Source organism: Cyanistes caeruleus, chromosome 33 (assembly GCF_971803275.1).
Source record: "Cyanistes caeruleus chromosome 33, bCyaCae1.hap1.1, whole genome shotgun sequence".
Taxonomy (NCBI): domain Eukaryota; kingdom Metazoa; phylum Chordata; class Aves; order Passeriformes; family Paridae; genus Cyanistes; species Cyanistes caeruleus.
This window is the reverse complement of record NC_141734.1, coordinates 125,473-263,902: the sequence shown is the minus strand read 5'-3', so window position 1 is coordinate 263,902 and position 138,430 is coordinate 125,473. Positions and strand designations below refer to the sequence as shown.

The 138,430-nt window shown below is 53.6% G+C and overlaps 4 protein-coding genes, 1 pseudogene and 1 gene segment (V, D, J or C); 4 read left to right on the top strand and 2 right to left on the bottom strand.

The window, feature by feature from the left end:
• Positions 1–15,693: 15,693 nt before the first annotated feature.
• Positions 15,694–17,791, top strand: LOC147647806 (immunoglobulin heavy variable 3-23 pseudogene; annotated as a pseudogene).
• Positions 17,792–17,814: 23 nt separating this feature from the next.
• Positions 17,815–18,905, bottom strand: LOC147647805 (Ig heavy chain V region 914-like). The segment is given in 3 exon segments: positions 17,815–17,868; positions 18,026–18,435; positions 18,875–18,905. Coding segments are annotated over 3 exon segments (495 nt in total).
• Positions 18,906–35,300: 16,395 nt separating this feature from the next.
• Positions 35,301–52,326, top strand: METTL3 (methyltransferase 3, N6-adenosine-methyltransferase complex catalytic subunit). Its single transcript, XM_086870657.1, has 11 exons — positions 35,301–35,446; positions 37,135–37,403; positions 39,678–40,031; positions 40,992–41,167; positions 43,067–43,295; positions 45,021–45,208; positions 46,305–46,343; positions 47,661–47,769; positions 49,500–49,565; positions 50,542–50,654; positions 51,400–52,326. Exons 1-11 carry the CDS (start codon positions 35,344–35,346, stop codon positions 51,509–51,511), a joined length of 1,758 nt encoding a protein of 585 aa, XP_086726783.1. The 5' UTR covers positions 35,301–35,343; the 3' UTR covers positions 51,512–52,326.
• A 1,454-nt stretch (positions 52,327–53,780) lies between these two features.
• TOX4 (TOX high mobility group box family member 4) lies at positions 53,781–67,070 on the bottom strand. The gene is made up of 10 exons (XM_086870669.1): positions 66,973–67,070; positions 65,461–65,529; positions 63,646–63,870; positions 62,642–62,947; positions 61,196–61,591; positions 59,342–59,413; positions 57,516–57,890; positions 57,198–57,263; positions 55,254–55,414; positions 53,781–53,948 (listed from the first exon to the last, which is right to left on the bottom strand). The coding sequence occupies exons 1-10, from the start codon at positions 66,976–66,978 to the stop codon at positions 53,891–53,893; spliced, it is 1,734 nt and encodes a 577-aa protein (XP_086726795.1). The 5' UTR covers positions 66,979–67,070; the 3' UTR covers positions 53,781–53,890.
• A 150-nt stretch (positions 67,071–67,220) lies between these two features.
• LOC111945661 (ATP-dependent chromatin remodeler CHD8-like) lies at positions 67,221–128,308 on the top strand. 4 transcript variants are annotated; one of them, XM_086870654.1, is made up of 39 exons: positions 67,221–67,356; positions 69,418–69,478; positions 73,283–74,877; positions 76,239–76,613; positions 77,337–77,704; positions 78,659–78,773; positions 78,865–79,047; positions 80,972–81,040; positions 81,170–81,225; positions 82,512–82,629; positions 84,383–84,466; positions 86,052–86,189; positions 86,767–86,888; positions 88,338–88,581; positions 91,163–91,339; positions 93,116–93,259; positions 94,662–94,917; positions 98,493–98,706; positions 99,528–99,723; positions 100,574–100,741; positions 103,437–103,616; positions 104,881–104,991; positions 106,519–106,919; positions 108,679–108,845; positions 109,780–109,921; positions 111,081–111,170; positions 112,098–112,201; positions 115,750–115,864; positions 117,307–117,367; positions 118,040–118,094; positions 118,927–119,104; positions 120,378–120,586; positions 121,872–122,270; positions 123,620–123,828; positions 125,013–125,213; positions 126,044–126,142; positions 127,370–127,489; positions 127,586–127,624; positions 127,892–128,308. In XM_086870654.1, exons 3-39 carry the CDS (start codon positions 74,320–74,322, stop codon positions 128,099–128,101), a joined length of 6,675 nt encoding a protein of 2,224 aa, XP_086726780.1. In that variant the 5' UTR covers positions 67,221–67,356; positions 69,418–69,478; positions 73,283–74,319; the 3' UTR covers positions 128,102–128,308. The 4 variants fall into 4 exon arrangements, with proteins under 4 accessions (XP_086726780.1, XP_086726779.1, XP_086726778.1 ...); XM_086870653.1 differs by lacking the exon at positions 67,221–67,356 and adding an exon at positions 67,656–68,877; XM_086870652.1 differs by lacking the exon at positions 67,221–67,356 and having other exon boundaries at positions 67,656–69,478.
• A 2,528-nt stretch (positions 128,309–130,836) lies between these two features.
• LOC147647804 (FACT complex subunit SPT16-like) overlaps positions 130,837–138,430 on the top strand; it is an 11,285-nt gene continuing 3,691 nt past the window's right edge. Inside the window, exons 1-10 of the mRNA XM_086870668.1 lie at positions 130,837–130,938; positions 131,975–132,067; positions 133,645–133,812; positions 134,488–134,640; positions 135,231–135,377; positions 135,885–136,036; positions 136,801–136,973; positions 137,178–137,268; positions 137,356–137,429; positions 138,039–138,151. Of these exons, the coding sequence (XP_086726794.1) occupies positions 130,873–130,938; positions 131,975–132,067; positions 133,645–133,812; positions 134,488–134,640; positions 135,231–135,377; positions 135,885–136,036; positions 136,801–136,973; positions 137,178–137,268; positions 137,356–137,429; positions 138,039–138,151 (1,230 nt within the window). The 5' untranslated portion in view covers positions 130,837–130,872. The remainder of the gene's footprint in view (positions 130,939–131,974; positions 132,068–133,644; positions 133,813–134,487; positions 134,641–135,230; positions 135,378–135,884; positions 136,037–136,800; positions 136,974–137,177; positions 137,269–137,355; positions 137,430–138,038; positions 138,152–138,430) is intronic.

Genomic DNA, 138,430 nt, shown 5'->3' with positions numbered 1-138,430 from the left:
TTTCTGTGCCAAATCTTTTGATAATGCTGCTGCCTATCATGTTTATCGTGTTGACGCACTCCAGTCACATCACTGTGTGCTCACGTATCCCAAACACCAGGGTTTTGCCCCAAACCCCAGGATTTTGCCCCAAACCCCAGGATTTTGCCCCAAAGCTCAGCCCTGACCCCGCTCCTGACCCTTTGTCCCCGAGTGTCCCAGCGCCGAGCGCTGAGCCCAAATCCACGCCCGGGTCCCCTGAGCTGGGGAGATTTGGGGTCAAAAGGGGAAAAGTGGGGGGAAATGGGGAGTGGGGGCAGCAGGGGCGGAGTTTGGGGTGAAAGGGCCCAGATTTGAGGCCCAGGGCTGGGACTGGGGGAGAAACAGCCGGAAATTGGCGACGTCTGGGGATCCCTCATGGGTGGTGGGGCCACGGATGTGATCGTCCTCAACACCATAAGCATCAGCAGCAGCATTACCATCATTGTAACGTTTGGCACAGAAATAAACGCCGGAATCCTCGTCCTGGAGGTTGTTCATGCTCAGCGTCACCGAGCTCTGCCCGTTGTCCCTGGCGATGCTGAACCGGCCCTGCACCGACGGCGCGTACCAGGTGCTGCCACCGCTGTTGATGCTCGCGACGTATTCCAGCGCCTTCCCGGGTTTCTGGCGGATCCAGAACATCCCAAAATTCCCGAAGGTGAATCCTTCCCCGCGGCAGAGGAGGCGCAGGGACCCCCCGGGGGGCTGGAGGTCCCCCCCGGACTCCAGCAGGGTCACGGCCGCCCGGAGCCCTGCGGGAAAAAGGGGAGATGGGGATGAGGCAAAGCCGGATCCGGGCGTGTCCCGGGGGGTCCTGAGGTTCTTCCAGAAGGTTCTGGAAACATCCCGAGGGTGTTGAGTGGCTTCCAGAAGGTTCTGGAGCTCCCCCAGGGGTTCTAGACGACCCTGCCTGCTGCTGAGGTTCTAGATCATTCCGCGGGGTTCCAGACTCTCCTGCGGGGTCCTGGCTGGGGCTGAGGTTCTGGACTCTCCTGGGTGATCTGGAACCTCAGCACCATCCAGGAGCCGGCAGGAGAGTCCAGAACCCCGGGCTGGCTCCAGAACCTGGGGACCCTCGGGATGGATCCAGAACCTTCCGGAAGAACCTCAGGGATGGATCCAGAACCTTCCGGAAGAACCTCAGGACCCCCCCCCCGGGACACGCCCGGATCCGGCTTTGCCTCATCCCCATCTCCCCTTTTTCCCGCAGGGCTCCGGGCGGCCGTGACCCTGCTGGAGTCCGGGGGGGACCTCCAGCCCCCCGGGGGGTCCCTGCGCCTCCTCTGCCGAGGGCAAGGATTCACATTCGGGGATTTTGGGATGTTCTGGATCCGCCAAAAACCCGGGAAGGCGCTGGAATTTGTGGCGAGCATCAACAGCAACGGTGGCACCACGTACTACGCGCCGTCGGTGCAGGGCCGGTTCAGCATCGCCAGGGACAACGGGCAGAGCTCGGTGACGCTGAGCATGAACAACCTCCAGGACGAGGATTCCGGCGTTTATTTCTGTGCCAAACGATTTGATGCTGGTGCTGGTAATCTTCCTTTTGCTGGTGACCAACTCTGCCCCCATCGCTGTGTCCCCAAACCCCAGGATTTTACCCCAATCCCCAGGGTTTTGCCCCAAACCCCCAGGATTTTGCCCCAAACCCCAGGGTTTTTCCCTAAACCCCAGGGTTTTGCCCCAAAGCTCAGCCCTGACCCCGCTCCTGACCCTTTGTCCCCGAGTGTCCCAGCGCCGAGCGCTGAGCCCGAATCCCCGCCCGGGGCCCCCTGAGCCGGGGAGATTTGGGGCCAAAAGGGGAAAAGTGGGGGGAAATGGGGAGTGGGGGCAGCAGGGGCAGAGTTTGGGGTGAAAGGGCCCAGATTTGGGGCCCAGGGCTGGGATTGGGGGAGAAACAGCCAGGAATTGGGGACATCTCTGGTATCCATCATGGGTGGAGGGGTCATGGCTGTGATTGTCCTCAACACCATAAGCAGCAGCATAAGCCCAACCACTGCTGTAACATTTGGCACAGAAATAAACCCTGGAATCCTCGTCCTGGAGGTTGTTCATGCTCAGCGTCACCGAGCTCTGCCCGTTGTCCCTGGCGATGGTGAACCGGCCCTTCACCGATGGCGCGTATCTGGTGGTGCCACCATCGGTGTTGATGCCCGCGAGCCATTCCAGCGCCTTCCCGGGTTTCTGGCGCACCCAGTACATGGTGAATTTCCCGAAATCGAATCCTTCCCCGCGGCAGAGGAGGCGCAGGGACCCCCCGGGGGGCTGGAGGTCCCCCCCGGACTCCAGCAGGGTCACGGCCGCCCGGAGCCCTGCGGGAAAAAGGGGAGATGGGGATGAGGCAAAGCCGGATCCGAGCGTGTCCCGGGGGGGCCTGAGGTTCTTACAGAAGGTTCTGGATCCATCCCTGAGGGTGCTGAGGTTCTTCCGGAAGGTTCTGGATCCATCCCTGAGGTTCTTCCAGAAGGTTCTGGATCCATCCCTGAGGTTCTTCCGGAAGGTTCTGGATCCATCCCGAGGGTCCCCAGGTTCTGGAGCCAGCCCGGGGTTCTGGACTCTCCTGCCGGCTCCTGGATGGTGCTGAGGTTCCAGATCACCCAGGAGAGTCCAGAACCTCAGCCCCAGCCAGGACCCCGCAGGAGAGTCTGGAACCCCGCGGAATGATCTAGAACCTCAGCAGCAGGCAGGAGAGTCTAGAACCCCTGGGGGGGCTCCAGAACCTTCTGGAAGAACCTCAACAACCTCAGGATGGATCCAGAACCTTCTGGAAGTGACTCAACACCCTCGGGATGGATCCAGAACCTTCTGGAAGAACCTCAGGGATGGATCCAGAACCTTCTGGAAGAACCTCAGGGATGGATCCAGAACCTTCCGGAAGTCCCTCAGCACCCTTGGGATGGATCCAGAACCTTCTGGAAGAACCTCAGGACCCCCCCGGGACACGCCCGGATCCGGCTTTGCCTCATCCCCATCTCCCCTTTTTCCCGCAGGGCTCCGGGCGGCCGTGACCCTGCTGGAGTCCGGGGGGGACCTCCAGCCCCCCGGGGGGTCCCTGCGCCTCCTCTGCCGCGGGGAAGGATTCACATTCGGGAATTTCGGGATGTTGTGGATACGCCAGAAACCCGGGAAGGCGCTGGAATACGTTGCAGGGATCTACAACGGTGGCAGCACCGCGTACGCGCCGTCGGTGCAGGGCCGGTTCAGCATCGCCAGGGACAACGGGCAGAGCTCGGTGACGCTGAGCATGAACAACCTCCAGGACGAGGATTCCGGCGTTTATTTCTGTGCCAAATCTGCTGGTGGTGGTTCGGATGTTGGTGCTGATAATGGTGACGGTGCCGGTGCTGTCCCCGCCCCCATGTGCCGTCCCCAGCTGTCGCCAAACCCAGACCCCTCCCCAAATCCCAGCCCTGACCCCGGTGCTGACCCTTTATCCCCAGCCGGGCTCGCTCTGGCCCCGGCTGAAAGGGGAGAGTTGGGGCAGCAGGGGCGGAGTTTGGGGTGAAAGGGCCCAGATTTGGGGTGAAAGGGCCCAGATTTGGGGCCCAGGGCTGGGACTGGGGCAGGATTTGGGAATTTTGGGACATTGAGGGATCCAGCATGGGGGACTGGGATGGCCACCGGAATCGTCACCAACATCAGCACCATTAGCAGCAGCACCAGCATCAAATCTTTTGGCACAGAAATAAACCCCGGAATCCTCGTCCTGGAGGTTGTTCATGCTCAGCGTCACCGAGCTCTGCCCGTTGTCCCTGGCGATGGTGAACCGGCCCTGCACCGACGGCGCGTAGTACGTGGTGCCACCATTGCTGTTGATGCTCGCCACAAATTCCAGCGCCTTCCCGGGTTTCTGGCGGATCCAGCCCATCCCAAAATCCCCGAATGTGAATCCTTCCCCTCGACAGAGGAGGCGCAGGGACCCCCCGGGGGGCTGGAGGTCCCCCCCAGACTCCAGCAGGGTCACGGCCGCCCGGAGCCCTGCGGGAAAAAGGGGAGATGGGGATGAGGCAAAGCCGGATCCGGGCGTGTCCCGGGGGGTCCTGAGGTTCTTCCGGAAGGTTCTGGATCCATCCCTGAGGTTCTTCCAGAAGGTTCTGGATCCATCCCGAGGGTCCCCAGGTTCCGGATCAGGCCGGGGTTCCGGACTCTCCTGATGGGGCTGAGAGGGATTTGGAACCCCAGCACCCTCAGGATGGATCCGGAACCCTCTGGAAGAACCTCAGGCTTCCAGTTTGGGATTTTTGGGATGTTCTGGGTCCGGCAGAAACCCGGGAAGGCGCTGGAATTCTTGGGATTTTTTTGGATTTTTTTTGGATTTATTTTGGATTTTTTTGGGATTTTTGGCGATTTTTTGGGAAAAAACGGGAATTTTTTGTGGAGTTTTAGGGGTTTAGGGGGTGTGAGCAACGGGACGTGCATCCAGGCCATGTTTCCTGAAAAATTTTGGGGAAAAACCAGGAAATTTCGGGAAAAAATTGGGAAAAGATTGGGAAAAAAATTGGGATCTTCTTTGATTTTTTGCGATTTTTTTTGGGCATTTTGACAATGTTTGGGAAAAAATGAGAATTTTTAGGAAAAAATCGGGATTTTTGTGTTTTTTAAAGGGAATTTTTAGGGATTTCAGGGGCACCCACCCCCTCCAGGTGCCCCCCAGGTGTGTCCCAGGTGTCCCCAGGTGTCCCCAGGTGTGTTCCAGGTGTCCCCATTTGTGTCCCGGGTGTCCCCAGGTGTGTTCCAGATGTCCCCAGGTGTCCCCAGGTGTCCCCAGGTGTGTTCCAGGTGTGTTCCAGGTGTCCCCAGGTGTGTTCCAGGCACGCTCTAGGTGTGTACTAGACCGGGTTCTAGACCAGGTTCCAGAACGTTCTAGACTGGGTTCTAGACCGTTCTAGAGCGGGTTCTAGGTGCGTTCTAGATCGGGTTCTAGGTACGTTCTAGAGTGTTCTAGATCGGGTTCTAGACTGTTCTAGATCAGGTTCTAGACTGGGTTCTAGATCGGGTTCTAGACTGGGTTCTAGATCGGGTTCTAGATCGGGTTCTAGGTCAGGTTCCAGACTGGGTTCCAGGTGCCCCCAGCTGTCCCCAGGTGCCCCCCAGGAGCCCCCAGGTCTATCCAGGTGTCCCCAAATGTCCCCAGGTGTGTCCCAGGTGTATCCAGGTGTGTTCCAGGTGTGTCCCCAAATGTCCCCAGGTGTATCTCAGGTGTCCCCAGGTGTATCCAGGTGTGTTCCCATTCCCCCCCAGGTGTATCCAGAAGGTTCTGGATCCATCCTGAGGTTCCTGACGAGCTTCCAGAAGGTTCTGGATCCATCCTGAGGGTGCTGAGGGACTTCCAGAAGGTTCTGGATCCATCCTGAGGGTCCTGAGGGACTTCCAGAAGGTTCTGGATCCATCCTGAGGGTGTTGAGTCACTTCCAGAAGGTTCTGGATCCATCCTGAGGGTGTTGAGGGGCTTCCAGAAGGTTCTGGATCCATCCCGAGGGTGTTGAGTCACTTCCAGAAGGTTCTGGATCCATCCTGAGGGTCCTGAGGGACTTCCAGAAGGTTCTGGATCCATCCTGAGGGTCCCGAGGGACTTCCAGAAGGTTCTGGATCCATCCTGAGGGTGTTGAGTGACTTCCGGAAGGTTCTGGAGCCCCCCCAGGGGTTCTAGACTACCCTGCCTGCTGCTGAGGTTCTAGATCATTCCGCGGGGTTCCAGACTCTCCTGCGGGGTCCTGGCTGGGGCTGAGGTTCTGGACTCTCCTGGGTGATCTGGAACCTCAGCACCATCCAGGAGCCGGCAGGAGAGTCCAGAACCCCGGGCTGGCTCCAGAACCTGGGGACCCTCGGGATGGATCCAGAACCTTCTGGAAGAACCTCAGGGATGGATCCAGAACCTTCCGGAAGAACCTCAGGTGCTGTTGACCATGTTGGTGACCATGCTGATGCCAGCCCCAAGCTGCCTGGAAGAGTCCTCAAACCGCCCAGAATTCCCAAATCCTGCCCCAATCGCAGCCCTGGGCCCCAAATCTGGGCCCTTTCACCCCAAATCTGGGCCCTTTCACCCCAAACTCCGCCCCTGCTGCCCCCACTCCCCATTTCCCCCCAATTTTCCCCTTTTGGCCCCAAATCTCCCCTTCCCCTCCAGCCGGGGCCGTTTCCCCCCAGCCCCTCCCAGTCCCGGCAGTCGCCCCCCGAGCGCTTTTGGGGCCCGGGTTGGGATTTGGGGCCCAGAGTTGAGTTTGGGGCGCAGCCAGGGCAGGGTTTGGGGTCCCTGGGGGGCTCCTGCCCTCCCCGGCACACGGCTGTCCTCAAACCGGGACACGGGGCCAGGGCTGAGATTTGGGGGGAAAACCTGGGGTTTAGGGCAAAATCCAGGGGATTTGGGAAAAATCCTGGGGTTTGGAGTAAAACCCTGGGGATTGGGGCAAAATCCTGGGGTTTGGGGACACATGGGGATGCCGTGACGGGAACTGGGTTTGTCACCACGATAAAAACGATAACCAGCATTTTCCTCATAAGATTTGGCACAGAAATAAACGCCGGAATCCTCGTCCTGGAGGTTGTTCATGCTCAGCGTCACCGAGCTCTGCCCGTTGTCCCTGGCGATGGTGAACCGGCCCTGCGACGACGGCGCGTACCAGGTGTAGTGATCGCTGTCAATGCTCGCGAGCCATTCCAGCGCCTTCCCGGGTCTCTGGCGGATCCAGTACATCCCGAATTTCCCGAACTCAAATCCATCCCCTCGGCAGAGGAGGCGCAGGGACCCCCCGGGGGGCTGGAGGTCCCCCCCGGACTCCAGCAGGGTCACGGCCGCCCGGAGCCCTGCAGGAAAAAGGGGAGATGGGGATGAGGCAAAGCCGGATCCGGGCATGTCCCGGGGGGTCCTGAGGTTCTTCCGGAAGGTTCTGGATCCATCCCTGAGGTTCTTCCAGAAGGTTCTGGATCCATCCCTGAGGTTCTTCCAGAAGGTTCTGGATCCATCCCGAGGGTCCCCAGGTTCTGGAGCCAGCCCGGGGTTCTGGACTCTCCTGCCGGCTCCTGGATGGTGCTGAGGTTCCAGATCACCCAGGAGAGTCCAGAACCTCAGCCCCAGCCAGGACCCCGCAGGAGAGTCTGGAACCCCGCGGAATGATCTAGAACCTCAGCAGCAGGCAGGGTAGTCTAGAACCCCTGGGGTGGCTCCAGAACCTTCCGGAAGCCCCTCAGCAACCTCAGGATGGATCCAGAACCTTCTGGAAGAACCTCAGGGATGGATCCAGAACCTTCCGGAAGAACCTCAGCACCCCCCCGGGACACGCCCGGATCCGGCTTTGCCTCATCCCCATCTCCCCTTTTTCCCGCAGGGCTCCGGGCGGCCGTGACCCTGCTGGAGTCCGGGGGGGACCTCCAGCCCCCCGGGGGGTCCCTGCGCCTCCTCTGCCGAGGGCAAGGATTCAATTTTGGGGATTTTGGCATGGGCTGGATCCGCCAGAAACCCGGGAAGGCGCTGGAATTTGTGGCGAGCTTTAACAGCGGCAGTGGCAACACGTACTACGCGCCGTCGGTGCAGGGCCGGTTCACCATCGCCAGGGACAACGGGCAGAGCTCGGTGATGCTGAGCATGAACAACCTCCAGGACGAGGATTCCGGCGTTTATTTCTGTGCCAAACGATTTGATGCTGGTGCTGGTAATCTTCCTTTTGCTGGTGACCAACTCTGCTCCCATCTCTGTGTCCCCAAACCCCAGGGTTTTGCCCCAAACCCCAGGGTTTTGCCCCAAAGCTCAGCCCTGGCCCCGCTCCTGACCCTTTGTCCCCGAGTGTCCCCGCGCCGAGCGCTGAGCCCAAATCCCCGCCCGGGGCCCCCTGAGCCGGGGAGATTTGGGGCCAAAAGGGGAAAAGTGGGGGGAAATGGGGAGTGGGGGCAGCAGGGGCGGAGTTTGGGGTGAAAGGGCCCAGATTTGGGGCCCAGGGCTGGGATTGGGGCAGGATTTGGGAATTTTGGGACATTTGGTTTCCAGCAATGACCGCTGTTCGGGCCTGGCATCGGCATTGTCACCGTGACCAAGAGCAGCAGTGTTCCAGCTATTTCCAAACGTTTTGGCGCAGAAATAAACGCCGGAATCCTCGTCCTGGAGGTTGTTCATGCTCAGCGTCACCGAGCTCTGCCCGTTGTCGCTGCCCATCGTCAGCCGGCCCTGCACCCACGGCGCGTAGAACGTCTTGCCGCTCTTCCTGCTGACGGCTGAAATGAATTCCAGCGCCTTCCCGGGCCTCTGGCGCACCCAGGACACCCCAAATTTCCCGATGTCGAATCCGTCCCCGCGGCAGAGGAGGCGCAGGGACCCCCCGGGGGGCTGGAGGTCCCCCCCGGACTCCAGCAGGGTCACGGCCGCCCGGAGCCCTGCGGGAAAAAGGGGAGATGGGGATGAGGCAAAGCCGGATCCGGGCGTGTCCCGGGAGATCCCGAGGTTCTTCCGGAAGGTTCTGGATCCATCCCTGAGGCTCTTCCGGAAGGTTCTGGATCCATCCCTGAGGTTCTTCCGGAAGGTTCTGGATCCATCCCGAGGGTCCCCAGGTTCTGGAGCCAGCCCGGGGTTCTGGACTCTCCTGCCGGCTCCTGGATGGTGCTGAGGTTCCAGATCACCCAGGAGAGTCCAGAACCTCAGCCCCAGCCAGGACCCCGCAGGAGAGTCTGGAACCCCGCGGAATGATCTAGAACCTCAGCAGCAGCCAGGAGAGTCTAGAACCCCTGGGGGGGCTGCAGAACCTTCTGGAAGTCCCTCAGCACCCTCGGGATGGATCCAGAACCTTCTGGAAGAACCTCAGGACCCCCCGGGACACGCCCGGATCCGGCTTTGCCTCATCCCCATCTCCCCTTTTTCCCGCAGGGCTCCGGGCGGCCGTGACCCTGCTGGAGTCCGGGGGGGACCTCCAGCCCCCCGGGGGGTCCCTGCGCCTCCTCTGCCGAGGACAAGGATTCACATTCGGGAATTTCGACATGTTCTGGATCCGCCAGAAACCCGGGAAGGCGCTGGAATACGTCGCAGGGATCAGCAGCAGTGGTGGCACCACCAGATACGCGCCATCGGTGCAGGGCCGGTTCAGCATCGCCAGGGACAACGGGCAGAGCTCGGTGACGCTGAGCATGAACAACCTCCAGGACGAGGATTCCGGCGTTTATTTCTGTGGCAAAAGATTTGATGCTGGTGCTGCTGCTGATGGTGCTGGTGTTGGTGACGATTCCGGTGGCCATCCCAGTCCCCCATGCTTAATCCCCAAATGTCCCAAAATTCCCAAATCCTGCCCCAGTCCCGGCCCTGGGCCCCAAATCTGGGCCCTTTCACCCCAAACTCCGCCCCTGCTGCCCCCACTCCCCATTTCCCCCCACTTTTCCCCTTTTGGCCCCAAATCTCCCCGGCTCAGGGGGCCCCGGGCGGGGATTTGGGCTCAGCGCTCGGCGCGGGGACTCTCGGGGACAAAGGGTCAGGAGCGGGGCCAGGGCTGAGCTTTGGGGCAAAATCCTGGGGTTTGGGGCAAAACCCTGGGGATTGGGGTAAAATCCTGGGGGTTTGGGGACACAGCGAGGGGGGCAGAGTTCGTCACCACGACCAGCAGCAGCAGCACCAGTACTATCAGATTTGGCACAGAAATAAACCCCAGAATCCTCGTCCTGGAGGTTGTTCATGCTCAGCGTCACCGAGCTCTGCCCGTTGTCCCTGGCGATGCTGAACCGGCCCTGCGCCGACGGCGCGTAGTACGTGCTGCCACCGCTGCTGATGCTCGCCACAAATTCCAGAGCCTTCCCGGGTTTCTGGCGGATCCACAACATCGCAAAATCCCCGAATGTGAATCCTTGTCCTCGGCAGAGGAGGCGCAGGGACCCCCCGGGGGGCTGGAGGTCCCCCCCGGACTCCAGCAGGGTCACGGCCGCCCGGAGCCCTGCGGGAAAAAGGGGAGATGGGGATGAGGCAAAGCCGGATCCGGGCGTGTCCCGGGGGGTGCTGAGTTTCTTCCAGAAGGTTCTGGATCCATCCTGAGGGTGCTGAGGGACTTCCAGAAGGTTCTGGAGCCCCCCCAGGGGTTCTAGACTACCCTGCCTGCTGCTGAGGTTCTAGATCATTCCGCGGGGTTCCAGACTCTCCTGCGGGGTCCTGGCTGGGGCTGAGGTTCTGGACTCTCCTGGGTGATCTGGAACCTCAGCACCATCCAGGAGCCGGCAGGAGAGTCCAGAACCCCGGGCTGGCTCCAGAACCTGGGGACCCTCGGGATGGATCCAGAAGCTTCTGGAAGAACCTCAGGTGCTGTTGACCATGTCGGTGACCATGCTGATGCCAGCCCCAAGCTGCCTGGAAGAGTCCTCAAACCCCTCAGAATTCCCAAATCCTGCCCCAATCCCAGCCCTTTCACCCCAAATCTGGGCCCTTTCACCCCAAACTCCGCCCCTGCTGTCCCAACTCTCCCCTTTCAGCCGGGGCCAGAGCGAGCCCGGCTGGGGATAAAGGGTCAGCACCGGGGTCAGGGCTGGGATTTGGGGAGGGGTCTGGGTTTGGGGACAGCTGGGGACGGCACATGGGGGCGGGGACAGCACCGGCACCGTCACCATTATCAGCACCAACATCCCAACCAGGATCAGCGGCTTTGCCACAGAAATAAACGCCGGAATCCTCGTCCTGGAGGTTGTTCATGCTCAGCGTCACCGAGCTCTGCCCGTTGTCCCTGGCGATGCTGAATCGGCCACGCACGGATGGAGCGTACCAGGTGGTGCCACCGCTACTGTTGATCTCTGCGACCAATTCCAGCGCCTTCCCGGGTTTCTGGCGATACCAGCCCATGCCAAAATCACCAAAATCAAACCCATCCCCGCGGCAGAGGAGGCGCAGGGACCCCCCGGGGGGCTGGAGGTCCCCCCCGGACTCCAGCAGGGTCACGGCCGCCCGGAGCCCTGCGGGAAAAAGGGGAGATGGGGATGAGGCAAAGCCGGATCCGGGCGTGTCCCAGGGGGTCCTGAGGCTCTTCCGGAAGGTTCTGGATCCATCCCTGAGTTTCTTCCGGAAGGTTCTGGATCCATCCCGAGGGTCCCCAGGTTCTGGAGCCAGCCCGGGGTTCTGGACTCTCCTGCCGGCTCCTGGATGGTGCTGAGGTTCCAGATCACCCAGGAGAGTCCAGAACCTCAGCCCCAGCCAGGACCCCGCAGGAGAGTCTGGAACCCCGCGGAATGATCTAGAACCTCAGCAGCAGGCAGGGTAGTCTAGAACCCCTGGGGGGGCTCCAGAACCTCCTGGAAGAACCTCAACACCCTCGGGATGGATCCAGAACCTTCTGGAAGAACCTCAGGGATGGATCCAGAACCTTCTGGAAGAGCCTCAGGGATGGATCCAGAACCTTCTGTAAGAACCTCAGGACCCCCCGGGACACGCCCGGATCCGGCTTTGCCTCATCCCCATCTCCCCTTTTTCCCACAGGGCTCCGGGCGGCCGTGACCCTGCTGGAGTCCGGGGGGGACCTCCAGCCCCCCGGGGGGTCCCTGCGCCTCCTCTGCCGCGGGGATGGATTCGATTTCGGGAAATTTGGGGTGTCCTGGGTGCGTCAGAGGCCCGGGAAGGCGCTGGAATTCATTTCAGCCGTCAGCAGGAAGAGCGGCAAGACGTTCTACGCGCCGTGGGTGCAGGGCCGGCTGACGATGGGCAGCGACAACGGGCAGAGCTCGGTGACGCTGAGCATGAACAACCTCCAGGACGAGGATTCCGGGGTTTATTTCTGCGCCAAAACGTTTGGAAATAGCTGGAACACTGCTGCTCTTGGTCAGGGTGACATTGTCGGTGCCAGGCCCAAACTGCGGCCATTGGTGGAAACCAAATGTCCCAGAATTCCCAAATCCTGCCCCAGTCCCAGCCCTGTGCCCCAAATCTGGGCCCTTTCACCCCAAACTCCGCCCCTGCTGCCCCCACTCCCCATTTCCCCCCAATTTTCCCCTTTTGGCCCCAAATCTCCCCTTCCCCTCCAGCCGGGGCCGTTTCCCCCCAGCCCCTCCCAGTCCCGGCCGTCGCCCCCCGAGCGCTTTTGGGGCCCGGGTTGGGATTTGGGGCCCAGAGTTGAGTTTGGGGCGCAGCCAGGGCAGGGTTTGGGGTCCCTGGGGGGCTCCTGCCCTCCCCGGCACACGGCTGTCCTCAAACGGGGACACGGGGCCAGGGCTGAGCTTTGGGGGGAAAACCTGGGGATTGGGGTAAAATCCTGGGGATTGGGGCAAAACCCTGGGGATTGGGGCAAAATCCTGGGGATTGGAGCAAAATCCTGGGGTTTGGGGACACAGCGATGGGGGCAGGGTTCGTTACCATAAGCAGCAGCACCCCAAAAAGCCTGAGCAGATTTGGCACAGAAATAAACCCCGGAATCCTCGTCCTGGAGGTTGTTCATGCTCAGCGTCACCGAGCTCTGCCCGTTGTCCCTGGTGATGGTGAACCGGCCCTGCACCGACGGCGCGTAGAGTGCGCTGCCACCATCACTGCTGATCTGTGCGAGCCATTCCAGCGCCTTCCCGGGCCTTTGGCGCATCCAGGCCATCCAAACATTCCCAAACTCGAATCCTTCCCCGCGGCAGAGGAGGCGCAGGGACCCCCCGGGGGGCTGGAGGTCCCCCCCGGACTCCAGCAGGGTCACGGCCGCCCGGAGCCCTGCGGGAAAAAGGGGAGATGGGGATGAGGCAAAGCCGGATCCGGGCGTGTCCCGGGGGGTCCTGAGGTTCTTCCGGAAGGTTCTGGAAACATCCCTGAGGTTCTTCCAGAAGGCTCTGGATCCATCCCTGAGGCTCTTCCAGAAGGTTCTGGATTCATCCTGAGGGTGCTGAGGGACTTCCAGAAGGTTCTGGAGCCCCCCCAGGGGTTCTAGACTACCCTGCCTGCTGCTGAGGTTCTAGATCATTCCGCGGGGTTCCAGACTCTCCTGCGGGGTCCTGGCTGGGGCTGAGGTTCTGGACTCTCCTGGGTGATCTGGAACCTCAGCACCATCCAGGAGCCGGCAGGAGAGTCCAGAACCCCGGGCTGGCTCCAGAACCTGGGGACCCTCGGGATGGATCCAGAACCTTCCGGAAGAACCTCAGGGATGGATCCAGAACCTTCTGGAAGAACCTCAGGACCCCCGGGACACGCCCGGATCCGGCTTTGCCTCATCCCCATCTCCCCTTTTTCCCGCAGGGCTCCGGGCGGCCGTGACCCTGCTGGAGTCCGGGGGGGACCTCCAGCCCCCCGGGGGGTCCCTGCGCCTCCTCTGCCGAGGACAAGGATTCAATTTTGGGGATTTTGGGATGTACTGGATCCGCCAGAAACCCGGGAAGGCGCTGGAATTCCTTGTATTGGTCAGAAATGATGGTGGTTACACGTACTACGCGCCGTCGGTGCAGGGCCGGTTCACCATCGCCAGGGACAACGGGCAGAGCTCGGTGACGCTGAGCATGAACAACCTCCAGGACGAGGATTCCGGGGTTTATTTCTGTGCCAAATCTGCTGGTGGTGGTTCGGATGTTGGTGCTGATAATGGTGACGGTGCCGGTGCTGTCCCCGCCCCCATGTGCCGTCCCCAGCTGTCCCCAAACCCAGACCCCTCCCCAAATCCCAGCCCTGACCCCGGTGCTGACCCTTTATCCCCAGCCGGGCTCGCTCTGGCCCCGGCTGAAAGGGGAGAGTTGGGGCAGCAGGGGCGGAGTTTGGGGTGAAAGGGCCCAGATTTGGGGCCCAGGGCTGGGATTGGGGCAGGATTTGGGAATTTTGGGACATTTGGGGATCCAGCATGGGGAATGTGGCGGTCAGCGGCATCGTCACTATAAACAATAGCACCAGCAGCCGAACCATAACTGCTGTAACAACCACTGCTGTAACATTTGGCGCAGAAATAAACCCCGGAATCCTCGTCCTGGAGGTTGTTCATGCTCAGCGTCACCGAGCTCTGCCCGTTGTCCCTGGCGATGGTGAACCGGCCCTGCACCGACGGCGCGTACCTGGTGGTGCCGCCACTGCTGCTGATGCTCGCCACAAATTCCAGCGCCTTCCCGGGTTTCTGGCGGATCCAGAACATGTCGAAATCCCCGAATGTGAATCCTTGCCCTCGGCAGAGGAGGCGCAGGGACCCCCCGGGGGGCTGGAGGTCCCCCCCGGACTCCAGCAGGGTCACGGCCGCCCGGAGCCCTGCGGGAAAAAGGGGAGATGGGGATGAGGCAAAGCCGGATCCGGGCGTGTCCCGGGGGGTCCTGAGGTTCTTCCGGAAGGTTCTGGATCCATCCCGAGGGTGCTGAGGTTCTTCCAGAAGGTTCTGGATCCATCCCTGAGGTTCTTCCAGAAGGTTCTGGAGCCCCGCCAGGGGTTCTAGACTATCCTGCCTGCTGCTGAGGTTCTAGATCATTCCGCGGGGTTCCAGACTCTCCTGCGGGGTCCTGGCTGGGGCTGAGGTTCTGGACTCTCCTGGGTGATCTGGAACCTCAGCACCATCCAGGAGCCGGCAGGAGAGTCCAGAACCCGGGGCTGGCTCCAGAACCTGGGGACCCTCGGGATGGATCCAGAACCTTCCGGAACAACCTCAGGGATGGATCCAGAACCTTCCGGAACAACCTCAGGTGTTGTTGACCATGTTGGTGACCATGCTGATGCCAGCCCCAAGCTGCCTGGAAGAGTCCTCAAACCGCCCAGAATTCCCAAATCCTGCCCCAATCCCAGCCCTGGGCCCCAAATCTGGGCCCTTTCACCCCAAACTCCGCCCCTGCTGCCCCAACTCTCCCCTTTCAGCCGGGGCCAGAGCGAGCCCGGCTGGGGATAAAGGGTCAGCACCGGGGTCAGGGCTGGGATTTGGGGAGGGGTCTGGGTTTGGGGACAGCTGGGGACGGCACATGGGGGCGGGGACTGCACCGGCACCGTCAATATAAGCAGTAACGTCAACACCCCAACCAGCCACAGCGGCTTTGGCGCAGAAATAAACGCCGGAATCCTCGTCCTGGAGGTTGTTCATGCTCAGCGTCACCGAGCTCTGCCCGTTGTCCCTGGCGATGCTGAACCGGCCCTTCACGGATGGCGCGTAATTGGTGCTGCCACCATCGCCCTTGATGCTCGCGACGTATTCCAGCGCCTTCCCGGGTTTCTGGCGCATCCAGCCCATCCAAAAATCCCCAAACTGGAATCCTTGCCCTCGGCAGAGGAGGCGCAGGGACCCCCCGGGGGGCTGGAGGTCCCCCCCGGACTCCAGCAGGGTCACGGCCGCTCCCCGGGCCCCAAATCTTCTCCACTTTGACCCAAATCTCCAGCAGAACTTTCCGGGGTCTCCGAGCGCCTCCAACCCCTCAATTAACCCCGACCCATCCGTTCATTAATTGGGCACCCCCACATGGACCTTCTCCATTAATTACACAATTAAGGGCTAATTAACGATCTCCCAGGACCCCCGGGAGCCCAAAGGGGGCAGATCCCGGCCGTGGCCTGGAGCTCGCTGCCGCTGCTCGCCCTCCTGTGCTGGGGGCACTGCCAGGGGGGTTCCAGAACCTTCCGGAGCGCTGCCATGCCCAGCCCGGGACACGCCCGGATCCGGCTTTGCCTCATCCCCATCTCCCCTTTTTCCCGCAGGGCTCCGGGCGGCCGTGACCCTGCTGGAGTCCGGGGGGGACCTCCAGCCCCCCGGGGGGTCCCTGCGCCTCCTCTGCCGCGGGGATGGATTCGATTTTGGGAATTTTGGGATGATCTGGATCCGGCAGAAACCTGGGAAGGCGCTGGAATGGGTCGCGGGCATCACCAGCGGTGGCAGCACCTGGTACGCGCCGTCGGTGCAGGGCCGGTTCACCATCGCCAGGGACAACGGGCAGAGCTCGGTGACGCTGAGCATGAACAACCTCCAGGACGAGGATTCCAGGGTTTATTTCTGTGCCAGATGTTACGGTTCTGGCTGTAATTATGAAGTTTTTGGTGGTGACGAACTTTGCCCTTATCCCTCTGACTCCACATGTCCCCAAACACCAGGCTTTTGCCCCAATCCCCAGGATTTTGCCCCAATCCCCAGGATTTTGCCCCAATCCCCAGGATTTTGCCCCAATCCCCAGGTTTTCCCCCCAAATCTCAGCCCTGGCCCCGTGTCCTCGTTTGAGGACAGCCGTGTGCCGGGGAGGGCAGGAGCCCCCCAGGGATCCCAAACCCTGCCCTGGCTGTGCCCCAAACTCAACTCTGGGCCCCAAATCCCAACCCGGGCCCCAAAAGCGCTCGGGGGGCGACGGCCGGGACTGGGAGGGGCTGGGGGGAAACGGCCCCGGCTGGAGGGGAAGGGGAGATTTGGGGTCAAAAGGGGAAAATTGGGGGGAAATGGGGAGTGGGGGCAGCAGGGGCAGAGTTTGGGGTGAAAGGGCCCAGATTTGGGGCCCAGGGCTGGGACTGGGGTAGGATTTCGGAATTTTGGGACATTTGGGGATCCAGCATGGGGAATGTGGTCGTCAGCGTTATCGTCACCAAAACCAACAGCACCAGAAGCCGAACCGTAACTGCTGTAACAACCACTGCTGTAACATTTGGCACAGAAATAAACGCCGGAATCCTCGTCCTGGAGGTTGTTCATGCTCAGCGTCACCGAGCTCTGCCCGTTGTCCCTGGCGATCCTGAACCGGCCCTGCACCGACGGCGCGTATCTGGTGGTGCCACCACTGCTGCTGATGCTCGCCACAAATTCCAGCGCCTTCCCAGGTTTCTGGCGGATCCAGAACATGTCGAAATCCCCGAATGTGAATCCTTGTCATTGGCAGAGGAGGCGCAGGGACCCCCCGGGGGGCTGGAGGTCCCCCCCGGACTCCAGCAGGGTCACGGCCGCCCGGAGCCCTGCGGGAAAAAGGGGAGATGGGGATGAGGCAAAGCCGGATCCGGGCGTGTCCCGGGGGGTCCTGAGGTTCTTCCGGAAGGTTCTGGATCCATCCCTGAGGTTGTTCCGGAAGGTTCTGGATCCATCCCGAGGGTCCCCAGCTTCTGGAGCCAGCCCGGGGTTCTGGACTCTCCTGCCGGCTCCTGGATGGTGCTGAGGTTCCAGATCACCCAGGAGAGTCCAGAACCTCAGCCCCAGCCAGGACCCCGCAGGAGAGTCTGGAACCCCGCGGAATGATCTAGAACCTCAGCAGCAGGCAGGATAGTCTAGAACCCCTGGGGGGGTTCCAGAACCTTCTGGAAGTCACTCAACACCCTCGGGATGGATCCAGAACCTTCCGGAAGAACCTCAGGACCCTCGGGATGGATCAGAACCTTCTGGAAGAACCTCAGGGATGGATCCAGAACCTTCTGGAAGAGCCTCAGGGATGGATCCAGAACCTTCCGGAAGAACCTCAGGACCCCCCCCGGGACACGCCCGGATCCGGCTTTGCCTCATCCCCATCTCCCCTTTTTCCCGCAGGGCTCCGGGCGGCCGTGACCCTGCTGGAGTCCGGGGGGGACCTCCAGCCCCCCGGGGGGTCCCTGCGCCTCCTCTGCCGCGGGCAAGGATTCACATTCGGGGATTTCGACATGTTCTGGATCCGCCAGAAACCCGGGAAGGCGCTGGAATTTGTGGCGAGCATCTACAGCGATGGACGGTACACCGACTACGCGCCATCCGTGAAGGGCCGGTTCACCATCGCCAGGGACAACGGGCAGAGCTCGGTGACGCTGAGCATGAACAACCTCCAGGACGAGGATTCCGGCGTTTATTTCTGCGCCAAATCTGCTGGTACTGGTGCTTCTGCTGCTGATGATGGTGACAAACCCTGCTCCCATCGCTGTGTCCCCAAACCCCAGGATTTTGCCCCAAACCCCAGGGTTTTTCCCTAAACCCCAGGATTTTGCCCCAAAGCTCAGCCCTGACCCCGCTCCTGACCCTTTGTCCCCGAGTGTCCCAGCGCCGAGCGCTGAGCCCAAATCCCCGCCCGGGGCCCCCTGAGCCGGGGAGATTTGGGGCCAAAAGGGGAAAAGTGGGGGGAAATGGGGAGTGGGGGCAGCAGGGGCGGAGTTTGGGGTGAAAGGGCCCAGATTTGGGGCACAGGGCTGGGACTGGGGGAGAAATACCCGGAAATTGGCGACGTCTGGGGATCCCTCATGGGTGGTGGGGCCACGGATGTGATCGTCCTCAACACCATAAGCAGCAGCAGCAGCATTACCATCATTGTAACGTTTGGCACAGAAATAAACGCCGGAATCCTCGTCCTGGAGGTTGTTCATGCTCAGCGTCACCGAGCTCTGCCCGTTGTCCCTGGCGATGGTGAACCGGCCGTGCACCGACGGCGCGTAGTACGTGGTGCCACCATTGCTGGTGATGCTCGCGACGTATTCCAGCGCCTTCCCGGGTTTCTGGCGCACCCAGTACATGGTGAATTTCCCGAAATCGAATCCTTCCCCGCGGCAGAGGAGGCGCAGGGACCCCCCGGGGGGCTGGAGGTCCCCCCCGGACTCCAGCAGGGTCACGGCCGCCCGGAGCCCTGCGGGAAAAAGGGGAGATGGGGATGAGGCAAAGCCGGATCCGGGCGTGTCCCGGGGGGTCCTGAGGTTCTTCCGGAAGGTTCTGGATCCATCCCTGAGGTTCTTCCAGAAGGTTCTGGATCCATCCCGAGGGTCCCCAGGTTCTGGAGCCAGCCCGGGGTTCTGGACTCTCCTGCCGGCTCCTGGATGGTGCTGAGGTTCCAGATCACCCAGGAGAGTCCAGAACCTCAGCCCCAGCCAGGACCCCGCAGGAGAGTCTGGAACCCCGCGGAATGATCTAGAACCTCAGCAGCAGGCAGGAGAGTCTAGAACCCCTGGGGGGGCTCCAGAACCTTCTGGAAGTCTCTCAGCACTTTCTGGATGGATCCAGAACCTTCTGGAAGAACCCCAGGGATGGATCCAGAACCTTCCAGAAGAACCTCAGGACCCCCCCGGGACACGCCCGGATCCGGCTTTGCCTCATCCCCATCTCCCCTTTTTCCCGCAGGGCTCCGGGCGGCCGTGACCCTGCTGGAGTCCGGGGGGGACCTCCAGCCCCCCGGGGGGTCCCTGCGCCTCCTCTGCCGCGGGGAAGGATTCGATTTCGGGAAGTTCGGGATGTACTGGTTCCGCCAGAAACCCGGGAAGGCGCTGGAATACGTCGCCAGTATCGACAGCAATGACACCGCGTTCCACGAATCATCCGTGCGTGGCCGGTTCAGGATCTCCAGGGACAACGGGCAGAGCTCGGTGACGCTGAGCATGAACAACCTCCAGGACGAGGATTCCGGCGTTTATTTCTGTGCCAAACGTTACAATGATGGTAATGCTGCTGCTGCTGCTTATGGTGTTGAGGACGATCACATCCGTGGCCCCAACACCCATGAGGGATCCCCAGACGTCGCCAATTTCCGGCTGTTTCTCCCCCAGTCCCAGCCCTGGGCCCCAAATCTGGGCCCTTTCACCCCAAATCTGGGCCCTTTCTCCCCAAACTCCTCCCCTGCTGCCCCCACTCCCCATTTCCCCCCACTTTTCCCCTTTTGGCCCCAAATCTCCCCTTCCCCTCCAGCCGGGGCCGTTTCCCCCCAGCCCCTCCCAGTTCCGGCCGTCGCCCCCCGAGCGCTTTTGGGGCCCGGGTTGGGATTTGGGGCCCAGAGTTGAGTTTGGGGCGCAGCCAGGGCAGGGTTTGGGGTCCCTGGGGGGCTCCTGCCCTCCCCGGCACACGGCTGTCCTCAAACCGGGACACGGGGCCAGGGCTGAGCTTTGGGGGGAAAACCTGGGGTTTGGGGGTAAAATCCTGGGGTTTGGGGCAAAATCCTGGGGATTGGGGACACGGTGATGGGGGCAGGGTTTGTCACCATCAGCAGCAAAGCCATAATAATTGCCAGAAGATTTGGCACAGAAATAAACGCCGGAATCCTCGTCCTGGAGGTTGTTCATGCTCAGCGTCACCGAGCTCTGCCCGTTGTCCCTGGCGATGCTGAACCGGCCCTGCACCGACGGCGCGTAGTACGTGCTGCCACCGCTGCTGAGGCTCGCCCCAAATTCCAGCGCCTTCCCGGGTCTCTGGCGCATCCAGCCCATGTCAAAATCCCCGAATGTGAATCCTTCCCCACGGCAGAGGAGGCGCAGGGACCCCCCGGGGGGCTGGAGGTCCCCCCCGGACTCCAGCAGGGTCACGGCCGCCCGGAGCCCTGCGGGAAAAAGGGGAGATGGGGATGAGGCAAAGCCGGATCCGGGCGTGTCCCGGGGGGCCCTGAGGTTCTTCCAGAAGGTTCTGGATGCATCCCTGAGGTTCTTCCAGAAGGTTCTGGATCCATCCCTGAGGTTCTTCCAGAAGGTTCTGGATCCATCCCGAGGGTCCCCAGGTTCTGGAGCCAGCCCGGGGTTCTGGACTCTCCTGCCGGCTCCTGGATGGTGCTGAGGTTCCAGATCACCCAGGAGAGTCCAGAACCTCAGCCCCAGCCAGGACCCCGCAGGAGAGTCTGGAACCCCGCGGAATGATCTAGAACCTCAGCAGCAGGCAGGGTAGTCTAGAACCCCTGGGGGGGCTCCAGAACCTTCTGGAAGTCCCTTGGGACCCTCTGGATGAATCCAGAACCTTCTGGAAGAACCTCAGGGATGGATCCAGAACCTTCCGGAAGAACCTCAGGGATGGATCCAGAACCTTCTGGAAGAACCTCAGGGATGGATCCAGAACCTTCCGGAAGAACCTCAGGGATGGATCCAGAACCTTCTGGAAGAACCTCAGGACCCCCAGGGACACGCCCGGATCCGGCTTTGCCTCATCCCCATCTCCCCTTTTTCCCGCAGGGCTCCGGGCGGCCGTGACCCTGCTGGAGTCCGGGGGGGACCTCCAGCCCCCCGGGGGGTCCCTGCGCCTCCTCTGCCGCGGGGATGGATTCGATTTCGGGAAATTCGTGATGTTCTGGATCCGCCAGAAACCCGGGAAGGCGCTGGAATTTGTGGCGAGCATCAACAGCAACGGTGGCAGCACGTACTACGCGCCGTCGGTGCAGGGCCGGTTCAGCATCGCCAGGGACAACGGGCAGAGCTCGGTGACGCTGAGCATGAACAACCTCCAGGACGAGGATTCCGGCGTTTATTTCTGTGCCAAAGCCTCTGGCAATTATTATGGTGCTGCTGCTTATGGTGATGAACTCTGCCCCCATCGCTGTGTCCCCAATCCCTAGGATTTTGCCCCAATCCCCAGGGTTTTGCCCCAAACCCCAGGATTTTGCCCCAAACCCCAGGGTTTTGCCCCAAAGCTCAGCCCTGAGCCCGCTCCTGACCCTTTGTCCCCGAGTGTCCCAACGCCGAGCGCTGAGCCCAAATCCCCGCCCGGGGCCCCCTGAGCCGGGGAGATTTGGGGCCAAAAGGGGAAAAGTGGGGGGAAATGGGGAGTGGGGGCAGCAGGGGCGGAGTTTGGGGTGAAAGGGCCCAGATTTGGGGCCCAGGGCTGGGACTGGGGGTGGGATTTGGGAAATCTGGGGGATTTGGTTTCCACCAACGATGGCGGTTTGGGCACCGGCACTAACACCAACATCACCAGCAGCACCCCAACCATCATCAAACGTTTTGGCACAGAAATAAACGCCGGAATCCTCGTCCTGGAGGTTGTTCATGCTCAGCGTCACCGAGCTCTGCCCGTTGTCCCTGGCGATGGTGAACCGGCCCTGCACCGACGGCGCGTACCAGGTGCTGCCACTCTTGCTGATGTGTCCAACCCATTCCAGCGCCTTCCCGGGTTTCTGGCGGATCCAGTACATCCCAAAATTCCCGAAGGTGAATCCATCCCCTCGGCAGAGGAGGCGCAGGGACCCCCCGGGGGGCTGGAGGTCCCCCCCGGACTCCAGCAGGGTCACGGCCGCCCGGAGCCCTGCGGGAAAAAGGGGAGATGGGGATGAGGCAAAGCCGGATCCGGGCGTGTCCCGGGGGGTCCTGAGGTTCTTCCAGAAGGTTCTGGATCCATCCCTGAGGTTCTTCCGGAAGGTTCTGGATCCATCCCGAGGGTCCCCAGGTTCCGGATCAGGCCGGGGTTCCGGACTCTCCTGATGGGGCTGAGAGGGATTTGGAACCCCAGCACCCTCAGGATGGATCCAGAACCCTCTGGAAGAACCTCAGGCTTCCAGTTTGGGATTTTTGGGATGTTCTGGATCCGGCAGAAACCCGGGAAGGCGCTGGAATTCTTGGGATTTTTTTGGATTTTTTTTGGATTTTTTTTGGATTTTTTTGGGATTTGTGGCGATTTTTTGGGAAAAAACGGGATTTTTTTGTGGAGTTTTAGGGGTTTAGGGGGTGTGAGCAACGGGACGTGCATCCAGGCCATGTTTCCTGAAGAATTTTGGGGAAAAACCAGGAAATTTCGGGAAAAAATTGGGAAAAGATTGGGAAAAAAATTGGGATCTTCTTTGATTTTTTGCGATTTTTTTTGGGCATTTTGACAATGTTTGGGAAAAAATGAGAATTTTTAGGAAAAAATCGGGATTTTTGTGTTTTTTAAAGGGAATTTTTAGGGATTTCAGGGGCACCCACCTCCTCCAGGTGCCCCCCAGGTGTCCCCAGGTGTGTCCCAGGTGTCCCCAGGTGTCCCCAGGTGTCCCCAGGTGTCCCCAGGTGTGTTCCATGTGTCCCCAGGTGTGTCCCAGGTGTCCCCAGGTGTGTTCCAGGTGTCCCCAGGTGTCCCCAGGTGTGTTCCAGGTGTCCCCAGGTGTGTTCTGGGTGTCCCCAGGTGTCCCCAGGTGTGTTCCAGGTGTCCCCAGGTGTGTTCCAGGTGTCCCCAGGTGTCCCCAGGTGTGTCCCAGGTGTGTTCTGGGTGTCCCCAGGTGTCCCCAGGTGTGTTCCAGGTGTCCCCAGGTGTGTTCTGGGTGTCCCCAGGTGTCCCCAGGTGTGTCCCAGGTGTCCCCAGGTGTGTTCCAGGCACGCTCTAGGTGTGTACTAGACCGGGTTCTAGACCAGGTTCCAGAACGTTCTAGACTGGGTTCTAGACCGTTCTAGAGCGGGTTCTAGATCGGGTTCTAGATCGGGTTCTAGGTACGTTCTAGACTGTTCTAGATCGGGTTCTAGACGGTTCTAGATCGGGTTCTAGACTGGGTTCTAGATCGGGTTCTAGGTCAGGTTCCAGACTGGGTTCCAGGTGCCCCCAGCTGTCCCCAGGTGCCCCCCAGGAGCCCCCAGGTCTATCCAGGTGTCCCCAAATGTCCCCAGGTGTGTCCCAGGTGTGTTCCAGGTGTGTCCCAGGTGTGTCCCCAAATGTCCCCAGGTGTGTCCCCAGGTGTGTCCCAGGTGTGTCCCCATCCCCCCCAGGTGTATCCAGGTGTCCCCAGGTATCTCAGGCGTCCCCAGCCGTCCCCAGGTGTATCTCAGGTGTCCCCAGGTGTATCCAGGTGTGTCTCCATTCCCCCCCAGGTGTCCTCGTGCCCCTCACCTGCGTACGTGAGGGTGTTGAGTCACTTCCAGAAGTTTCTGGATCCATCCCGAGGGTGCTGAGGCTCTTCCAGAAGGTTCTGGATCCATCCTGAGGGTGCTGAGGTTCTTCCAGAAGGTTCTGGATCCATCCCTGGGGTTCTTCCAGAAGGTTCTGGATCCATCCCTGAGGGTGCTGAGAGACTTCCAGAAGGTTCTGGAGCCCCCCCAGGGGTTCTAGACTATCCTGCCTGCTGCTGAGGTTCTAGATCATTCCGCGGGGTTCCAGACTCTCCTGCGGGGTCCTGGCTGGGGCTGAGGTTCTGGACTCTCCTGGGTGATCTGGAACCTCAGCACCATCCAGGAGCCGGCAGGAGAGTCCAGAACCCCGGGCTGGCTCCAGAACCTGGGGACCCTCGGGATGGATCCAGAACCTTCCGGAAGAACCTCAGGGATGGATCCAGAACCTTCTGGAAAAACCTCAGGGATGGATCCAGAACCTTCCGGAATTCGAATTAAGGGAATGAAATTAATTAATTGCCTGGTGTCATGTAATGAATAATTTTAATTAGATTTCATTTATTTATTGTTTATTGTCTATTTAATTTATTATATTAATTGATGTGTTTTTATTAAATTAATATAATATATAATGCATAATAATTTTATAAAATTAATATAATAAATACATTATTTATATATATGTATATATATTATAGATATAAAAATATATGTTTATATATTTATTTGTTATTTATATATTTACAATTTTCTTGTTTATATATTTATATTTTTATAACTATTTATATATAATATAATTAAAATGTTATAAATATTTGCTATTAATTAAATATTCTAGATATCTTTTATCAATAAAATATATTTATATATTTATACGTATTTGTATTTATTTATATTTATATGTATTTATATTTATTTATATATTTATATATTTATAAATGTATTTTTATTTTATTATATTAATTCATTAATGGTTAGCCCAAATAAAGTTAATTATTCACATTAATTTAGGGGTTTTTTTTTGTGGGGCTTTAATTGATTTTAAACCTTATTTACCAGCCCTAATTACTGTAATTAAGCCTCCTAATTAGCGCCCAGCCCGGGCTGCAGGTGCCGAGAGCTGCAGCTGCAGCGAAAGTGAAATTTGGGGCCCAAATTTGGGGTTTTTTGGGCTTTTTTGGGGTTTCCGGGCGCTTTGGGGAAGTCCCGAGGGGAGAAAAAGCCGAGATTTCGGGGGTTGGGTTCATTTTGCTGCTCGGTGAATTCTCACTCGGTTCTTTCTTTTCTGCACTTTTCTACAGAAATTTTAATTATTTTGGGCTTTTTAAAATTGGTTTTGTTTTATTTTATCGTTATTTTATTTTATTTTATTTTATTTTATTTTATTTTATTTTATCTTTATTTTATTTTATTTTATCGTTATTTTATTTTATTTTATTTTATTTTATTTTATTTTATTTCTTTTTATTTTATTACTTTTTATTTTATTTCTTTTTATTTCTTTTTATTTCTTTTTATTTCTTTTTATTTTATTTTATCCCTTTTTATTTTATTCCTTTTTATTTTATCCCTTTATATTTTATTTTAATTTTATTTTAATTTATCTTAATTTTATCTTTATTTTATTTAATCTTAATTTTTCTTATTTTTCTTATATGTAATCTTATTTTATTTTATTTTATTTTATTTTATCTCATTTTATCTCATTTTATCTCAATTTTTTTATTATTATTTTTATTATATTTAATCTTATTTTATTTTATTTTACTTCACTTATATTATCCTATTTCAGTTTAGTTTAATTTAATTTTAGGTTATTTTGTTTTATTTTACCTTAGTTTTGTAATATTTAATCTTATTTTATCTTATTTTTATTTTGTGTTACTTCATCTTTTTTTAATTATATTTTAAGTTACGTTGTTTTATTTTATCTCACTTTTATTCTATTTTATTTTATTTTATTTTAGTCTAATTGTAGGTTATTTAATTTAATTTAATTTAATTTAATTTTATAGTTCCTTTAATTTAATTTATTTTAGTTTAGTTTCATTTCATCTTTGTTTCATTTTATCTTAATTTTATTTTAATTTATCTTATTTTATTTTATCTTTTTTTAATTATATTTAATCTTATTTTATTTTATTTAATCCTATTTTTATTATATATAATCTTATTTTATTGTATTTAATTTAATTTTATTTTTATTTCTTGTTATTTTATCTTTTATTTTATTTTAACTTACGTTATTTTATAATATCTCACTTTTATTTTATTTTACTTTAGTTGAGTCTAATTTTAGGTTATTTTATTTTATTTTATTTCATTTCATTTTATTTCATTTTATTTTATTTCATTTTATTTTATGTTATCTTTTATTTTACTTGATCTTATTTCATTTGATTTTATATTTATTATATTTAATCTCATTTTTTCTAATTTTTATTTTATGTTATTTCAGGGTATTTTTATTTTATTTCATGTTCTTTTATTTTATTTTATTTTATTTTAATTTAGTTTACTTAAATTTCAGATTATTTTAGTTTACCTTTATTTTATTTATCTTATTTTATCCGATTTTTATTATATCTTATCTTTATTTTATTTTATGTGTTTTTATGTCAGGTTATGTTATATTTAATTTAATTTATTTGAATTTAATGTATTTGAATTTAATGTATTTGAATCTAATTTAATTTAATTTTTATGTTGTTTTTATATTTTATTTTATTTTATTTTTTATTATTTTATATTATATTAAATTTAATTTAATGCATTTTTTATTTTATCTTAATTTAAAATTATTTTAATTTTATTTAAATTTTATTTTTATTTCTTTATTTTAATATATATATTTTATTATACATTTTATATTATATATTTTATTTTATTTTATTTATTTTATTGATTTATTAACATCTATTAAAGTTAATTAAATCTTATTACGCTTCATTATTAATTATTAATAAAACCCTGATTTCAGGAAAGGAATAAATAATTTCGTTTTCTTCTCGGTTTTATTCGTTATTTTCATTTTTTGGAATCGTTGGGAATTTTTTGATGATAAAAAGGAATTAAATGGAAATAAACGGAATTAAAAATTGAAATAAAACTGACGGGAAAAAGGGGAGAAAAATAAAATTATCGAAAATAAAATTAAAGATGAAGTAAAATAATAATTCTGGATATTTGTGTTTTATTTCTATTTAATATTATTTTTATTTTATTTTATTTTTATTTTTATTTTTTTATATTTTATTATTTTGTTATTTTATAATTTCATACTTTATTTTATTTTTACTTTATTTCATTATTATTATTTTTATAATATTTTATTTTTATTTATTTTATTTAATTTCATTTTATTTGATTTTATTTTTTTATCTTAATTTAATTTTATTTTTATTCAATTTTATTTTTATTTTGTTTTATAACTTATTATTACTTTTTTCTTTAATATTTTAAGTTATTATTTTGTTATTTAATAAGTTCATATTTTATTTTTATTTTTATTTTATTATTTTTTTAAATTTAATTTAATTTAATTTAATTTAATTTAATTTCATTTCATTTCATTTCATTTCATTTTATTTCATTTCATTTCATTTTTTATTTTATTTATTTTTCGTTATTTCACCGTATTAAAAAAAAAGAAAATAAATAAAATAAAAAAAAAATCAAAGGTAATTAAAGCGATAAAAAATTAAAATTATTTAATCAAAGGACCCGTAATTAATTAATATAAAACATTTAAATTTATTTCCATTATTTAATTCACAAATTAAAATAATTACAAGAAACGGGATAAAGGGAAAAAGGCGGAATTGAGACTAAAAGTTGAATAAATTACTTCATTAATTTATTAATTTATTAATTTGTTAATATCATTATTAATTACATTATTAATGTCGTTATTAATTAATGATAAATAATTAAAATAAAAATGAAAATGAAAGAAGAAAGAAATGAAATAAAAACAAAACCAAAAAAAACAAAGGGAAGAATAAAAATAATTAATAATTGGAATTAATGGATCGATAAAGGGAATAAAAAAATTAAAATTAAAATAAATTAATAATAAATTAAAATAAAATAATTAAAATTTAACGAAGGGAATCAAATCAAAAATAAACAGAAAGTGGCGAAAACAGGAAATGTGCAAATGGAAGAGGAAATGGGTGAAATTAATGAAATAAAAATAAATTAATGCGGATAAATTAATTAAATTAAGGAAATAAATTCAAAAATAAACGGAATAAAATAAAAGGAATTAAAGGAATTATTTTATAATCCATTATTATAAATAAAATCCTATAAAACAAAAGTAACACTAGAGAATTGCAAGGAAAAGTAAATTAAACAATTCAAAATTAATTCATTTTAATTAAAAATAAGTTTATGCAACTTGAAATTAAATTAATTACACGAAACAAACCCAAATTAATCACAATAAAATCAACTCAACAAATTAAACAAATTAAATTTTAATTAAACAAATCAAACCAGATGAAATAAAAGCCCAAAAATGCAAGAAATAAACGATGAAAATCGAAATAAATTTATTTTAATTAAAAAATTAACGAAAATAAATTCCCACAATTCCCCGGGGCCGGAGTTTCCCGCCTCTCCCTCAGCGGCGGGCTCTGATTGGCTGCGAGGAAAGGGCGGGAACCAATCAGCGGCGAGCGCGGGAAAAGCCGTTGCGGGGGTTTAAATCTGCACAACGACGGCTTCTGATTGGTCGGGACGCGCCCCGGGAACCAATCAGAGGCGGGGACCCCGCGAGACCCGGCCCGGATTCCCTGAGGGAGGCACCAAAACCCCCCCAAAATCGCCCGATTTTTCCCCAAAATCGCCCAAATCCACCCCAAAATCCCCCGAATCTTCCCCAGAAGCCCTCGAATTCCCTCAGAGCCACCAAATTCCCCCCAAAATCCCTTCCCGGACTCCCAAAATCCCCCCAAAATTCACCAAAATCCCCTCAGAGACCCCAAATCCCCCCGAACCCCAAAATTCCCCACAAAATCCCTTCCAACACCCCAAATCCTTCCCAAATTTCCCCCAAATTCCTTCCAAGACCCCCAAAACCCTTCCAGGAATCCCAAAATCTCCTGAAATCCCCCCAAAATCCCCTCAGAGACCCCAAATTCTCCCCCAATTTCCCACAAAATCCTTTCCAAGACCCCAAAAATTCTCCCCAAAACCCCCAAATCCCCTCAGAGACCCCCCCCAAATCCCCTCATAGGCCCCAAATCCCCCGAATTCCCCCCAAAATCCCTTCCAGGACCCTCAAAATCCCCTCAGAGACCCCAAATCCCACCCAAAAAATCCCAAAAATTCCCTCAGAGACCCCAAATTTTCCCCAAACCCCAAAATTCCCCACAAAATCCCTTCCAGGAATCCCAAAATCCCCCCCAAAAACACCAAAATCCCCTCCGAGACCCCAAATCCTCCCCCAATTTCCCCCAAAATCCCTTCCAAGACCCCCAAAATTCTCCCAAAACCCCACAATCCCCTCAGAGGCCCCAAATCCCCCCCCAAATGCCTCAGAATTGCCCCAAAACCCCCAAATTCCCCTCAAAAATTCACCAAAAACCCCAAAAATCCCCACAAAATGCCGCAGAAATGCCCCAAAACCCCTCAAATCCCCCCCAAATCCCTCAGAAATGCCCCAAAACCCTCAAAATTCTCCCCAAAATCCCTCAGAATTTCCCCGAAAATCCCTCAGAAATCCCCAAATTCCCCCCAAATCCCTCAAAAACCCCAAAACTTCCCCCAAAATCCCTCAAAACCCCCCAAATTCCCCCCAAATCCCTTAGAAATGCCCCCAAACCCCAAATTCTCCCCAAAATCCCTCGGAATTGCCCCAAAACCCCAAAATTCCCCCCAAAATCCCTCAGAATTGTCCCAAACCCCCCCCAAAATGCCCCAAAACCCCCAAATTTTCCCCCAAATCCCTCAGAATTTCCCCAAAAACCTCCCAAAATCCCTCAAAAACCCCCAAAATTCCCCCAAAATCCCCCCAAAATGCCCCAAAAAACCCCAAATTCCCCCCAAAATCCCCCCCACGAGTCGCCCCCCCGGCGGTGACGTCACCGCCGTCGCCCCCTCCCCGGTGACGTCATTTCCGGCGGGGGAGGGACGGGACCCCCGGCCATGGCGGAGCCCGGAGGTGCGGGAAGGACCCGAAAAGGGCGGAATTCACCCCAAAAATCCTGGCGGGAAAAGGGGGGGGGAGGGGCGGGAGGGGGGAGGGGAGGGGAGGAGGGGTTTGGGGGGAAAAAGCGGGAAATCGGGGAAAAAAAAAAAAACCGGGAATTTGGGGGGAAAAATGGGGATTTTGGGGAAAAAAATGGGAATTTGGGGAAAAAAATGGGAATTTGGGGAGAAAAAATGAGAATTTGGGAGGGAAGAAATCGGGATTTGGGAAAAAAATGGGAATTTGGGGAAAAAACCCCTGAGGTTTGGGGGAGAAATGGGGATTTTGGGGGAATAAATGGGAATTTTGGGAAAAAAATGGGATTGGGGGGGGAAAATCTCGGGGTTTTGGGGGAAAAATCGGGCATTTCGGAAAAAAAATGGGAATTTGGGAAAAAATCTGTGGGATTTGGGGGGAAAAATGGGGAATTTGGGGGAAAAAATGGGATTTTTGGGGGAAAAAATGGGAATTTGGAGGGAAAAAATCAGGATTTGGGGGGAAAAACCGGGAGTTTGGGAAAGAAAATGGGATTTGGGGGGAAAAATCGGGATTTTGGGGGGGAGAAATGTGGATTTTTGGGGTATTTGGGTGGGAAAATGGGAATTTTGTGGGAGAAATGTGAAATTTTGGGATTGTTTGGGTGAAAAAATGGGATTTTTGGGGAGGAAATGTGGGATTTTGGGATTGTTTAGGTGGGAAAATGGGAATTTGGGTGGGAAAATTGGATTTTTGGGGAGGAAAACCTGGAATTTTGGGGTAAACAACGATAATTTTGGGGCAAATAATGATAATTTTGGGGTGAATAATGATAATTTTGGGGTAAATAATGATAATTTGGGGTAAATAATGACAATTTTGGGGTTAATGATGATAATTTTGGGGCAAATAACGATAATTTTGGGGCAAATAACGATAATTTTGGGGCAAACAATGATAATTTGGGGTAAGTAACAATAATTTTGGGCTGAACAACAATTTTGGGTCAAATAATGAGAGTTTTGGGGCAAACAACAATAATTTTGGGTAAATAACGATGGTTTTGGGGCAAACTGATAATTTTGGGGTAAATAATGATAATTTTGGGCTGAACAATGACAATTTTGGGTAAATAACGACGATTTTGGGGCAAACTGATAATTTTGGGGTAAATAATGATAATTTTGGGGTCTATAATGATAATTTTGGGGCAAATAATGGTAATTTTGGGGTCTATAACGATAATTTTGGGGTAAATAATGATAATTTTGGGCTGAACAATGACTATTTTGGGGAAATAACGATAATTTTGGGGCAAATTACCATAATTTGGGGTAAATAACGACAATTTTGGTGTAAACGACGATAATTTTGTGGCTAAACCGCCCCAACTGCCCTCAAACATCCCCAATTTTGGGCTGAAACCCCCCAAATTTGAGGCCACGCCCCCTGACTTCGCTCTCTCTCTCTCTCTCTCTCCCAGCCCCCGCCGCCCCCTCCCCGCCCTCCCCTCCCCCGGCCGTGGCGCCGCCGGCGCCGCCGGAGCTGCGGCTGATCCTGGAGGAGCTGCGGCAGCTGCAGCAGCGGCAGCTCCTGCAGATGCAGCTGACGCAGGACATCTGCCGCCAGCTGCTGCTGCTGGGGGCGCTGGAGACCCCCAGGACCCCCCAGAAACCCCCCGGGGGTCCCCACTTCCTGCTGCTCCCCCATTTCCCCAAACCGCAGCGCTCCGGCATCGCCGTGGCCTTGGCCTCCACCCTGGGCTCCGTCTCCAGCTTGGCGTCCACCTTGGGGTCATCGTTGGGGTCAACGGCGGCTTTGGGGTCATCGTTGGGGTCAACGGCAGCCTTGGGGTCATCGTCGGGGTCAACGGCAGCCTTGGGGTCATCGTTGGGGTCAACGGCGGCGTTGAGGGCGACGTTGGGTTCTTCGTCATCGTTGGGTCCAACTTTGGGTTCTTCATCGTCATCGAGGTCAACGTTGGGTTCGAAGTTGGGTTCTTCATCGTCTTTGGGGTCAACGTTGGGTTCTTCGTCATCGTTGGGGTCAACGGGGTCAACGTTGGGTTCTTCGTCGTCGTCGAGGTCAACGTTGGGTCCAAAGTTGGGTTCTTCGCCATCGTTGGGTCCAAAGTTGGGTTCAAAGTTGGGTTCTTCACCATTGTTGGGTCCAACGTTGGGTTCCTCATCATCTTTGGATCCAATGTTGGGTTCTTCAGCATCTTTGGGTCCAAAGCTGGGTTCAAAGTTGGGTTCCTCACCATCGTTGGGTTCTTCACCATCGTTGGGTTCATCGTTGGGTTCCTCACCTTCATTGGGGTCAAAGTTGGGTTCTTCACCATCTTTGGGTCCATCATTGGGTTCTTCACCATTGCTGGGTCCAAAGTTGGGTTCAAAGTTGGGTTCAAAGTTGGGTTCCTCACCGTCTTTGGGTTCTTCACCGTCGTTGGGTCCAACCTTGGGTTCTTCATCATCATTGGGTCCATCATTGGTTCCTTCACCTTCATTGGGTCCAACGTTGGGTTCCTCACCATCCTTGGGTTCTTCATCATCGTCGAGGTCAGCGTTGGGTCCAAAGTTGGGTTCTTCACCATCGTTGGGTCCAAAGTTGGGTTCAAAGTTGGGTTCTTCATCTTCATTGGATCCAAAGTTGGGTTCCTCATCATCGTTGGGTCCAAAGTTGGGTTCCTCACCATCTTTGGGTTCAACCTTGGGTTCCTCACCATCCTTGGGTTCCTCACCCTCGTTGACCTCATCGCTGACCCCATCACTGACCACACCCTTGACCTCATCACTGACCCCATCACTGACCACACCCTTGACCTCATCACTGACCCCATCCCTGACCACTGACCCATTGCTGACCCCATCCCTGACCACTGACCCATCCTTGACCCCATCCCTGACCACTGACCCATCGCTGACCCCCACGCCGTCGGTCAGCGCCGGCTCTCGGCGCGTCCGGCCGCGCTCTCCGGGTGGCCGGCGGCCGTTGCGCTGTGACCTCTGCGGCGGCCGCTTTGCCGCCCGCGGCAACCTGAGGGCGCACCTGCGGCGGCACCGGCGGCGCGGCGACGACGGCGCGGCAACGAGGCGGGGGGACACCGGGACGGCGGGGGATGGGACAGAGGTCAGTCAGGGGTCAGTGGTCACTCGGGGGGTCAGTGGTCACTGCGGGGGGGTCAGTGGTCACTCTGGGGGTCAGTGGTCACTCAGGGGTCAATGAGGGGTCAATGGTCACTCAGGGGGGGTCAGTGGTCACTGTGGGGGGTCAGTGGTCACTCTGGGGTCAATGAGGGGTCAGTGGTCACTGTGGGGGGTCAGTGGTCACTCTGGGGTCAATGAGGGGTCAGTGGTCACTGTGGGGGGTCAGTGGTCACTCTGGGGTCAGTGGGGGGTCAGTGGTCACTCTGGGGGGTTCAGTGGTCACTTGGGTGGGAGAGGGGTCAGTGGTCACTCTGGGGTCAGTGGGGGGCCAGTGGTCTCTCTGGGGGGGTCAGTGGTCACTCTGGGGGGGTCAGTGGGGGGTCAGTGGTCACTGTGGGGGGTCAGTGGTCACTCTGGGGTCAGTGGGGGGTCAGTGGTCACTCGGGGGGGTTGGGGGGGTCAGTGGTCACTGTGGGGTCAATGAGGGGTCAGTGGTCACTCTGGGGGTCAGTGGGGGGTCAGTGGTCACTCAGGGGGGGTCTGGGGGGTCAGTGGTCACTCTGGGGGTCGGTGGTCACTCTGGGGGGGTCAGTGCTCATCTGGTCACTCCTCTCACCCCACAGGTGCCCCCGGAAGTGACCACGCCCCCCCAGCGTCTGGCCACGCCCCCCAGCACCCAGGAGCTCTGCCCAGGCCCCTCCCACCCCGCCATAAGCCACGCCCCCTTCCCCAAGCGCCTCCTCCTGCACCCGCCAGGCCCCGCCCACCGGGAGAACGCCCCGCCCCCGCCCGGCCCCGCCGCCTCCGACACCTCCAAACTCCGGGAATTGGTGGAAAAATTGGAATTTCCGTGCGGGAATTCCTCAATTTTGGGTGAAAATTCTTCGATTTTGGGTGGGAATTCTTCGATTTCCGGTGGGAATTCGGCAATTTTGGGTGAAAATTCAGTAATTTCGGGTGGGAATTCTTCGATTTTGGGTGGGAATTCCTCGATTTTGGGTGGAAATTCTGCGATTTTGGGTGGGAATTCCTCGATTTTGGGTGGGAATTGCTCAATTTTGAGTGGGAATTCGATTTCCGGCGGGAATTCCTCAATTTCCGGTGGGAATTCCTCGATTTTGGGTGAAAATTCGGCAATTTTGGGTGGAAATTCCTCAATTTCGAGTGGGAATTCCCCTATTTCATGTGGGAATTCCTCGATTTTGGGTGAAAATTCAGCAATTTTGTGTGGGAATTCCTCGATTTTGGGTGGGAATTCCTCGATTTCGTGTGGAAATTCTGCGATTTCCGGTGGGAATTCCTCGATTTCGGGTGAAAATTCAGCAATTTCGGGTGGAAATTTGGCAGTTTTGTGCAGGAATTCCCTGATTTTGGGCGGGAATTCCTCGATTTCGGGTGGGAATTCCTCAATTTTGGGTGAAAATTCAGCAATTTTAGGTGGGAATTCCTCGATTTCGGGCGGGAATTCCGCGATTTTGGGTGAAAATTCAGCAATTTCGGGTGGAAATTCGGCAGTTTTGTGCAGGAATTCCTCGATTTCGGGCGGGAATTCCTCGATTTTGTGTGAAAATTCCTCGATTTTGGGTGAAAACTCGGCAATTTTGGGCGGGAACCCCTCGGTCTCGGCCTGCCGTCACCTGTGCCAGGTGTGTGGGCGGGGCCGGGACCCCCAAACCCCGAACCCGGAGGAGGACGAGGCGCGCTCAGAACCCCCCGAAATTCCGGCAGATCCCGAAAATCCCGACGGACCAGGGGAGGTGAGCGTGAGGGGGGAGACCCCAAAATCCCACAAAATCCCCCCAAAATTCCCCCCCAAAAACTGAATCCCGCCTTTTTTTCTTCCCCTCAGGTGCCCCCTCAGCCGAGCCCGACCCCCGCTGGAGACCCCGGAGCTCCGGGGGAATAATTTGGGAATGAGGGGAAAAGGACGGAATTCCCAAAATTCCCCAAAATTCCCAGAAAACGCCCCAAAACCGCCCCCGTCTTCCCACATAAAATTAAATCCCTTTGCTGACCCTCCCCCCCCGTCCTCCCGCTGCCTCCCGCGTGTGATTCGGTGCTGAGGGGGGGAGGGGAGGGGAAGGGATGAGGGGGGAGCCCCAAAACCGAGAGGATTCACCCCAAAATTTCCGCCGGGCAAAATGGCGGCGCCCTCAACAAAGATGGCGGCGGCGGCGCCTCAGCCGCGAGGGGGCGTGGCCAGCGGGCAAAATGGCGGCGGTCGCCGGGGTAACGAGAGGCGGGAAAACGCCAAGATGGCGGCGAGCGCCGCTCCGCCCTCAGCGGAGGCTCCGAAACGGCGCCGTTTGCAGCGGGAATGAAACGCCAGGAAAAGCGCGGTTTCCATGGGAATTCCAGGGTTTTAAAAAGCCGCCGGTTGCCATGGAAATCGTGTGGGAATGGGGGGGGGGTGCTGCCAGCTCTCAAAATGGCGGCGTCGCCATGGAAACAAAGCGGGGTTTCCCACAGTCAAAATGGCGGCGTCGCCATGGCAACGCTGTGCCCGTACTCAAAATGGCGCCGTCTCCATAGAAACAAAGAGTGTTTGCCCGCAGTCAAGATGGCGGCGGCTGCCTCAGGGCGGGCTCCTCCCCTTCCGGTGTTTCCGCTTCCGGCGGCGTGAGGGGGAGCGGGAGGCGGGCGGGTTCTGTCGCGACAGAATCGCGATCGGAGGCGGCGCGGCCATGTCGGACACCTGGAGCTCCATCCAGGCCCACAAGAAGCAGCTGGACTCGCTCCGGGAGCGGCTGAGGCGCCGCAGGAAGCAGGACCCGCTCGGGGGCGGCGGTGAGGGCCGGGCCTGAGGGGCGGCGGGTGATTAACGGCCTTAATTAGGGGCTGAGGGGTAATTAATGGGGTTAATGAGGGGTTTAGGGGTGATTAATAGTGTTAATGAGGGGCTCCGGGTCATTAACGGCCTTAATTGGGGGCAGAGGGGTAATTAATAGTGCTAATGAAGGGTTAAGAAGTGATTAATGGTATAAATGAAGGGTTAAGGGGTGATTAATGGTGTTAATTAGTGGCTGGGGGTGATCAGTGGGATTAATGAAGGGTTAAGAGTTGATTAACGGCGTTAATTAGGGGCTGAGGGGTAATTAATAGTGGTAATGAGGGGCTAAGGGGTGATTAATGGTGTTAATGAAGGGTTAAGGGGTGAGTAATAGTGTTAATGAGGGGTTTAGGGGTAATTAATGGTGTTAATGAGGGGCTCCGGGTCATTAACGGTGTTAATTAGGGGCTATGGAGTAATTAATAGTGCTAATAAGGGGCTATGGGGTGATTAATGGTGTTAATGAAGGGTTAAGGGGTGATTAACGGCGTTAATTAGGGGCTGAGGGGCAATTAATAATGTTAATGAGGGCCCGGGGGTGATTAATGGAATTAATTAAGGGTTTAGGTGCGATTAATGGTGTTAATGAATGGTTAAGGGGTGATTAATAGTGCTAATGAAGGGCTAAGGAATAATTAATGGTATTAATGAGGGGTTAAGGTATGATTAATGGAGTTAATGAGGGGGTTGGGGGTGATTAATAGTGTTAATGAGAGGTTGAGGGGTAATTAATGGTGTTAATGAGGGGGCTGGAGGAGATTAATGGGATTAATGAAGCAGTGGACAGTAATTAATGGGGCTAATGAGGGAGCAAGACACAATTAATGGCGTTAATGAGGGGCTGTGAGGTAATTAGCAGGGTAAATGATGGGGTTGGGGGTGATTAATGTGTTTAATGAACATTTGCGGGGTAATTAATGGGCTTAATGAGCGTGCTGGGAGTAATTAACGGGGTTAACGAGTGCGCTGGGGTAATTAGTGAGCTTAATGAGGGACTGGGAGTAATTATTTGTATTAATGAGAGAGCTGGGAGTAATTAATGGGGTTAATGAGGAGGCAGTCATTAATTAATGGGGTTTATGGGGGCTAAGATTTTAATTAGGGTATTAATTAAAAAACACACAATTAAGAACAGCAATTAACGCAGTTAATGACGAGGTAGGCATTAATTAATGGGGTTAATGGGCATTAAGGCGTTAATTAGGGTGTTAATTAAGAAACGGATGCAATTAAGAACAGTAATTAATGCAGTTAACGATGCAGCAGGCATTAATTAATGGGGTTAATGGGCATTAAGGGGTTAATTAGGGCGTTCATTAAGAAGCGGAGGCAATTAAGAGCAGTAATTAACGCAGTAAATGACGCAGCAGGCATTAATTAATGGGGTTAAGTGGTTAATTAGGGCACTAATTAAGAAGGCAATTAAGAGCAGTAATTAACGCAGTTAATGATGTGGGAGGCATTAATTAATGGGGTTAATGGGGGTTAAAGGGTTAATTAGGGCGTTAATTAAGCAGGCAATTAAGAACTGAAGTTAATTAAGAACGAGGATAAGCGAGAATGGCGGTTATTAACGAACGGGGGTAATTAATAAGGCTAATTAATTAGGAATACAGCGCTAATTACGCTGCCCCTCCCCCCGCAGACCCTCGCCATGAGCTGTCCCTGGCCACGCCCCCCCGCACCGGCAGCCCCGCCCCCTCCGGCCCCGCCCCTCCAGGCCCCGCCCCGGGGGGCGTGGCCTCGCTGGGCCCCGCCCCCTGCGGAGACCCCGCCCCCAGCGGGGCCGGCCCGGGGGAACAACCGGAACCGGAACCGGACCCGGCGCTGGAGCGGCGCCTCCTGCTGCACCTGTCGGACCTGGCGCTGCCGCTGCCCACCCACGCAGGAGCCATCCGGGCCGCCATTTCCGGGGTAAGGGACACACCTGGGCACACCTGGGCACACCTGGGCACACCTGGATACACCTGGGCACACCTGGGCACACCTGGGCACACCTGTGGGACCTGGCGCTGCCGCTGCCCACCCACGCAGGAGCCATCCGGGCCGCCATTTCCGGGGTAAGGGACACACCTGGGCACACCTGGGCACACCTGGAAACACCTGGACACACCTGGGCACACCTGTGGGACCTGGCGCTGCCGCTGCCCACCCACGCAGGAGCCATCCGGGCCGCCATTTCCGGGGTAAGGGACACACCTGGGCACACCTGGGCACACCTGGAAACACCTGGACACACCTGGGCACACCTGTGGGACCTGGCGCTGCCGCTGCCCACCCACGCAGGAGCCATCCGGGCCGCCATTTCCGGGGTAAGGGACACACCTGGGCACACCTGGGCACACCTGGGCACACCTGGGCACACCTGGGCACACCTGGAAACACCTGGAAACACCTGGGCACACCTGGGCACACCTGGACACACCTGTACACACCTGGATACACCTGGATACACCTGGACATACCTGTACACACCTGTACACACCTGGACACACCTGGGCACACCTGTCGGACCTGGCGCTGCCGCTGCCCACCCACGCAGGAGCCATCTGGGCCGCCATTTCCGGGGTAAGGGACACACCTGGGCACACCTGGGCACACCTGGGCACACCTGGGCACACCTGGAACACACCTGGGCACACCTGGGCACACCTGGGAACACCTGGGCACACCTGGATACACCTGGGCGTGGGGGTCACAAACCTGGTGTATCCAGGCACCTCCCAGGTGTCCCCAGGTGTCCCCAGGTGACACACAGCTGTACCCAGGTGTGCCCAGGTGTGTCCCCAGGTGTATCTCAGGTGTCCCCAGGTGTCCCCAGGTGTCCCCAGGTGTATCCAGGTGTCCCAAGGTATCCCAGGTGTCCCCAGGTGTGTCCCTAGGTGTCCCCAGGTGTGCTCAGGTGTCCCCAGGTGTATCCAGGTGTGCCCAGGTGTGTCCCCAGGTGTCCCCAGGTGTATCCAGGTGTGCTCAGGTGTGCTCAGGTGTATCTCAGGTGTCCCCAGGTGTGTCCCCAGGTGTGCTCAGGTGTCCCCAGGTGTATCTCAGGTGTCCCCAGGTGTGCTCAGGTGTCCCCAGGTGTGCTCAGGTGTATCTGAGGGTGTCCCCAGGTATCCCAGGTGTCCCCAGGTGTATCCAGGTGTGCCCAGGTGTATCTCAGGTGTCCCCAGCTGTCCCCAGGTGTATCCAGGTGTGCTCAGGTGTATCCAGGTGTCCCCAGGTGTGCTCAGGTGTCTCTCCCTGCAGGGTGACACCGCGGTGTCGCTGCGCGCCGTCGAGAGCCTGCTGCACAAGTTTGACAGGTGTGCTCAGGTGTATCCAGGTGTGCTCAGGTGTGCTCAGGTGTATCTCAGGGTGTCCCCAGGTGTGCTCAGGTGTCCCCAGGTGTGCTCAGGTGTATCCCCAGGTGTGCTCAGGTGTGTCCCCAGGTATCCCAGGTGTGCTCAGGTGTCCCCAGGTGTATCTCAGGTGTCTCTCAGGTGTCTCTCAGGTGTCCCCAGGTGTCCCAGGTGTATCTCAGGTGTATCTCAGGTGTGCCCAGGTGTGCTCAGGTGTATCTCAGGGTATCCTCAGGTGTCTCTCAGGTGTCCCCAGGTGTCCCCAGGTGTATCCAGGTGTATCTCAGGGTGTCCCCAGGTGTCCCCAGGTGTGCTCAGGTGTGCCCCAGGTGTCCCCAGGTGTCCCCAGGTGTATCCAGGTGTGCTAAGGTGTCCCCAGGTGTGTCCCCAGGAGTGCTCAGGTGTGTCCCAGGTGTGCTCAGGTGTATCTCAGGTGTCCCCAGCTGTCCCCAGGTATCCCAGGTGTGCTCAGGTGTATCCAGGTGTCCCCAGGTGTGCTCAGGTGTATCCCCAGGTGTGCTCAGGTGTGTCCCCAGGTATCCCAGGTGTGCTCAGGTGTCCCCAGCTGTCCCCAGGTGTATCCAGGTGTATCTCAGGTGTCCCCAGGTATCCCAGGTGTATCTGAGGGTGTCCCCAGCTGTCCCCAGGTGTATCCAGGTGTATCTCAGGTTTGCTCAGGTGTATCCAGGTGTCCCCAGGTGTATCCAGGTGTGCCCAGGTGTATCCCCAGGTGTGCTCAGGTGTATCCAGGTGTCCCCAGGTGTCCCCAGGTGTATCCAGGTGTGCCCAGGTGTATCTCAGGGTGTCCCCAGCTGTCCCCAGGTGTGCTCAGGTGTGTCTCCCCCCGCAGGGTGACACCGCGGTGTCGCTGCGCGCCGTCGAGAGCCTGCTGCACAAGTTTGCGGCGCAGGAGCTGATCGAGGTGCGCCGGGGGCTGCTGCAGGACGGCCCCACCCTGGTCACCTGCGCCGACCACGCCAAGCTCTCCGCCATGACCGGCCTGGTGGCCGCCGAGAAGCGCCGGGCGGAGCCGGGCGGGCCGGGGGGAGGGGCGGGGGGCGGGGCGGGCGGGGGAGGGGCGGGGGGCGGGGCCGGGGAGGGGAAGGAGGCCAAGAGGTGGCGGCGGGCGGCGGCGTCGGACGTGGACCTGGAGATCGAGAGCCTGCTGAGCCAGCAGTCCACCAAGGAGCAGCAGAGCAAGAAGGTACGGCGGGGGCGGGGCTTGGGGGGTGGGCGGGGCTTGGGGGGGAGTGGGCAAAGGGTGGGCGGGGGGGTCAAGATGGCGGGGTTCAAGGTGGAGGTTCAATATGGCGGGGTTCAATATGGCGGGGGTTCAAGATGGTGGAGATTCAAGATGGAGGTTCACGATGGCAGAGGTTCAAGACAGTGGGTGGGCGGGGCAGTGGGCGTGTCCCTTGGCAGTGGGCGTGTCTTGAACGAGTGGGCGTGTCCCGAACGAGCAGGCATGTCCTGAACGAGTGGGCGGGGATCCAAGATGGTGCAGGTTCAAGATGGCGGATGTTCAAGACGGCGGAGGTTCAAGACAGAGGGTGGGCGGGGCAGTGGGCGTGTCCCTTAGCTGTGGGCGTGTCCTGAACGAGTGGGCGGGGATCCAAGATGGTACAGGTTCAAGATGGCGGATGTTCAAGACGGCGAAGGTTCAAGACAGTGGGTGGGCGGGGCAGTGGGCGTGCCCCTCGGCGGTGGGCGTGTCCCGAACGAGCGGGCGTGTCCTGACGCAGTGGGCGGGGATCCAAGATGGCGGAGGTTCGATATGGCGGGGATCCAAGGTGGTGGAGGTTGAAGACGGCAGGTGGGCGGGGCAGTGGGCGTGCCCCTTGGCGGTGGGCGTGTCCCGAACGAGGGGGCGTGTCCTGATGCAGTGGGCGGGGATCCAAGATGGTGGAGGTTAGATAAGGCGGGGATCCAAGATGGCGGAGGTTCAAGACAGCGGGTGGGCGGGGCAGTGGGCGTGCCCCTCGGCGGTGGGCGTGTCCCGGACGAGCGGGCATGTCCTGACACAGTGGGTGGGGATCCAAGATGGCGGAGGTTCAATATGGCGGATGTTCAAGACGACGGAGGTTCAAGACGGCGGGTGGGCGGGGCAGTGGGCGTGCCCCTCGGCGGTGGGCGTGTCCCGGACGAGGGGGCGTGTCCCGCGCAGGTGAGCCAGGAGATCCTGGAGCTGCTCAACACCACCACGGCCAAGGAGCAGTCGATCGTGGAGAAGTTCCGGTCGCGCGGGCGCGCGCAGGTGCAGGAGTTCTGCGACCACGGCACCAAGGAGGAGTGCGTCAAGGCCTCGGGCGCCGAGCGGCCCTGCCGCCGCCTGCACTTCCGGTGCGTCACCGGGAATCCCGGATTGATTCGGGAATTTGGGGATTTTATTGGGATTTTTGGGGGGTTTTTGGGGGTTTTTTGGGGGTTTATTCAGGATTTCTTGGGATTTTTTTTCAATTTATTTTGGGATTTTGTTTGGATTTTTTTCCTGATTTTTGGGGATTTATTCAGAATTTTTTGGGGATTTATTTGGGATTTTTTCCCGGATTTTTGGGGGTTTATTTAGGATTTCTTGGGATTTTTTTCGATTTATTTTGGGATTTTGTTTGGATTTTTTTCCTGATTTTTGGGGATTTATTCAGAATTTTTTGGGATTTTTTGGGATTTATTTGGGGGTTTTTGGGGGTTTTTTTGGATTTATTTTGGAATTTTTTGGGGATTTTTTTCCTGATTTTTGGGGATTTATTCAGAATTTTTGGGGATTTTTTTTGGATTTTTTCCCAGATTTTTAGGGGTTTATTTAGGATTTCTTGGGATTTTTTTTGGATTTATTTGGGATTTTTTTGGGGATTTTTTTTGGATTTTATCCCGGATTATTGGGGATTTATTCAGAATTTTTTGGGATTTATTTGGGATTTTTTGGGATTTTTTTTGGAATTTTTTTTGGATTTTTTCCCGGATTTTTGGGGATTTATTCAGAATTTCTTGGGATTTTTTTTGGATTTTTGGGGGTTTTTTGGGGGGTTTATTCAGGATTTCTTGGGATTTTTTTTGGATTTATTTGGGATTTATTTGGGATTTATTTGGGATTTTTTTGGGATTTTGGGGGGTTTTTTTGGATTTATTTTGGAATTTTTTTTGGATTTTTTTCCTGATTTTTGGGGATTTATTCAGAATTTTTTGGGATTTATTTGGAATTTTTTGGGAATTTTTTTTGGATCTTTTCCCGGATTTTTGGAAATTTATTCAGAATTTTTTGGGATTTTTTTTCCGGATTTTTAGGGGTTTATTTAGGATTTCTTGGGATTTTTTCGGGATTTTTTTTTCCCAATTTCTGGGGGTTATTTGGGAATTCCAGGGATTTAGTTGGGAATTTTTTGGGATTTCCCCCCATTTCCGCCTGTTTCCCCCCATTTTTTGGCTGTTTTTTCCCCCAAAACCCCATTTTTTGGGTGTTTCCCCCACCCAAATCCCATTTTCTGGCTGTTTTTCCCCATTTCTGCCTTTTCCCCCCATTTTTGGGTGTTTTCCCCCCCAAACTCCCATTTTCTGGCTGTTTTTCCCCATTTTCTGTCTGTTTTTCCCCATTTCCGGCTGTTTTTCCCCATTTTCTGGCTGTTTTCCTCCCCAAATCCCATTTTCTGTCTATTTTTCCCCATTTCCGCCTGTTTTTCCCCATTTCCACCTGTTTTTCCCCCAAATCCCATTTCCTGTCTGTTTTTCCCCATTTCCTGTCTGTTTTTCCCCCAAATCCCATTTCCTGTCTGTTTTTCCCCATTTCCTGTCTGTTTTTCCCCCAAATCCCATTTTCTGGCTGTTTTTCCCCATTTCCGGCTGTTTTTCCCCCCAAACTCCCATTTTCCGCCTGTTCTCCCCCAATTCCCGCCTGTTTTTCCCCATTTCCGGCTGTTTTTCCCCATTTCTGCCTGTTTTTCCCCATTTCCGCCTGTTCTCCCCCAATTCCCGCCTGTTTTTCCCCATTTCTGGCTGTTTTTCCCCCAAACTCCCGTTTTCTGTCTGTTTTTCCTCAATTCCCGCCTGTTTTTCCCCATTTTCTGTCTGTTTTTCCCCATTTCCGCCTGTTTCCCTCCAAACTCCCATTTTCTGGCTGTTTTTCCCCCCAAAATCCCATTTTTTGGATATTTTTCACCCCCAAAAAAACCCAAAATCCCATTTTCTGTCTGTTTTTCCCCATTTCCGCCTGTTTTCCCCCCAATTCCCGCCTGTTCCCCCCGCCAGCCGCATCATCAACAAGCACACGGACGAGTCCCTGGGCGACTGTTCCTTCCTCAACACCTGTTTCCACATGGACACCTGCAAATACGTGCACTACGAGATCGACGCCTGCGCGGCCACGCCCCCGCGCAGCCCCGCCCGCGCCCGGCCCCGCGACCGCTCCCCTCCCCCGCCCGAGCTGCCCCGGGCCCCGCCCCCCGACGCCGGCGCCGACCGCCTCTTCCCGCCGCAGGTGAATTTGCGTTTCTAATTAAACACTTGGGGGGTTTTTAGGCGATAATTTGAATTTTTATGAGGTTAATTTGCATGTTTTATGAAAAAATTTGATTTTTTTGGAGGATAATTTGCATATTTTAGGCAATAATTTCAAATTTTTGGAGGCTAATTTGAATGCTTTGGGCGATAATTTGAATTTTTTTGAGGGTAATTTGCATGTCTCAGGCAAAAATTTGAACTTTTATGAGGTTAATTTGCATGTTTTAGGCAATAATCTGAATTTTTTGGAGGCTAATTTGCATATTTTAGGCAAAAATTTGAATTTTTTGGAGGCTAATTTGAATGTTTTGGGCAACTATTTGAATTTTTTGGAGGATAATTTCCATGTTTTATGCAAAAGTTTTTTTGAGGATAATTTGCATGTTTCGTGCAAAAATTTGAATTTTTTGGAGGCTAATTTGCATGATTTAGGCAATAATTTGAAATTTTTGGAGGCTTATTTGCATGTTTCATGCAAAAATTTGAATTTTTTTTGGAGGCTAATTTGCATATTTCATGCAAAAATCTGAATTTTTTGGAGGCTAATTTGCATGTTTTATGCAAGTATTTGAAATTTTTTTTAAAATAATTTGGATTTTTTGGGCAAGAATTTGCATTTTTTAGAGAATAATTTGCATTTTTTTGAGGATTTTTATTTCCCGCCGTTTCCGTTTCCCGCCATTTCCTGAGGCGTGGCAGCCATTTTGAATGGCAGCCATTTTGCGTGGTAGCCATTTTGAACTGTGGCCATTTTGAATGGCAGCCATTTTGCTCCTCCACCATTTTGCATGGCAGCCATTTTGTGTGGCAGCCATTTTGCGTGGCAGCCATTTTGAGTGGCAGCCATTTTGCGTGGCAGCCATTTTTCATGGCAGCCATTTTGATTGGCAGCCATTTTACGCTGCCATTTTGCACAGCAGCCATTTTGTGTGGCAGCCATTTTGTGTGGCAGCCATTTTGAGTGGCAGCCATTTTGCGTGGCAGCCATTTTGAGCTTTGGCCATTTTGCGTGGCAGCCATTTTTCACGGCAGCCATTTTTCACAGCAGCCATTTTGAATGGCAGTCATTTTACGCTGCCATTTTGCATGGCAGCCATTTTGCGTGGCAGCCATTTTTCACGGCAGCCATTTTGAATGGCAGCCATTTTTCACCACCATTTTACACCACTGCCATTTGGTGTGGCAGCCATTTTGCGTGGCAGCCATTTTGAGCTGTGGCCATTTTGCGTGGCAGCCATTTTTCACGGCAGCCATTTTTCATGGCAGCCATTTTGAATGGCAGTCATTTTACGCTGCCATTTTGCATGGCAGCCATTTTGCGTGGCAGCCATTTTGAATTGCGGTCATTTTGCGTGGGAGCCATTTTTCACCGCCATTTTCCACCACCGCCATTTTGTGTGGCAGCCATTTTGTGTGGCAGCCATTTTTCACCGCCATTTTCCACCACCGCCATTTTGTGTGGCAGCCATTTTGTGTGGCAGCCATTTTTCACCGCCATTTTGCACCACTGCCATTTTGAATGGCAGCCATTTTGCGCCGCCATTTTGCACTGCTGCCATTTGGTGTGGCAACCATTTTGTGTGGCAGCCATTTTGAATGGCAGCCATTTTGCGCCGCCATTTTGCGCCGCCATTTTGCGCCGCCATTTTTCCCTTTTTGACCGATTCCCGCCGTTTTCTCCCCGTTTCTCCTCCCCTGGCAGTGGATCTGCTGCGACATTCGCTACCTGGACGTCTCCATCCTGGGCAAGTTCGCCGTGGTGATGGCGGATCCGCCCTGGGACATCCACATGGAGCTGCCCTACGGAACGCTGACCGACGACGAGATGCGGCGCCTCAACATCCCCGTGCTGCAGGACGAGGGCTTCCTCTTCCTCTGGGTCACCGGCAGGTCGGGCCACCCCGAATCCGCCGGGATTTAACCCAAATTCATCCCAAATCCGTGGGATCCGCCCCAAATTCACTGGGATTTAACCCAAATTCATCCCAAATCTGTGGCATTCGCCCCAAGTTCACCCCGAATTCACCGGATTTACCCCAAATCCACCGGATTCACCCCAAATTCACCTCAAATTCATGGGATTTACCCCAAATTCACCGGGATTTGCCCCAAATTCACTGGATTTACCCCAAATTCATGGGATTTACCCCAAATTCACCCCAAATTCACAGGATTTTCCCCAAATTCACCGGGATTTACCTCAAATCCATCCCAAATCCATGGGATTCTCCCCAAATCCACAGGATTTGCCCCAAATTCACTGGGATTTACCCCAAATTCACCGGGATTTGCCCCAAATTCATGGGATTTACCCCAAATTCACTGGGATTTAACCCAAATTCATCCCAAATCTGTGGGATTCATCCCAAATTCAACGGGATTTGCCCCAAATTCACCGGATTCACCCCAAATTCATGGGATTTACCCCAAATTCATGGGATTTAACCCAAATTCATGGGATTTAACCCAAATTCATGGGATTTAACCCAAATTCATGGGATTTACCCCAAATTCATGGGATTTACCCCAAATTCATGGGATTTAACCCAAATTCATGGGATTTACCCCAAATTCATGGGATTTACCCCAAATTCACCCCAAATTCAGGGGATTCACCCCAAATCCACCCCAAATCCACCGGATTTACCCCAAATCCACCCCAAATTCACCAGATCTACCCAAAATCCACCGGATTCACCCCAAATCCACCGGATTCACCCCAAATTCATGGGATTTGCCCCAAATTCACCCCAAATCCAAAGGATTTACCCCAAATTCACCGGGATTTACCCCAAATCCGGTCATGAAGTTCCTTAAATTTATCCAGAAACCCCAAATCCATCAGATTTCACCCCAAACCCATCAAGAACTCTCTGAATTTCCCATTTTTTCTCCCCCAAACCCCCAAAATCCCCCTTTTCCCACCCAAAATCCCGTTTTGTCCCAAATTCCGCTGTTTTCACCCCAAAATTTCTCGTTTTTCCAGGGCCATGGAGCTGGGCCGTGAGTGCCTCAATCTCTGGGGGTGAGTTTTGGGCTTTTCACCCCAAAAAATCCTTAAAAATCCCAAAATCCTTTAAAAAAAATTTCAAAATCTTTTTTAAAAAAAAACCCAAAATCTTTAAAAAAAAAATCCCTTAAAAAAAATCCCAAAGATTCCTAAAATTACCCAAAAAATCCCCCCAAAAATCTGCTCAAAATCCCCAAAAATAAATTTAAAAAAATCTTTAAAAATTACTAAAAACCTCAAAAAAAACCCCAAAAATTCTTTTAAAATCCCTTTAAATCCAAAGAAGAATCCCCCCCCAAAAATCCTTTAAAAATCTCCTAAAATCCTCCTAAAAATCCTTAAAAATCCCCAAAAAAATCATCAAAAATCTGCAAAAAAATCTTAAAAAAAAAAACCAAAACATTGCTTTAAAAATCCCCAAAAAATCTCAAAATAATCCCCCCAAAAATCCTTTAAAAATCCCTGAAAAATTCTTAAAAAACACCAAAAAATCTCCAAAAAATCCTTAAAAAATCCCGAAAAATTCCCCAAAAAAATCCCAAAAAATCCCCCCAAAATCCTTAAAAAATCCCTAAATAAACCTTAAAAAATCCCCAAAAAATACTTAAAAACATAAAAAAAAGTCCTTAAAAAATACCAAAAAATCTCAAAAAAACCCTTAAAAATTCCCTAAAAATTCCCCCAAAAAAATCCCAAAAATCTCCCCCCAATCCTTAAAAAAATACCAAAAAAATCTCAAAAAAATCCTTAAAAAATCCCAAAAAATCCCCCAAAAAATCCCTAAAAAATCCAAAAAATTCCAAAAAAATCCTTAAAAAAAACCCCAAAAATCTCCAAAAATCCTTAAAAAAATCCCCAAAAAATCCCCCAAAAATCCCTAAAAAATCCTTAAAAAATCCAAAAAAAATCCCTAAAAAACCCCCCAAAAATCTCAAAAAACTCCTTAAAAAATCATTTAAAAATCCCCAAAAAATCCCTAAAAAATCCAAAAAAATCCAAAAAAATCTCTAAAAAGCCCCCCAAAAAATCTCCAAAAAATCCTTAAAAAATCCCAAAAAATCCCAAAAAAATCCAAAAAAATGCAAAAAAATCCCTAAAAAACCCCCCAAAAAATCCCCAAAAAATCATTTAAAAATCCCAAAAAAATCCCAAAAAAATCCCTAAAAAACCCCCCAAAAAATCTCAAAAAATCCCCAAAAAATCCCTAAAAATTCCCTAAAAAAATCCTAAAAAATCCCCTAAAAACCCCTTAAAAAAACCCCCAAAAAATCCCTTTCAAGCTCCCCCCAATGCCCCCAAATCCCCTCTGTGCGGGGCCGTTGCTGGGCGCAGGTACGAGCGCGTGGACGAGATCATCTGGGTGAAGACGAATCAGCTGCAGCGAATCATCCGCACGGGACGCACCGGCCACTGGCTCAACCACGGCAAGGAGCACTGCCTGGTGAGGCTTTGGGGAAATCTGGGGGAAATTTGGGGAATTTGGGCATTTTGGGGGAATTTTGGGGATTTTTTGGGATTTTTTTTTGGATTTTTTTGGAGGTTTTTAGGGATTTTTTAAGGATTTTTTAAGGATTTTTTAGGGATTTTTAAGGAATTTTTTGGGGTTTTTAAAGGATTTCTAAAGATTTTTTTAAGAATATTTTGGGGATTTTTTTTGATTTTTTAGGGATTTTTAAATGATTTTTTTCTTTATTTTTTAAGGGTTTTTTAAGGATTTTTTAGGGATTTTTAAGGATTTTTTGGGGATTTTTTAAGGTTTTTTTGGGATTTTTTTGGGAGTTTTTTAAGGATTTTTTGGGATTTTTTAAGGATTTTTTAAGGATTTTTTTGGGATTTTTAAAGGATTTTTTGGGATATTTTTTGGAGTTTTTAGGGATTTTTTAAGGATTTTTTGGGGATTTTTAAGGATTTTTGGGAGGGTTTTTAAAGGTTTTTTTTGGATTTTTTAAGGATTTTTTAGGAGGTTTTTAAGGATTTTTTTAAGGATATTTTGGGGATTTTTTAGGGAATTTTTAGGGACTTTTTAAGGATTTTTTTTGATTTTTAAAGGATTTTTTAGGGATTTTTTTGGGATTTTTTAAGGATATTTTGGGGATTTTTTAAGGATTTTTTAGGGATTTTTTAGGGATTTTTTTAAGGATTTTATTGAGATTTTTTAAGGATTTTTAGGGATTTTTAAGGATTTTTTAAAAGTTTTTTTTGGGTTTTTTGAGGGTTTTTTAGGGATTTTTTAAGGATGTTTAGAAGATTTTTTTACGGAATTTTTTGGGATTTTTAAGGATATTTGGGGGATTTTTTAAGGATTTTTTAAGGCTATTTTGGGGGTATTTTTTTGATTTTTAGGGAGTTTTTTAATGGATTTTTAATGGATTTTTTTGGAGATTTTTTAAGGATATTTTGGGGATTTTAAACTGATTTTTTCGGAATTTTTGGGTATTTTTGGGGGATATTTAAAGGATTTTTTAGGGCTTTTTTGGGATTTTTTAAGGGTTTTTTAAGGATATTTTGGGGATTTTTGAAAGATTTTTTGGGGATTTTTGAGGGATTTTGGGAAAGATTTTTTGGGGATTTTTTGGGTGTTCTTGGGATGGTTTTTGGGGTGTTTTTTTGGTTTTTTGGGTGTTTTGGGGTGTTTTTAGGGTGTTTTGGGGTGGTTTTGGGTGTTTTTCGGTTTTTTTGGGGTGTTTTTGGGGTGTTTTTGGGTGTTTTTAGGGTGTTTTGGGGTGGTTTTGGGTGTTTTTGGGATGGTTTTGGGTGTTTTTGGGATGGTTTTTGGGGTGTTTTTTGCATTTTTGGGTGTTTTTGGGGTGTTTTTTTGCATTTTTGGGGGTTTTTGGGATGGTTTTTGGGGTGTTTTTTGGGTGGTTTTGGTTGTTTTTCGGGTGTTTTTTGCATTTTTGGGTGTTTTTGGGGTGTTTTTTGCGTTTTTGGGTGGTTTTGGGGTGTTTTTTTGCGTTTTTGGGTGTTTTTGGGGTGTTTTTGGGGTGTTTTTAGCATTTTTGGGTGTTTTTGGGGTGTTTTTTGCGTTTTTGGGTGTTTTTGGGGTGTTTTTTGCATTTTTGGGGTGTTTTTGGGGTGTTTTTTTGCGTTTTTGGGTGTTTTGGGGGTGTTTTTGGGGTGTCTCTGTGCCGATTTTGGGGTCCCCAACCCCCTGAATTTCCCCTCCCCCAGGTGGGGGTGAAGGGGAACCCCCAGGGCTTCAACCGGGGCCTGGATTGTGACGTCATCGTGGCCGAGGTGAGCCCCAAATTCCCGGGATTTCACCCCAAAACGGGGGGGGTTTCAACCCAAAAAAAAACCCCGGGAAATTTCAACCCAAAATCCGGGAATAAGCCAGGAAAAAGCGGGAAAAGGTGAAAAAAAGGCGGGAAAAAGCCGAGAAAAGGCGGGAAAAGCCAGAAAAAGGCGGGAAAAAGGGAAAAGGCGGGAAAAAGCTGAGAAAAAGCGGGAAAAGGTGGGAAAAAGGCGGGAAAAGGCGGGAAAAAGCTGAGAAAAGGCGGGAAAAGGTGGGAAAAAGGCGGGAAAAGGGGGGAAAAAGACAAAAGGCGGGAAAAAGATGGAAAAAGGCGGGAAAAGGCCAGAAAAAGGCGGGAAAAAAGGAAAAGGTGGGAAAAAGCTGAGAAAAGGCGGGAAAAGGCGGGAAAAAGGCGGGAAAAAGACAAAAGGCGGGAAAAAGATGGAAAAAGGCGGGAAAAGGTGGGAAAAAGGTGAAAAAAGGCGGGAAAAGGACAAAAGGCGGGAAAAAGATGGAAAAAGGCGGGAAAAGGCAAGAAAAAGCGGGGAAAAAAGGGAAAGGCGGGAAAAAGCTGAGAAAAGGCGGGAAAAAGCTGAGAAAAGGCGGGAAAAGGCAGGAAAAGGCGGGAAAAAGGTGAAAAAAGGCGGGAAAAGGCAGGAAAAGGCGGGGAAAAAGGTGAAAAAAGGCGGGAAAAAGACAAAAGGCAGGAAAAAGCTGAGAAAAGGCGGGAAAAGGCGGGAAAAAGGCGGGAAAAAGACAAAAGGCGGGAAAAAGATGGAAAAAGGCAGGAAAAGGCGGGGAAAAAGGTGAAAAAAGGCGGGAAAAAGACGAAAGGCGGGAAAAAACAAAGAAAGGGGGGGAAAAAGCGGGAAAAAGCCGAGAAAAGGCGGGAAAAAAAGGCGGGAAAAGGCGGGAAAGAGACAGAAAAAGGCGGGAAAAGCCCAAAAGCTCCGGAATTTTCCCCCACTTCCCCTCCAGGTGCGCTCGACCAGCCACAAACCCGACGAGATTTACGGGATGATCGAGCGGCTCTCGCCGGGAACGCGGAAAATCGAACTCTTCGGCCGCCCCCACAACGTGCAGCCCAACTGGTACCAAAATGCCCCAAAGTCAGCCCAAACTTCAGGGGATTTGGGGGAATTTGGGGGAATTTTTTGGGGATTTTTGGGGATTTTTTGGGGAATTTTTTTGGGATTTTTGGGGATTTTTGGGGACTTTTGTGGGATTTTTTGGGGGTTTTTTGGGAATTTTTTGGGGATTTTTTTTGGAATTTTGGGGAATTTTTTGGGGAATTTTTTGGGGAATTTTTTGGGGGATTTTTTGGGGATTTTTTTTGGGAATTTTTTGGGTGTAATTTGGGAAAATTTTGGGAATGTTTTGAGAAGGTTTTGGTGATTTTTTTTGGGATTTTTTGGGAGTTATTTGGGAACATTTTGGGGATTTTTTGGGCAGGTTTTGGTGATTTTTGGGCAGGTTTTGGTGATTTTTGGGGGTTTTTTTGGGTGCTATTTTTTTGATTTTTTGGGGGTTTTTTTGGGATTTTTTTTGGGATTTTTGTGGAACATTTTGGGCAGGTTTTGGGAAGATTTTGGGCAGGTTTTGGGAAGGTTTTGGTGACTTTTGGGGGGTTTTTTGGGGGATTTTTTGGGATTTTTTGGGATTTTTTTGGGCAGGTTTTGGGAACATTTTGGGCAGGTTTTGGTGATTTTTGGGCAGGTTTTGGTGATTTTTTTGGGGTTTTTTTTGGGAGTTATTTGGGAACATTTTGGGGATTTTTTGGTCAGGTTTTGGGCAGGTTTTGGGCAGGTTTTGGTGACTTTTGGGGCGCCCTTGCAGGATCACCCTGGGCAATCAGCTGGACGGGATTCACCTGCTGGACCCCGACGTGGTGGCGCAGTTCAAGCAGCATTACCCCGACGGCATCATCTCCAAACCCAAAAACCTCTGAGTTCCGGAACATTCCGGCCCATTCCGGCGCCTTTCTCTGGGGTTTCGTTCTGGGGATTTTTTGGGATTTTTTGGGATTTTTTTTGGATTTTTTTTTGGATTTTTTTGGAATTTTTTTTGCATTTTTTGGGGATTTTTTTTTTATTTTTTGGGGTTTTTTTAGGGATTTTTTGGGGATTTTTTTGGAATTTTTTTTTTATTTTTTGGGGATTTTTTGGGGGATTTTTTTGGGATTTTTTGAGGGGTTTTTTGGGTTTTTTTGGGGATTTTTTGGGGTTTTTTGGGGGGTTTTTTTGATTTTTTGAAATTTTTTTAGGGAATTTTTTGGTGATTTTTTGGGGAGTTTTTTTTTAATTTTTTGGGGATTTTTTTTTTTGGTTTTTTGGAGATTTTTTTGGGATTTTTTTGGATGTTTTTGAGGATTTTTTCCGATTTTTTTTTAGAATCTTTTGGGATTTTTTTGGATTTTTTGGGGAATTTTTTTGGGGATTTTTTTTTTATTTTTTTTTTATTTTTTGGGATTTTTTGGAATTTTTTTGGAGATTTTTTGGAGTTTTTTTTTTATTTTATTTAAGTTTTTTGAGGGTTTTTTTGCGGTTTTTTTTGATTTTTTGGGGGTTTTTTTTGGGAAATTTTTTGGGGTTTTTTTTGGGATTTTTCATGATTTTTTTGCATTTTTTTGGGTTTTTTTTCAGGTTTTTTGGGAGGTTTTTTTTGGGTTTTTTGGGGGTTTTTTTGGGTTATTTTATGGGATTTTTTAGAGTTTATTTTGTCTATTGAATGTTCTTTTTTCTCAGTTTTTTGGGGACTTTTTGGCGTTTTTTAAAGTTTTTTTCTGATTTTTTTGGGGTTTATTTTGAGGTTTTTTGGTAATTTTTTAGGGTTTTTTTTCTTTCTGTTTTTGGGGTTTTTTTTCAGTTTTTTGGGAGTTTTTTTGGGGGTTTTTAAAGGGATTTTTTGGGGCATTTTTAAGTTTTTTTGGGAGTTTCTTTGGGTTTTCTTTAAAGTTTTTTTTGGGTATTTTTGGGATTTTTTTTAGGGTTTTTTTGAGATTTTTTTGGGAGTTTTTGGGGGTTTTTTTGGAGTTTTTTTTTGGTTTATTTTCAGGATTTTTCGGGGTTTTTTGGTGCAGTTTTGGTATTTTTTGTTTTATTTTTTTTTTAATTTTTTGGGGGCATTTTAAGGTTTTTTTTCTGAATTTTCTTTAATTTTTTTTGGTGTTTTTTGGGCTTTTTTTGGGGGTTTTTTTTTCACATTTTTTGGGGTTTTTTGGGCTTTTTTTTGGGTTTTTTTCCCATTTTTTGGGTTTTTTATATAAAATTTTTTTGGGTTTTTTTGGGGTCGTTTTGGGAAAGGAGAAAAAAACCACAAAGAAATAAAAATTAAAAAAATGGAATTAAAAAACACCCAAAATGTTTCTTTTTTTATTTGGGGTGAAAAGGAGGGAAATCGGTAAAAAAACGTTCAAAAATGAGGAAAAAATGGGAATTAAATGATTTAAAGTGAAATTTTGGGGGAAAAACTGAAAATTTTGGGGTTAAAAGTGAAATTAAAGTGAATTTTGGGGTTTTAAGTGAATTTAAAGTGAATTTAAAGTGAATTTTTTTGGGTTTTAAAGTCAAATTTTGGGGATTTTGAGATTTAAAGTGAATTAAAAATGAATTTTTTGGGGTTTAAAATGGAATTTTTGGGGATTTAAATTGAATTTTTGGGGTTTAAATTGATTTAAATTGAATTTAAAATGATTTTTTTGGGTTTAAAATGAATTTAAAATGAATTAAAAACGAATTTTTTGGGGTTTAAAATGAATTTTTGGGGTTAAAAGTGAAAGTTTTGGGGTTTTTGGGGATTTAAAGTGAATTTTTTGGGTTTAAATAAATTTAAATTAATTTAAAAATGAATTTTTTGGGTTTAAAATGAATTTAAATTGAATTTTTTTCGGTTTAAAATGAAATTAAATTGAATTTTTTAGGATTTTTTACCTTTTCAAGGAGAATTTTGGGGTTAAAAACGAAGTTTTTGGTGCTGAAATCGAATTTTTTTGGTGCCAAAATCAAATTCCCAGCGAAATTTCGGGGCTAAAAACCCCAAATTTTATCAATTTTTTTTTTTTTTAATTATTTAAATTTAAATAATTTATTTAAAATTATTCTTTTTAAAATTTTTAAAATTATTTTTAATTCTTTTCCCACCCAAATTTTTGGGGTAAAAACTCCCAAAATCAAAACCCAACGAAAAAGATTAAAAAAAAAAAACAAAAAAACCCCAAATTTTTGATTTTTTGATCCAAATTTTTTTAATTGGGAATTTCCCCAATTTTGGGGATTTTTGGGAAATGTCGAAATCGGCTGAAAATGCCCCAAAAGGAGGGGGCGGAGCCTCACTTGACGAAAACGACGCCGGCGTTGCGGGAGGCGAGCCAGGCCAGGAAAACGTCCCTGAAACGGGGGAAAAAACAGAGATTTTGGTTAAAAACGGCGATTTTGGGGGAAAATTGAATTTTTGGGGGAAAAAATGGGGATTTTGGGAAAAAAAATGGAATTTTTAGGTCAAAAAATGGTGATTTTTGGGGAAAAAATGGAATTTTTTGGGGGAAAAAATGGAATTTTGGGGGTTCTGAAATGGGGATTTTGGGTAAAAAAATGGAATTTTTGGGTAAATGAGATTTTGGTTAAAAAATGGAATTTTTGGGGAATAAAAATGGAATTTTTGGGTAAAAAAATGGAATTTTTGGGGTTCTGAAATGGGGATTTTGGGAAAGAAATGGAATTTTTGGGTCAAAAAATGGGAATTTTGGGTAAAAAATTGGAATTTTTGGGTAAGACAATGGTGATTTTGGGTCAAAAATTGAATTTTTTGGGTCAGAAAATGAGATTTTAGGGGTCAGAAATGGGGATTTTGGTAAAAAAATGGAATTTTTAGGTAAGAAAATGGAATTTTGAGGGTCAAAAAATGGGATTTTGGTTAAAAAATGGCAATTTTGGGTCAGAAAATGCAGATTTTGGGTCAGAAAAGGTGAATTTTGGGTCAGAAAATGCAGATTTTGGGTGAAAAACGGTGAATTTTGGTTCAGAACCCACCGGCAGTGGCGCACCAGGCACAGCACAGGATGATTTTGGGTCAGAAGAGGTGAATTTTGGGTGAAAAAGGGATGATTTTGGGTCAGAACCCACCGGCAGTGGCGCACCAGGCACACAACAGGATGATTTTGGGTGAGAAAATGCCGATTTTGGGTGAAAAAGGGATGATTTTGGGTGGCAGAATTTGGATTTCGGGTCAGAAAACGCAGATTTTGGGTGAAAAAAGGTGAATTTTGGTTCAGAACCCACCGGCAGTGGCGCACCAGGCACAGCACAGGATGATTTTGGGTCAGAACAGGATGATTTTGGGTGAAAAAATGCAGATTTTGGTTCAGAACCCACCGGCAGTGGCGCACCAGGCACAGCCCCGGGGGATTTTGGGTTGCAGAATTTGGATTTCGGGTCAGAAAACGCAGATTTTGGGTGAAAAAAGGTGAATTTTGGTTCAGAACCCACCGGCAGTGGCGCACCAGGCACAGCACAGGATGATTTTGGGTCAGAACAGGATGATTTTGGGTGAAAAAATGCAGATTTTGGTTCAGAACCCACCGGCAGTGGCGCACCAGGCACAGCCCCGGGGGATTTTGGGTTGCAGAATTTGGATTTCGGGTCAGAAGAGGTGGATTTTGGGTGAAAAAAGGATGATTTTGGTTCAGAACCCACCGGCAGTGGCGCACCAGGCACTCGCTGCTGCAGAACTCCTCGTCCCAGTCCCCGCTGGCCACGGGCGCGTTCTCGCAGCCGGCCCGGACGCAGCGGCCGCGCGGAGACTCGGCCGCGCCCGGCGACTCCGGCACCAGCTCCACCCGCGGGGGGGACTCCACCTGATCCCAAATCCCAAATCCTGACCCTGATCCCAAATCCTGATCCTGACCCAAATCCCAAATCCTGATCCCAAATCCAACCCAAATCCCAAATCCTGACCCCAAATCCGGCCGCGCCCGGCGACTCCGGCACCAGCTCCACCCGCGGGGGGGACTCCACCTGGAACCCCAAATCCTGATCCTGATCCCAAATCCAACCCAAATCCCAAATCCTGACCCCAAATCCTGATCCTGATCCCAATTCCTGACCCAAATCCCAAATCCTGACCCCAAACCCTGACCCCAAATCCGGCCGCGCCCGGCGACTCCGGCACCAGCTCCACCCGCGGGGGGGACTCCACCTGATCCCAAATCCCAAATCCTGATCCTGATCCCAAATCCCAAATCCTGACCCCAAATCCCAAATCCTGACCCAAATCCTGACCCCAAATCCGGCCGCGCCCGGCGACTCCGGCACCAGCTCCACCCGCGGGGGGGACTCCACCTGGAACCCCAAATCCTGATCCTGACCCCAAATCCTGATCCTGATCCCAATCCTGATCCAGATCCCAAATCCTGATCCTGACCCAAATCCTGACCCAAATCCTGATCCTGATCCCAATCCTGACCCAAATCCTGACCCCAAATCCTGACCCCAAATCCTGACCCCAAATCCCAAATCCTGATCCCAAATCCTGATCCCAATCCTGATCCAAATCCTGACCCCAAATCCCAAATCCTGACCCCAAATCCTGACCCCAAATCCTGATCCCAAATCCTGACCCAAATCCCAAATCCTGATCCCAAATCCTGACCCCAAATCCTGATCCTGGATCCTGATTCCAAATCCTGATCCTGATCCTGATCCCAAATCCCAAATCCTGATCCTGATCCCAATCCTGACCCAAATCCTGATCCTGGATCCTGATTCCAAATCCTGATCCTGACCCAAATCCTGATCCCAAATCCCAAATCCTGACCCAAATCCTGACCCAAATCCTGACCCAGATCCCAAATCCTGATCCCAAATCCTGATCCTGATCCCAAATCCAACCCCAATCCCAAATCCTGACCCCAGATCCAAACCCTGGCCCCAATTCCCGTCCCCATTTCCCAGCCCCCGTTCCCCTTTTCCCCCCCAATCCCATTTTCCCCATTTTTCCCCCAAAATCCCCATTTTCCCCTGAAATCCCCAATTTTTTCCCAAATCCCCCCTTTTTCCCCCAATTCCCAAAATCCCCCATTTTTCCCAAATTCCCCCGTTTTTCCCCCAAATCCCCGTTTTTCCCCCCAAATCCCATTTTTTCCCAAAATCCCCGTTTTTCCCCCCAAATCCCATTTTTCCCCAATTCCCCCATTTTTCCCCCAATCCCCCAAACCCCCCATTTTTCCCAAATTCCCCGTTTTTCCCCAAAATCCCCGTTTTTTCCCCAAATCCCCGTTTTTCCCCCAAATCCCCGTTTTCCCCCAAATTCCAGTTTTTTCCCCCAATCCCATTTTTTCCCAAATCCCCCGTTTTTCCCCCAATCCCCAAAATCCCCGTTTTTCCCCCCAAATCCCCATTTTTCCCCAAATTCCCCGTTTTTTCCCCAAATCCCAATTTTTCCCCCCAATCCCAATTTTTCCCAAATTCCAGTTTTTTCCCCCCAATCCCATTTTTTCCCAAAATCCCCATTTTTTCCCCCATTTCCCCCCAATCCCATTTTTCCCCAATTCCCCCATTTTTCCCCAAATTCCCCCATTTTTCCCCAATTCCCCCAATTCCCCCCCGCGCCCCCCTCCCCCCCCGCCCCTCCCCCCTCACCTCGGTCTCGGGGTCCCCCCCGTCCATCTCCGCGTCCTCCTGCCCGGGGGTGGGGGTGGGGGTGGGGGTGGGGGAGGGGGTGGGGGTCCCGGCCGCCCCTCCCCCCCCCGCGGGGGCCTGGGGGGGCTGCGGGGGGAGGGGCAGGATGTGCAGGGGGGGGAGGATCTTGATGTGCAGGGGGGGGGGCCCCCGCATCTTGGGGGGCCCCTGGAGGGGGGGAGGGGGCGGGGGGGGGTGCAGGACGGCGATGGGGGCGGGGAGGGGGTGGTGGCTGGGGGAGGGGGAGGGGGAGGAAGGGGTGGGGGAGGGGTCGGGGGCCTGGGGGGGAGGGGGAGGGGGCATCTGCTGCAGGGGGGGGGGCTGCAGGCGGGGGGGGGGCAGCAGCGGGCGGGGCCCCCCCGGGCGGGGGGAGGGGGAGGGGAGGACGGGGATCACCGTCAGCACCCCTCCCCCACCCGCCCCTCCCCCACCGCCCCCCCCAGCCCCTCCCCCACCGCCCCCCCCAGCCCCTCCCCCGGCCCCCAGCGGGGGGGGGAGGGGCAGCACCTGCTTGGGGATGAGGATTTTGGCCATGGGGGGGGGAGGGGCGGGGGGGGAGGGGGAGGGGGGCGGGGGAGGGGAGGAGGAGGAGGAAGGGGCGGGGGGAGGGGTGGGGGTGGGGGAGGGGTCGGGCTCGGGGGGGTCCGGGGAGGTCTTGGGTGGGGGAGGGGGGAGGGGAAAAAAAAAAAAAAAAAGAGAAAAAAAAAAAAAAAATGAGTCAGAAAAATCGGGGATTTTGGGGGTCACCGAATTTTGGGGTGAATTTGGGGGGTTTTGGGGGTCACCGAATTTTGGGGTGAATTTGGGGAATTTTGGGGGTCACCGAATTTTGGGGTGAATTTGGGGGATTTTGGGGGTCACCGAATTTTGGGGTGAATTTGGGGGATTTTGGGGGTCACCGGATTTTGGGGTGAATTTGGGGGATTTTGGGGTCACCCAGTTCTGGGGTCAAAGGGTTTTTGGGGTCAATTTTTGGGGTCACCAAATTTTGGTGGTTTCGGGGTTTTTTTTTTTTTGTGTTTTCTGGGGGTTTTTGGGTTTTTTTTATTTTTTTGGGTGTTTTTGGGGTGTTTTTGGATTTTTTAAGGGCGTTTTGGGGTTTTTTTTTTGGTTTTCGGGGTGTTTTGGGGGGTTTGGGGTTTTTTCGGCTGTTTTGGGGGTGTTGTTTGGGTGTTTCTGGGTTTTTTTTGGCTGTTTTTGGGGTGTTTTTGGGTGTTTTCGGAATTTTTGGGGTTTTTTTGGTGTTTTTGGGATTTTTTGAGGGGTTTCTTGGGTCTTTTTGGGGTGTTTTAGGTTTTTTTGGCTGTTTTTGGTTTGTTTTTGGGGTGTTATTTTTTGGGGTATTTTTTGGGGTTTTTTTTGGCTGCTTTTGGGCTGTTTTTTGGCTGTTTTTGGGGTATTTTTTTGGTTTTTGGGCTGGTTTTGGGGTGTTTTTGGGGTGTTTTGGGTTGTTTTTGGGGTGTTTTGGGCTGTTTTCGGGCTGTTTTTGGGTGGTTTTGGGGTGTTTTTGGGGTGTTTTTGCGGTGTTTTGGGCTGTTTTTGGGGTGTTTTGGGCTGTTTTTTGTCTGTTTTTGGGGCGTTTTTGGGCTGTTTTTGGGCTGTTTTGGGGTGTTTTTTGTCTGTTTTTGGGGTGTTTTTGGGCTGTTTTTGGGGTATTTTTGGGGTGTTTTGGGGTGTTTTGGGGTTTTCTGGGGGATTTTTGGGCTGTTTTTGGGTTGTTTTTGGGGTGTTTTGGGGTGTTTTGGGGTGTTTTGGGGTGTTTTGGGGTGTTTTTGGGCTGTTTTTGGGCTGTTTTGGGGTGTTTTTGGGGTGTTTTGAGCTGTTTTTGGGCTGTTTTGGGCTGTTTTTGGGCTGTTTTGGGGTGTTTTTGGGCTGTTTTTGGGGTGTTTTGAGCTGTTTTTGGGCTGTTTTTGGGGTGTTTTGGGGTGTTTTTTTGGTTTTTGGGCTGTTTTTGGGGTATTTTTTTGGGTTTTGGGGTGTTTTGGGGTGGTTTTGGGCTGTTTTGGGGTGTTTTTGGGCTGTTTTTGGGGTATTTTTTTGGGTTTTGGGGTGTTTTTGGGGCATTTTTGGGCTGTTTTTTGGGTTTTTGGGGTGTTTTGGGGTACCAGCGTGGCTTTGTAGGCCGTCAGCGCTTTCAGGTATTCCTTCTTGGCCGCCTCCGTCTTGCGCTTGTACACCTGGAATTGGGGCAAAAAACGGCGATTTTGGGGCTCTTCTCTCACGTTTCGGCCTTTTCTCACCCATTTGGGGTTTTTTTTTCCCCATTTTAGGTTTTTTAACCCCATTTTGGGGCTGTTCTCTCCCGTTTTGGGCCCTCCCATCATTTCCTCCCCACGCTTTTTGTTAATTTTTCTATTTTTCCTTTTTTTATCTCTTTTTTTACCGTTTTCCCCGTTTTTCACCCCAATTTCTGTGTCCTCACCTGTTTCTGTTCCTCCTCCAGCGAGTCCCACATGGACACCACGATCTGACCCCAAATCCCCCATTTTTCACCCCATTTTCACCCCATTTTGACCATTTTTAGCCGTTTTTTAACCATTTTTTCCATTTTTACCCCGTTTTTTCCCATTTTTGCCTTTTTTCACCCCATTTTTTCAGCCTCACCTGTTTCTGTTCCTCCCCCAGCGAGTCCCACATGGAGGCCACGATCTGACCCCAAATCCCCCAGTTTTTACCCCATTTTCACCCCATTTTACCCATTTTTTGGCTGTTTTTTGCTGTTTTTCACCGTTTTTTCCCGTTTTTTCCCTTTTTCCCCCCATTTCCGTGTCCCCACCTGTTTCTGCTCCTCGCCCAGCGAGTCCCACACGGAGGCCACGATCTGACCCCAAATCCCCCATTTTTTGCTGTATTTTCACCTCATTTTCACCATTTTTAACCCGTTTTTCACATTTTTACCCCGTTTTTTCCCATTTTTTCCCTTTCTCACCCCATTTTTTTGCCCCACCTGTTTCTGCTCCTCCCCCAGCGAGTCCCACATGGAGGCCACGATCTGACCCCAAATCCCCCAGTTTTCATCCCATTTTATCCGTTTTTTCACCATTTTTAAGCCATTTTTCACATTTTTACCCCGTTTTTTCCCGTTTTTTCCCTTTCTCACCCCATTTCTGTGTCCCCACCTGTTTCTGCTCCTCGCCCAGTGAGTCCCACATGGAGGCCACGATCTGATCCCAAATCCCCCATTTTTTGCTATATTTTCACCCTAGTTTCACTATTTTTTGGCCATTTTTAGCCGTTTTTTCACCGTTTTTTCCCGTTTTTTCCCTTTCTCACCCCATTTTTTTGCCCCACCTGTTTCTGCTCCTCCCCCAGTGAGTCCCACATGGAGGCCACGATCTGACCCCAAATCCCTCAGTTTTTGCTGGATTTTCACCCCATTTTCACCATTTTTAACCTGTTTTTAGCCATTTTTTAACCGTTTTTTCCCGTTTTTTCCCTTTCTCACCCCATTTTTTTGCCCCACCTGTTTCTGCTCCCCCCCCAGTGAGTCCCACATGGAGGCCACGACCTGACCCCAAATCCCCCAGTTTTCACCCCATTTTCACCCCATTTTACCCATTTTTTGGCCGTTTTTTGCTGTTTTTTAACCGTTTTTTCCCGTTTTTTCAGTTTTTCCCCCCATTTCCGTGTCCCCACCTGTTTCTGCTCCTCGCCCAGCGAGTCCCACATGGAGGCCACGATCTGACCCCAAATCCCCCAGTTTTCACCCCATTTTCCCCATTTTTTGGCCGTTTTTTGCCATTTTTTAGCCATTTTTTCCCAATTTCTCCGTTTTTCCCCCCATTTCCGTGTCCCCACCTGTTTCTGCTCCTCGCCCAGCGAGTCCCACATGGAGGCCACGATCTGACCCCAAATCCCCCATTTTTTGCTGTATTTTCACCCCATTTTCACCATTTTTTGGCCGTTTTTCGCCATTTTTTCCCGTTTTTTCCCTTTCTCACCCCATTTTTTTGCCCCACCTGTTTCTGCTCCTCGCCCAGCGAGTCCCACATGGAGGCCACGATCTTGGAGACCTCCCCGAAGGTGGCGTTGGGGTTCTGGCCCTTGATGGCCGCCTGCGTGTCGCGGAAGAAGAGGGCGTAGGCCGACACCGGCTTCTGCGGCTCGTTGGGGTCCTTCTTCTTCTTGGCCTTCTTGGGGGGCTTGGGCCGCCGCGGGGGCTCGGGCGTGGCCATGGGCGTGGCCATGGGCGTGGTTATGGGCGTGGCCATTGGTGTCGCCATTGGTGTTGTCAATGGTGTGGTTAATTGGGTGGTCATGGGTGTGGTCATGGGCGTGGTCATGGGTGTGGTCATGGGCGTGGCCGGTGTGGAGGGCGGGGCGGAGGCCGGAGGGGAAGGGGCGGAGGCGGGGGGCTGGGGGAGGGGAAAAAAAGAGAGAGAGAAAAAAATGGTGAGTTTGGGGGGAAATTTACAAGTTTTTGGGGAAATTTGGGAGTTTTGGGGGAAATTTACAAGTTTGGGGGGAATATTTACGATTTTTGGGAAAAATTTAGAAGTTTAGGGAAAATATAGAAATTTTGGGGGAAAACTTACAAGATTTGGGGGAAATTTACAAGTTTTGGGAAGAATATACAAGTTTTGGGGAAAAATTTACAAGATTTGGGGAAAATTTACAAGTTTTGGGGGATATTTACAAGTTTTGGGAAAGATTTAGAAGTTTGGGGAAAAATTTACAAGATTTGGGGAAAAATTTACAAGTTTTGGGAGAAATTAAGAAGTTTTGGGGAAATTCGCAAGTTTTGGGGGAAAAATGATGAATTTTGGGGGGAAAATGGGGAAAAATTGTGATTTTGGGGGGGAAATTTTCAAGTTTTGGGAAGAATTTACAAATTTTGGGGGAAATTCACAAGTTTTAGGGGAAAATAGGAAAAATTAATAATTTTTGGGTGGAAAATGGGGAAAAACGACGAGTTTTGGGGGAAAATTCACAAGTTTTGGGGGGAAATGAAAAGTTTTAGGGATCAATAGGGAAAATATGACAGGTTTTGGGGGGAAAAAGGGAAAAATGGTGCGTTTGGGGGGGAAAATGGAAAAATTCACAAGTTTTTTGGGGAAAAATCAGAAAATTTACAAGTTTTGGGGGGAAATGGGGAAAAATGAAGAGTTTTGGGGGAAAAAGGACAAGTTTTGGGGGTAAAACCCAAAAAAATTTAAATTTTAGAGGAAAAGGAGGAAAAACCACAAGTTTTGAGAAGAAAATTAAACGAGAAAGAATTAAATCAATCAAAATTAAGCAAAGATGAAATAAATAAAATCTGAATGAAAAATCAAAGGAAGAAGACCCGAAATGAGCAGAAATTGCAGAAACTGAAGGATTAAAAGCGGGAACTGAGCAGAACTTGGGGGTTTTTGGGGATTTTGGGGGGAATTTGGGGATTTTTGGGGCGTTTTTGGGGCGCTCACCCTGCGGAAATCCTCCAGCTCCTCGTCCTGCAGGGACCCCGCGGGGGAGGCCGCCGGGGACAGGCCCCGCTCGGGGCTGGGCGGGGCCGGGGCGGGGCCCGGGGCGGGGCCGGGGGGCGTGGCCGCGGCCCCGCCCAAGCCCAGCCCCAGCTGGGAGCTGAGCTCCGATTGGTCGATGGTGGTGAGGGGCGTGGTCAGGGCGCCGGCCCCGCCCAGCAGCGCCCCGGGGCTGAGGGCGCCCAGGGGGACCTCGATGGTCACCGGGGCTGCCGGACCAAACTGGGAGCCCATGGGTGGTTCCAGCTCCTGTGGGCCCAAAAACCCCCAAATTCACCCCAGAATGAACTCGGTTTACCCAAAAACCCCAAAATTTACCCCATTTTTGGTCTCAAACCCTCCAAGTTCGGGGCTCAATCCCCCCAATATTTAGGACTCAAACCCCTCCAGTTTTGGGCTCAATTTTCCCATTTTTGGGGCTCAATTCCCCCCCAATTTCAGGATTCAATTCCCCCCATTTTTAGATTTAAATGCCCCCAATTTTGGGTTCAATCCCCCCAATTTTAGGATTCAATCCCCTTATTTTTAGATTTAAATGCCCCCAATTTTTGGACTCAAACCCCCCAATTTTTGGGGCCCAATCCCCCCAGTTTCAGAACTCAAACCCCCCAATTTTGGGCTCAACCCCCCCCCAATTTTGGGCTCAATCCCCCCAATTTTGGGCCCAATCCCCCCAATTTCAGAACTCAAACCCCCCAATTTTGGGCTCAATCCCCCCAGTTTTTGGGGCCCAATCCCCCCAATTTCAGAACTCAATCCCCCCAATTTTGGGCTCAAACCCCCCCCAATTTTGGACTCAAACCCCCCAATTTTGGGCCCAATCCCCCCAATTTCAGAACTCAATCCCCCCAATTTCAGAACTCAAACCCCCCAATTTTGGGCTCAAACCCCCCAGTTTTTGGGGCCCAATCCCCCCAGTCCCAGCCTCCACCCCCACCAGCACTGACCATGTTGAGCAGCCCCGTTCCCTGCTCCATGATGCCGTGGGGCAGCCCCACGGGCAGCTCCAGCCCGGCCACGCCGTAGGGCGCGGGGGCGAAGGGCGCCTCGGCCGCGCCGCCGGGCTCGCCCAGGTCCTCGAAGTGTCCCACCACGGCCAGCGAGGGGTCGGACTCCAGCGGGATGGGCGGGATCTCAAACTCCTCGTCGCCCAGGCTGGGCGTGTGGAACGTCTGCGGGGGCCCAAGGTTACCGGGGTTGTACCCAAAATCGGGGATTTTCCCACCAAATTCCAGTGGTTTATCCCAAAATCGGGGATTTTCACACCAAATTCCAGTGGTTTATCCCAAAATCAGCGCCTTTCACACCAAATTCCAGTGGTTTATCCCAAAGTCAGGAATTTTCACAACAATTCCAGTGGTTTATCCCAAAATTGGTGCTTTTTGCACCAATTCTGGTGATTTTACCCCAAAATCGGGGATTTTCACACCAAATTCCTGTGATTTTACCCCAAAATCGATGCTTTTTGAACAATTCTGGTGGTTTTACCCCAAAACCGGCGCCTTTCCCACCAATTCCTGTGGATTATCCCAAAATTGGTTCCTTTCACACCAAATTCTGCTGGTTTTACCCCAAAATCAGCATTTTTTGCACCAAATTCCCCCTATTTTACCCTAAAATTGGCGCCTTCTGCCCCCAATTCCGGCATTTACCCCCCAAAACCGCTCCAAACTCCAGAGTTTTCCCCCCAAAATCTCCTTTTTTTCCACTTCTTCCTCCTCATTTTCCCAATTTTAACAATTTTCTTTCCATTCTCCTTTTTTTTTTGTGGAATTTCACCTCGTTTTTCCCAAATTTTTCATTTTTTACCCCATTTCCCCTCGATTCCACAAAATTTAATCTCCGTTTTCCTCCCACACCCCCCTTATTTTACATTTTACCAAATTCCCTAAAACTCCCCCTAAATTCTCTTTTCCCTACAGAATTTCCCTCATCTCCAGTCATTTTTTCTTTTTTTTCCCATTTTTTCCAGCTTTTTCCCATTTTTTCCAGTTTTTTCCCATTTTTTTCTGTTTTTTCCCATTCTTCCCTGCTTTTTCCCCATTTTCCTGTTTTTTCCCCTGCTTTTTTCCATTTTTTTCCCATTTTTCCCCCTTTTTTCCCATTTTTTTCTTGTTTTTTCCCATTTCCCCCCATTTTTTTCCAGTGTTTTCCCATTTTTTTCCAATTTTTTCCTGTTTTTTTCCCATTTTTTCCCCATTTTCCTCCATTTTTCCCCCTTTTTTCCCATTTTTTTCATGTTTTTTCCATCTATTCCCTTTTTTTCCCATTTTTTCCCCACTTTTTTCCTTTTTCTCCTTTTTTCCCCATTTTTTTTCACGTTTTTCCCATTTTCCCCCGTTTTTTCCCATTTTCCCCCCGTTTTTTCCCATTTTTTTTCACGTTTTTCCCATTTCCCCCCCCCCTTTTTTCCCATTTTTCCCCCATTTTTTTCCTTTTTCTCTTTTCCCCATTTTTTCCACATTTTTTCCCATTTTCCCCCCGTTTTTTCCCATTTTTTTTCACGTTTTTCCCATTTTCCCTCCGTTTTTTCCCATTTTTTTCCCGTTTCCACCCAATTTTTTCCCCTTTTTTCCCATTTTCCCCCGTTTTTTTCTTTTTCTCCTTTTTCCCCCATTTTTTTCCCATTTTTTTTCACGTTTTTCCCATTTTCCCCCCGTTTTTTCCCATTTTTTTTCACATTTTTCCCATTTTTTTCCCATTTTCCCCCCGTTTTTTCCCATTTCCCCCCCATTTTCCCCCCGTTCCCTGGCGTTTCTCACCTCAGCCCCGCTCAGGAAGGGATGCGAGGAGCCCGTGATCGCCAGGTAATTATCGCTGCCTCCCGGGAACTGCGGAACAAAAACCCAAACCCCAAATTTCTCACCTTTTTTCCCATTTCCCTCCATTTTCCCCCCATTTTCCCTTCCCTTTCCTCCCTTTCTCCTCCTTCCCTCGCTTTTCTCCACCTTTTTCACCGTTTTTCTCTTCCTTTTGCCCGATTTTCCTCATTTTCCCTCCCTTTTCCCCTCACACTTCACCACCTTCAACCCCTTTTATCCCATTTCCCCTTTTTTTTACAATTTTCCCCTTTTTTAACCCCATTTTTCCCTCTTTTTTCCCCATTTTCCCCTTTTTTCCCCCTTTTATCCCATTTTCCCCTCTTTTATCCCCATTTTCCTCTCTTTTATCCCATTTTCCCCTCTTTTATCTCCCTTTTTCCATTTCTTTTCCCATTTCCCCTCTTTTATCCCATTTTCCCCTCTTTCTTCACCATTTTCTCCTTTTTTTCCACATTTTTTCCTCTTTTTTCCCCATTTCCCACTCTTTAATCCCCACTTTCCCCTCTTTTATCCCCATTTTCCCCTCTTTTTTCACCATTTTCTCCTCTTTTTCCCCTCTTTTTTCCCATTTTCCCCTCTTTTAATCCCATTTTCCCTCCTCTCTTCCCTCACACTTTGCCACCCTCACGTTCCACCTCACTCAACCCCTTTTATCCCATTTTCCCCTCTTTTATCCCATTTTCCCCTCTTTTATCCCCATTTTCCCCTCTTTTATCCCCATTTTCCTCTTTTTTATCCCAATTTTCCCCTCTTTTTTCAACAATTTCCCCATTTTTTTCCCGTTTTCCCCCCATTTTTCCTCTCACGCTCTCCCCTCATCTTTTAAACAACCCCAAATCCCTTTCCCGTCCTTTTTTCCCCGTTTTCCCCCTTTTTTTCCCCATTTTCCCCCTTTTTTCCCCATTTTCACCCTCAGGCTCTCCCCTCATCCTTTAAACAACCCCAAATTCCTTTCCTGCCCTTTTTTTCCCCTTTTTTCCCTTTTTTTCCCCATTTCCCCCCTCACACTCCCCCCCCTCCCCTTAAACAACCCCAAATCCCTTTCCCACCCTTTTTTCCCTTTTTTTCCCCTTTTTTTCACCATTTTCCCCCTCACACTCTCCCCCCTCCCTTTAAACAACCCCAAATCTCTTTTCCCACCCGTTTTTTCCCGTTTTCCCCCATTTTCGCCCTCAGGCTCTCCCCTCATCCTTTAAACAACCCCAAATCCCTTTCCCGCCCTTTTTTTCCCCATTTTTCCCCTCACGCTCTCCCCTCCCCCCAACCCCTTCCCGCCCCCCCCTTTCCCCTCACACCCTCCCGCCCCTCACCCCAACCTCCCCCAATCCCCGTTTTCCCGCCTCTCCCTCTCCCCCGCCCGCCCCCGCCGCCGTTTTTTCCCCTTTTTTCCCGTTTTCTGCCCGTTTTTGCCCGTTTTTTCCCCCTTTTCCCCTCACGCTCGCCCCCCCTCACCTCCATCGCGCCGCCGCTGCCGCCCCCCCCGGGCGCCGCGCGCCCGACCGGAAGCCCCGCCCCTCCCTCCCTCCGCCACTTCCGCCGCCGCCACCATAGAGACGGCGGGGCCGTGAGGGCGGGGCCGGGGCCGGCCGGGCCTCCGAGCCGCGCTCGCGGCGGGCGGCGGCGGCGTCTTGGGCCGTCCCGAGGGGTTCCGGTGCTTCCCGCGCGGCGGGGAGAGGCCGGAGGAGAGCGGAGAGGCGTTGGAGGACCGGGCCGGAGCGGCACCGGAAGTGGAAAGGGAGGAGCCCCCGGGGAGGATATGGGGAGGAACCATAGAGAAGGGGCGGAGCGCCGCCGGAAGGGGCGGGGCGCCAGCGGCGGGCGCGCGCGGCGCGGGCGGTGCGTCATCCGCGGCGACGGGCGGGGGGGGGCGGGGCGGGGGGGGCGAGGGGGGAGGGGGGGCCGTGAGGGGGGCGGGGGGGGGAGGGGTCCGGGGCAGATTTGGGGGCGATCCGGGCGGATTTGGGGGCGATCCGGGCGGGTTCGGGGCCGGGGGGGGGGGCCCGGAGGGAGCGCGGGGCCGCGGGGGGAGGCGGGGGGGGGGAGGAATCGGGGGGGGTTCGTGAGGGGCGGGGGGGGGGGAAAGGGGCGAGACGTGAGGGGATCCGGGGGGATCCGGGGGGGTTTGAGGGGGTTTGGGGGGAAATGAAGGGGTTTGAGGGGGGGGACAGAGAAATGAGGAGGTTTGGAGAGGTTTTGAGGGAAAACGAGGGGATTTGAGGGAAAACGAGGGGATTTGAGCGGGTTTGAGGGAAAATGAGGGGATTTGAGGAGGTTTTGAGGAAAAATGAGGGGATTTGAGGGAAATTAGGGGGTTTGGGAAGGTTTGGAGGGAAAATGAGGGGGTTTGAGGAACTTTTGAGGGAAAATAGGGGGTTTGGGATGGTTTGGAGGGAAAATGAAGGGATTTGGGGAAGTTCTGAGGGAAAAAAAGGGGGTTTGAGAGACGTGAAGGGATTTGGGGAGGTTTTGAGGAGGAATGAGGGGATTTGAAGGAAAATGAGGGGGTTTGAGGAGCTTTTGAGGGAAAATGAGGGGATTTGAGGGAAATGAGGGGATTTGGGGAGGTTTTGAGGGAAAACGAAGGGATTTGAGGGACACGAAGGGGTTTTGGGAGGTTCTGAGGAAAAATGAGGGAATTTGAGGGAAAACGAGGGGGTTTGAGGAGGTTTTGAGGGAAAACGAGGGGATTTGAGGGAAATGAGGGGGTTTGAGGGAAATTAGGGGGTTTGGGGAGGTTCTGAGGGAAAACGAGGGGGTTTGAGGAGGTTTTGAGGAAAAATGAGGAGATTTGAGGGAAAATGAGGGGGTTTGAGGAGGTTTTGAGGAAAAATGAGGAGATTTGAAGGAAAATGAGGGGATTTGAGGAAGTTCTGAGGGAAAATGAGGGGATTTGGGGAGGTTTTGAGGGAAAACGAGGGGGTTTGAGAGACGTGAAGGGATTTGGGGAGGTTTTGAGAAATGAGGAGATTTTGGGAGGTTCTGAGGGAAAATGAGGGAATTTGAGGGGAAATGAGGGAATTTGAGGAAGTTCTGAGGGAAAATGAGGGAATTTGAGGGGAAATGAGGGGATTTGGGGAAGTTCTGAGGGAAAACGAGGGGATTTGGGGAGGTTTTAGGAGAAATGAGGGGATTTGAGGGACATGAGGGAGTTTTGAGGGACATGAAGGGATTTGGGGAGGTTTGGAGGAGAAATGAGGGGATTTGGGAAAGTTGCGAGAAAAATGAGGGGATTTCAGGAGCTTTCAGGATAAATAAGGGCATTTTGGAAGGTTTTGGGGGAAATCAGGAGGTTTTGAGGAGAAATGAGGGGATTTGTGGAGGTTTTGGGGGAAATCCAGAGGTTTTGAGGGGCCTCAGGTGAGATTTGTGGGGAAATAAAAAAAGATTTTGGGGCCGTTTGGGGGGAAATCAGGAGGTTTCGAGTGAATTCAGGAGGTTTTGGGTGAAATTCAGGAGGTTTTGGGTGAAATTCAGGAGGTTTGGTGGTTTCTGGAGGGATTTTGGGGGGAAATCTGGAGGTTTTTAGGCTCTCTGGGCCTAAATCTGGGGAGTGATTTTGGTGAAATCGGGAGGTTTTGGGGTAAATTCCAGACTTTGGGGTGAAATTGGGAGATTTCGTGGTAAAATCAAGAGATTTTGAGGTAAAATTGGGAGATTTTGTGGTAAAATCAAGAGATTTTGAGGTAAAATTGGGAGATTTTGTGGTAAATTCGAGATTTGAAGTTAAAATCGGGAGGTTTTTGGATAAATGAGGAGTTTTGGGGTGAAATCAGGAGATTTTGTGATAAAATCAGGGGATTTTGGGGTAAAATTGGGAGTTTTGGGGTGAAATCAGGAAATTTTGGGAGTCACCGAGGAAGCCCTGCCCCCAATTCACGAAGCTCCGCCTCTTTTCAGGACCCTGCGCTCCCCATTGGCCCGCGGTCGGTGACGTCATCACGGGAGGCACCAATCAGAGGTGAGGGGCGGAGTCAAGAGCTTCGCCACCCCCCCAACTTCCCATCTGGAATCCCAAATTTCCGTTTTTTCCACCCAAATTTTAGGCTGAAATCCCAAATTTTTGTGTTTTCCACCCAAATTCCCGTCTGAAATCCCAAATTTCCATTTTTTCCACCCAAATTCCGAGTTCCCCCCCCAAACCTCGCCGTTCCTGTGCCGAGATTCAGCTTTGATTTCCTCAAATTCCAACTTTTTTTGACCCAAATTCCGATTTTTTGGGGATCCAAATCTCGGGAGTTTCACCTCAAATTGGTTTTTAGCCCCAAATTTCACCGATTTCACCTCAAATTTCCATTTTTTTTGGCTCTCAATCCCAGGTTTTTACCCCAAATTCCAGGATTTTGACCCAAAATTCCAAGATTTTATCCCAAAATCCCAAGATTTTACCCCAAAATTCCAAGATTTTACCCCAAAATCCCAAGATTTTACCCCAAATTTCAACTTCTGACCCCAAATTTTATGTTTTTTCCTCCTTTTTCGGGCCTAATTTCACCTCTAATTTTAATTGTATTAAATTAAAACCACATTTTTTAGTGAAAAACTAAATTTATATTAATTAGTTTAACTAACTTTATTTTATTAGAGTTACGTTCAATTAAATTTTGTTGGTTTCAGCTGCTTTAACCTCAACCAAACTCAATTTTTTTGGCTGAAATCTCATTTTCTCACCCCGTTTTTCCTCCATTTTTAATTTTTAATTCACTTTTAATTGCCAAAATCCGGGATTTTGGTGAAAACCTCATCAAAAAATGTGAATTTTGAAGGTTTTTTGTCCTTTTTTGAGTTTAAAATTTGTGGTTTTTTGTGTTTTTCTCCAAATTTGGAGCCAAATTTCCTCCAAAACGCAAAATTGAGATTTTTTTTCCCAACATTTTATCACAAGAATGAAAAATTTGGGGGAGAATTTTTCACTTTTTGTGGTTAAAACCTGGATTTTGAGGGGATTTCTGCAGAATTTGGAGCGAGATTGGTAAAAAATGGGAAATTTGGAGATTTTTATTTCCTTTTCGTACAATTTTAATCCATTTTGGGGCAGTTTTAATCAGTTTTGTATCATTTTAATTAATTTTTACACCATTTTAACCCTTTTTGGGACCATTTATCCCATTTTGGGACCATTTTAATCCATTTCGGGACAGTTTTAATCAGTTTTTTATAATTTTAATTAACTTTTACACCATTTTAATCCATTTTGCCACCATTTTAATCCATTTTTACACCAATTTCAACCATTTTGGCACCGTTTTAACCCATTTTGAGACACTTTTTCTGGCCTTGAGTGCACTTTTTGCCCTCACAGCGCCGTTTTTAACCACTTTGGTGCCTTTTAATTTATTTTTTTATGTATTTTGCGATGCTCCGGTTTCAGGCCCGAACCCCGAGGGCCTTTTGGGGCAATTTCTTGCGATTTTGGGGCATTTCAGCTCCACTTTCTCCCAAACCGCCTTTTCCGAGTGGCTTTTTCTCCCCACAACCGCCTCATTTCCAACCCTTTTACCCCATTTTACCCCATTTTGTCGGATTTTACCCCATTTTTCCGGGTATTTCCCCATTTTGCCGGCTTTAACCCCATTTTTTCCCACTTTTCGGCCCTCGCACCAAACCCAGCCTGGCTTTCAGCGCTGCCTCCTCTCCCTGCTCAGCGGGGCTCTGCCGATGCCGCCGCTCTCCCGCTTTTTTCGGGTTGAAATCCTGCGAATTCGGCGCTTTTTGGGTTATTTTTATTTCATTTCCCCCCCCCCCTTCTCTGAGGCGAAGGACCCCGGCCCCCCCTCAGCAGCCAAGATGGCGGCGCCCGGGGCTGCCCCTTTCCGCGCCTGCTCCGCGCGCTCCGGCACCGCCGCGGACGCCCCTCCCCGAGGCCCCCCCCCCCTTTCCTCTTCCAGGGGGGCGCTTCCGGGTGGGCGCGCGCAGCGCACCCGGCTGCCGGCGGCGCCGGCCAATCAGCGCTCGGCTCCTGGCGGCGCCGGCCAATGGGGGAGCGAGGCGGAGGGGGCGTGGCCCTGGCGGCGGGGGTGGGCGTGGCCCGGGCGCGTTGCGTTGCGCCGCGGCCGCTCCGTGAGGGCGCCCCGGGCTCGGCGCGCGCGCGCGGGGGGGGCCACGAGCGGAGCCCCCCCCCCCTTCCTTTTCTCTCCCCTCCCCCCTCCCCTTCCCTTCCCCCTCCTCCCCTCCCCCCCCCCTCACCCCGAATTTGAACGGATCCGTTTTGAGGGGGGGGGAAAAAAAAAAAAAACCCAAAAAAGCGCCCGGGTTCGTGGGGGGGGGGCCCGCTCTCCCCTCGCTCCCCTCACGGCCGGACAGGTAAGGCGGGAAAAAAAAGGGCGGGAAAAGGGGGAGCCCTCAGGGGTCGTGAGGGGAAAGGTGGGGGGGGGGGGGGGGGGGAACCGGCTCCGGTCCCGGCACGGGGGGCCCGGTTTGGGCCAGTTTGGGGTCCCAGTTTGGCCCAGTTTGGGGTCCCAGTTTGGCCCAGTTTGGGGCCCAGTTATCCCAGTTTGGGTCCCAGTTTGGGCCAGTTTGGGGTCCCAGTTTGGCCCAGTTGGGGGCCCAGTTATCCCAGTTTGGGGTCCCAGTTTGGGTCCCAGTTTGGGCCAGTTTGGGGTCCCAGTTTGGCCCAGTTTGGGGCCCAGTTATCCCAGTTTGGGGTCCCAGTTTGGGTCCCAGTTTGGGGCCCAGTTTGGCCCAGTTTGGGGTCCCAGTTTGGCCCAGTTTGGGGCCCAGTTATCCCAGTTTGGGCTCAGTTTGGGGTCCCAGTTACCCCAGTTTGGGGTCCCAGTTTGGCCCAGTTTGGGGTCCCAGTTTGGGCCAGTTTGGGTCCCAGTTATCCCAGTTTGGGGGCCCAGTTATCCCAGTTTGGGGTCCCAGTTTGGGTCCCAGTTTGGGTCCCAGTTATCCCAATTTGGGGTCCCAGTTTGGGTCAGTTTGGGGTCCCAGTCTGGGGTCCCAGTTACTCCAGTTTCGGGTCCCAGTTTGGGCTCGTTTGGGATCCCCATTTGTCCCAGTTTGGGGTCCCAGTTATCCCAGTTTGGGGCCCAGTTTGGGGGCCCAGTTTGGCCCAGTTTGGGGCCCAGTTTCGGGTACCAGTTTGGCCCAGTTTGGGCTCAGTTTGGGCTCCCAGTTTGTCCCAGTTTGGTTCCCACTTTGGCCCAGTTTGGGGTCCCAGTTACTCCAGTTTGGCCCAGTTTGGGGCCCAGTTTGGGGTCCCAGTTATCCCAGTTTGGGGTCCCAGTTATCCCAGTTTGGGGTCCCAGCTTGGGCCAGTTTGGGGTCCCAGTTATCCCAGTTTGGGGTCCCAGTTATCCCAGTTTGGGGCCCAGTTATCCCAGTTTGGGGCCCAGTTTGGGGTCCCAGATGCCCCAGTTTGGGGTCCCAGTTTGGGCCAGTTTGGGGTCCCAGTTATCCCAGTTTGGGCCAGTTTGGGGTCCCCGTTTGTCCCAGTTTTGGGTCCCAGTTATCCCAGTTTGGGGCCCAGTTTGTCCCAGTTTGGGCTCCCAGTTACCCCAGTTTGGTTCTCACTTTGGCCCAGTTTGGGGTCCCAGTTACTCCAGTTTGGGGTCCCAGTTTGGGCTCTCAGTTCCCCCCATTTGGGGTCCCACTGAGCTCAGTTCCCCCTTACTGGGACCCCCAATTCCCCTTACTGGGACCCCAGTTCCCCCTACTGGGACCCCCAATTCCCCCAAGGGCTTTTCCCGTCTCTTTTTGGGTGGAAACCCCCAAATTTGGGGGCTTTGGGCTCTCCCTGACCCCCCCTTTTCTCTCCCCACAGCCTGGAGCTCCGGAGCCCCCCTCAGCCTGAGAAGAGCCCCCCAAAACCCCCCGGGACCCCCCAAATCCACCCCAAATCCATTCCAGGACCCCCCAAATCCGCCCCCAAATCCCTCTGGGACCCCCCAAATCCTGCCAGGATCCCCCCAAAACCCCCGGGACCCCCCAAATCCACCCCAAATCCATTCCAGGACCCCCCAAATCCGCCCCCAAATCCCTCTGGGACCCCCCAAAACCCCCAGGGACTCCCCAACCCCCCCCATTTTGGGGTTGGGGACCCCCAAGTTCCCCCCCAGGACCCCCCAAATCCTCCCCAGGACCCCCAAAACCTCATTTTTTGGGGTCAAGACCCCCCACATTCCCAATTTTTGAGGTCACGACCCCCAAGCTTCCTCCAGGACCCCCCAAATTTTCCTTTTTTGGGGTACAACCCCCGGAATTCCCATTTTTCGGGGTCATCATCTCCTAAATTCCCATTTTTTGGGATCGTGACCCCCCTGAACCTCCCCAGGACCCCCCAAATTCCCATTTTTTTGGGGTAACACCTCCGAAATCCACGTTTTTTGTGTCAAGACCCCCCAAATCCTCAGTTTTTTGGGGTGACACTTCCCAAATTCCCGTTTTTTTGGGGTAACACCTCCCAAATTCCCGTTTTTTGGGATCGTGACCCCCCTGAACCTCCCCAGGGCCCCCCAAATCCTCATTTTTTTGGGGTAACACCTCCTAAATTCCCATTTTTGGGGTTCGGGACCCCCCAAATTCTCATTTTTTTGGGGTGACACCCCCTAAATTCCCATTTTTGGGGTTCGGGACCCCCCAAATTCTCATTTTTTTGGGGTGACACCCCCTAAATTCCTGTTTTTTTGAGGTAACACCCCCTAAATTCCCATTTTTGGGGTTCAGGACCCCCCGAATTCCCATTTTTTTGGGGTGACGCCCCCAATTCCCGCTGTTTTTTCGGGGTGACGCCCCCAATTCCCGCTGTTTTTTCGGGGTGACGCCCCCAATTCCCGCTGTTTTTTCGGGGTGCCCCCCGCCATGGCCGACCCCATGCTGGAGCTCTTTGACGACCCCCACCTGTTCGGGCTGGAGCCCCTCCCCCCCGAGGAGGAGCTGGGCCCCGCCCCCGCCCCTCCCCCCGCCCCCGGGGACCCCCTGGCCGAGGCTTTGGGGCTCTCGGGGGCCCTGGACCCTCCCCCTCCCCCCGCCCCCTCCGCCGACCCCGCCCCCCCGGCCCCGCCCCTCCCCCCGCCCCCCCCGCCGCCCCTCCCCCCGCCCGAGGCGCAGGTGCTGAGTCAGGGAAATCCCTTCATGGGGGTCCAGGCCGCCCCTCCCCCGCCCCCCGCCCCCGCCCCGCCCCCCAAAATCGTCATCCTCAAAGCCCCGCCCCCCTCCGGCCCCGCCCCGGCCCCGCCCAACGGGGGCAAAGCCGCCCTGGCCAAGGTGCTGGGGGGCGGGGCCAAGGGGGGCGTGGCCGCGGCAGGGGGCGGGGCCGGGGGGCCCCGGCAGGTGAAGCAGCTGCTGCTGCAGCCCCTGAAAACCGGGGGGGCCGCGGGGACCCCCCTGAAACCCGGCCTGAGCCTGGGCGGGGCACAGGTGAGGCACGGGGGGCGGGGCCTGGGGTGGGTGGGGTTTGGGTGGGGCCGGGTGGGGTTTGGGTGGGGCTGGGAGGGGTTTGGGTGGGGTCAGGTGGGGTTTGGGTGGGGCTGGGAGGGGTTTGGGTGGGGTCAGGTGGGGTTTGGGTGGGGCTGGGAGGGGTTTCAGGGGATGGGGGTGGGGCCAGGTGGGGACCGAGGTCACACTGACCCCAGTGACCCCATAGATGACCCCAGTGACCCCACAGATGACCCCATTGGCCACACTGACCTCGCACTGACCCCACACTGACCCCATAGATGACCGCACTGACCCTATAGATGACCCCACTGACCCCCCTGGCCCCATAGATGACCCCACTGACCCCATAGATGACCCCACTGACCCCATAGATGACCCCACTGACCCCATTGGTGACCCCACTGACCCCATTGGTGACCCCACTGACCCCATAGATGGCCCCAGTGACCCCACTGACCCCATAGATGATCCCATAGGTGACCCCAGTGACCCCATAGATGACCCCAGTGACCCCACTGACCCCATAGGTGACCCCACTGACCCCATAGGTGACCCCACTGACCCAACTGACCCCATAGGTGACCCCAGTGACCCCATAGATGACCCCACTGACCCCATAGATGACCCCAGTGACCCCACTGACCCCATAGATGACCCCACTGACCCCATAGGTGACCCCAGTGACCCCATAGATGACCCCACTGACCCCATAGATGACCCCACTGACCCCATAGGTGACCCCAGTGACCCCACTGACCCCATAGTTGACCCCGGTGACCCCCACTGACCCCAGTGACCCCAGTGACCCCATAGATGACCCCAGTGACCCCATAGATGACCCCATAGATGACCCCACTGACCCCATAGATGACCCCACTGACCCCATAGGTGACCCCACTGACCCCATAGATGACCCCACTGACCCCATAGGTGACCCCACTGACCCCATAAATGACCCCAGTGACCCCACTGACCCCATAGATGACCCCACTGACCCCATAGGTGACCCCACTGACCCCATAGGTGACCCCAGTGACCCCACTGACCCCATAGGTGACCCCACTGACCCCATAGGTGACCCCAGTGACCCCATAGATGACCCCACTGACCCCATAGATGACCCCAGTGACCCCACTGACCCCATAGATGACCCCACTGACCCCAGTGACCCCATAGATGACCCCACTGACCCCAGTGACCCCATAGATGACCCCACTGACCCCATAGGTGACCCCACTGACCCCACTGACCCCATAGATGGCCCCAGTGACCCCATAGGTGACCCCACTGACCCCATAGGTGACCCCACTGACCCCACTGACCCCGCCCCCCGTCCGCAGGGCGACTCCAAGCGCATCACCCTGGTGCTGCAGCAGCCGGCGGGCGCGGCGGCGGCGGCGCCGGGCCAGCGCCACGTGGTGCTGGGAGCCCTTCCCGGCAAACTCCTGCTGCAGGCCGGCACCGCCGCCGGCGCCGGCCCCGCCCCGCCCGGCCCCGCCAAGGCCGCGCCCGCCAGCCCCGCCCCCGCCAAGGTGGTGACCATCCAGCTGCAGGTGCAGCCGCCGGCCGCGCCCGGCCAGCCCGGCCAGCCCCAGAAGATCCAGCTGATCCAGCAGGCGGGGGCGGGGCCGCTGGGCGTGGCCCAGGTGCCGCAGGTGCTGGGCGGGGCCGGCCAGAGGCTGACGGTGCCGCTCAAGGTGGTGCTGCAGCCGCAGGTGAGGGGGGAGGGGCGGGGTGGGGGGCGGGGTCGCTGGGGTTTGGGGTGGGGGCGGGGTTGGGGAGGGGTCACTGGGATTTGGGGTGGGGTCAGTTTTGGGGCATGGTCACTCAGATTTGGGGTGGGTCACTGGGATTTGGGGTGGGGTCAGATTTGGGGTGTGGTCTCTGGGATTTGGGGTGTGGTCACTCAGGTTTGGGGTGGGGTCACTCAGATTTGGGGCGTGGCCACTCAAATTTGGGCGTGGTCAGTCTTGGGGTGGTGGCCATTCAGACTGGAGGTGGTCACTGGGATTTGGGGCGTGGTCACTCAGATTTGGGGTGGGGCCACTCAGATCTGGGGCATGGTCACTCTCGGGGTGGTGGCCATTCAGACTGGAGATGGTCACTCGGATTTGGGGCGTGGTCAGTCTTCGGGTGGTGGCCATTCAGACTGGAGGTGGTCACTGGGATTTGGGGCGTGGTCACTCGGATTTGGGGCGTGGTCACTCAGATTTGGTGCGTGGTCACTCTTGGGGTGGTGGCCATTCAGATTTGAGGCGTGGTCACTGGGATTTGGGGCGTGGTCACTGGGATTTCGGCTGTGGCCACTGGGATTTGGGGCGTGGTCACTCGGATTTGGGGCGTGGTCACTGGGATTTGGGGCGTGGTCACTGGGATTTGGGGCGTGGTCACTGCCCTCCCCACCCCCAGCACCGGTCACTCTCCGTCCCCCTCGCCAGGCCGGCTCCTCGGCGGGCGGCTCCTCGGCCGGGCTCTCGGTGGTGAAGGTGCTGAGCGGCGCCGAGGTGACGTCGCCGGCGTCGGCGCGCGGCGCGTCGGACGAGAGCCGCAAGCTGGAGCACCAGAAGAAGCAGGAGAAGGCCAACCGCATCGTGGCCGAGGCCATCGCCCGCGCCCGCGCCCGCGGCGAGCAGAACATCCCGCGGGTGCTCAACGAGGACGAGCTGCCCAGCGTCCGGCCCGACGACGACGGCGAGCGCAAGCGGCGCCGCAAGGGCCCCGGCGAGCGCGGCGGCGCCAAGGAGGAGCGGCCGCGGCGCGGGAAGGGGCAGGGAGGCGGCAAGAGCAAGGGGAGGGGCAAGGCCAGGTGGGTTTGGGGGTCAGCAGGTGGTGAGGGGCGTCCACGGGTTGGGTGGGCGTCCATGGGTTGGGTGGGCATCCATGGGTTGGGTGGTCATCCATGGGTTTGGTGGTCATCAGATGGTGAGGGTCATCCACGCGTTTGGTGGTCATCCATGGGTTTGGTGGTCATCAGGTAGTGATGAGGGTCATCCATGGGTTGGGTGGTCATCCATGGGTTGGGTGGTCATCCATGGGTTTGGTGGTCATCCATGGGTTTGGTGGTCATCAGGTGGTGGTGAGGGTCATCCATGGGTTTGGTGGTCATCAGGTGGTGGTGAGGGTCATCCATGGGTTTGGTGGTCATCCATGGGTTTGGTGGTCATCAGGTGGTGGTGGTCATCCATGGGTTGGGTGGTCATCCATGGGTTGGGTGGTCATCCATGGGTTTGGTGGTCATCCATGGGTTTGGTGGTCATCAGGTGGTGGTGACGGTCATCCATGGGTTTGGTGGTCATCCATGGGTTTGGTGGTCATCCATGGGTTTGGTGGTCATCAGATGGTGGTGGGGGTCGTGGTCAGCCATGGGCTTGGTGGCCATCAGGGGTTGTTCTTGGTGGTCACCAAACTTTAGCTATGGTGGTCACCCAACCTTGGCCATGATGGTCACCCAACCTTGGCCATGATGGTCACCCAACCTTGGCCATGGTGGTCACTTGGCCATGGTGGTCACCCAACCTTGGCCATGGTGGTCACCCAGCCTTGACCATGGTGGTCATTTGACCATGGTGGTCACCCAGCCTTGACCACGGTGCTCGCCCAAGCTTGGCCCTGCTGCTCACGCCCGCCCTTTGCCCTCCGTGGTGTCCCGCGTTTCTCCTGGCCGCGGTGGCCGCTGTCCGGCGCTGTCCGGTGCTGTCCGGCGCTGTCCGGCGCTGTCCGGCGCTGTCCGGCGCTGACCGCGGCCCCTCGCTGTCCCCAGCACCATCACGCCGGTGGTGGGCAAGAAGCGCAAGCGCAACGCGTCCTCCGACAACTCCGACTCCGAGCTCCTCCCGGCGCCGTCCCCGCGCCGCGACGACGACGCCGGCGTCCAGGTGTCCGCCCCGGGGGGGGGCGTGGGCGTGGTCACCCGTGGGGTGGGCGTGTCCACGGGGTGGGCGTGGTCTGAGCCGGCCAATCCCGCAGAAGCGGCGCTCGAACCGGCAGGTGAAGCGCAAGAAGTACACGGAGGACCTGGACATCAAGATCACGGACGACGAGGAGGACGAAGAGCTGGACGTGACGGGGCCGGCGCGGCCGGAGCAGCCGCCGGCGCCGCCGCCCCCCGAGCCCGACGGCGACGCCCTGCCCTCCATGCAGTTCTTCGTGGTGGGTGGCCTTCCTCCTCCTCCTCCTCCTCCTCCTCCTCCTCCTCGGCGTCTTCTTCGTCCCCTTCCCGTTGTCTTCCTGGCCTTCTCCATCTCCATGACCTTCGTCTTCATCCTGTTTCCATCATCTTAATCACCATCATCTTCATCACCATCTTGAGGTTCTTCACCTCCTCCATCATCCTCCTCATCTTCATTTCCATGACCTTCATCTTCATCCTCTTTCCATCATCTTCTTCGTCCCCGTCATCTTCTTCATCCCCATCATCTTCATCCCCATCGTCTTCCTCACCATCTCCTTGAGGTTCTTCATCTGCTCCATCATCTTCCTCATCTTCTCCATCTCCATAACTTTCGTCCATGTCTTGTTCCCGTCATCTTCTTCATCCCCATCATCTTCATCACCATCTTCTTGAGGTTCTTCACCTCCTTCATCATTTTCCTCATCTTCTTTGTGTTCATGACCTTCATCTTCATCCTGTATCCATCATCTTGATCACCATCATCTTCATCCCCATCATCTTCATCCCCATCATCTTCATCCCCATCATCTTCATCACCATCTCCTTGAGGTTCTTCACCTCCTCCATCATTTTCCTCATGTTCTCCATCTCCATGACGTTCATCTTCATCCTGTTTCCATCATCTTGATCACCATCATCTTCATCACCATCTTATTGAGGTTCTTCACCTCCTCCATCGTCCTCCTCATCTTCATTTCCATGACCTTCGTCTTCATCCTCTTTCCATCATCTTTTTCATCCCCATCATCTTCATCCCCATCATCTTCATCCCCATCTCCTTGAGGTTCTTCACCTGCTCCATCATCTTCCTCGTCTTCTCCATCTCCATAACCTTCATCTTCATCCTGTTCCCATCATCTTCATCACTGTCTTCTTGAGGTTCTTCCCTTTCTCCATCATCTTCATCACCTTCTCCATCTCCATGACCTTCATCTTCATCCTGTTTCCATCATCTTCTTCATCCCCGTCATCTTCATCCCCATCATCTTCCTCACCATCTCCTTGAGGTTCTTCAGCTCCTCCATCGTCCTCCTCATCTTCTTCATGTTCATGACCTTCATCTTCATCCTCTTCCCATCATCTTCTTCGTCCCCATCATCTTCATCCCCATCATCTTCATCACCATCTTGAGGTTCTTCACCTCCTCCATCATCTTCCTCACCTTCTCCATCTCCATAATCTTCATCTTCATCCTGTTCCTGTCATCTTCTTCATCCCCATCATCTTCATCGCCATCTCCTTGAGGTTCTTCACCTCCTCCATCATCTTCCTCACCTTCTCTATCTCCGTGGCCTTCATCCCTATCCCATTCCCGTCATCTCCATCATCTTCCTCACCTTCTCCATCCCCGTGGCCTTCATCCCCATCGTGTTCCCATCATCTTCATCACCATCTTGAGGTTCTTCATCTTCTCCATCATCTTCCTCATCTCTTCTATCTCCATAACCTTCATCCCCATCCCATTCCCATCATTTTCATCATCTTCTTGGTCACCATCATCTTCATCACCATCTCCTTGAGGTTTTTTGGCTCCTCCATCATCTTCCTCACCTTCTCTGTCTCCATGACCTTCATCCCCATCGTGTTCCCATCATCTTCATCATCTTCTTGGTCACCATCATCTTCATCACCATCTCCTTGAGGTTCTTCATCTCCTCCATCATCTTCCTCCCCTCCTCCATCTCCATGACCTTCATCTTCATCCCCTTTCCATCATCTTCATCACCGTCATCTTCATCATCATGTCCTCGAGGTTCTTCACCTCCTCCATCATCTTCCTCACCTTCTCTGTCCCCGTGGCCTTCATCCCGTTCCCATCATCCTCCTCACCTTCTCCTCCCCCCACCCCCTCCTCCCGTGGCCTTCCTCACCCTCCTCACCCTCCTCCTCCTCCCCCGGCAGGAGAACCCGAGCGAGGAGGACGCGGCCATCGTGGACAAGGTCCTGTCCATGCGGGTGGTCAAGAAGGAGGTGAGGCCGGTGGTCAGCGGTGGGGGGGGCGGCCGGAGGGTGTGTCCTGCTGGCCTTCCTCACCCTCCTCATCTTCATCATCTTCATCATCCTCATCTTCATCATCCTCATCATCCTCGTCGTCCTCAGCTGCCGTCGGGACAGTTGGTGGAGTCCGAGGAGTTCTTCGTCAAGTACAAGAACTAGTAGGTGATGGCCGGAGAGCTCGGGCCAGCGGTCACTGCTGGTCACTCGGGGTCACTCAGGGTCACTTGGGGTCACTGGGGGTCACTCATGGTCAGCTGTGGTCACTCGGGGTCATTTTGGGGTCGTTTGTGGTTGTTTGTGGTTCTTTGTGGTCACTGGTGGTCACTCATGGTCAGCTGTGGTCAGTGGTGGTCACTCGGGGTCATTTTAGGGTCGTTTGTGGTCACTGCGGGTCATTTTTGGGTCATTTTTGGGTTCTTTGTGGTCACTCAGGGTCACTGTTGGCCATTAGGGGTTCTTTGTGGTCACTGCTGGTCACTCATGGTCAGCTGTGGTCACTGGGGGTCACTGGGGGTAGTTTGTGGTCATTTGGGGTTCTTTGTGGTCACTCATGGTCACTGGTGGTCGCTGGGGGTCACTCAGGGTCACTTGGGGTCACTCAGGGTCACTCATGGTCATTGGGGGTCACTCAGGGTCAGCTCTGGTCAGTGGTGGTCACTTGGGGTCATTTTGGGGTCGTTTGTGGCCATTTGGGGTTCTTTGTGGTCACTCAGGGTCACTGTTGGCCATTAGGGGTTCTCTGTGGTCACTGCTGGTCACTCATGGTCAGCTGTGGTCACGGGGGGTCACTCAGGGTCACTGGTGGTCACTCATGGTCACTGGGGGTCACTGGTGGTCACTCGGGGTCACTCAGGGTCACTGCTGGTCACTCATGGTCAGCTGTGGTCACTGGGGGTCACTTGGGGTCATTTTGGGGCCATTTTTGTTCATTTTTTGGCTGTTTTTGGGTGGTTTTGGGCCGTTTTGGGTGGTTTTGGGCTGTTTTTGGCCGTTTTTGGCTGTTTCGGGGCCATTTTTGGGTGGTTCAGGGCCATTTTTGGGCCGTTTTTGGGTGTTTTTGGCTGTTTTTGGGTGTTGGGCTGTTTTTGGGTGTTTTGGGGCCGTTTTTGGGTGGGTTTTTGGCCGTTTTTGGGTGGTTTTGGGTGGTTTTTGGGCCGTTTTTGGGTGGTTTTTGGGCCGTTTTTGGGTGTTTTTTGGGTGGTTTTTGGGCCCTTTTTGGGTGTTTTTGGGCCGTTTTTGGGTGGTTTTTTGCCGTTTTTGGGTGTTCTTGGCCGTTTTTGGGTGGTTTTGGGCCGTTTTTGGGTGGTTTTTGGGCCGTTTTTGGGTGTTTCGGGGCCATTTTTGGGTGGTTTTGGGCCGTTTTTGGGTGTTTCGGGGCTGTTGCGGCGGCGGCGAGGGGGGCGTGGCCTCACCTGCGCCAGGTGAGCCCCGGCCCCGCCCCCAGCTCGTACCTGCACTGCGAGTGGGCGACGATCGCGCAGCTGGAGAAGGACAAGAGGATCCACCAGAAACTCAAACGCTTCAAGACCAAAATGAACCAAATGCGGCATTTCTTCCACGAGGTCGGGGAGAATTCCCGGGGATTCGGGAAAAAACGGGGGAAAAACGGGATTTGGGGGGAAAAACGGGGATTTTGGGTAAAAAAACGGGGATTTTGGGTAAAAAAAATGGGATTAGTGGGGAAAAACCGGGGATTTTGGGGTGAAAAATGGGATTTGTGGGGGGAAAAATGGGATTTGTGGGGGGAAAAATGGGGATTTGGGGGGGAAAAAATGGGATTTGGGGGAAAAATGGGGATTTTGGGGGAAAAATGGAGATTTGGGGGGAAAAATGGGGATTTGGGAGGGAAAAATGGGGATTTGGGGGGAAAAATGGGGATTTGGGGGGAAAATGGGGATTTGGGGGGAAAAATGGGGATTTTGGGGAAAAAAATGGGGATTTGGGGGGAAAAAATGGGGATTTTGGGGGGAAAAACGGGGATTTGGGGGGAAAAATGGGGATTTGGGAGGGATAATGGGGTTTTTTGGAGGAAAAATGGGATTTTTGGGAGGGAAAATGGGATTTTGGGGGGAAAATGGGGGTTTTGGGGGAAAAACGGGGATTTGGGAGGGAAAATGGGGATTTTGGGGGAAAAAATGGGGATTTTGGGGGGAAAAATGGGGATTTAGGAGGGAAAATGGGTTTTTTTGGAGGAAAAATTGATTTTTGGGGGAAAAATGGGGATTTTGGGGAAAAACGGGGATTTTGGGGTGAAAAATGGGATTTGTGGGGGGAAAAATGGGGATTTGGGGGGGAAAATGGGGATTTTGGGGGAAAAATGGGGATTTGGGGGAAAAATGGGGATTTGGGAGGGAAAAATGGGGATTTGGGAGGGAAAAATGGGGATTTGGGGGGAAAATGGGGATTTGGGGGGAAAAATGGGGATTTTGGGGGAAAAATGGGGATTTGGGGGGAAAAATGGGGATTTGGGAGGGAAAAATGGGGTTTTTTGGGGAAAAAATGGAGTTTTGGGAGGGAAAATGTGGTTTTTTGGAGGAAAAATTGATTTTTGGGGGAAAAATGGGGATTTTTGGGGGAAAAACGGGGATTTTAGGGAGGATAGAATGGGATTTTGGGGGAAAAATGGATTTCTGGAGGAGAAAATCAGGTTTTAGAAGGGAAATCAGAATTTTGGGTGGAAAAAATGGGATTTGGGAGGCGAAATGGAGATTTTGGGTGGAAAAACCAGGATTTTGGGGGGAAAAATGTGGATTTGGGGTGGAAAAAGAAGATTTGGGGTGGAAAAGGAGAATTTGGGGTGGAAAAGGAGAATTTGGGGTGGAAAAGGAGGATTTGGGGTGGAAAAGGAGAATTTGGGGTGGAAAAAGAGAATTTGGGGTGGAAAAGGAGAATTTGGGGTGGAAAAAGAAAATTTGGGGGTGGAAAAGGAGAATTTGGGGTGGAGAAAGAGGATTTGGGGTGGAAAACGAGGATTTGGGGTGGAAAAGGAGAATTTGGGGTGGAAAAGGAGAATTTGGGGTGGAAAAGGAGAATTTGGGGTGGAAAAGGAGGATTTGGGGTGGAAAAAGAGGATTTGGGGTGGAAAAGGAGAATTTGGGGTGGAAAAGGAGAATTTGGGGTGGAAAAGGAGGATTTGGGGTGGAAAAAGAGAATTTGGGGTGGAAAAAGAGAATTTGGGGTGGAAAAGGAGAATTTGGGGTGGAAAAAGAAAATTTGGGGGTGGAAAAGGAGAATTTGGGGTGGAGAAAGAGGATTTGGGGTGGAAAAAGAGGATTTTGGGGTGGAAAAAGAGGATTTTGGGGGTTCCTGGGGCAGGATGAGGAACCCTTCAACCCCGACTACGTGGAGGTGGATCGGATCCTGGACGAGTCGCACAGCGTGGACAAGGACAACGGCGAGGTCGGAGCCCGGGGCGGCCGATTCTGGGGCAAAAACCCCGAAATCGGGGATTTTCAGGGGTTTGGGGTGGTGGAACCACGAAAATCGGGGATTTCTGTGAATTTGCTGGGGGCAGAACCCCAAAAATTGGGGATTTTGGTGGTTTTTGGGGTGGTGGAGCGCCAAAAATTGTGAATTTTCATGGATTTGGGGGGGTGGAACCCCAAAAATTGGGATTTTCTGGGGCAGAATCCCAAAATTGAGGATTTTAATGCATTTTGGGGTGGTGGAACCCCAAAATTGGGGATTTACGAAAATTTCCTGGGGGCAGAACCCCAAAATTGGGGATTTCTGGGGTGGTGGAACCCCAAAAATTGTGAATTTCCTGGGATTTCCTGGGGAAAAAAACCCAAAAATCAGGGATTTTCAGGGGTTTGGGGTGGTGGAACTCAAAAAATTGTGAATTTTGGTGGATTTGGGGTGGTGGAACCACAAAAATTGGGATTTCTGGGAATTTCCTGGGACCAGAACCCCAAAATTGGGGATTTACTGAAGTTTTCTGGGGAAAGAACCCCAAAATCGGGGATTTCTGGGAATTTTTTGAGAGGAAAACCCCAAAATTAGGGATTTTTGGTGGATTTGGGGTGGTGGAACCCAAAAATTGGGGATTTCTGGGAATTTTCTGGGGCCAGAACCCCAAAATTGGGGATTTTGGTGGATTTGGGGTGGTGGAACCCCAAAAGTTGGGATTTTTTGGGGTCAGAACCCCAAAATTGGGGATTTTGGTGGATTTGGGGTGGTGGAACCCCAAAATTTTGGTTTTTGGGGGTTTGGGGGTGGTAGAAGCTCAGAAAGGAGACTCAGGGCGTGGTCAGTGCCACAAACACCTGTCCCAGGTGCTCAGGGCGTGGTCAGTGCCACAAACACCTGTCCCAGGTGCTCAGGGCGTGGTCCCAGGTGCTCAGGGCGTGGTCCCAGGTGTTCCCAGGTGTTCCCAGGTGTTCAGGGTGTGGTTCCAGGTGTCCAGGTGTTCCCAGGTGTGTCAGGGGGTGTTCCCAGGTGCTCAGGTGTTCCCAGGTGTTCCCAGGTGTGTCAGGGCGTCAGTCCCAGGTGTTCCCAGGTGTTCCCAGGTGTTCCCAGGTGCTCAGGGTGTGGTCTCAGGTGTTCCCAGGTGCTCAGGGTGTGGTTCCAGGTGTTCCCAGGTGCTCAGGGTGTGGTTCCAGGTGTTCCCAGGTGTTCCCAGGTGTTCCCAGGTGCTCAGGTGTCAGTCCCAGGCGTTCCCAGGTGTGTCAGGGTGTGTTCCCAGGTGTTCTCAGGTGTTCCCAGGTGTTCCCAGGTGCTCAGGTGTCAGTCCCAGGTGTGTCAGGGTGTGTTCCCAGGTGTTCTCAGGTGTTCCCAGGTGTTCCCAGGTGCTCAGGGTGTGGTTCCAGGTGTTCCCAGGTGTTCCCAGGTGCTCAGGTGTCAGTCCCAGGTGTTCCCAGGTGTTCCCAGGTGCTCAGGGTGTGTTCCCAGGTGTTCCCAGGTGTTCCCAGGTGTTCCCAGGCGCCAGTCGCAGGTGCTGGCGGCGCAGGGCCCCGCCCCGCTGAGCCAGGTGTGTCACCTGCAGCCGGTGGTGTATTACCTGGTCAAGTGGTGCTCGCTGCCGTACGAGGACAGCACCTGGGAGCTGCAGGAGGACGTGGACGAGGCCAAGATCGCCGAGTTCAAACGGATCCAGGCGCGGCACCCCGAGCTCAAGAGACAGGTGAGCCCCGCCCCCGACAGGTGAGCCCCGCCCCGACAGGTGAGCCCCGCCCCCGACAGGTGAGCCTGGTTCCCCACAGGTGAGCCCTGCCCGACAGGTGAGCCCTGCCCCGACAGGTGAGCCCCAGGCCCAGCACGGTCACCTGTTCGTGTTTCACCTGTTCCACCTGTCAAATACACCTGGATCTCACCTGGATTTCGTCTCTCACCTGCCTCACGTGTATCTCTTCACCTGTCTTACCTGTGTATCTCACCTGTATCTCTTACCTGTCTCTCACCTGTCTGTCTCTCACCTGTATCTCTTACCTGTCTCTCACCTGTCTCACCTGTCTCTCCCCTGTCTCACCTGTCTCTCACCTGTCTCACCTGTCTCTCCCCTGTCTCACCTGTCTCTCACCTGTCTCACCTGTCTCTCCCCTGTCTCACCTGTCTCTCACCTGTCTCACCTGTCTCTCACCTGTATCTCACCTGTCTCTCCCCTGTCTCTCACTTGTCTCTCACCTGTCTCTCACCTGTCTCTCACCTGTATCTCTCCCCTGTCTCACCTGTCTCACCTGTCTGTGTCTCACCTGTGCCAGCCACGCCCGCAGGCCGGGGCCTGGAAGAAGCTGGAGGCGTCGCACGAGTACAAGAACCACAATCGGCTGCGGGAATATCAGCTGGAGGGGGTGAACTGGCTGCTCTTCAACTGGTACAACAGGTGAGCGCACCTGGGCGCACCTGGGCACACCTGGGCGCACCTGGGGACACCTGGGCACACCTGGGGACACCTGGGCACACCTGGGGACACCTGGGCACACACCTGGGCTATGGGGGAACAGCCGGTGCCACAGGTGAGCACAGCTGGAGGGGGTGAACTGGCTGCTCTTCAACTGGTACAACAGGTGAGCGCACCTGGGCACACCTGGGCACACCTGAACACACCTGGGCACACCTGGGCACACCTGGGCACACCTGGGGACACACCTGGGCACACCTGGGCACACACCTGAACACACCTGGGCTATGGGGGAACAGCCGGTGCCACAGGTGAGCACAGCTGGAGGGGGTGAACTGGCTGCTCTTCAACTGGTACAACAGGTGAGCGCACCTGGGGGCACCTGGGCACACCTGGGTGCACCTGGGCGCACCTGGGCACACCTGGGCACACCTGAGCTCACCTGGAACACACCTGGGGACAGCTGGGGACACCTGGAACCCAGTCTGGAACCCGATCTAGAACCCAGTCTAGAACCTGATCTAGAACAGTCTAGAACCGGATCTAGAACAGTCTAGAACCTGATCTAGAACAGTCTAGAACCCGATCTAGAACGCTCTAGAACCTGATCTAGAACGTACCTAGAACGTACCTAGAACCTGATCTAGAACGATCTAGAACCCAGTCTAGAACGCTCTAGAACCCGGTCTAGTACACACCTAGAGCGTGCCTGGAACACACCTGGGGACACCTGGAACACACCTGGGACACACCTGGGGACACCCAGAACACGCCTGGGGACACACCTGGGGACACCTGGGGGCACCCGGGACACACCTGGGGACACCTGGGGACACCTGGGGACACCTGGAACACACCTGGGGACACCTGGGACACACCTGGGGACACCTGGAACACACCTGGGGACACCTGGGAAAGGGGTCAGAGCAGGTGGGAGTAACTGGGCTACCCCAGGTGTGTGTTACCTGCCCCAGGTGTGCCCCTCACCTGCCCCAGGTGTGTCCCTCACCTGTCCCAGGTGTGTCCCTCACCTGCCCCAGGTGTATCTCACCTGTCCCAGGTGTGCCCCTCACCTGCCCCAGGTGTATCTCACCTGTCCCAGGTGTGTCTTACCTGCCCCAGGTACCCCTCACCTGTCCCAGGTGTGTCTCACCTGCCGCAGGTGTGTCTCACCTGTCCCAGGTACCCCTCACCTGCCGCAGGTGTACCCCAGGTGTGTCTCACCTGCCCCAGGTGTGTCCCTCACCTGTCCCAGGTGTGTCTCACCTGCCGCAGGTGTACCCCAGGTGGCCCTCACCTGCCGCAGGTGTGTCTCACCTGTCCCAGGTGTGTCTCACCTGCTGCAGGTGTACCCCAGGTGTGTCCCTCACCTGTCCCAGGTGCCACTCACCTGCGCCAGGTGTGTCTCACCTGCGCCGCGCTGTCCCTCAGGCAGAACTGCATCCTGGCGGACGAGATGGGTCTGGGCAAGACGATCCAGTCGATCGCGTTCCTGCAGCAGGTGCACGGCGCCGGCGTGCGCGGCCCTTACCTGGTGATCGCGCCGCTCTCCACCATCGCCAACTGGGAGCGCGAGTTCGGCACCTGGACCGGCCTCAACACCATCGTCTACCACGGCAGCCTGGCCAGCCGGCAGATGATCCAGCAGTACGAGATGTACTGCAAGGACACCAAGGTGAGCTCACCTGGGTTACCTGTGACACACCTGAGTTACCTGTGACACACCTGTATGGGGTCACTGACACACCTGTGCACACCCATCATCCACCACGGCAGCCTGGCCAGCCGGCAGATGATCCAGCAGTACGAGATGTACTGCAAGGACACCAAGGTGAGCTCGCCTGGGCACACCTGGGCACACCTGTGACACACCTGTATGGGGTCACTGACACACCTGTGCACACCTGTGCACACCCATCATCCACCACGGCAGCCGGGCCAGCCGGCAGATGATCCAGCAGTACGAGATGTACTGCAAGGACGGCAAGGTGAGCTCACCTGAGTTACCTGTACACACCTGTATGGGGTCACTGACACACCTGTGCACACCTGTGCACACCCATCATCCACCACGGCAGCCTGGCCAGCCGGCAGATGATCCAGCAGTACGAGATGTACTGCAAGGACACCAAGGTGAGCTCACCTGGGCACACCTGGGCACACCTGAGTTACCTGTGACACACCTGTATGGGGTCACTGACACACCTGTACACACCTGTGCACACCCATCGGGCACCACGGCAGCCTGGCCAGCCGGCAGATGATCCAGCAGTACGAGATGTACTGCAAGGACGGCAAGGTGAGCTCACCTGGGCACACCTGTGACACACCTGGACACACCTGTGTTATCTGTGATAACACCTGTACACACCCATCATCCACCACGGCAGCCTGGCCAGCCGGCAGATGATCCAGCAGTACGAGATGTACTGCAAGGACGGCAAGGTGAGCTCACCTGGGCACACCTGGGCACACCTGTGTTATCCATATACACCTGTATGGGGTCACTGACACACCTGTACACACCTGTGCACACCCATCGGGCACCACGGCAGCCTGGCCAGCCGGCAGATGATCCAGCAGTACGAGATGTACTGCAAGGACGGCAAGGTGAGCTCACCTGAGTTACCTGTACACACCTGGGCACACCTGTATGGGGTCAGTGACACACCTGTACACACCTGTGCACACCCATCATCCACCACGGCAGCCTGGCCAGCCGGCAGATGATCCAGCAGTACGAGATGTACTGCAAGGACGGCAAGGTGAGCTCACCTGGGCACACCTGTCACACCTGTACACACCTGTCACACCAGTCAGTCGCACACCTGTCACACCTGTCACACACCTGTCTGTCACACACCTGTCACACCTGTCAGTGACACACCTGTACACACCTGTACACACCTGTACACACCTGTCAGTCACACACCTGTCAGTCACACACCTGTACACACCTGTCAGTGACACACCTGTACACACCTGTACACACCTGTACACACCTGTCAGTCACACACCTGTCAGTCACACACCTGTACACACCTGTACACACCTGTCAGTCACACACCTGTCAGTCACACACCTGTCACACCTGTACACACCTGTCAGTGACGCACCTGTACACACCTGTACACACCTGTACACACACACCTGTGCACACCTGTACACACCTGTCACACCTGTCTCACCTGCAGGGCCGGCTGATCCCAGGTGCGTACAAGTTCGACGCGCTGATCACCACCTTCGAGATGATCCTGTCACACACACACACCTGTACACACCTGTGCACACCTGTACACACCTGTACACACCTGTACACTTGCACCTGTCAGTCACACACCTGTCACACCTGTACACACCTGTCGGTCACACACCTGTCACACCTGTCACACCTGTCTCACCTGTTCACACCTGCAGGGCCGGCTGATCCCAGGTGCGTACAAGTTCGACGCACTCATCACCACCTTTGAGATGATCCTGTCACACACACACACACCTGTACACACTTGTCAGTGACACACCTGTACACACCTGGGGTACACCTGTGCACACCTGTACACACCTGTACACACCTGTCTCACCTGTCTCACCTGCAGGGCCGGGTGATCCCAGGTGCGTACAAGTTCGACGCGCTCATCACCACCTTTGAGATGATCCTGTCACACACACACACACCTGTACACACCTGTGCACACCTGTACACACCTGTACGCACCTGTACACACACACCTGTACACACCTGTACACACCTGTCTCACCTGTCTCACCTGCAGGGCCGGGTGATCCCAGGTGCGTACAAGTTCGACGCGCTCATCACCACCTTTGAGATGATCCTGTCACACACACACACACCTGTGCACACCTGTGCACACCTGTCAGTGTCACACCTGTCAGTCACACACCTGTACACACCTGTACACACCTGTCAGTCACACACCTGTCTCACCTGCAGGGCCGGCTGATCCCAGGTGCGTACAAGTTCGACGCCCTCATCACCACCTTTGAGATGATCCTGTCACACACACACACACCTGTACACACCTGTCAGTGACACACCTGTCAGTCACACACCTGTCACACCTGTCTCACCTGTTCACACCTGCAGGGCCGGCTGATCCCAGGTGCGTACAAGTTCGACGCCCTCATCACCACCTTTGAGATGATCCTGTCACACACACACACACCTGTACACACACACCTGTCAGTCACACACCTGTCACACCTGTCACACCTGTCACACCTGTTCACACCTGCAGGGCCGGCTGATCCCAGGTGCGTACAAGTTCGACGCGCTCATCACCACCTTCGAGATGATCCTGTCCGACTGTCCCGAGCTGCGCGAGGTGCAGTGGCGCTGCGTGGTGATCGACGAGGCGCACCGGCTGAAGAACCGGCACTGCAAGCTGCTGGACAGCCTCAAGCACATGGACCTGGTGAGTGAACACACCTGGGCACACCTGAGATACACCTGGACACACCTGGGTTCACCTGGGTACACTTACAGTACACCTGGGTACACCTACAGCACACCTGGACACACCTGAGACACACCTGGGTACACCTGGGTACACCTACAGCACACCTGGGTACACCTGGACATACCTGGGTACAGCTGGAGACACCTGAGATACACCTGGGCACACCTGGGGTACAGCTACAGCACACCTGAGATAACACCTGGGCACACCCAAAACCACCTGCGCTTCCTGTGTGCGGCACGGACTCACCTGTACACTCACCTGCGTCACCTGTGTCACCTGCGTCACCTGTGTCACCTGTACACTCACCTGTGTCACCTGTGTCACCTGTACATTCACCTGTGTCACCTGTGTCACCTGCGTTACCTGTGTCACCTGCGTCACCTGTGTCACCTGTGTTACCTGTGTTACCTGTGTCATCCGTGTCACCTGTGTCACCTGTACATTCACCTGTGTCACCTGTGTCACCTGCGTTACCTGTGTCACCTGCGTCACCTGTGTCACCTGTGTCACCTGCGTTACCTGTGTCACCTGCGTCACCTGTGTCACCTGTGTTACCTGTGTTACCTGTGTCATCCGTGTCACCTGTGTCACCTGTACATTCACCTGTGTTACCTGTGTCACCTGTGTTACCTGTGTCACCTGTGTCACCTGTGTCACCTGTGTCACCTGTGTTACCTGTGTCACCTGTGTCACCTGTGTGTCATCTGTGTCACCTGTGTCACCTGTGTCACCTGTGTCACCTGTGTTACCTTTGTCACCTGTGTCACCTGTGTCACCTGTGTCACCTGTGTTACCTTTGTCACCTGTGTTACCTGTGTTACCTGTGTCACCTGTGTTACCTTTGTCACCTGTACACTCACCTGTAGGGTTACCTGTCCCCTCACCTGTATGGTCACCTGTGTTTACCTGCAGGAGCACAAGGTGTTGCTGACAGGTACACCGTTACAGAACACCGTGGAGGAGCTGTTCAGCCTCCTGCACTTCCTGGAGCCCGTGTTATCTGTGTCACCTGTGTTACCTGTGTCACCTGTGTCACCTGTGTCACCTGTGTTACCTGTGTCACCTGTGTTACCTGTGTTACCCGTGTCACCTGTGTCACCTGTGTCACCTGTGTTACCCGTGTCACCTGTGTCACCCGTGTCACCCGTGTCACCTGTGTCACCTGTGTCACCTGTGTTACCTGTGTCACCTGTGTCACCTGTGTTACCTGTGTCACCTGTGTCACCTGTGTCACCTGTGTCACCTGTGTCACCTGTCCCCTCACCTGTCCCCTCACCTGTCCCCACAGGAGCACAAGGTGTTGCTGACAGGTACACCGTTACAGAACACGGTGGAGGAGCTGTTCAGCCTCCTGCACTTCCTGGAGCCCGTGTCACCTGTGTCACCTGTGTCACCTGTACACTCACCTGTGTTACCTGTGTCACCTGTGTCACCTGTGTTACCTGTGTCACCTGTGTCACCTGTGTCACCTGTGTCACCTGTGTCACCTGTCCCCTCACCTGTCCCCTCACCTGTCCCCACAGGAGCACAAGGTGTTGCTGACAGGTACACCGTTACAGAACACCGTGGAGGAGCTGTTCAGCCTCCTGCACTTCCTGGAGCCCGTGTTACCTGTGTTACCTGTGTTACCTGTGTTACCTGTGTCACCTGTGTCACCTGTGTCACCCGTGTCACCTGTGTTACCTGTGTTACCTGTACACTCACCTGTCCCCTCACCTGTCCCCACAGGAGCACAAGGTGTTGCTGACAGGTACACCGTTACAGAACACGGTGGAGGAGCTGTTCAGCCTCCTGCACTTCCTGGAGCCCGCCCGCTTCCCCTCCGAGGCCGAGTTCCTCAAGGACTTCGGGGACCTGAAAACCGAGGAGCAGGTGAGGGGCACACCTGGGGGGACACCTGGGGACACCTGGACACACCTGGGGACAGCTGAGATACACCTGGGGACACGAGGACACACCTGGGGACAGCTGGGGACAGCTGAGATACACCAGGACACACCTGGGGACAGCTGAGATACACCTGGGGACACCTGAGATACACCTGGGGACACCTGAGATACACCTGGGGACACCAGGACACACCTGTTCACACACCTGTGCACACCTGCACACACACCTGTCCCACACCTGTGCAGGTGCTGCTGAAGGAGGACGTGGAGAAGAACCTGTGCACACACACCCAGTGTCACACCTGTGCACACCTGTTCACACCTGTTCTTACCTGTTCACACCTGTTCTCACCTGTTCACACCTGTTCACACCTGTTCACACCTGTTCTCACCTGTTCACACCTGTTCACACCTGTTCACACCTGTTCACACCTGTTCTCACCTGTTCACACCTGTTCATACCTGTTCACACCTGTTCATTCACACCTGTCTCACCTGTTCTCACCTGTTCACACCTGTTCACACACCTGTTCTCACCTGTTCTCACCTGTTCTCACCTGTTCACACCTGTTCATTCACACCTGTCTCACCTGTTCTCACCTGTTCACACCTGTTCACACCTGTTCTCACCTGTCCCACACCTGCGCAGGTGCAGAAGCTGCAGGCGCTGCTGAAGCCCATGATGCTGGGGCGGCTGAAGGAGGACACACACCTGGTGTCACACCTGTTCATTCACACCTGTTCACACCTGTTCACACCTGTTCACACCTGTTCTCACCTGCGCAGGTGCAGAAGCTGCAGGCGCTGCTGAAGCCCATGATGCTGCGGCGGCTGAAGGAGGACACACACCTGGTGTCACACCTGTTCATTCACACCTGTTCTCACCTGTTCACACCTGTTCACACCTGTTCACACCTGTACAGGTGCAGAAGCTGCAGGCGCTGCTGAAGCCCATGATGCTGGGGCGGCTGAAGGAGGACACACACCTGGTGTCACACCTGTTCATTCACACCTGTTCACACCTGTTCACACCTGTTCACACCTGTTCTCACCTGTTCACACCTGTACAGGTGCAGAAGCTGCAGGCGCTGCTGAAGCCCATGATGCTGCGGTGGCTGAAGGAGGACACACACCTGGTGTCACACCTGTTCTCACACACCTGTCTCACCTGTTCACACCTGTTCACACCTGTTCTCAACTGTCCCACACCTGTGCAGGTGCAGAAGCTGCAGGCGCTGCTGAAGCCCATGATGCTGCGGCGGCTGAAGGAGGACGTGGAGAAGAACCTGTGCACACACACCTGTACACGCACCTGTACACACACCTGTTCACACACCTGTTCACACACCTGTTCACACCTGTTCACACCTGTCTCACCTGCGCAGGTGCAGAAGCTGCAGGCGCTGCTGAAGCCCATGATGCTGCGGCGGCTGAAGGAGGACGTGGAGAAGAACCTGGCCCCCAAGCAGGAGACCATCATCGAGGTGGAGCTGACCAACGCGCAGAAGCGGCTGTACCGCGCCATCCTGGAGCGCAACTTCGCTTACCTGGCCCGGGGGGCGGGGCACGGCAACGTCCCCAACCTGCTCAACACCATGATGGAGCTGCGCAAGTGCTGCAACCACCCCTACCTCATCAACGGTGAGTCACACACCTGGGCACACCTGGACACACCTGGGCACACCTGGGGTACACCTAAACACACATCGATACACCTGGGCACACCTGGGCACACCTGGGGTCACACCTGTGCAACCTGCTCAACACCATGATGGAGCTGCGCAAGTGCTGCAACCACCCCTACCTCATCAACGGTGAGTCACACACCTGGGCACACCTGGACACACCTGGGCACACCTGGACACACATTGATACACCTGGGCACACCTGGGGTCACACCTGGGCACACCTGCCCAACACCATGATGGAGCTGCGCAAGTGCTGCAACCACCCCTACCTCATCAACGGTGAGTCACACACCTGGGGACACACCTGGGGACACCTGGGTACACCTGGACACACACTGACACACCTGGGCACACCTGGGGTCACACCTGGGCACACCTGAACACACCTGGACACACCTGGGGTACACCTGAACACACATTGATACACCTGGGCACACCTGGGGTACACCTAAACACACATCAATACACCTGGGTACACCTGAACACACCTGGGGTCACACCTGGGCACACCTGTGCAACCTGCTCAACACCATGATGGAGCTGCGCAAGTGCTGCAACCACCCCTACCTCATCAACGGTGAGTCACACCTGGAAACACACCTGGGGACACCTGAACACACCTGGGGTACACCTAAATACACATCGATACACCTGGGCACACCTGGGCACACCTGGGGTCACACCTGTCCAACCTGCTCAACACCATGATGGAGCTGCGCAAGTGCTGCAACCACCCCTACCTCATCAACGGTGAGTGACACACCTGGGGACACACCTGGGCACACCTGGGGACACCTGAACACACCTGGGGACACCATAACACACATCGATACACCTGGGGTACACCTGAACACACCTGGGTACACCTGAACACACCTGGGGTCACACCTGTGCAACCTGCCCAACACCATGATGGAGCTGCGCAAGTGCTGCAACCACCCCTACCTCATCAACGGTGAGTGACACACCTGGGCACACCTGGACACACCTGGGGACACCTGAACACACCTGGGCACACCTGGGGTCACACCTGGGCACACCTGTCCAATGCCATGATGGAGCTGCGCAAGTGCTGCAACCACCCCTACCTCATCAACGGTGAGTCACACACCTGGGCACACCTGGGGTACACCTGATCACACACTGACACACCTGGGCACACCTGAACACACATTGATACACCTGGGCACACCTGGGCACACCTGGGGTCACACCTGTGCAACCTGCTCAACACCATGATGGAGCTGCGCAAGTGCTGCAACCACCCCTACCTCATCAACGGTGAGTGACACACCTGGAAACACACCTGGGGACACCTGGGGACACCTGAACACACCTGGAAACACACCTGGGGACACCTGGGTACACCTAAACACACATTGATACACCTGGGCACACCTGGGGTACACCTGGACACACCTGGGGACACCTGGGCACACCTGAAACAATGGTTTTGATGGAACCACTGAAGGAACCGTTGACATTTGGAGACCCGGGGTGGTCAGTGCTGGTCACTGCTGGTCAGTGCTGGTCCGTGATGGTCACTGGTGGTCACCAGAAGATCTCCATGATGGTTTGATGTAACCATTGATGGTCACCAAAAGATCTCAGAGATGTTCTGATGGAACCATTGAAGGAACCATTGATGTTTGGAGATCCGGGGTGGTCACCGCTGGTCAGTGCTGGTCACTGGTGGTCACCAGAAGATCTCAGTGATGGTTTGATGGAACCATTGATGGTCACCAAAAGATCTCAGAGATGTTCTGATGGAACCATTGAAGGAACCATTGATGTTTGGAGATCCGGGGTGGTCAGTGATGGTCACTGCTGGTCAGTGCTGGTCACTGGTGGTCACCTGAAGATCTCCATGATGGTTTGATGTAACCATTGATGGTCACCAAAAGATCTCAGAGATGTTCTGATGGAACCATTGAAGGAACCATTGATGTTTGGAGATCCGGGGTGGTCACCGCTGGTCAGTGCTGGTCACTGGTGGTCACCAGAAGATCTCAGTGATGGTTTGATGGAACCATTGATGGTCACCAAAAGATCTCAGAGATGTTCTGATGGAACCATTGAAGGAACCATTGATGTTTGGAGATCCGGGGTGGTCAGTGATGGTCACTGCTGGTCAGTGCTGGTCACTGGTGGTCACCTGAAGATCTCCATGATGGTTTGATGTAACCATTGATGGTCACCAAAAGATCTCAGAGATGTTCTGATGGAACCATTGAAGGAACCATTGATGTTTGGAGATCCGGGGTGGTCAGTGATGGTCACTGCTGGTCAGTGCTGGTCAGTGCTGGTCAGTGATGGTGACTGATGGTCACCTGAAGATCTCAGTGATGGTTTGGTGGAACCATTAATGGTCAGTGATGACCACCTGAACATCTCCATGATGTTCTGATGGAACCACTGAAGGAACCATTGACATTTGGAGACCCGGGGTGGTCACCGCTGGTCAGTGCTGGTCAGTGCTGGTCAGTGCTTGTCACCAGAAGATCTCCATGGTGGTTTGATGGAACCATTGATGGTCATCAAAAGATCTCAGAGATGTTTTGATGGAATCATTGAAGGAACCATTGACGTTTGGAGACCCGGGGTGGTCACCGCTGGTCAGTGCTGGTCAGTGATGGTCAGTGCTGGTCACTGGTGGTCACCAGAAGGCTTCCATGATGGTTTGATGGAACCATTGATGGTCACCTGAACATCTCAGAGATGTTCTGATGGAACCACTGAAGGAACCATTGACGTTTGGAGACCCGGGGTGGTCAGTGCTGGTCACTGCTGGTCACCGCTGGTCAGTGCTGGTCACTGATGGTGACTGATGGTGACTGATGGTCACCTGAAGATCTCAGTGATGGTTTGATGGAACCATTGATGGTCACCAAAAGATCTCATTGATGTTTTGGTGGAACCACTGAAGGAACCATTGACATTTGGAGATTTGGGGTGGTCAGTGATGGTCACTGCTGGTCAGTGCTGGTCAGTGATGGTGACTGATGGTCACCTGAAGATCTCAGTGATGGTTTGGTGGAACCATTAATGGTCAGTGATGACCACCTGAACATCTCCATGATGTTTTGATGGAACCACTGAAGGAACCATTGACGTTTGGAGATTTGGGGTGGTCACTACTGGTCAGTGCTGGTCAGTGCTGGTCAGTGCTGGTCCGTGATGGTCACTGGTGGTCACCAGAAGATCTCCATGGTGGTTTGATGGAACCATTGATGATCACCAGAACATCTCAGTGATGTTTTGATGGAACCACTGAAGGAACCATTGACGTTTGGAGATCCGGGGTGGTCAGTGATGGTCACCGTTGGTCACCACTGGTCAGTGATGGTCAGCAGACGATCTCCATGGTGGTTTGATGGAACCATCGATGGTCACCAAAAGATCTCATTGTTGTTTTGATGGAACCATTGAAGGAACCATTGACGTTTGGAGATCCGGGGTGGTCACTGCTGGTCACTGCTGGTCAGTGCTGGTCAGCGGTGGTCACCGCGTGTCCCCGGTGTCCCCCAGGCGCGGAGGAGCAGATCGTGGCGGAGCTGCGGGCGTCGCTGCCGTCGCCGGCGCCGCCGGACCTGGCGCTGCAGGCGCTGGTGCGCTCGGCCGGGAAGCTGGTGCTGCTGGACAAGCTGCTGCCCCGGCTGCGCGCCGGCGGCCACAAGGTGCTGGTCTTCTCGCAGATGGTGCGCTGCCTGGACATCCTGGAGGACTACCTCATCCAGAAACGGTGAGGGGAATTGGGGAGAAAAAACGGGAATTTGGGAAAAAAACAGAAAATGTAAAAAATGGGAAAAAACTGGGAAAAAACAGCCAAAAAATGGGGGAAAATGGGGAGAAATGGAGTTATGGGACATCCTGGAGGACTACCTCATCCAGAAACGGTGAGGGGAATTGGGGGGAAAAACCGGGGATTTGGGAAAAATGAGAAAAATGGGAAAAACGGCTAAAAAACGGCAAAAAAATGGACAAAAAATGGGTAAAAATGAGAAAAAACCAGGGAAATTGGGACATCCTGGAGGACTCCTCATCCAGAAACGGTGAGGGGGATTGGGGGGGAAAAACCTGGGAATTTGGGAAAAAACAAAAAACCTGTAAAAAATGGCAAAAACAGGGAAAATGTGACCCTGTCCCTGACCTGTTGGGGTGTGTCCCTGACCCCGTGACCCCCTTTGGGGCGTGTCCCTGACCCTTTGGGGCGTGTCCCTGACCCTTGGGGGCGTGTCCCCTGCAGGTACCCGTACGAGCGCATCGACGGGTGTGTCCCTGGTGTTTGGGGCGTGTCCCTGACCCCGTGACCCCCTTTTGGGCGTGTCCCTGACCCTTGGGGCGTGTCCCTGACCCTTTGGGGCGTGTCCCTGACCCTTGGGGCGTGTCCCTGACCCTTTGGGGCGTGTCCCTGACCCTTGGGGCGTGTCCCTGACCCTTTTGGGCGTGTCCCTGACCCTGGGGGCGTGTCCCTGACCCTGGGGGGCGTGTCCCCGACCCTTTGGGGCATGTCCCCGCCCCTTTTGGGCGTGTCCCTGAGCCGTTGGGGCGTGTCCCCTGCAGGTACCCGTACGAGCGCATCGACGGGCGCGTGCGGGGGAACCTGCGTCAGGCGGCCATCGACCGCTTCAGCCGGCCGGACTCTGACCGCTTCGTGTTCCTGCTGTGCACCCGCGCCGGGGGCCTGGGCATCAACCTGACGGCCGCCGACACCTGCATCATCTTCGACTCGGACTGGAACCCCCAGAACGACCTGCAGGTGGGAACGGGGTCACCGGGGTCACGGGGTCACGGGGTCACCGGGTGTGACTGGGGTCAGGGGTCACCGGGTGTGATCAGGGCTGCGACCCCCAGAACGACCTGCAGGTGGGAACGGGGTCACGGGGTCATGGGGTCACGGGGTGTGGGTGGGGTCACGGGGTCACCGGGTGTGAGCGGGGTCACCGGGTGGGAACGGGGTCACGGGGTCACCGGGTGTGAGTGGGGTCACGGGGTCACCGGGTGTGTCTGGGGTCACGGGGTCACCGGGTGTGAGTGGGGTCACGGGGTCACCGGGTGTGATCGGGGCTGTGACCCCCAGAACGACCTGCAGGTGGGAACGGGGTCACCGGGGTCACGGGGTCACCGGGTGTGACTGGGGTAAGGGGTCACCGGGTGTGATCAGGGCTGTGACCCCCAGAACGACCTGCAGGTGGGAACGGGGTCACGGGGTCACCGGGTGTGTCTGGGGTCACAGGGTCACGGGGTGTGATCGGGGCTGTGACCCCCAGAACGACCTGCAGGTGTGCGGGGTCACGGGGTCACCGGGTGTGAGTGGGGTCAAGGGTCACCGGGTGTGTCTGGGGTCAGGGGTCACCGGGTGTGATCGGGGCTGTGACCCCCAGAACGACCTGCAGGTGGGAACGGGGTCACGGGGTCACCGGGTGTGAGTGAGGTCACCAGGTGTGTCTGGGGTCAGGGGTCACCGGGTGTGATTGGGGTGACATTGGGGTGTGGTCAGTGTGATGGGGTCACAGGATCTGACTGGGGTTTGGGGTTTGGGGTCCCAGGCTGGGTTTGGGGTCCCAGGCTGGGTTTGGGGTGACAGATGGGTGGTGCTGTCCCCGCAGGCGCAGGCGCGGTGTCACCGCATCGGGCAGAGCAAGGCGGTGAAGGTGTACCGGCTGATCACCCGCAACTCGTACGAGCGCGAGATGTTCGACAAGGCCAGCCTGAAACTGGGGCTGGACAAAGCCGTGCTGCAGTCCATGAGCGGCCGCGAGGGCAGCATCGCCGGGGTGAGCTGGGGACAGCCTGGGGACACTGGGGACACTGGGGACATCCCTGGGGTGACAATCCTGGGGGACAAAGCCGTGCTGCAGTCCATGAGCGGCCGCGAGGGCAGCATCGCCGGGGTGAGCTGGGGACACTGGGGACACCCCTGGGGACACTGGGGACACCCCTGGGGACAACCCTGGGGACACTGGGGACACTGGGGGGACAAAGCCGTGCTGCAGTCCATGAGCGGCCGCGAGGGCAGCATCGCCGGGGTCAGTGTGGGGACAGCCTGGGGACAGTCTGGGGACATCCCTGGGGACACTGGGGACATCCCTGGGGTGACAATCCTGGGGGACAAAGCCGTGCTGCAGTCCATGAGCGGCCGCGAGGGCAGCATCGCCGGGGTGAGCTGGGGACACTGGGGACATCCCTGGGGACATCCCTGGGGACACTGGGGACACTGGGGACACTGGGGGACAAAGCCGTGCTGCAGTCCATGAGCGGCCGCGAGGGCAGCATCGCCGGGGTGAGCTGGGGACAGCATGGTGACAATCCTGGGGACAGCCTGGGGACACTGGGGACAACCCTGGGGACATCCCTGGGGTGACAATCCTGGGGTGACAATCATGGGTGACAATCATGGGTGACAAAGCCGTGCTGCAGTCCATGAGCGGCCGCGAGGGCAGCATCGCCGGGGTCAGTGTGGGGACACCCCTGGGGACATCCCTGGGGTGACATCCCTGGGGTGACAATCCTGGGGGACAAAGCCGTGCTGCAGTCCATGAGCGGCCGCGAGGGCAGCATCGCCGGGGTGAGCTGGGGACAGCGTGGTGACAATCCTGGGGACACTGGGGACATCCCTGGGGACACTGGGGACACCCCTGGGGACAACCCTGGGGACACTGGGGACATCCCTGGGGACACTGGGGACATCCCTGGGGACACTGGGGACATCCCTGGGGACATCCCTGGGGTGACAATCATGGGGACACTGGGGACACCCCTGGGGACACTGGGGACATCCCTGGGGACACTGGGGACACTGGGGACAACCCTGGGGACATCCCTGGGGACACTGGGGACAACCCTGGGGACATCCCTGGGGACACTGGGGGCAACCCTGGGGACGTCCCTGGGGACACTGGGGACATCCCTGGGGACATCCCTGGGGACATCCCTGGGGACATCCCTGGGGACACTGGGGACATCCCTGGGGACATCCCTGGGGACATCCCTGGGGACACTGGGGACACTGGGGACATCCCTGGGGACAACCTTGGGGACACTGGGGACACTGGGGACATCCCTGGGGACAACCTTGGGGACACCCCTGGGGACACTGGGGACACTGGGGACACCCCTGGGGACACCCCTGGGGACACTGGGGACACCCCTGGGGACACCCCTGGGGACATCCCTGGGGTGACAGCCCTGGGGGGTTTCCATACTGGGGTCCTGCTCGATGAGGTTCCTCAGGACGGGCGTCTCCACGCCGGGGTTCTTTAGGATGGGGCTCTTCACGTTGAGGTTCTCCAGTTCAGGGCTCCTCTGGGTTCTCCAGTTTGGGTTCTCCAGGTTGGGTTCTTCAGGTTGAGGTTCTCCTGTTCGGGGTTCTCCAGGTTGGGTTGTCCACATTGGGGTTCTCCAGGGTTCTCCAGTTCAGGGCTCTTCGGGGTTCTCCAGTTTGGGTTCTCCAGGTCAAGGTTGTCCACATCGGGGTTCTCCAGGTCAAGGTTCTCCACATTGGGGTTCTCCAGGGTTCTCCAGTTCAGGGTTCTCCAAGCTGGGTTTGTCCAAGGTGATGAAGTTCTCCAGTTTGGGGTTCTCCAGGTTGGGGTTCTTTGGGTCCAGATTCTGGAAGTTGAGGTTCTCCAAGTTGAGGTTCTCCAGATTGAGGTTCTCCAGATTGGGGTTCTTCAGTTTAGGGTTCTCCAAGCTGAGGTTCTCCAGGTGGAGGTTCTCCAAAGTGAGGTTCTCCAGGTTGAGGTTCTCCAGGTTGGGTTCTCCAGGTCAAGGTTGTCCACATTGGGGTTCTCCAGGGTTCTCCAGTTCAGGGTTCTCCAAGCTGAGTTTGCCCAAGGTGATGAAGTTGAGGTTCTCCAAGGTGAGGTTCTCCAGGGTGATGAAGCTTTTCAAGTTGGGGTTCTGCAAGTTGAGGTTCTCCAGGTTGAGGTTCTCCAGTTTGGGGTTCTTTGGGTCCAGATTCTGGAAGTTGAGGTTCTCCAAGTTGAGGTTCTTGAAGTTGAGGTTCTCCAAGCTGAAGTTCTCCAATTTGAGGTTCTCCAGATTGGGGTTCTTCAGTTTAGGGTTCTCCAAGCTGGTGTTCTCCAGGTTGAGGTTCTCCAAGTTGAGGTTCTCCAAGTTGAGGTTCTCCAGATTGAGGTTCTCCAGGTTGAAGTTCTCCCAGCTGAGGTTCTCCAGATTGAGGTTCTCCAGGTTGAGGTTCTCCAAGCTGAGGTTCTCCAAGTTGGGGTTCTCCAGGTTGAGGTTCTCCAGGTTGAGGTTCTCCAGGTTGGGGTTCTCCAAAGTGAGGTTCTTCAAGGTGAAGTTCTCCAAGTTGAGGTTCTCCAAGTTGGGTTTCCTGGGAGTTTGGGTTCCCCAGGAGTTGGTGTGTCCCAGATTTGGGGTGTCCCAGATTTGGGGTGTCCGTGTGTCCGAGTGTCCGGGTGTCCGAGTGTCCGTGTGTCCGGGTGTCCGAGCGTCCGGCCGTTGCAGATCCAGCAGTTCTCCAAGAAGGAGATCGAGGACCTGCTGCGCAAGGGCGCCTACGCCGCCATCATGGACGAGGACGACGAGGGCGCCAAGTTCTGCGAGGAGGACATCGAGCAGATCCTGCTGCGGAGGAGCACCACCATCACCATCGAGAGCGAGGGCAAGGGCTCCACCTTCTCCAAGGTCAGCACCTGGGGGGTCCAGGTGTGTCCAGGTGTGTCCAGGTGGGGCTGGTGGAGCTCCAGGTGTGTCCAGGTGGGGCTGGTGGAGCTCCATCACCACCATCACCATCGAGAGCGAGGGCAAGGGCTCCACCTTCTCCAAGGTCAGCACCTGGGGGGTGGAGAACATCCAGGTGTGTCCAGGTGTGTCCAGGTGGGGCTGGTGGAGCTCCATCACCACCATCACCATCGAGAGCGAGGGCAAGGGCTCCACCTTCTCCAAGGTGAGGCTGGAGAACATCCAGGGGTGTCCAGGTGTGTCCAGGTGGGGCTGGAGAAGGTCCAGGTGTGTCCAGGTGGGGCTGGAGAAGGTCCAGGTGTGTCCAGGTGGGGCTGGGTGGGGCTGGGTGGAGTTCCAGGTGTGTCCAGGTGTGTCCAGGTGGGGCTGGGTGGAGCTCCAGGTGTGTCCAGGTGGGGCTGGAGAAGGTCCAGGGGTGTCCAGGTGACCTTTGGTGGGATTAGAGAAGGTTCAGGTGGAGCCAGGTGACCACTGTTGGTCCTGGGGGAGCTCCAGGTGTGTCCAGGGGTGTCCAGGTGTGTCCAGGTGGGGCTGGAGAAGGTCCAGGTGTGTCCAGGTGTGTCCAGGTGTGTCCAGGGGTGTCCAGGTCACCTTTGTTGGCCACCGTGGAGGTTCATGGCTGCGGGCCGGCCGCAGGAGAGCCAGAGTGACCACTGGTGACCATTGGTGACCACTGGTGACCACTGGTGACCATGGATGACCACTGATGACCATGGGTGACCACTGGTGACCACCGCTGACCATGGGTGACCATGGGTGGTCCCGGGTGACCATGGGTGGCCACTGATGACCATGGGTGACCACTGGTGACCACGGATGACCATTGGTGATCACTGGTGACCATTGATGACCACTGGTGACCATGGGTGACTGTGGGTGACCACCGCTGGCCATGGGTGACCATGGGTGGCCATGGCTGACCACTGGTGACCATGGATGACCACTGGTGACCACGGGTGACCATGGGTGACCATGGGTGGTCCCGGGTGACTACTGGTGACCATTGGTGACCATGGGTGACCATGGGTGGCCAGGGCTGACCACTGGTGACCATTGGTGACCATTGGTGACCATGGATGACCACTGGTGACCACTGGTGACCACTGGTGACCATGGATGACCACTGGTGACCACGGGTGACCACGGGTGGTCCCGGGTGACCACGGGTGGCCAGGGCTGAGCGCTGACCGCTGTCCCCCGCGGCCAGGCCAGCTTCGTGGCGTCCGAGAACCGCACGGACATCGCGCTGGACGACCCCAACTTCTGGCAGAAGTGGGCCAAGAAAGCCGACCTGGACCTGGAGCTGCTCAACAGCAAGGTGGGGTCAAGGGGTCATCTCAGGGGTCATCGGGGTCATCTCGGGGGTCAAGGGGTCATCTGGGGGTCATCTCGGGGGTCAAGGGGTCATATCAGGGGTCATCTCAGGGGTCATCGGGGGTCAAGGGGTCATCTGGGGGTCATCTCGGGGGTCAAGGTCATCTCGGGGGTCATCGGGGTCAGCTGGGGGTCATCGGGGGTCAAGGGGTCATCTCGGGGGTCATCGGGGTCATCTCGGGGGTCATCTGGGGTTATCTGGGGTCACGTGGCTGGCGCAGTGGCTGGAGGCCGCACTGACCGCTGACCACCTTCACTGACCACTGCACTGACCACTGTCCATCCCCACTGATCGCTGTCCATCCCCAATGACCGCTGTCCATCCCCACTGACCACTGATCCCTCACTGATCTCACTGACCCCTGTGACCCCTCACCCTGTGACCCCTAACTGATCCCTGACTGACCCCTGCCTGACCTTGCTGACCCCTGACTGACCCCTGACTGACCCCTGTGACCCCTGCCTGACCCCTGCCTGACCCTGAGTGACCGCTGACTGACCCCGCTGACCCGTGACCCCTCCTGACCCCTGTGACCCCTGTGTCCCCTCACTGACCCCTGTGACCCGTGACCCCTTACTGACCCCTGCCTGACCCCTGCGACCCCTCTGACTCCTGTGACCCCTCTGACCCCTGCCTGACCCTGCCTGACCCCTGTGACCCCTGACTGACTCCTGTGACCCCTGCCTGACTCCGAGTGACCGCTGTGACCCCTGCCTGACCCCTGACTGGCCCCTGCATCCCCTGCCTGACCCCTGTGACCCGACTGACCCCTTACTGACCCCTGACTGACTCCTGTGACCCCTGTGACCCCTGCCTGACCCCTGTGACCCCTGTGACCCCTGACTGACCCCTGTGACCCCTGCCTGACCCTGAGTGACCCCTGTGACACCCGAGTGACCGCTGTGACCCCTGCCTGACCCCTGTGACCCCTGCCTGACCCCTGCATCCCCTGACTGACCCTGTGACCCCTGCCTGACCCCTGTCTGACCCCTGACTGACCCCTGACTGACCCCTTACTGACCCCTGACTGACCCCTGTGACCCCTGCCTGACCCCTGTGACCCCTGTGTCCCCTGACTGACCCCTGTGACCCCTGCCTGACCCTGAGTGACCCCTGTGACACCCGAGTGACCGCTGTGACCCCTGCCTGACCCCTGTGACCCCTGTGACACCCGAGTGACCCCTGTGACCCCTGCCTGACCCCTGTGACCGCTGTGACCCCTGTGACCCCTGTGACACCTGCCTGACCCCTGTGACCCCTGCCTGACCCCTGTGACACCTGCCTGACCCCGAGTGACCCCTGTGACCCCTGCCTGACCCCTGTGACCCCTGCCTGACCCCTGCATCCCCTGCCTGACCCTGCCTGACCCCTGCCTGACCCCTGTGACCCCGAGTGACCGCTGTGACCCCTGTGACCCCTGCCTGACCCCTGTGACCCCGAGTGACCGCCGTGACCGCTGTCCGCGGGCAGAACACGCTGGTGATCGACACGCCGCGCGTGCGGAAGCAGACGCGTCACTTCAGCACGCTGCGCGACGACGACCTGCTGGACCTGTCCGAGCTGGACAGCGACGAGGAGCCCGACCGGCCGCGCCCGCGCCGCGCCCACCACCACGGACACGCCCCCGCCCACCACGGGCACGCCCCCGCCCACCACGGACACGCCCCCGCCCACCACGGGCACGCCCCCGCCCAGCACGGACACGCCCCCGCCCAGCACGGACACGCCCCCCAGCCCGGCCACGGCCAGCAGCAGCAGCAGCAGCAGCAGCAGGGCGTGGTCACTCCGGCCGCTCCGGCCGCTCCGGCCGCGCCGCAGCCGTTCGGGAGGAGCGAGTGCGTCCGGGTGGAGAAACACCTGATGGTCTTCGGGTGAGCCAGGGGTCAGCCGGGGGTCAGCCGGGGGTCAGCCGGGGGGTCATGGGGTCACTCGGGTCAGCCAGGGGTCAGCCGGGGGTCAGCCGGGGGTCAGCGGGGTCACTCGGGTCAGCCAGGGGTCAGCCAGGGGTCAGCAGGGTCACTCGGGTCAGCCAGGGGTCACTCGGGTCACCCAGGGGTCAGCCAGGGGTCAGCGGGGTCACTCGGGTCAGCCGGGGGTCAGCGGGTCAGCCGGGGGTCAGCCAGGGGTCAGCAGGGTCACTCGGGTCAGCCGGGGGTCAGCGGGTCAGCCGGGGGTCAGCGGGGGGTCAGTGACCACTCTGACCACATTGGCTGACCACTGACCATTCACTGACCTCACACTGACCATTCACTGAGCACTAAGCACTGACCACACTGACCACACTGACCACTCACTGATCACTCACTGACCACACTGACCACTCACTGACCACTCACTGGCCACTCACTGGCCATTCACTGACCACACTGACCACTCACTGACCACACTGACCACTCACTGGCCACTCACTGACCACTCACTGGCCACTCACTGACCACTCACTGGCCACTCACTGACCACTCACTGGCCACTCACTGACCACTCACTGACCACACTGACCACTCACTGACCACTCAGTGGCGACTCACTGACCACTCACTGACCACTCACTGACCACTCACTTATCAGTCACTGACCCCACTGACCACTCACTGACCACTCACTGACCACTCAGTGGCCACTCACTGACCACACTGACGACTCACTGACCACTCATTGACCACTCACTGACCACTCACTGACCACACTGACCACTCACTGACCACTCACTGACCACTCACTGACCACTCACTGACCACTCATTGACCACTCACTGACCACTCACTGACCACACTGACCACTCACTGACCACACTGACCACTCACTGACCACTCAGTGGCGACTCACTGACCACTCACTGACCACTCACTGACCACTCACTTATCAGTCACTGACCCCACTGACCACTCACTGACCACTCACTGACCACTCAGTGGCCACTCACTGACCACACTGACGACTCACTGACCACTCATTGACCACTCACTGACCACTCACTGACCACACTGACCACTCACTGACCACTCACTGACCACTCACTGACCACTCACTGACCACTCATTGACCACTCACTGACCACTCACTGACCACACTGACCACTCACTGACCACTCACTGACCACACTGACCACACTGACCACTCACTGACCACTCACTGGCCACTCACTGACCACTCACTGACCACTCATCAGTCACTGACCACTCATCACTCACTGACCACTCACTCATCAGTCACTGACCACTCACTGACCACTCACTGACCACTCACTGACCACTCACTGGCCACTCACTGACCACTCAGTGGCCACTCTGAGCACACACTGATTGTTCTGTGGTCATTCTGTGGTCACTCTGTGCTCACTGTGGTCACTCTATGGTCACTGTGGTCACTCTATGATCACTGTGGTCACTCTATGGTCACTGTGGTCACTCAGGTGGGGTCGCTGGCGGGAGCTGACCGCCCAGCCGCGCTGCCCACGCACTGACCGCTCTGTGCTCACTGTGGTCACTCTGTGGTCACTGTGGTCACTGTGGTCACTGTGGTCACTGTGGTCACTCTATGGTCACCGTGGTCACTCTGTGCTCACTCTGTGCTCACTGTGGTCACTCTATGGTCACCGTGGTCACTCTATGGTCACTCTCTGTGCCGCAGGTGGGGTCGCTGGCGGGAGCTGACCGCCCAGCCGCGCTGCCCACGCCGCCTGTCCGAGCGCGAGGCCGAGCGCTTGAGCCGCGCCATCGTCCTGCTGTGCCTGCGCCACTTCCGGGGGGACGCGGGGACGCGCGCCTTCGCCTGCGGGCTGCTGGCCGGAGAGCGCGGTGAGTGACCGCTGAGTGACCGCTGGTCATCCTGAGTGACCACTGATCATCCTGGGGTCAGCTGGGTCAGCTGGGGTCATTCTGATCATCCTGGGGTCACCTGTGGTCAGCCTGGTCACTCTGTGTCCTGACACATCCTGGGGCCTTCGCCTGCGGGCTGCTGGCCGGAGAGCGCGGTGAGTGACCGCTGAGTGACCGCTGGGTGTCCTGGGGTCAGCTGGGGTCATCTGGGTCAGCCTGGTCAGCCTGGTCACTCTGTGTCCTGACACATCCCGGCGCCTTCGCCTGCGGGCTGCTGGCCGGAGAGCGCGGTGAGTGACCGCTGAGTGACCGCTGGTCATCCTGAGTGACCACTGATCATCCTGGGGTCAGCCGGGTCAGCTGGGGTCATTCTGATCATCCTGGGGTCAGCCTGGTCACTCTGTGTCCTGACACATCCCGGGGCCTTCGCCTGCGGGCTGCTGGCCGGAGAGCGCGGTGAGTGACCGCTGGTCATCCTGAGTGACCACTGATCATCCTGGGGTCAGCTGGGGTCAGCCTGGGGTCTTTGCCTGCGGGCTGCTGGCCGGAGAGCGCGATGAGTGACCGCTGAGTGACCACTGGTCATCCTGGGGTCATCCTGGTCATCCTGAGTGACCACTGGTCATCCTGGGGTCATCCTGGTCATCCTGAGTGACCACTGGTCATCCTGAGGTCATCTGGAGTCATTCTGGGGTCATCCTGGTCATCCTTGGGTCATCCTGAGTGTCCTGGGGTCATCCTGGTCATCCTGAGTGACCGCTGATCACCCAGTGGTCATCCTGGGGTCATCTTGGTCACTTTGGGGTCATCCTGAGTGTCCTGGGGTCACCATGGGGTCATCCTGGGCTCATCCTGGTCACTCCGGGGCCATCCTGGTGCCCGCTGACCTTTGCCCTTTGCCCTTTGCCCCCAGGGTCGCCGTCGGCGCCGCGGGGCCGGAAGGGGAAGAAGGCCCAGAAGGTTCCGGAAGGGGCGGAGTGGCTGCGGCGCCACGAGCCCGAGGGGCTCCTGCCGGACGAGAGCTTCCGGAAACATCTGCGCCACCACAGCGCCAGGTGGGGCCGGGTTTGGGGTGAAATCCTGGGATTTTGGGAAAAAACCCAAATTTGGGGTGAAATCCCGGGATTTTGGGAAAAAACCCAAATTTGGGGTGAAATCCCGGGATTTTGGGGTTTTTGGGGTGAATTCCGGGGGTTTTGGGGTCCCCGAGGGGCTCCTGGGGGACGAGAGCTTCCGGAAACATCTGCGCCACCACAGCGCCAGGTGGGGCGGGGTTTGGGGTGAAATCCCGGGATTTTGGGAAAAAACCCGAATTTGGGGTGAATTTTGGCGATTTTGGGGTTTTTGGGGTGAATTCCGGGGGTTTTGGGGTCCCCGAGGGGCTCCTGCCGGACGAGAGCTTCCGGAAACATCTGCGCCACCACAGCGCCAGGTGAGGGGGGGAATTGGGGTGAAATCCCGGGATTTTGGGAAAAAACACAAATTTGGGGTGAATTTTGGGGTGAATTTCTTGGTTTTTGGGTCAGTTTTGCCATTTTTGGGGTGAATTTTGTGGTTTTTGGGGTGAAACTCCCAGTTTTTGGGTCAGTTGTGGGGTGAATTTTGTGGTTTTTGTGTCAGATTTGGGGTTTTTGGGGTGAATTTCATGGTTTTTGGGTCAGTTTTGGGGTGAAATTCCTGGTTTTTGTGTCAGATTTGGGGTTTTTGGGGTGAATTCCGTGGTTTTTGGGTCAGTTTCGGGGTTTTTGGGGTGAAATTCCTGGTTTTTGTGTCAGATTTGTGATTTTTGGGGTGAATTTTGTGGTTTTTGTGTCAGTTTTGCCGTTTTTGGGGTGAATTCCGTGGATTTTGGGGTGAATTCCGTGGTTTTTGGGGTGAATTCCGTGGTTTTCGTGGTGAATTCCGTGGTTTCTGTGTCAGTTTTGGGGTGAAACTCCCGGTTTTTGTGTCAGTTTTGTGGTTTTCGGGGTGAATTCCCCGGTTTCTGTGTCAGTTTTGGGGTGAATTCCCCGGTTTTTGTGTCAGTTTCGTGTTTTTTGGGGTGAATTCCCCGGTTTCTGTGTCAGTTTTGCCGTTTTCGGGGTGAATTCCCTGTTTTCTGTGTCAGTTTTGGGGTTTTTGTGGTGAATTCCCTGTTTTCTGTGTCAGTTTTGGGGTGAAACTCCCGGTTTTTGTGTCAGTTTTGGGGTGAAACCGCCGTTTTTGTGCCCGCAGGATCCTGCTGCGGGTGAGGACGCTGCATTTCCTGCGCCACGAGCTGATCGGGGACCAGGCCGAGCGGGTCCTGGCCGGGGCCAGCGCCAGGTCAGCCCCAGAGCCGGGCGTTTGGGGCATTTCGGGGCATTTCGGGGAGTTTGGGGCATTTCGGGGCATTTCGGGGCATTTTGAGGCATTTCGGGGCACTTTGGGGCATTTTGGGGCATTTCGGGGCACTTTGGGGCATTTTGGGGCATTTTGGGGCACTTTGGGGCATTTCGGGGCATTTTGGGGCATTTTGGGGGAGTTTGGGGCATTTTGGGGGATTTTGGGGCACTTTGGGGCACTTTGGGGCATTTTGGGGGAGTTTGGGGCATTTTGGGGCATTTTGGGGCATTTTGGGGCATTTCGGGGCATTTTGGGGCATTTTGGGGCATTTCGGGGCATTTTGGGGCATTTCGGGGCACTTTGGGGAGTTTGGGGTCTCCAGACCCTTTTTGGGGTGGTTTGGGGGGGATTTTTGGGGTTTTGGGGGGGGTCTGAGGGTCTCCAGACCATTTTTGGGGGGTTTGAGGGATTTTTTGGGTAAGTTTGGTGTCCCCAGTCCCATTCTCGGGTCCCTCACCCCATTTTCAGTGTCCCTAACCCAAATTTTTGGCTCCCTGACCCCAATTCCGGTGTCCCTGACCCCAATTTTGGGGTCCCCCCCGTTTTTTGGCTCCCTGACCCCAATTTTGATGTCCCCCACCCCAATTTCGATGTCCTGACCCCAATTTTTGGCTCCCTGACCCAAATTTCGCTCTCCCTGACCCCAATTTCGCTGTCCCTGACCCCAATTTTTGGGTCCCCAACCCCAATTCCGGTGTCCCTGACCCCAATTTCGGTGTCCCCGACCCCAATTTCAGGGTCCCTGACCCCAATTCCGGTCTCCCTGACCCCATTTTTTGTCTCCCTGACCCCAATTTCGCTGTCCCTGACCCCAATTTCGCTCTCCCTGACCCCAATTCCGGTGTCCCCCCGTTTTCTGCCCCCCAGCGACGTGCACATCTGGTTCCCGCTGCTGGAGCCGCTGGAGGCGCCCTCGGCCTGGTGGGACCCCGAGGCCGACAAATCCCTGCTGCTGGGGGTCTTCAAGCACGGTAACGGCACCGGGGGGTTTGGGGTCGGTTTAGGGGGATTTCCGGTCATTTTGGGTCATTTCCGGTCGTTTTGGGTCGGTTTGGGTCATTTCCGGTCGTTTTGGGCCGTTTTGGGGTCATTTCCGGTCATTTCCGGTCGTTTTGGGTTGGTTTGGGTCATTTTGGGATCGTTTTGGGGTCATTCCAGGGGGTTTGGGGTCATTCTGGGGGCTTTGGGGTCATTTTGGGGGGTTTGGGGGGTTTGGGGTCATTTCCGGTCATTTCCGGTCGTTTTGGGTTGGTTTGGGTCATTTTGGGGGGTTTTGGGTCATTTTGGGGTTGTTTTGGGGTCATTCCGGGGGATTTGGGGTCGTTTTGGGGGGATTTGGGGGGATTTGGGTCATTCCAGGGGGATTGGGGTCATTTCCGGTCGTTTTGGGTTGGTTTGGGTCATTTTGGGGTTGTTTTGGGTCATTTTGGGGTTGTTTTGGGGTCATTCCGGGGGGATTGGGGTCGTTTTGGGGGGATTTCGGGTCGGTTTGGGGGGTTTGGGGTCATTTCCGGTCATTTCCAGTCGTTTTGGGTTGGTTTGGGTCATTTTGGGGTTGTTTTGGGGTCATTCCAGGGGGTTTGGGGTCATTCTGGGGGCTTTGGGGTCATTTTGGGGGGTTTGGGGTCATTTTGGGTCGTTTTGGGGGGATTTGGGTCGTTTCCGGTCATTTCCGGTCGTTTTGGGGGGATTTGGGGTCATTTCCGGTCGTTTTGGGTTGGTTTGGGTCATTTTGGGGTTGTTTTGGGTCATTTTGGGGTTGTTTTGGGGTTATTCCGGGGGATTTGGGGTCGTTTTGGGGGGATTTGGGGGGATTTGGGTCATTTCCGGTCGTTTTGGGTTGGTTTGGGTCATTTTGGGGTTGTTTTGGGTCATTTTGGGGTTGTTTTGGGGTTATTCCGGGGGATTTGGGGTCGTTTGGGGGGGATTTGGGTCATTCCGGGGGGTTTGGGTCATTTTGGGGCTGTTTTGGGGTCATTCCAGGGGGTTTGGGGTAATTCTGGGTCATTCCAGGGGGATTTCGGATCGGTTTGGGGGGATTTGGGGTCATTTCAGGTCATTTCCGGTCGTTTTGGGTTGGTTTGGGGTCATTTTGGGGTTGTTTTGGGCTCGTTTGGGGCTATTTGGGGTCGGTTTGGGTCGTTTTGGGGGGATTTGGGTCATTCCGGGGGGTTTGGGCTCATTCCGGGGGGATTTCCGGTCGTTTTGGGTTGGTTGGGGTCATTTTGGGGTTGTTTTGGGGTCATTCCAGGGGGTTTGGGGGGGTTGGGGCTCGTTTTGGGGGGATTTCGGGTCATTTTGGGCCGTTTTGGGGGGATTTGGGTCATTCTGGGGGGTTTGGGGTCATTCCGGGGGGTTTGGGGTCGTTTTGGGTTGGTTTGGGTTGGTTTGGGTTATTTTGGGTTTGTTTTGGGGTCATTCCGGGGGGTTTGGGGTCATTTTGGGGGGATTTGGTTCATTTTGGGTCATTTTGGGGTTGTTTTGGGGTCATTCTGGGGGTTTTGGTTCATTTTGGGGTGGTTTTGGGGTTGTTTTCGTGCGTTTTAATGAGTCTTTGGTTGTTTCCTTGGGGGGTTTTGCTGTTCTTTGTTGTTTTTTGCTCTTTTTTTGTTGTTTTTTGACATTTTTTGCCATTTTTTGCCATTTTGGGGTGAATTCTGGGGTTTTAGGGTACGGCCGGTGCCACAGCAGGGGCACAGACCCTGACCCAGGGTTTGGGTGTATTTTGGGTTATTTTGGGTTATTTTGGGTGGATTTTGGGTTATTTTGGGTTATTTTGTGTGTATTTTTTTGCCGTTTTTTGCCGTTTTTTGCTGTTTTTCACTCACCAGCCCCGTTTTGGGGTGAATTCTGGGGTTTTAGGGTACGGCCGGTACCACAGCAGGGGCACAGACCCTGACCCAGGGTTTGGGTGGATTTTGGGTTATTTTGGGTGATTTTGGGTTATTTTGGGGTATTTTGGGTTATTTTGGGTGGATTTTGGGTTATTTTGTGTGTATTTTTTTGCCGTTTTTTGCCGTTTTTTGCCGTTTTTTGCTGTTTTTCACTCACCGGCCCCGTTTTGGGGTGAATTCCGGGGTTTTAGGCTACGGCCGGTACCACAGCAGGGGCACAGACCCCGCCCCAGCATTTGGGTGTATTTTGTGTTATTTTGGGTGGATTTTGGGTTATTTTGGGTGGATTTTGGGTTATTTTCTGGGGGTTTTTTGCCGTTTTTTGCTGTTTTTGTCTGACCGATCCCGTTTTGGGGTGAATTCTGGGGTTTTAGGCTACGGCCGGTACCACAGCATGCGCGCGGACCCCGCCCCAGGGTTTGGGTGTATTTTGGGTGGATTTTGGGTGGATTTTGGGTTATTTTCTGGGGTTTTTTTGCCGTTTTTTGCTGGTTTTCACTCACCGATCCCATTTTGGGGTGAATTCCGGGGTTTTAGGCTACGGCCGGTACCACAGCACGGGCACAGACCCCACCCCAGGGTTTGGGTGGATTTTGGGTTATTTTGTGTTATTTTGGGTTATTTTGGGTTATTTTGGGTGTATTTTTTTGCCGTTTTTTGCTGTTTTTTGCTGTTTTTCACTCACCGGCCCCGTTTTGGGGTGAATTCCGGGGTTTTAGGGTACGGCCGGTACCACAGCATGCGCGCAGACCCCGCCCCAGGGTTTGGGTTATTTTGGGTGTATTTTGTGTTATTTTGGGTGTATTTTGGGGTATTTTGGGTGGATTTTGGGTTATTTTCTGGGGTTTTTTTGCTGTTTTTTGCTGTTTTTCACTCACCGATCCCGTTTTGGGGTGAATTCCGGGGTTTTAGGCTACGGCCGGTACCACAGCACGGGCACAGACCCCGCCCCAGGGTTTGGGTGTATTTTGTGTTATTTTGGGTGGATTTTGGGTTATTTTCTGGGGGTTTTTTGCCGTTTTTTGCTGTTTTTGTCTGACCGATCCCGTTTTGGGGTGAATTCCGGGGTTTTAGGCTACGGCCGGTACCACAGCACTGGCACAGACCCCACCCCAGGGTTTGGGTGTATTTTGGGTTTATTTTGGGTTATTTTGGGTTATTTTGGGTGTATTTTTTTGCTGTTTTTTGCCGTTTTCTGCTGTTTTTGTCTGACCGATCCCGTTTTGGGGTGAATTCCGCGGTTTTAGGGTACGGCCGGTACCACAGCATGCGCGCAGACCCTGCTCCACAGTTTGGGGTTGTTTCAGTGTATTTTGGGTGTATTTTGTGTTATTTTGGGTGGATTTTGGGTTATTTTGGGTGGATTTTGGGGTATTTTCTGGGGGTTTTTTGCCGTTTTTTGCTGTTTTTCACTCACCGGCCCCGTTTTGGGGTGAATTCCGGGGTTTTAGGCTACGGCCGGTACCACAGCAGGGGCACAGACCCTGACCCAGGGTTTGGGTGTATTTTGGGTGTATTTTGGGTTATTTTGGGTGTATTTTGGGTTATTTTGGGTGTATTTTTTTGCCGTTTTTTGCTGTTTTTCACTCACCGATCCCGTTTTGGGGTGAATTCCGGGGTTTTAGGGTACGGCCGGTACCACAGCATGCGCGCAGACCCCGCCCTGTGTTTCCTGGCCAGGGCCGGGGGTCCCGACGCCGCGGCTCTGGCGGCCGAGCAGCGCCTGGAGGGGCCCGAGGGGTGAGAGGGGACCCCGAGAGGGGAATTTGGGGGGAATCGGGGGGATTTCGGGAAAATTGGGGGGATTTTGGGAAAATTGGGGGGGTTTGGGTGGGATTTGAGTGGATTTTGGGGGGATTTGAGTGGATTTTGGGGGAATTTGGGTGGATTTGGGGTGGATTTTGGGGGGAATTGGGGGGATTTTGGGAAAATTGGGGGGGTGTGGGTGGGATTTGAGTGGATTTTGGGGGGATTTGGGTGGATTTCGGGAGATTTGGGGGGGATTTTGGAGATTTTTAGGTGGATTTGGGGGATTTTGGGTGGATTTGGGGAGGCTTGGGGGGATTTGGGGAAATTTTTGAGGGGATTTGGGGGGGTTTTGGTTGAATTTGGGGGATTTGAGAGGATTTTGGGGGGATTTTTGGGTGAATTTGAAAAGATTTGGGGATTTTGGGGATTTTTGGGTGGATTTCAGGGAATTTCATGGGGAATTTGGGGATTTTTGGGCTGGTTTCGGGCTGTTTGATGAATTCCACATTCGGGGCGGTTCCGGGCACCCCAAACTCCCCAAATTTAGGTTTTTCTCCCCAAATCCTGCTTTTTTTCCCCAAATCCGGGGTTTTTCTCCCCAAATTTAGGTTTTTTTCCCCAAATCCGGGTTTTTCTCCCCAAATTTGAGGTTTTTCTCCCCAAATCCGGGGGTTTTTCCCCAAATTTAGGGGTTTTCTCCCCAAATCCGGGTTTTTTTCCCCAAATTTGAGGTTTTTTTCCCCAAATTTGAGGTTTTTTTCCCCAAATCCGGGGGTTTTTTCCCAAATTTAGGTTTTTTTTCCCCAAATCCAGGGTTTTTCTCCACAAATCCGGTGTTTTTTCCCCAAATCCGGGGTTTTTCTCCCCAAATCTGGGGTTTTTTCCCCAAATTTGAGGTTTTTTTACCCAAATCCGGGTTTTTCTCCCCAAATCCGGGTTTTTCTCCCCAAATCCGGGTTTTTCTCCCCAAATTTGAGGTTTTTTACCCAAATCCGGGTTTTTCTCCCCAAATCTGGAGTTTTTTCCCCAAATTTGAGGTTTTTTCCCCAAATCCGGGTTTTTCTCCCCAAATCCGGCGCCGCTGATGACCCAGCCATGCTAATACCGACCGGCCCCGGGGCCGGGCTGAGTTCAGCTCCGGGCTGAGGCGCTTTTGGGGCAAATTCCCGCGATTTTGGGCAAATTCCTGCAATTTTGGGTCAATTCCCAGGATTTTGGGTCCAATTCCCAGGATTTTGGGTCCAATTCCCAGGATTTTGGGTCAATTCTCAGGATTTTGGGTGCAATTCCCGGGATTTTGGGTTCAATTCCTGGGATTTTGGGTGCAATTCCCAGGATTTTGGGTGCAATACCCAGGATTTTGGGTGCAATTCCCGGGATTTTGGCTCCGGGGGGTTTTGGGGTGAATTCAGGGCGTTTTGGGCTCTCCCCAGGGCGGATTTCGACCGAGACCCCGAGGACCCCGAGTACAAACCCCTGCAGGGGGGAGAGGAGGTAAAAACGGGCAAAATGCCCCAAAATCCACATTTCTCTCCCCAAAATGCCCCAAAATCCCCATTTCTCTCCCCAAAATCCCCATTTCTCTCCCCAAAATCCCCAGTTCTCTCCCAAAACCCTCGTTTTTCACCCCAAAATCCCAGTTTTTTCCCCAAAATACCGTTTTTCTCCCAAAAATCCCCATTTTTCTCCCCAAATCTTTGGTTTTGTCCCCAAAATCACATTTTACTTCCTAAAATCCTCATTTTTCACCCCAAATCCCATTTTTCCTCCCCAAAATCCCTTTTTTTTTCCCCAAAATCCCTTTTATTTTCCCCAAAATCCCATTTTTTTTCCTCAAAATCTCAATTTCTGTCCCCAAAATCCCATTTTTCCTCCCCAAAACCCCATTTTTTTTCCCAAAACCCCATTTTTTTTCCCAAAATCCCCGTTTTTCTCCCCAAATCTTTGGTTTTCTCCCCAAAACCCCATTTTTCCTCCCCAAAACCCCATTTTTTTTTCCCAAAACCCCATTTTTTTTTCCCAAAACCCCATTTTTTTTCCCAAAACCCCATTTTTTTTCCCAAAACCCCATTTTTTTTCCCAAAACCCCCGTTTTTCTCCCCAAACCCCCCTGCCCCGAGGTTTGGGGGTGTCCGGGGGGGCTCTGCTGACCCCTGACCCCCCCAGAGTGACCCCCTGGCCGCGCTGGACGAGGAGATCTCGGTGGTGGACGGCGACGAAGGTAACGGCGGGGGGGGCCCAAAAAACACCCAAAAACACCCAAAAAAACCCAAAATCCTCCCAAAAAAACCCAAAAACCCCCCAAAAAACCCAAAAACCCCAAAATCCTCCCCAAATCCCCCCAAAAACCCCAAAAACCCCCCAAAAACACCCAAAAAAACCCAAAAAAAACCTAAAATCCTCCCCAAAACCCCCTGAAACCCCCCAAAAAACCCAAAATCCTCCCCAAAACACCCAAAAAACCCCAAAATCCTCCCCAAAAACCCCCAAAAACCCCCCAAAAAAAACCAAAAACACCCAAAAAACCCCAAAAAAAACCCAAAATCCTCCCCAAAAAACCCCCAAAAAAACCCAAAAACCCCCCAAAAAAACCCAAAAACCCCCCAAAAACCCCAAAATCCTCCCCAAAACCCCAAAAGACACCAAAATCCCCCCAAAATCCCCCAAAAGACCCCAAAATCCTCCCAAACCCCCAGAGTGACCCCAAAGTGACCCCAAAGTGACCCCAAACCCCCCCAAAGTGACCCCAAACCCCCCAAAGTGACCCCAAAGTGACCCCAAACTGACCCCAAAGTGACCCCAAAGTGACCCCAAACTGACCCCAAACTGACCCCAAACTGACCCCGAACCCCCCCAAAGTGACCCCAAAGTGACCCCAAATCCCCCCAAAGTGACCCCAAAGTGACCCCAACCCCGCTCTGTCCCCCCCAGCCCCCCAAACTGACCCAAAGTGACCCCAAAGTGACCCCAACCCCCTCTCTGTCCCCCCCAGCCCCCCAAACTGACCCCAAAGTGACCCCAAAGTGACCCCAGCCCCTCTCTGTCCCCCCCAGCCCCCCCGGCCGCCCCGGGCTCGTGGCCGGCGGCGTCGGCGCTGACCGCGCGCTTCCGGCGCCTGATGGGCGCGGCCCAGCGGGGCCGGGACCCCCCCCCGGAGCCCCCCCGGGACCGGGAGCGGCACCGGGACCCCCCCGGCGAGCGCCGGCGCCCGCGCCGCGACAAGCAGCAGCGGTGAGCGACCCCCGGGGGGCGGGGTTTGGGGCCCGGGGGGGCCTCGGGCGGGGCCGGGACCCCCAAATTCGGCTTCGGCCGCCCCCGAAACCCCCCCGGGGGGGATTTTTGGGGGGGCGGGAGGTCGGGATTTGGGGGTTTTGAGGGGGTTTTGGGGGTTTTTTTATTGCCCTTCCAGGACCTTCCCAATGGGGGGTTTGGGGTTCAGGACCCAAAATCGGCGATTTTTGGGGTGGGAAATGCCAAAATTGGGGATTTTAGGGGCTCAGAAATGCCAGAATTTGGGTTTTTGGGTGCAATCACCCCAAATTTACCATTTCCCATGGGTTTTGGGTCTATCAGAACTCAGTTTTTACCCTTCCAGGACCTTCCCAAGGTGGGTTTTGAGGTTCAGGACCCAAAATTGGGGATTTTTGGGGTTGGAAATGCCAAAATTGGGGATTTTAGGGGTGGGAGATGCCAGAATTTGGGTTTTTGGGTGGAATCACCCCAAATTTACCATTTCCCATGGTTTTGGGTCTATCAGAACTCGATTTTTACCCTTCCAGGACCTTCTCAAGGTGGGTTTTGGGGTTCAGGACCCAAAATTGGGGATTTTTGGGGTGGGAGATGCCAGAATTTGGGTTTTTGGGGTGGAATCACCCCAAATTTATCATTTCTGGTTCTGGGTCCATCCGAACTCAGTTTTTACCCTTCCAGGACCTTCTCAAGGTGGGTTTTGGGGTTCAGGACCCAAAATTGGTGATTTTTGGGCTCAGAAAAGCCAAAATCTGGGTTTTTGGGTGGAATCACCCCAAATCTCTCATTTCCCGCGGTTTTGGGTCCATGAAAACTCAGTTTTTACCCTTCCAGGACCTTCCCTACGGCGTTTTTGGGGGGATTTTTGCCGTTTTTGGGGTTTTTTTCCCTTTTTTCTTCGCTTTTTCCGTTTTTCCCCCATTTCCAGCAGGATCAGGCGGGATTTCTGCTCCTGGCCTCGCTTTTTTGGGCTTTTTTGGGTGTTTCTGGCTGCTTTTTCACCACTTTGTACCATTTTTCACCATTTTCGTGGTTTTTTCACCGTTTTTCACCATTTTTTCCCCGTTTTTTCCCGTTTTTCCCCGTTTTTGCCCCGTTCCAGCTGGACCCGGCGGGAGCAGGCCGATTTCCTGCTGACATTCTCACATTTTGGGTTATTTTGGGTTATTTTGGGTGTTTTTTCACCGTTTTTCACCGTTTTTTCACCGTTTTTCCCCGTTTTTTCCCGTTTTTCCCCGTTTTTGCCCCGTTCCAGCTGGACCCGGCGGGAGCAGGCCGATTTCCTGCGCGTGGCCTCCACCTTCGGGGTGGAGCTGGAGCCGGGCTCGGGCCGGTTCCGCTGGGGAAGGTTCCGGGCCTTGGCCAACCTGGAGCGGCGCTCGGACGAGGACCTGACGCGCTTCTACCACGGCTTCGTGGCCATGTGCCGGCAGGTGTGCCGCCTGCCGCCGGCGCCTGGTGACGGTAACTGACCCAAAATACCCCAAAATCACCCCAAAACCATCCTGAAACCATCCTGAGACCCCCATCCCAAACCCATCCCAAACCGTGGCCATGTGCCGGCAGGTGTGCCGCCTGCCGCCGGCGCCTGGTGACGGTAACGGATCCAAAACTGACCAAAATCACCCCAAAACCATCCTGAAACCATCCTGAGACCCCCATCCCAAACCGTGGCCATGTGCCGGCAGCTGTGCCGCCTGCCGCCGGCTCCTGGTGACGGTAACTGACGCAAAACTGACCAAAATCACCCCAAAATATCCCAAAATCACCCCAAAATCACCTCAAAATACCCCAAAATCACCTCAAAATCATCCCAAACCTGTCCAAAACCCAACCCCAAACCCATCCCGAACCTAAACTCAGATTTACCCATTTTTAACCCGAATTTACCCAGATTTATCCATTTTTAACCCGAATCTACCCAGATTTACCCATTTTTAACCCGAATTTACCCAGATTTATCCATTTTTAACCCGAATCTACCCAGATTTACCCATTTTTAACTCGAATTTACCCAGATTTACCCATTTTTAACCCGAATTTACCCAGATTAACCCATTTTTAACCCGAATTTACCCAGATTTACCCATTTTTAACCCAAACTGACCCATCTTTAACTCACATTTACTCATTTTTAACTGAAATTTACCCAAGTGTGCCCCGTTTTTTCCATTTATAACCCATTTTTTCCCGAATTCACCCGTTTTTACCCCAATTTCTCTGTCCCTGTGCCGCCCCCGCTGTCCCCCGCTCCTCTCCCGGTGCCCCCGGCCCTGGCTGTGCCTCGACTTACCCAAATTTAACCCAAAATTACCCATTTATAACCCAAAATTACCCATTTTTAACCCAAAATTACCCATTTTTATCCTGTTTTTTCCCATTTCTGACCGTTTTCACCCCGTTTTCTCTCCCGCAGTGCCGCCCCCGCTGTCCCCCGCTCCTCTGCCGGTGCCCCCGGCGCTGGCTGTGCCTCGATTTACCCAAATTTAACCCAAAATTACCCATTTATAACCCATTTTTACCCCGTTTTTTCCCATTTCTGACCGTTTTCACCCCGTTTTCTCTCCCGCAGTGCCGCCCCCGCTGTCCCCCGCTCCTCTCCCGGTGCCCCCAGCCTTGGCTGTGCCTCGATTTACCCAAATTTAACCCAAATTTACCCATTTATAACCCAAAATTACCCATTTATAACCCATTTTTACCCCGTTTTTTCCCATTTCTGACCGTTTTCACCCCGTTTTCTCTCCCGCAGTGCCGCCGCCGCTGTCCCCCGCTCCGTTACCCGTGCCCCCGGCGCTGGCGCTGCGCTGCCTGCGGCGCCTGGCGCTGCTGCGCTGCCTGCGGGAGCGGGTGCTGGCGCAGCCGGCGCTGCCGGCGCTGCTGGCGCGGCTGCCGCCCCCCGGCTCGCTGCTGCCGCCCTGGTGGCGGCCGGGGGCGCACGACGCCGCGCTGCTGCGGGCGGCCGCTCGCCACGGCCTGCGGGGGGCGCTGCTGCGCGCCGCCCTGCGCCACCGGCCCCCGGGCACCGGCGACGACGGGAACGGCACCGGGAACGGCACCGGGAACGGCACCGGGAACACCGGGAACAACAACGGGAACAACAACGGGAACGGGGAGACGGGGGACGAGGAGCAACAACGGGACACGGCGGGTGAGGAAATAACGGGGGTTTGGGGGGGAAATAAAGGGGATTTTGGGGTGAAAATGGGGATTTTGGGGGGAAAAATGGGGGTTTTGGGGTGAAATACAGGGGTTTGGGGGAAATGAGGGGGGGTTTGGGGGTGAAAAATGGAGGTTTTGGGGGAAATGAGGGAGTTTGGGGGAAAAAACAAGGATTTTGGGGGGAAAAATGTGGGGGTTTTGGGGGAAAAAGGGGGTTTTGGGGTGAAATATGGGGGTTTTGGGGAAAAATGTGGGGGTTTTGGGGTGAAAATGGGGATTTGGGGGGGAAAATGGGATTTTGGGGGGAAAATGGGATTTTGGGGGGGAAAATGGGGGTTTGGGGGGAAAAATGAGGATTTTGGGGTGAAAAATGGGGGTTTTGGGGGGAAAAATGGGGATTTTGGGGGGAACAAGGGAGTTTGGGGGAAAAATGGGGATTTTGGGGGAGAAAACGGGGATTTGGGGGGAAAATGGGGGTTTTGGGGGGAAAAATAAAGGGGTTTGGGGGAAAAATGAGGTTTTGGGGGGAAAATGGGGGTTTTGGGGGGAAAATGAGGATTTTGGGGTGAAATATGGGGGTTTTGGGGTGAAAATGTGGGGGTTTTGGGGAAACGAGGGGGGTTTTGGGGAAAAATAAAGGGGTTTGGGGGGAAAAAACAAGGATTTTGGGGTGGAAATGGGATTTTGGGGGGAAAAATGGGGATTTTGGGGTGAAATACAGGGGTTTGGGGGGAAAAAACAAGGATTTTGGGGGGAAAAATGTGGGGGTTTTGGGGGGGAAAATGGGGTTTTGGGGTGAATTTTTGGGGGGATTTTGGGGGGATTTTGGGGTGGATTTTTGGGGGGATTTTGGGGTGTATTTTTGGGGTGAAATCTCATCGTTTCGGGGTGGATTTTTGGGGGTTTTGGGGTGGATTTTGGGGGTGGATTTTTTGGGGCGAATTCTCATCGTTTCGGGGTGGATTTTTGGGGGATTTTGGGGTGTATTTTTGGGGTGAATTCTCATCGTTTCGGGGTGGATTTTTGGGAGATTTTTGGGGTGTTTTTTGGCTTGTTTGGGGTGGATTTTTGGGGGGTTTTGGGGTGTATTTTTGGGGTGAATTCTCATCGTTTCGGGGTGGATTTTTGGGGGGTTTTGGGGTGTATTTTTGGGGTGAATTCTCATCGTTTCGGGGTGGATTTTTGGGGTGGATTTTGGGGTGTATTTTTGGGGTGAATTCTCATTGTTTCGGGGTGGATTTTTGGGGTGTTTTGGGGGGATTTGGGGTGGATTTTTGGGTGGATTTTGGGGTGTATTTTTGGGGTGAATTCTCATCGTTTCGGGGCTCTCCCGCGCAGCCCCGGAGCCGCTGGAGGCCGAGGCCGAGGCCGAGGAGGAGGAGGAGGAGGAGGAGGAGGAGGAGGAGGAAGAGGAGGAGGATGAAGAGGGGGAGGGGGAGGACGAGGAGGATTCCCCTCCCCCCTCGGGCGAGGGCGGCTCCCCCAAACCGCCCCTCCCCCACCCCGCGCCGGCGGGGGGACCCCAAAACCTGCTCTGCTGGCCCAAGGTGGGGGGAGGGGATTGGGGGGGATTGGGGGGATTTGGGGGATTTGGGGATTTGGGGATTTGGGGATTGAGGGGATTTGGGGATTGGGGGGGTTTGGGGGGGATTTGGGGGATTTGGGGATTTTGGATTCGGGGATTTGGGGTTTGAAGGATTTGGGATTTGGGGTTGGGATTTGGGGATTTGGGGTTGGGATTTGGGGTTGGGATTTGGGGATTTGGGGTTGGGATTTGGGGTTGGGATTTGGGGATTTGGGGATTGAGGGGATTTGGGGATTTGGGGTTGGGATTTGGGGGATTTGGGGTTTGGGGGATTTGGGATATTTGGAATATTTGGGGGTTTGGGATTTGGGATTTGGGGTTTGGGGGGGATTTGGGGGATTTGGGAATTTTGGATTCGGGGATTTGGGAATTTTGGGGGTGTGGGGTTTGGGGTTTGGAGGATTTGGGGATTTGGGGTTTGGGGGATTTGGGGTTTGGAATATTTGGGGGTTTGGGATTTGGGATTTGGGATTTGGGGGATTTGGGGTTTGGGGGATTTGGGGTTTGGAATATTTGGGGGTTTGGGATTTGGGGATTTGGGATTTGGGATATTTGGAATATTTGGGGGTTTGGGATTTGGGGGATTTGGGGATTTGGGGATTTGGGATTTGAGGGTTTGGGATTTGGGGGATTTGGGGGTTTGGGATTTGGGGTTGGGATTTTTGGATTTGGGGGTTTGGAATTCGGTGGATTTTGGGGATTTGGGAATTGGGATTTTTGGATTCGGGGGTTTGGGGATTTGGGAATTTCGGGGATTTGGGGGATTCTGGGATTTGGGGATTCGGGATTTGGGGGATTCAGGGATTTGGGGATTTGGGAATCGGGGGATTTGGGAATTTGGGAATCGGGGGATTTGGGAATTTCTGGATTTGGGATTTGGGGGATTTGGGGATTTGGGGATTTGGGATTTGGGAATGGGGGTGTCCCGGCGCTCCCCCAGGACCGGGAATTGGGAATCGGGGGATTCTGGGATTTGGGAGATTTGGGGATTTCAGGGATTTGGGGATTTGGGAATTTCACGGATTTGGGGATTTGGGGGATTCTGGGATTTGGGGATTTGGGAATTTCAGGGATTCGGGGATTTGGGGATTCGGGATTTGGGAATGGGGGTGTCCCGGCGCTCTCCCGACCCCGGCGCTCCCCCAGGACCGGGCCCTGATCCGGAGGCTGGACCTGATCTGCCGGGCGGTGCTGACGGCGGGGGAGGGGCTGCCCCCCCCGCAGGATTTCGGGGGGGTCCCGGGGGGGCTCCCGGAGCCCGCCCCTCCCCCGCAGGCCCCGCCCCCCTTCCCCTCCCCCCCCCGCGGGCGCCACCAGGACAAGGAGTTCACGGTGCAGATCAAGGACGTGAGTGCCCCAAAACCGCCCCAAAAACCATCCCAAAATCCTCTCAAATCACCCCAAAAACCATCCCAAAATCCTCCCAAATCACCCCAAAAACCATCCCAAAATCCTCTTAAATCACCCCAAAAACCATCCCAAAATCCTCTTAAATCACCCCAAAAACCATCCCAAAATCCTCTCAAATCACCCCAAAAACCATCCCAAAATCCTCTTAAATCACCCCAAAAACCATCCCAAAATCCTCTTAAATCACCCCAAAAACCATCCCAAAATCCTCTCAAATCACCCCAAAAACCATCCCAAAATCCTCTTAAATCACCCCAAAAACCATCCCAAAATCCTCTTAAATCACCCCAAAAACCATCCCAAAATCCTCTTAAATCACCCCAAAAACCATCCCAAAATCCTCTCAAATCACCCCAAAAACCATCCCAAAATCCTCTTAAATCACCCCAAAACCATCCCAAAATCCTCCCAAATCCTCCCCGAAATTCTCCCAAATCCATCCCAAAATTGTCCCCAAATCTCTCCTAAAAACCATCCCAAAATCCTCTTAAATCACCCCAAAACCCTCCCAAAATCTCCCTAAATCACCCCAAAACAACCCAAAATCTCCCCAAATCACCCCAAGAACATCCCAAAATCTTCTAAATCATCCCAAAATCCTCCTAAATCACCCCAAAACCCTCCCAAAATCCTCCTAATTCACCCCAAAACCCTCCCGAGCTCACCCCAAACCCCCATCCCCTCCCCCATCCCCGCCCCCGTTGGAGCCTGGGGATTTTTTCCCGAATTCCCCGGATTTGTCCCCGTTTTTGGGGCGCTTCCCGCAGGAGGAGGGGCTGAAATTGACCTTCCAGAAACATCGCCTGGGGCCCAACGGGGCCGCGCGGGGGCCGCCCCCCAAAAAGAACAGCAAGAAGCTGGTGGAGGTGAGTTTGGGGCAAAAAACCCCAGAATTGGGCAAATTCAGGGCGGTTTGGGGCAAAAAAACCCAGAATTGGGCAAATTCAGGGCGGTTTGGGGCAAAAAACCCCAGAATTGGGCAAATTCAGGGCGGTTTGGGGCAAAAAAACCCAGAATTTGGGTGTTTTGGGGCCACAACCCTGAATTTGGGGACCGAAACCCCAAAATTGGGCCAGTTTGGGCATTTTTATCCCCAAAATTTGATGGGGTTTTTTTTTTCTCGATTTTCTGTGCTTTTTTTTAACCGATTTTTGATGAGTTTTTCTCCAAATTCCGATGTTTTTATCCAGGTTTTTGATTATTTTTTCCCCCCGTTTTTGTTGGGTCTTTTAACCCTATTTTTGATTAATTTTTTTGTCCGTTTTTGCTGGGTTTTCCCCGATTTTTGATGGATTTTTTTGTTCCCATTTTTAAACTTTTTTTGCAATTTTGGATGGGGGTTTTTTTCCCCCGATTTTTGGTGGTTTTTTTAACCCTCTTTTCGATTATTTTTTTTATCCATTTTTTGCTGGTTTTTCCCCGATTTTTGATGGATTTTTTTCCCCCCCTTTTTAAACTTTTTTAGCAATTTTTGACGATATTTTTTTTCCCCCCCGGTTTTTGGTGCTTGGGGGTTTTTTGGGGTTTTTTGGGGTTTTTTTGGGGGGGTTTTTTTGGGTTTTTTGGGGGTGTTTTTGGAGGTTTTTTGGGGGGTTTTTTTTGGAGGTTTTTTGGGGGTTTTTTTGGATTTTTCGGGGTTTTTTGGGGGGTTTTGGGGGGTTTTTTTGGAGGTTTTTTGGGGTTTTTTGGAGGTTTTTTTGGGTTTTTTTGGAGGTTTTTTGGGGTTTTTTTGGGGGGTTTTTTTGGGGTTTTTTTTGGAGGTTTCTTGGGGTATTTTTGAGGTTTTTTGGGGGTTTTTGGGGGGTTTTTGGGGGTTTTTTTTGGATTTTTGGGGGTTTTTTTGGATATTTGTAATTTTTGGGGGGTTTTTTTGGAGGTTTTTTGGGGTTTTTTGGGGCTTTTTTGGGGCTTTTTTGGGGTTTTTTTGGGGGGTTTTTTGGGGTTTTTTTTGGAGGTTTCTTGGGGTATTTTGGGGGTTTTTTGGAGGTTTTTTGGGGGCTTTTTTGGGGTTTTTTTGGGGGGGTTTTTTTGTGGGTTTTTTGGGGGGATTTTTTTGGGCTTTTTTTCCCAAAATCTACCCTTTTCTCCCCAAGCTGGAGCTGCGCTGCCTGGAGGGGCTCCGGGACCCCCGGGGGGACCCCGAGGGCGTGGCGGCCGCCCCTCCCCCGCCCCGCGGCGACGGCCCCGAGTTCTCGGAGCCCCGGCTGCTCCCGGTGAGCCCCGAAACCCCCGGAATTCGCCCCAAAGCCGCCGGGCCCGCCCCAAACCCGCCGGGATTCACCCCAAACCCTCTTCTCGCCCCCCCGCAGTTCGTGGAGCAGCGGCGGGAAAAGTGGCACCGGAAAAAGGTACAAAACGCCCGAAATTCCCCCAAAATCCCCTGGGGGTGGGGCGGGGGGAGGGGCCAGGCTGAAATGAGGGGTCCCGGCCCCTCCCACTCCCCCCCCGGCCCCAAAATTCGGGGTTTTCTCCATAACTTTGGGGCGGTATTAAGGTTTTTTTTAAAGTTTCCTTTTTTTTAATTTTTTTTAAAAGCGAGGGCGTGGCTCGACTCGGCCCTGCCCGCTCAAGCCCCGCCCCCTCCCCTCATTAATTATTTCTCTCCCTCTCCCCAGTTCCTCCCCTCCCCCCCCCCAGGTTTGGACCTTTCCAAGATGGTGGCGCTGATGGGGGGCGGGGCCAGCGGCGTGGGGGGCGTGGCCTCGCCTTCCTTGGCCCCTCCCCCGCACTTCCGGCCGGAAGCGGAAGAGGAAGCGGAAGCCGGGAGCGGGTGCTGCCCCCTGCTGGCCGACCCCATGCTGCCGCCCACTTCCGACTCGGATTAAGCCCCGCCCCTCTTCCTGCCGGGGCCACGCCCCCTCCCCATATTTATATAAATATGTAAAATGTCTCTGTGTCATAGGGGGCGGGGCGGGGGCGGGACCGGAGCAGGGCGGGGCCGAAGGGGGCGGGGTCACTGTGGGCAGGGCTGGCGGGACAGGGGGCGGGGCCTGGTGGGGTTTTTTTTTTTAATAAAAAGGTTTGGAAACGGAGCGAGCGCTGCGAGTGATTTGTGCCCTCGTTAAGCGTTAATTGCGCTCCTCGTTCGCCTCCCCCGCGCGCTAATGAGCTCCTGTGCTAACGAACCACCCACACTAATTAACGATCCCCGCCTTCCCCTCCCTCACCGCCGGGCGGCGCTCGGCCAGCTCCCCTCACGGTTTTCCCGCCTCTCTCCGTGTCACGTGATCTCGCCCCTCACGGTTTTCCTGGCTCTCCGTGTCACGTGATCCCTCCCCTCACGGTTTTCCCGCCTCTCCGCGTCACGTGATCCTCCCCTCACGGTTTTCCCGCCTCTCCGCGTCACGTGATCCTCCCCTCACGGTTTTCCCGCCTCTCCGTGTCACGTGATCCTCCCCTCACGGTTTTCCCGCCTCTCCGTGTCACGTGATCCTCCCCTCACGGTTTTCCCGCCTCTCCGTGTCACGTGATCCTCCCCTCACGGTTTTCCCGCCTCTCCGTGTCACGTGATCCTCCCCTCACGGTTTTCCCGCCTCTCCGTGTCACGTGATCCTCCCCTCACGGTTTTCCCGCCTCTCCGTGTCACGTGATCCTCCTCTCACGGTTTTCCCGCCTCTCCGTGTCACGTGATCCTCCCCTCACGGTTTTCCCGCCTCTCCGTGTCACGTGATCCTCCCCTCACGGTTTTCCCGCTGTCCTGAGGTAAATTTATGATTCCTGTTTTCCCCAAATCCTCTCGTTTTTGTTTTATATTAAATTAAGATTAAATTAAATTAATATTAAACTTTAAGATCGGCTCTGAGAGCAAAAAGTGGGGAAGAAGAAGCCGCAGTTTGCGTTAAGGAAAAACATCTCTCCCACACATCCCGCTTGTGAAAAACGAGCTTCGCGTAATTATTATAGAATTTAAGAATTTATTATAAAAGGCAATTAGGAGAAAAAAATAAAGCGTACAGATACGGCCGGGTGTCTCTGCATTCACCTCACTGACAAAGGATTGTCCCTTAAAAACAGAACCCTTCTATACATCCATAAATTCTCACACATATCCACAAATTCTTCTTAGGATCTTTGGTGTTTTCTGTTTAGTTTTCTCTTGCTCCCTTCCCAATAGATCAATCCTCTTGGAGCCATCGAGATTTACATTCCCTGATACCAGAAATGAAATAAATTCGTCCCCCCAGAGTTCTGGGCACTGCTGTCTTCATCTGGATAAGAGAGTTTACAAATGCAGGGATTTTTTAGCTATTTTTTATTTTTTTTTCCTCAGTCTTTGGGTTATACAAACCAAAGCAGTTTCTATTTTAATACTATGCCATAGCCTAACATATATGCATTATACCACTATTTCTCAGTTTCATCAACAACAGAAATAAAGAAATATTACTACCACAAAATTTCCCATTCTTACACACATAACATTCATTTTAATATTTGCAAAAAGCCAACAATAAACATACCTATAACACCATCGAACGGCGAGAGGTTTTATTATTTAATATTATTCGATTTCTCTTAAATAAGCAGCTCTTCCCACTTCTCTCCAAGGAATTTTTTTTACCTTTCCCGGACCGGTTGGTGGGGAAGGGATCATTTCCCGGGGGAAATCCGCGTTTGGAGTTTTCTTCCCAAATTTGCCTTAAAATAGGACACCCACCTCTCTCTGTGTCACGTGATCCCTCCCCCTCACGTTTTCCTGCCTCCCTCCATCACGTGATTCCGCCCCTCACGGTTTGTTTTTTTTTTTAATAAAAAGGTTTGGAAACGGAGCGAGCGCTGCGAGTGATTTGTGCCCTCGTTAAGCGTTAATTGCGCTCCTCGTTCGCCTCCCCCGCGCGCTAATGAGCTCCTGTGCTAACGAACCGCCCACACTAATTAACGATCCCCGCCTTCCCCTTACTCACCGCCGGGCGGCGCTCGGCCAGCTCCCCTCACGGTTTTCCCGCCTCTCTCCGTCACGTGATCTCGCCCCTCACGATTTCCCGCCTCTCTCCATCACGTGATGCCGCCCCCTCACGATTTTCCCGCCTCTCTCCGTGTCACGTGGTGCCGCCCCTTTACGGTTTTCCCGCCCCTCTCCGTCACGTGACGGCGACCCTTTCCGCTCCCGTTTCCCGCCTCCCGCCCTAGTCACGTGAGGCGGGCGAACGGCGCCGTCCTTCCCTGCGTCACGTGACCGCCGCCCCCCCCTCCGGTTCCCGTTTTCCCGCCTCTCCCCGGTCACGTGAGGAAGGCGCCGCTTCCTCCGCCGGTATTTCCCGTTTTTCCTCCCCCCCCCCCCCCGCCCCCGTTTCTCCTCCACCTCCGCCGGTATTTCCCGTTTCCTCCTCCCTCCGTTTCCCGTTTCCCTCCCCCCGCCCCGCGCCCCTCCCGTGAGGCGGCGCGCGCCCCCCCTCATCCCGCCCCCCTTCCCGCCTTCCTCCGCTGCCCCGGAAGCGGAAGTTCCCCTCAGGCCTCACTTCCGGGGGGACGCCGCGGCGCGGGAGGCGGCGGCGGCGGCGGCGGCGGCTCGGGGGGTCCCGGGGGGGGGTCCCGGGGGGGGATCCCGGAGGAGCCCGGGGGTGCCGGGGGCCGCGGTGCGCGGCGGGGGCGCCTCATGGCGCTCAGCCTGGACCGCGAGGCCTTCTCGCGGCGGCTGCGGCGGCTCTACGCCAGCTGGCAGGTGGGGGAGGGGCGGCCGGGGGGGGGGGGGGGGGCGTGTGGGCTGAGGGGGGAGGGGGAGGGGGGGGGGGCTCCGGGCCCGGTTCGGGGGGTTCGGGAGCCCCCGGGTTGAGTTTGGAACCGGGATTGGGGCCGGGTTCGGGGGGTTTCGGGCCCGGTTCGGGGGGTTCGGGCCGGGTTCGGGGGGTTTCGGGCCCGGTTCGGGAGCTCCGGGCCGGGCTCGTGAGGAGCCCCCGGGATTGGGGGGGTTTGGAACCGGGATTGGGGCCGGGTTCGGGGGGTTCGGGCCCGGTTCGGGGGAGTTCGGGCCCAAGTCGGGTCGGCTTCGGGGGATTTTGGGCCCGGTTCGGGGGAGTTCGGGCCCGGTTCGGGTATTGGCGGGAATTCGGGGCTGGTTTGAGGGGGTTCGGGGTGGATTTGGGAGATTTTGGGGTTTTGGGGATGGATTTGGGGGGGGATTTGGGGGATTTCAGGGTTTATTTGGGGGATTTTGGAGTGGATTTCGGGGATTTTCTGGTAGATTTTGGGGTTTTGGGGTGGATTTGGGGGTTTGGGGTTGCTTTGGGCGATTTTGGGATGGATTTGAGGCATTTTGGGGTTGCTTTGGAGGTTTTGGGGTTGCCTTGAGGCATTTTGGGGTGGATGTGGGGGGCTCAGGGTTGTTTTGGGGGTGGATTTGGAGGATTTTGGGGAGGTTTGGGGTGTATCTCGGGGATTTTGGGGCAGATTTGGGGATTTCAGGGTTGATTTGAGGATTTTGGGTGAATTTGGGCGTTCCAGGGTTAATTCGGGGTGCATTTGGGGGTGTCAGGGTGGATTTTGGGATGGATTTGGAGGATTTGGGGGCGGATCTGGGGGTCTCAGGGTGGATTTTGGGGTTTTTGGGGTGGATTTGGGAGTTCCAGGGCTGATTTAGGGTTTTTGGGGTGCATTTGGGGGTTTCAGGGTGGATTTTGGGGCAGATTTGGGGGTCTCAGGGTGGATTTGGGTATTTTGGGGTGGATCTGGGGGGGCTCTGACCCCGTTTCCCCCCCCAGAAAGGGGAGGATGAGCTCGGGGGCGTCGATGCCATCGCCGTGGCCGTGGGGGTGGACGAGGAGATCGTCTACGCCAAATCCACCGCGCTGCAGGTGGGGCTCCCCAAAAATCATCGTCCCTGGGGGTCCCAAAATCCCTGAGGAATCCCAAAATCATCCCTGGGGGTCCCAAAATCACCCCTGGGGTTCCCAAATCAATCCTGGGGGTCCCAAAATCCCTGAGAAATCCCAAGAGAAATCCCAAAATCATCTCTGGGTGTCCCAAAATCCTCCAGGAGATTCCCAAAGTCCCTGAGAAATTCCGAAATCCCAAGAGAAATCCCAAATCCTGGGGGGTCCCAAATCCTCCAGGGGAATCCCAAAATCTCTGAGAAATCCCAAAATTCCTGAGAAATCCCAAAATCCCTGGGAAATCCCAAAATCCGTGGGAAATCCCCTGACAGGATCCGGGTGCCTTTGGGGCTTTCCCCAGAGATTTTGGGGCTTTTTCCAGAGGTTTTGGGGGTTTTTTTGTGGTTTTGAGAGAATTCCCAAAATACTCCCAGCCTTTCCCAAATTTTTTGAGACGCTCACAAATTTTGTATCGTTTTTTAATATTTATTTTGTATCACATTTTATAACATTTTTGTAATTTTATAATGCAACCCTATAATTTTATAAAACATTTCCATAATTTTGTAACACATTCCTATCATTTTTTGACACGTTCCTATAATTTTTTAACACGTTCCCATTATTTTTTAGCACGTTCCCACAGATTTTTGATTTAATTTTTAACTTCAATTTTAATTTTTTAATTTATATTTATTTTTTAATTTTAATTTTTGGGGTGGCTCTCAGCACTTCTGAGAGGGTTGCTCTCGTTTTTTTGGGGTGAATTCCTCAGTTTTTGAGGAAATCCTCTCATTTTTTGGATTCCCTTTTGGTTTTGGTGGGGATTCTCGTTTTTAGGACCTTTCCCATCAGTTTTGGGACTTTTCTCATCGTTTCTGGGACTCCCCCTGGTCATTTTTTGGGGTTTCCTGATCCCATTTGGGGTCCCCTGGTCACTTTTGGGGTTCCTCTCATCCTCTTTTGGGATTCCCTGGTCAGTTTTGGGATTTTTTGGTCACTTTTGGAGTTTTTTGGTCACTTTTGGAGTTTTTTGGTCACTTTTGGGGTTTCCCTGATCCCATTTGGGGTTTTCCTGTTCTCTTTTGGGTTTTTTTGGTCACCTTTGGGGTTCTCCAGTCACTTTTGGAGTTTTTTGGTCACTTTTGGAGTTTTTTTGGTCACTTTTGGGTTTTTTTGGTCACTTTTGGGTTTTTTGGTCACTTTTGGAGTTTTTTGGTCACTTTTGGGGTTTCCCTGATCCCATTTGGGGTTTCCCTGTACCCATTTGGGGTTTTCCTGTTCTCTTTTGGGTTTTTTTGGTCACTTTTGGGTTTTTTTGGTCACTTTTGGAGTTTTTTGCTCACTTTTGGGGTTTCCCTGATCCCATTTGGGGTTTCTCTGGTCACTTTTGGGGTTCCTCTGTCCCCAGACGTGGCTGTTTGGCTACGAGCTGACGGACACGGTGATGCTGTTCCTGGCCCCGTGTCTGTGGGTCTGTCCCCGTGGGTCTGTCCCTGTGGGTCTGTCCCCGTGTGGGGTGCCCCACGGCGTGCCCCACGGCTGTCCCCTGTCCCCAGACGTGGCTGTTTGGCTACGAGCTGACGGACACGGTGATGCTGTTCTGCGAGGAGCGCGCGCTGTTCCTGGCCAGCCGCAAGAAGGTCGAGTTCCTCAAGCAGGTGGCCCAGGGCAAGGCCGAGGGGGCCAACGGGCTGCCGGCCATCACGCTGCTGGTCCGGGAGAAGGTGGGGCCTGCGGGGGGTTGGGGGGGTCTGGGGGTCACTTTGGGGTCCTGGGGGTCACTTGGTGGGGCCCGGGGGGTCACTTCGGGGGGCCTGGGGGTCACTTTGGGGGGCCCAGGGGGTCACTGTCAGGGTCCCTTTGGGGCCTGGGGGGGGTTGGGGGGGCTTTGGGGGTCACTTTGGGGGGTCTGGGGGCCACTTTGGGGGGTCTGGGGGCCACTTTGGGGGGTCTGGGGGTCACTTTGGGGGTCTGGGGGTCACTTTGGGGGGCCTGGGGGTCACTTTGGGGGGCCTGGGGGTCACTTTGGACGTCTGGGGGTCCTGGTTGGGGTTTGGGGGATTGTGGGGGTCATTTTGAGGGTCAGGGTGGGGTTTGGTGGGTCCTGGGGGTCACTTTGGGGGTTTGGGGGGTCTCTGGTTGGGGTTTGGGGGGTCCTGGGGGTCACTTTGGGGGTCTCTTTGGGGGTTGGGATAGGGTTGGGGGGTCCTGGGGGTCACTTTGGGGTTTGGGTGGGGTTTGGGGTCCTGGTTGGGGTTTTTGGGGATCTTGGGGGTCACTTTGGGGTCTCGGGGTGGCCCTGAGGGGGTTGGGGCAGGACCCTCCCGGGGCTGGGCGTGGCGTCCCTGTGCTGCCCCGCCCCTCCGTGACCCCGCCCCCCACGGCCCCGCCCCCCGCAGAACGAGAGCAACAAGGCCAACTTTGAGAAGCTGCTGGAGGCTCTCAAGAGCAGCCGGGGCGGGCGGCGCCTCGGGGTCTTCTCCAAGGACAAATTCCCGGGGGAGTTCATGAAGAGCTGGAACGACGCCCTCAGCAAGGAGGGCTTCGAGAAGGTCCCCGAGGGGCGGGGCTGGCCGGGTGGGAGGGGCTGGGATGGTTCAAAGTTGGATTGGATTGGTCAAAGTTGGGTTGGGTGGTTCCAAGTTGAGTTGGAAGAGTTGGGCTGGATGGGTCAATATTGAGTTGGATTCGTCAAAATTGGGTTGGATTGGTCAAAATTGGGTCAGATTGGTCAAAGTTGGGTTGGATTGGTCAAAATTGGGTCGGAAAAGTTGGATTGGATTGGTCAACGTTGGGTGGGAAGAGTTGGAGTTGGGTTGCATCACTCAAAGTTGGGTTGGGTGGGTAGATATTGAGTTAAATTGGTCAAAATTGGGTTGGATTGGTCAAAGTTGGGTTGGATTGGTCAGAGTTAAGTTGGGTGGGTCAATATTGAGTTAAATTGGTCAAAATTGGGTTGGATGGGTCAAGGTTGGGTTGGATCTGGGTTGGAAGAGTTGAAGTTGGGTTGGATGGGTCAGGGTTGGGTTGGGTTGGTCAAGGTTGGGTTGGTCAAGGTTGGGTTGGTCAAGGTTGGGCTGGAGCGGTCAGCACCGGTTCGGACCGGCCGGACCCAGCCCCACGGCCGCCGCGCTGACCGCAGGTGGACGTGAGCGCGGCCGTGGCGCAGGCCATGGCGGCCAAGGAGGAGGTGGAGCTGCAGCTGATGCGCAAGGCGGCCGCCATCACCTCCGAGGTCTTCACCAAGTTCTTCAAGGAGCGCGTCATGGAGATCGTCGACGCCGACGAGGTTGGGCTGCGCGTTTCGGGGCAGAAACGGGAATTTCCAGGTCGGGTTGGACCAAAAATGGGAGTTTTGAGGTCAGGTTGAACCAAAAACTTGATTTTGAGGTGAAGTTGGATTAAAAGTGGGAATTCTGAGACCAGGTTGGCCCAAAAACGGGAGTTTTGAGGTCAGGTTGGTCCAAAAATTTCATTTTGAGGTCAGATTGGATTAAAAATGGGAATTTTGATGTTGGGTTGGACCAAAGATTGGATTTTGAGGTCAGACTGGGTTAAAAACAGGAGTTTTGAGCTCAGATCGACCCAAAAACAAGATTTCAAGCCCAGTTCAGATCAAACCCCCCCCATTTCACCCAAACCCCGTTCCTCGTCCCCCTCACCATTAATTAAAGCATTAATTAAGGCAACCTCCCCATGAGCAATTTAACCCCCAAACTCCTGACTCTGAGGCCCCCCGGGTGGTCAAAGCAGCCGGGGCTGGCCCCAAACCGGGCGTTTCTGGCCCCAAACGCAGAAGGTGCGGCACAGCAAGCTGGCCGAGGCGGTGGAGAAGGCCATCGAGGAGAAGAAGTACCTGGCGGGCGCCGACCCCTCGGCCGTGGAGATGTGCTACCCCCCCATCATCCAGAGCGGCGGCAACTACAACCTCAAGTTCAGCGTGGTCAGGTGAGCCCCAAAACCCCCCAAATTCACCCCAAAAACGGGGGCTCTTCACCCCCAATTCGGGGTTTGCTGGCTGACAACGGCTCTGCCCTGAAAACAGCTCTTTTGCCCCCAAAATCCTGATTTTTTTTCTTGCTAAATTGACAATTTTCCCCATTTTTTTTTGCCCCCCCCTCCAAACCTCGTGGTTTTTGCCTTTTTTCCTCGCTGGGCTCTGGTTTTTATCCCAATTTTTTCCCATTTTTATCTCTTTCTTTCCCGTTTTTTACATTTTTCCCTATTTCCCCCATTTCTTCCCCGTTTTTCCCTCCTTTTTCTCTGCTTTAACCTGCATTTCCCATTTCTCCCATTTTTCCCTGTTTTTTCCTCATTTTCTCCCACATTTTCCCCCCCATTTTTTTCCCATTTTTTCCCCTTTTTTTCCATTTTTTTCCCCTTCCCCCCCCTTTTTTTATCATTTTCTACCTCATTTTGCCCCCGAATTTTTCCCCCATTTTCCCCCCATTTATTTTCCCTGTTTTTCTCCTATTTTCCCCCCATTTTTCCACATTTTTCCCCCATTTATTTTCCCTGTTTTCCCCCCTTTTCTTTTCCCTTTTCCCCCCTAATTTTTCCCCCATTTTTTCCCCATTTTTCCCCATTTTCCCCCCATTTATTTTCCCTGTTTTTCTCCTATTTTCCCCCCATTTTCCCCCATTTTCCCCCATTTATTTTCCCTGTTTTCCCCGTTTTTCCCGTTTCCCGCCGTTCTCTCCCCGTTGCCGTAGCGACAAGAGCCACATGCACTTCGGGGCCATCACCTGCTCCATGGGCATCCGCTACAAGTCCTACTGCTCCAACCTGGTGCGCACGCTGATGGTGGACCCCAGCCAGGACATGCAGGAGCACTACGGCTTCCTGCTGCAGCTGCAGGAGGTGCTGCTGCGCGAGCTGCGCCACGGTGAGCGTCCTGAGTGACCCTGAGTGACCGCTGAGTGACCACTGACCCACCCGTCACTGACCCTGACTGACCTCCCCATCCCTGACCCCGTAATCCCCCAGTAACCCCCACAGTGACCCCAATGACCCCTGAGTGACCCCAATGACCCCACTGACCCCTGAGTGACCCCACTGACCCCCGAGTGACCGCGAGTGACCGCCGCAGGCGCCAAGCTCTGCGACGTCTACGCCGCCGTCATGGACGTGGTCAAGAAGCAGCGGCCGGAGCTGCTGGGCAAGATCACCAAGAATTTGGGGTGAGAACGGGGGGTTTTGGGTCCGGCCAGGCCTGGGGGTCACTCGGTGGCCGCAGTGGTCACTCGGGGGTCACTCGGGGGCCGCAGGTTCGCCATGGGCATCGAGTTCCGCGAGGGCTCCCTGGTCATCAACAGCAAGAACCAGCAGCGCCTCAAGAAGGGTGAGAGCCCCGAAATCCCCCTTTTTCACCCCAAAATTCACCTATTGCCCCCAAATTCACCTTTCCTGACCCAAAATCCCCCTTTTTCACCCCAAATTCTCCATTTTTCACCCCAAAATTCACCTCTTACCCCCCAAATCCCCTTTTTTCCCAAAAAAAATCCCAGTTTTTTTCCCCCTGGCTCTGTCTCCCCTCCCCCACGCGCGGTTTCCAATGTTTCCAGTGTTTTTCCCGATTCCGCAGTTTTTTGGTGTTTTTTTGTGTTTTTACTGATTCCGGTGTTTTTCTCGATTCTGGAGTTTTTTGGTGTTTTTTGCTGTTTTTCCCGATTCTGGAGTTTTTTGCTGTTTTTTACTTTTTTTCCCGATTCCGCTGTTTTTTGCTGTTGTTCCCGATTCCGCTGGTTTTTGCTGTTTTTTGCCGTTTTTCCCGATTCCGCTGTTTTTTGCCGTTTTTCCCGATTCCGCTGTTTTTCCCGATTCCGGTGATTTTTGCTGTTTTTTGCAGTTTTTCCCGATTCCGGTGATTTTTGCTGTTTTTTGCTGTTTTTCCCGATTCCGCTGTTTTTTGCTGTTTTTCCCGATTCCGCTGTTTTTCACCCCGTTCCAGGGATGGTTTTCAGCGTCAACGTGGGGCTGTCGGAGCTGCCGGCGCGGGACGGGAAGCGGCCGGAGGAGCGGACGTACGCGCTCTTCATCGGCGACACCGTCATGGTGGACGAGGTGGGCGGGGCCAGCGACCACGGCCAATCACCGCGGGAGCCCGGCCCGGCCAATCCCGGCCTTTCCTTCCCTTCCCATTGGCCAATCACGGCCGTGTTCCTCTCAGCCAATCGCAGCCTTTCCTTCACACCCTCTCAGCCAATCGCGGCCTTTCATTCCCATGGCCTCGGCCAATCACATGCATGTTCCTCTCGGCCAATCACAGCCTTTCCTTTCCATCCCCTCAGCCAATCGTGTCCTCCCTCCCCTGGGCCAATGGCGGCCTTTGCTTCCCACTCC

Excerpts from the sequence above, each read along its gene's own strand:
- METTL3 (XM_086870657.1), top strand. The coding sequence starts at position 35,344 with ATGTCGGACACCTGGAGCTCCATCCAGGCCCACAAGAAGCAGCTGGAC. Across the intron at positions 46,344-47,660 it reads GAGTGCCTCAATCTCTGGGG|GTACGAGCGCGTGGACGAGA; the intron begins GTGAGTTTTGGG and ends TGCTGGGCGCAG. Across the intron at positions 49,566-50,541 it reads GTGACGTCATCGTGGCCGAG|GTGCGCTCGACCAGCCACAA; the intron begins GTGAGCCCCAAA and ends CTTCCCCTCCAG.
- TOX4 (XM_086870669.1), bottom strand. Across the intron at positions 59,414-61,195 it reads TGGGCGAGGAGCAGAAACAG|GTGTACAAGCGCAAGACGGA; the intron begins GTGGGGCAAAAA and ends CCCCAATTCCAG. Across the intron at positions 55,415-57,197 it reads GGGGGGACCCCGAGACCGAG|GTGGAGTCCCCCCCGCGGGT; the intron begins GTGAGGGGGGAG and ends ATTTGGGATCAG.
- LOC111945661 (XM_086870654.1), top strand. The coding sequence starts at position 74,320 with ATGGCCGACCCCATGCTGGAGCTCTTTGACGACCCCCACCTGTTCGGG. Across the intron at positions 100,742-103,436 it reads GCGAGGGCAGCATCGCCGGG|ATCCAGCAGTTCTCCAAGAA; the intron begins GTGAGCTGGGGA and ends CGGCCGTTGCAG. Across the intron at positions 122,271-123,619 it reads GCAACAACGGGACACGGCGG|CCCCGGAGCCGCTGGAGGCC; the intron begins GTGAGGAAATAA and ends TCTCCCGCGCAG.